Source organism: Hordeum vulgare, chromosome 3H, assembly GCF_904849725.1.
Source record: "Hordeum vulgare subsp. vulgare chromosome 3H, MorexV3_pseudomolecules_assembly, whole genome shotgun sequence".
Classification (NCBI taxonomy): domain Eukaryota; kingdom Viridiplantae; phylum Streptophyta; class Magnoliopsida; order Poales; family Poaceae; genus Hordeum; species Hordeum vulgare.
The window spans coordinates 239,347,875-239,492,053 of record NC_058520.1 but is presented as its reverse complement, the minus strand read 5'-3'; the positions used below and the strand labels follow the sequence as shown (position 1 = coordinate 239,492,053).

At 45.3% G+C, this 144,179-nt stretch overlaps 1 protein-coding gene and 1 long non-coding RNA gene across 10 annotated transcripts; one reads left to right on the top strand and one right to left on the bottom strand.

The window, feature by feature from the left end:
• The first annotated feature begins 44,241 nt into the window (after positions 1-44,241).
• On the top strand, positions 44,242-99,980 carry LOC123443593 (metal transporter Nramp4-like). Of its 9 annotated transcripts, none has more exons than XM_045120035.1 (14): positions 44,245-44,647; positions 45,043-45,121; positions 45,333-45,373; positions 45,455-45,533; positions 45,616-45,720; positions 86,189-86,298; positions 86,761-86,942; positions 87,400-87,469; positions 95,886-96,056; positions 96,219-96,323; positions 97,305-97,430; positions 97,517-97,612; positions 99,421-99,524; positions 99,639-99,980. In XM_045120035.1, exons 1-14 carry the CDS (start codon positions 44,288-44,290, stop codon positions 99,715-99,717), a joined length of 1,707 nt encoding a protein of 568 aa, XP_044975970.1. In that variant the 5' UTR covers positions 44,245-44,287; the 3' UTR covers positions 99,718-99,980. The 9 variants fall into 9 exon arrangements, with proteins under 9 accessions (XP_044975973.1, XP_044975977.1, XP_044975974.1 ...); XM_045120036.1 differs by having other exon boundaries at positions 99,644-99,737; XM_045120038.1 differs by lacking the exons at positions 99,421-99,524; positions 99,639-99,980 and adding an exon at positions 98,360-99,202 and having other exon boundaries at positions 44,242-44,647.
• LOC123443595 lies at positions 74,769-85,495 on the bottom strand. The gene is made up of 2 exons (XR_006630743.1): positions 76,754-85,495; positions 74,769-76,667 (listed from the first exon to the last, which is right to left on the bottom strand). It is a non-coding gene; the product is annotated as an uncharacterized LOC123443595 (long non-coding RNA).
• Positions 99,981-144,179: the final 44,199 nt, after the last annotated feature.

Genomic DNA, 144,179 nt, shown 5'->3' with positions numbered 1-144,179 from the left:
GTCCAGGATGGGGTTATTGAACTGCTTCTTCTTGGGGGTGAACTGAGCCTTCCCTTTGCCTTTGAACTTGGCATTGGTTACGGCTGCAGCTTCTGCTTGCGGAGCGGTCGGAGCTTTCTGCTTCTGCTTCCGAGTGTTGCCCCCATCTCCATCAGCGACTGTTTTGTGCTTGCCGCTTCGGATGCGGTCCTCTTCTTCGCCATTTGCATAGCGTGTTGCTATCTCCATCATCTTGCTCATGGAGATGTCGCCTGTTCGGCCGAACTTCAGGTACAGATCCCTGTACCGCACGCCTACCTTGAAGGCGCAGACTGCTTGATGCTCGGTGACATTCTCCACCGTGTGGTAGAGAGTTGTCCAACGCTGAATGAAGTCACGCAGGGGCTCATTCTGCTTCTGGACGCAATGCTGGAGCTCCACGAGGCCAGCAGGGTGCTTGCACGTCCCTTCGAAGGTCCTGATGAACACTCAGGCCAGATCTACCCTGTTGTAGATGCTTGAGGGGGCCAACTGGTTCAGCCACGCTCGCGCCGAGCCATCGAGCATCAGAGGGAGGTGCTTCATGGCGACATGGTCGTCTCCTCCTCCGATCTGGACTGCTACTCGGTAATCATCCAGCCATGTTTCTGGCTTGGACTCCCCTGTAAACTTGCTAATTCCCGTCGCCAATCGGAAGTTGGGAGGGATGTCAGCCGAACGGATGGCTCGACTGAAACACTTGGGACCATAAACGATGGTCCTGCTTCCACTCGGACGGTCAATATCATGACCATCGCGGTGGGCTCGGCCCCTCTCGACCCTCCGCTGGGTGATATGCCCTCTTGCGTCGGGCCTTGGGTCATAAGTGCCGCCGACTGAACGCCGATCATCATGATGTCGGGGCCCGTAGGGCCCACCCCGCGGAGGGGCGCGTGAACGGCGACGATCTTCGGGATTTATGGAACGACTGCCTCCTCTGTGTCGCTGATGAGAACCAGGGCTATGAACTGACCGATGCGTATTCGCATGAACAGAACTATTGTAGATCCTGTTGTGCGACTGGGAGATCGCCGAATTTTGCTGTTGCGCCGTGTGCAACACGGCTCGGATCTGCTCGATTCCCCTACCAGCCTCTGAATCAGTCGGCTAGAGGGAATCGGCTATCTTGGCAGCTGCAGCCAAGTTGAGGAGGGGTGTGCGGAAAAACTCCACGTTGCTCCGCCGAGTGTGTCGACTGGCAGAACAGCGAGGTGGACGACGCGCGCCGGACGTTTCGCCGATCTCGTGCTCGTTCTGGCCAGCTTGACGGGGATCTTCATGGGAGTTGGCCATGTGTACTTCTGCTGCACGCCCGCGACCCGCATACTCGGAAGGAAACTCAGTCGGAACCGAGCCCGAGTGCTGGGACGGCGGGGCAACCACAACTGACTCTAGAACCGCCACTTGTGAAGACGCATTCTGGCGCGCCTGGGCGTGTTGCAACCAACGCTGGAGCCGCGGACGGCGAGACCGCTTGCTGCGGTGCGTGACGGCGGTGTAGGTCGACATCGGAGCCGACTGCTGGAGAAGAAGAATGCCACGGGCACCGGCACGGAAGTGCGTAGCCCCGCGATGGGGAAGCGCCTCGACGTTGAGAGGAGCATCCCGAAGCCACGCCGAATCGTCGACGATGAAGGAGAGAGCGCCGAAGAAGATCCGATGACCCATGCTCGAATCTCCACCGGACGACATGATGAAAGGAAGAAGTCGCAAACTCGCCGGAAGTCGCTTAGACGCCTGCCCCATGGTGGGCGCCAACTGTTGTGGGTATAAGCCTGACAGTAGATGTGTAGGGTACGAAAAGGATGGGAAGAGCCTTAGCTACGGCGAGGTTGTATGAGTTCAGGCCCCTCTGCGGTGGAGGTAATAGCCCTACGTCTCAGTGCTCAGGGAGCTTGTTGTCGAGTGGAAATATGGAATACAATGAGTTGCTAACCCCTCTACCAGTGGGGGAGGGTGGCTTATATAGAGTGCGCTGCCCTTCACAACGGTTCCGGTACAGGGGTGGAGTAGTGGTGATTGAATGCGTACGTTACAGGTAACGTACGTCCTAAATGCTAATAAATGCACCTGGAAACGTACGACCGTTTCCCTCCAGGGGGGTTACGTTGTACCGAGTGGTATCCAGTCGGTTAGCTTGATATCTTCCGAATGTTAGTCTCCGACTAGGTGGTCGAGGACCTGTTACCGACTGGATGATGGGGACTCCTTAATTCAATCGGAACTGACTAAGGGCCTTGTCCTTTGTGAGGGGTAGTCCTTGGGTAGGACCTACAGGGCAGGCCTATGACCCTACCCTAGGACTATAACCCCATCAACGGCGGTGTCATATTTTGGAGAAATAAGAACTCTCGATCTTCACTTATATGTTTTTGAGAGTACTCTCTCTGAGTAACTTGGTAGTTGGCTTGTGCTATGAAAGTAGTCCTAAAGATGATAGGCGTCCAAAGAGGATACAATAAAACTTCCATATTCTTGTGCATTGATTAGAAAGAGAATTATGATTCCTCTCAATTAGTTTTGAGACATGGATTTGGTAATATTAAGAGTCATGTTATTAAGGTGTTGTGAATCTAGAAATACTTGTGTTGAAGTTAGTGATTCCCGTAACATGCACGTATGGTGAACCACTATGTTAGGAAGTCGGAGCATAGTTGATTTATTGATTGTCATCCTTTGTGTTGCGGTCGGGATCGCACGATGGTTAACACCTACCAACCCTTCCCCTAGGAGTATGCGTTTAGCACTTTGTTTCGATTACTAACAAAAACTTTCGCAATAAGTATGTGAGTTCTTCATGAGTAATGTGAGTCCATCGTATAGATGCACTTTCACCTTCCACAATTGCTAGCCTCTCTAGTGCCCCGCAACTTTCGCCGGTACACAAAACCACCATAGATCTTCCTCAAAACAGCCACCATACCTACCTATCATGGCCTTTTCATAGCCATTTCGAGATATATTACCATGCAACTCCCACCGTTCCGTCTCATGACTTGTGCCGTCACTTACATATTGCCATTGCATGATCCTAAGATAGCTAGCGAGATGTTTCAACATCATACGCCAAGCTAGATCGTTGCACATCCCGGTACACTGCCGGAGGCATTTCCTATAGAGTCATCATCGTTCTAAGCATTGAGTTGTGAGTAAATGAAAGTGTGATGATCATCATTATTAGAGCATTGTCCCATGTGAGGAAATAATAATAAAAAAGAGGCCAAAGTTGCCCACAAAAAATATATATATATATGGAAAGAGGCCAAAGAGCCCAAACAAAAAACAAAACAAAAAATAGAAAAAGAGAGAAGGGACAATGCTACTATCTTTTTCCACACTTGTGCTTCATAATAACACCATGTTCTTCATGATTGAGAGTCTCTTGTTTTGTCACCACCATATACTAGTGGGAATTTTCATTATGTAACTTGGCTTGTATATTCCAATGATGGGTGCTACTGCGACAACAGACCTTCCGTGGAAACGGTGCCAGGAATCCTTCTGTCACGGGCTACGCCTATAGGGACTTCCTTGGCAAATATGCAAAGGATTTCCCCGCGGCCTTGGAGCCTTGCGTTGGTGTTCCCTTGAAGAGGAAAGGGTGATGTAGCACAGCGGCGGTAAGTATTTCCCTCAGTTTGAGAACCAAGGTATCTATCTAGTGGGAGGCTCGCGTCAAGTCACAAGTACCTGCACAAACACAAAGAGCTTGCACCCAACGCTATTAAGGGGTTGTCAATCCCTTATAGATTGTTTGCAAAGTGAGAACTGAAAGCAAAACGTAAACAAAAAGCAAAGTAAAAGTGAAAGTGGAGATGATAGTTGTGAATAGACCCGGGGGCCGTAGTGTTCACTAGTGGCTTCTCTCATGAAAGCAAGTAGACGGAGGGTGAACAAATTACTGTCGAGCAATTGATAGAACCGCGCAAAGTCGTGACGTTATCTAAGGCAATGATTATATCTATAGGCATCACGTCCAAAACAAGTAGACCGATACTTTCTGCATCTACTACTATTACTCCACACGTCGACCGCTATCCAGCATGCATCTAGTGTATTAAGTTCATAAGAACAGAGTAACGCCTTAAGCAAGATGACACGATGTAGATGGACAATCTCATATCTATGATAAAAGCCCATCTTGTTACCCTTGATGGCAACAACACGATGTGTGCCTTGCTGCCCCTTCTGTCAATGGGAAAGGTCACCACACGGTATGAACCCAAAACCAAGCACTTCTCCCATTGCAAGAATCATAGATCTAGTTGGCCAAACAAAACCCAAGACTCGGAGAGACTTATAAGGATATAAAATCATGCATATAAGAAATCAGCAAAGACTCAAATATAATTCATAGATAATCTGATCACAAATCCACAATTCATCGGATCTCGACAAACACACCGCCAAAGAGGATTACATCGGATAGATCTCCATGAAGATCATGGAGGACTTTGTATTGAAGATCCTAGAGAGAGAAGAAGCCATCTAGCTACTAACTACGGACCCGTAGGTCTGAAATGGACTAATCACGAGTCATTGGAGAGGCGATGATGTTGATGTAGAAGCCCTACAACTCCAAAGTCCCCTCCGGTAGGGCACCGGGAAGGGTCTCCAGATGAGATCTCGCGGAAACGGAAGCTTGCGGCGGCGGAAAAGTGTTTTCGTGGATGCCCTTTTTTTCTAGGATTTCAGGGAATATATAGGCGAAAGAGCTAGGGCAGGGGAGCTCCAGGGGGGCCACAAGCTTGGTAGCCTCCGCCCCCCCCCCCCTCGTGGCGGCTACAGGGCTTGTGGGCCCCCTATGGCTCTCCTGCCTTGGCCCTCAAGTCCCCCGATCTTCTTCCGTTCTAGAAAAAATTATTTTGGGGATTTTATTCCATTTGGACTCCGTTCCAAAATCAGATCTGAAAAGAGTCAAAAACATAGAAAAAATAGGAACTGGCACTTGGCACTGAATTAATAAGTTAGTCCCAAAAAGATATAGAAGGTATATAAAACATCCAAAGTTGACAACATAACATCATGAAACCATCAAAAATTGTAGATATGTTTGAGACGTATCAAGCATCCCCAAGCTTAACTCCTGCTCGTCCTCGAGTAGGGAAGTGATAAAGAATGATTTTTTGATGCTTTCATGCTACCTAGCATAGATGTCCTTTGTAACTCCTCTTATGTGACGTGAATGTTCAGATCCATTAGATTCAAAACAATAGTTTTCTATTGATATGGAGACAATAATAATTCAAGCAAACTAGCAAGGTAATCATGATCTTTCAAAATAACGAGGCCAAAAGAAAGTTGTCCCTACAAAATCATATAGTCTGGCTATGCTCTATCATCCTTGCACAACGAATTTAAATCATGCACAACCTCGGTATTGGCCAAGTAATTGTTTTCACACCTTTACTTTCTCAAACTTTTTCAACTCTCACGCAATACATGAGCATGAGCCATGGTTTTAGCACTAAAAGTGGAATGGAGTGTGGTGGAGGTTGCAAGACAAACAAGGAGAAAATGGTCACATTAACTAGGCATATCAATGAGCTATGGAAATGCTCATCAATAGATATCAATGTGAATGAGTAGGGATTGCCATACACATGATGCACTAGAGCTAAGAGTATGTGAAAGCTCTTAAAGAAAGCTAGTGGGTGTGCATCCAACTTGCTTGCTCACGAAGACCTGAGGCAAATTTGAGGAAACCTATCATTGGAATATACAAGCCAAGTTATATAATGAAAATTTCCCACTAGCTATATGGTGGTGACAAAACGAGAGACTCTCTATCATGAAGATCATGGTGCTTAATAAGCATAAGTGTGGAAGGATAGTAGCATTGTCCCTTCTCTCTTTTTCTCTCATTTTTTTGGTGGGCTCTTTGGCCTCTTTTTTTTGGTGGGCATCTTTGGACTCTTTTTGTAAATGGGCTTCGCTGGCCTCTTTTATTTGCTCACATGGGACAATGCTCCATCAATGATGATCATCACACTTACAACTCAAAACTTAGAGCAATGATGACTCTATATGGAATGCCTTCGGTAGTGTACCGTGACAATGATCTAGCATGGCATAGACATCAAGGGAAACATCATGCTAGCTATCTTACGATCATTCAATGGAAATGTAGAAGTTGTGGCACATGTCATGGTGGTAGTTGCATGGCAATATATCTCAGAATGGCTTTGAAAAAAGCCATAGTAGGTAGGTATGGTGGCTGTTTTGAGGGAGGCTATATGGTGGGTTTTGTGCACCGGCGAAAGTTGCACGACACTAAAGAAGATAGTGATGGTGGAAGGTGAAAGTGCATATAAACCATGGACTCGACATTAGTCATGAAGAACTCATATACTTGTTGCAAAAGTTTTAGTAGTAATTGAAACAAAGCATTCAACGCATACTCCTAGGGGAAGGGTTGGTAGGTATAAACCATCGCGCAACCCCGACCGCCACACAAAGGATGGCAATCAATAGACTAATCATGCTCAGACTTCATCACATAGCGGTTCACCATACATGCATGCTACGGGAATCACTAACTTTAACACAAGTATTTCTATATCCACAACACCATACTAACATAATTTAAATATTACCACAACCACATCTCAAAACTAATTGAGAGGAATCAAACTTCTCTAACTATTCAATGCACATGAAGATGGAAGTTTTCATATCCCTTTGTATAACTACCCCTTTTGAGACTACTTTCATAGCATAGATCAACTACCAAGCCACGCGCTTCCGTGCTCTAAAAGATATAAGTGAAGCACATGGAGCAAAATCAACTAGCTCAAAAGATATAAGTGAAGCACATGTGAGCTGAATTGTCTAACCAAAGGATATAAGTGAAGCTCGACAAAATCACGGTGAGTGCATGTCTCTCTCTCTAGGTGTGCAGCAAGGAAGATTGTGCCAGAACAAAAATAAGACTCCTATTATACAAGACGCTCCAAGCAAAACACATAACATGTGGTGAATAAAAATATAGCCCCAAGTAACGTTACCGATGGATTGAAGACGAAAGAGGGGATGCCTTCCCGGGGCATCCCCACGCTTATGCTTTTACGGCATCCTTGAATCAACTTGGGGTGCCTTGGGCATCCCCAAGCTTGAGCTCTTGACACTCTTTATCTTTTTGTCCATAAGAACTTCACCCAAAACTTGAAAACTTCACAACACGAAATTTAAACAAAAACTCGTGATAACATTAGTATAAGAAAGCAAACCACCACTTCCTTAGGTACTGTAGCAAATTTTAATTCAACTTATGATGATGTTGGTTACTGTATTTTAAATCTTTCATGGCTAATACCCCCCGATACTATCCATAGTTTCATCAAAATAAGTAACCAACTCAACAAAAACAGAATATGTTAACAGCAGACCAGTCTGTAGCAATCTGTATACTTCGTATACTCCTGGTACTTCAAAACTTGTGAAAAACTATGACAGTCTGAAGAATTTGCGTAGCAATCAGCAGAAAAAATAATCAACTCAAAAGCTCTTACAGAAAAAAAATGAAAATTCATTTCGTGAGCAGAAAGTTTCTGTCTTTTCCAGCATGACCAAACGATCATCCCCAAGACTAATCATAACGGTTTTACTTGGCACAAACGCAAAAAGAAACACAAAAAACACAATCATAACAGAATTATGAAAGTGTGGAAAACACAAAACACAAAGAAAAAGGATAGATTCGTTGGGTTGCCTCCCAATAAGTGCTATTGTTTAACGCCCTTAGCTAGGCAAAAGGTGATGGAATCATGTATAGTCATCTTTGGTGCTCAAACCATAAGTAGCGTGATCACTTATCATCTTAAGGTCTTCATCTTTATTGGATGACTCACCACTAGTTTTAGGAACAAAAACGGACTTGACGGTCTTTTTGAGAGTGAGATTTGGAGTATTTTGCACAGCAGCAAAAGCGGAACCCAAGTTGGTTATGGCATCTTCTAGTTTGCCAATTCTAGAGGAATCATTAACTATAGGTTCCTTCTCCCTTAAATTTTTCAAAACCATTCCCACTTTAGATCTGTACTGATTAATTTTATTGTGGATCTTTCTATCCAAACCCTCAATAAGTTCAATTGTGGCAATTTTGTTTTCAATAGCGTCAAGCCATTGCATCACGTGTTCCAAGGTCAAGGTAATTCCATTAACCATGAGCGGGGGTGAGCCTACCAAGTTCATGACAGCTCCATAGGAGTCAACAGTATGGCTCCCCAAAAAATTCCCGCCTACGATGTTATCAAGAATATACCTATTCCAAGGAAAGATTCCAACATAAAAACTGCGAAGAAGAACGGTAGTGGATTGCTTACGAGTAGATCTCCTTTGAGCATTGCAAATCCTGTACCAAGCGTCCTTTAATTTTTCTTCCTCATTCTTCTTGAAATTGGGAACTTCGTTCTCAGGGGTATCGTTTGGAGTGGTGGGTCTAGCAATTGATGGACTATCCCACACACAAACGAGCAGGAAGAAAGTGAGTGAAACGGGCAAAAGAGAACGGCAAAAAGCAAAAGAAAACGGCAAAGGAGAAAGGCAAAAGGCAAATGAAAACGACAAGGAAAAAGGCAAATGAAAACGACAAATGTAAAGTGGGGGGAGGAAAACGAGAGGCAACTGGCAAAAAAGGTAAATGCAAGAGATGAGTTTCTGACACCTACTTGGATATATATTGACCTGATCTCTCCTCCCCGGCAACGGTGCCAGAAATAGGCGTGTTGACGGGAGATTATTCTTGTCTTGATATTCCTCGGCAAGCGATCCTCCTCCCCGGCAACGGCGCCAGAAATCCTTATGCTACTGCGACAACAGAGCTTCCCTGGCAACGGCGCCAGGAATCCTTCAATCACGGGCTACGCCTATAGGGACTTCCTTGGCAAGTATGCAAAGGATTTCCCCGCGGCATTGGAGCCTTGCATTGGTGTTCCCTTGAAGAGGAAAGGGTGATGTAGCACATCAGTGGTAAGTATTTCCCTCAGTATGAGAACCAAGGTATCGATCCAGTGGGAGGCTCGAGTCAAGTCACAAGTACCTTCACAAACACAAAGAGCTTGCACCCAACGCTATGAAGGGGTTGTCAATCCCTTATAGTGTCGGGACCCCGATCCTAAGCCATAGGAATCCAGCCTGTAACACATCGCATCGCTTTGTGGTCTCACGCACGGTTAACTCCACGGCTGCAGCCTTACCTTAGCCGGGACCGTTTGCGTCTTTTGACTCACGTATGCGATAGTGTTGCTAGCAATCCAATGTCAAAGAACCCGGATCGACATGTCTAGTCATAAACCAAAGTGGCAGTACCGCACAAGGACAGGCATACATGACCCAACAAAGCAGGTGTCGGTCATCAGCGAATGTAGATGAGCCATAGCAAGCTACAAGGACTCCATTACATCGCGTGACATTTCCCCAAAGGGGACAGACACAGCAGCTAAGAAGGACACATGCCGGTCAACCAATGTGTCTGGAGCAGTAGCGAACTACCAAGGCTCGTTGGATCACAAAGGGGCATTTCCTTGTAAGGAGTGCTACTAAAGTTCACGACTAGGTAATCGAACCCCATACATATCAAGTACGACACACGTACGCATGGCATACCGATATGTATAGATACATCGATGGCATCACAACATAACCATAAACATACAAACTTTATTTAAGAGGCTCGGAAGAGCCACACACATAATATTACACATCAAGGGTCTCACGACCCATGATAGCAGTCATTCAATTACAAGCCAGCGGAAGAGTTATAAACTGTCTGGGTACAGACAGGGCAACTAGAAGGCACATGGCCTGACTATACTACAGAGCCGACGTAGGGCCAGATCGTAGCTGGGACACTAGCTACTCGTCGTCGTCGATGTCTACGAAGAACCCTCCATTAGGGTCATTAGCAACCTCTGCAACATTTATTAAGCAAACATGAGTACGAAGGTACTCAGCAAGACTTTAGGAGAACTAACTACTCATGCAAGGTATCAAAAGGTATTGTGGGGTTTCATGCGGAAAAGCCAGCATTTGACTCGTGGCTAGACAACTTGCATTTTGAAATTAGTTTTGACAACTTGATTTCTCGCACACGAGTCCACTAACACCACAACAATACACTGTCGTGGAATCATTCCGTCTCCATACGGAAATGCCGTCCATGACACTCACGCTTATCTTGACAATTTTATGAGTAGCCATTGAAGTTATCTATGAACAACATATGTCTCCAAGTAGTCCATATCCGCGGACGCGGCTATTCGAATAGATCATAACCCTCCAGGGGTGTACTTCGTCACACACGCTTTTGCCACTTATCGCCATGTGCACGTCATGCACCTCGGCAACCTTCAAGAGGAAGCCCAGCGAGGGAGTCGGCCACGACCGTTAACCACACTAGTACCTAGTCCAGGTTTATCGCCTATCTGAGAGTAACCCGTACGGAAATCCGGCCGAGGTTTCCGCCACGGCCTCAAACGATGTGCGCAGGGTTCCCAAGCCCACCATCCGGGTGCCACTTGGTACACCGTGCCACTGCCTACCGCATCACGGTCCACCTCTCAGGTCAGCACCATGCATGGCCTCCAGCATTTCTATAAACACCAGAAACTACTTGCAACTCCTGGACCGAGTACTACGCGATTAATAGGCCGAGCGGGGTCATATTTCAGGGCCCAGCATGTGGTAGTATCTAGTCTTGGATTACATACACGGAACTCAGTTCCTATGGACGGTTCCAATGAAACAACCCGCCATGTACTCCTACACAGCCTTTCACCGGTGCCTTTACCAAATCAAGTTCAACACACAACCTTTGCTCACCGAACACATTCCACATTTCTGTTCATCTCCCAGATGACAGACCATACACAACTCTAAGCATAGCATGCATAGCAGGATAAGGCACATCATAGCTCAAGCAACTACCAGGTATGCTAGGTTGCAAGGTTCGGCTATTTACTGTGACAAGGTTAAGTCATGCAAAGGAAGTGGGTTCAACTATCGTGGCAAAAGCAGTTGAAGCATTTGATCCTAAATGCAATAAATAGGTGCAGGAGCAAGAACATAGGAGTTATCGGGATGATCAAAAGGGTTGCTTGCCTTGTTGCTCAGAGGAGGAACGATATCCGTCAGACGGATATTCGGTGGAATCCGGGGTTGCGGAGCCTACCGAAATGAATGGCAACATTCAATAACAATCATATGCGATCAAAATGATGCATGAGCATGGCATGAGAATGCAAGGTGATAAGTTATTATTTTCAACATGTATTAGGTTTAGAGTTGATTTGAATCACATTCGAATAGCAATTCAAACGGGGTATTCTCGGATACCGTTTTAATTGATTCGACCTGATGCTCAGATCAACTTGATGTTAGCATGCATGAAATGTCATGTTATGGTACTGATTTGTAAGTAGGACAGTATGTGATCATTGTAATCATAATGAAATTTGAATAATTTTCCAAATTCCATTTAAAAGTAATTATAAGAATTGAATTATTCCTTATTCCACAATTTAGGGTTCTGTAACTTTTTCAAACATAGTTGAAAATAGCATAATCAGAATCCTTGAATTTTTCTGATACTTTTTCATATATAAATTATTTTCATTGGAGTTACAGATTAATTTCTACGATTTTTACAATTTTTAGCAATTTCCTGAATTAGTTTTATACTCGAAATTCTAATTATTGCATCAGACTGACGTCAGCACGTCAGCCGACCTGTTCAGGTCAAACCTGACAGGGGGGCCCCACTGGTCAGCCTCTCTAGGACTAATCCCGCGCTGACCAGCCCTAACTGAGGTTTGACTTGGCCTTGGGCCCACTTGTCAGCGAGTGATTAGGTCACTAAGCTGCTGGGTTAGCTTGCCACGTCGACCCCCACCGGAGGGTGGTCGCCGGCGACCAGGCCAGCGGCGGAGGGCTCGCCGGAGGCGACCTAGACGGCGCTGCACAGCACCAAAACGCACGCGGTTTGCAGCTACAGCATGCTCGCGAAGTGGCCGATCTGGCAGGACCATCTGGGGAGGCTAGGGTCGCCGGAAGAGGCGTCGGCGACGAGCCGGAGCGGCGGCCGAAGCTCGGCCTTCTATGAGGGGCGGTTCTAGGGCACGGGGACGGCAGCTGGAGGGCTCGACACGCTCCTGGAGGCTCCAGGAGCTCGAATCCTAGCTCGGGCGCGTGGATCGGTCATCACAGCGATGGCAGCGACATGGCCGGCGGCGAGAAGCTCTCGGCCTTGGTGGGGAACTAGGATACGATGCACGGGAGAGCGTGGGGTAGAGGTAAAACGACGACGAGCTCACGGCGGTTCCGATGGCGCTGAAGAGGGGCTCGGGGATGCGCCGGAGGAAGCGAATCGACGGGAGAGGTCCGGCGGCCGGAGGTGGAAGACGATGGCGTTGCGGGTGTTGCAGGGCTCGAGGAAGCTTCGGCTTCTGCAGAGATGACCAGGGCGACGAGGCGGAGCTAATGGCGTGCTCTGGGAGGGAATCCTATGGCCAGGGGCACGGGCAGCTCGAGCTCGAGCTCGGCTCTAATGGCGGCAGCAAGGAGGAGGAGGAGATCCGGAAGGAGGAAGAGAACCGAGGCGGGGAATGGATAGGGGAGGCTCTGGGGAGCTTATCCCCGTCGTCGCCAGCGCGAGGCGGCGGCCAGGCAGGCACGCAGGTGCGTGGCCGCGCCGGAGGGGGCGGCGGCCACCTCCTGCTGCCTACTGGCGCGAGGGAGGGGACGAGCCAGGGATGGGCCGGGCCAGGCTTAGGCGATAGGTAAGGTTTTTTCCATTTTTTCTGTTTTTGTTTTTCTGTTTTGCTAATTATTGTTTTGCTAATTAATTCAACTCCAAAACAAAAAGTAAAAACTATTTTAGACCTCCTGAAATATTTGTTATAATATCCCCAACCATTTCCAAGCTTTTCAACATTTTTGGAAATTTATAGTTTCTGATTTCAAATTTAAAATTTGAAACCAGTAGCCTTTTTCATTTATTCAAAAAGCTTAAGGTGTCAAGAAAATAGTTTTCTCCAATGCTCATTTACTTTCATGATTTATCAGAAAGTTTGAACATTTCTTGAGGCCATTTTGGGTTCATTGATTTTGAACTAGTTTGAGATTTCCTTTAATTGAAATGGTGGCTAGGGTTTTGAGTTTTTCCTTTGCCACTTTGTTGCTTTTGTTGAAACTTCTTAGATGCAAATGCAAAGAAGACATGAGCACAATGCTATCTTGCTTAAGGGTTAGGGATGTGACATATAGATTGTTTGCAAAGTGAGAACTGAAAGCAAAAAGTAAACAAAGCAAGGTAAAAGTGAAAGTGGAGACGATAGTTGTGAATAGACCCGGGGGCCGTAGTGTTCACTAGTGGCTTCTCTCATGAAAGCAATTAGACGGAGGGTGAACAAATTACTGTCGAGCAATTGATAGAACCGCGCAAAGTCGTGACGTTATCTAAGACAATGGTTATATCTATAGGCATCACGTCCAAAACAAGTAGACCGATACTTTCTGCATCTACTACTATTACTCCACACGTCGACCGCTATCCAGCATGCATCTAGTGTATTAAGTTCATAAGAGCAGAGTAACGCCTTAAGCAAGATGACATGATGTAGATGGACAATCTCATATCTATGATAAAAGCCCATCTTGTTACCCTTGGTGGCAACAACATGATGCGTGCCTTGCTGCCCCTTCTGTCAATGGGAAAGGTCACCACACGGTATGTACCCAAAACCAAGCACTTCTCCCATTGCAAGAATCATGATCTAGTTGGCCAAAAAAACCCAAGACTCGGAGAGACTTACAAGGATATCAAATCATGCATATAAGAAATCAGCAAAGACTCAAATATAATTCATATATAATCTGATCACAAATCCACAATTCATCGGATCTCGACAAACACACCGCCAAAGAGGATTACATCGGATAGATCTCCATGAAGATCATGGAGAACTTTGTATTGAAAATCCAAGAGAGAGAAGAAGCCATCTAGCTACTAAGTACGGACCCGTAGGTCTGAAGTGGACTACTCACGAGTCATTGGAGAGGCGTGATGTTGATGTAGAAGCCCTCCAACTCCAAAGTCCCCTCCGGCAGGGCACCGGGAAGGGTCTCCAGATGAGATCTCGTGGAAACGGAAGCTTGCGGCGGCGGAAAAGTGTTTTCATGAATGCCCTGATTTTTTCTGGGCTTTTAGGGAATATATAGGCGAAAGAGCTAGGGCAGGGGAGCTCCAAGGGGGCCACAAGCTTGGTAGCCTCCGCCCCCCCCCCCCTGGTGGCGGCTAAAGGGCTTGTGGGCCCCCTGTTGCTCTCGTGCCTTGGCCCTCAAGTCTCCCGATCTTCTTCTGTTCTGGAAAATTTTATTTCGGGGATTTTACTCCATTTGGACTCCGTTCCAAAATCAGATCTGAAAAGAGTCGAAAACACAGAAAAAATAGGAACTGGCACTTGGCACTGAATTAATAAGTTAGTCCCAAAAAAGATATAAAAGGTATATAAAACATCCAAAGTTGACAAGATAACAACATGAAACCATCAAAAATTATAGATACGTTTGAGACGTATCAATGGGCTTCCTCAAAATTTCCCTAGGTCTTCGTAAGCAAGCAAGTTGGATGCACACCCACTAGTTCTCCTTTTGAGCTTTCACACACTTATAGATCTAAGTGCATCCATTGCATGGTAATCCCTACTCTTTCACATTGATATCTATTAATGGGCATCTCCATAGCCCTTTGATACGCTGAGTCAATGTGACCATCTCCTCCTTTTTGCCTCACAACCTCCACCACACTCTATTTCACAGATAGAGCTATATCCATGGCTCACGCTCATGTATTGCATGAGAGTTGAAAAATGTTTGAGAAAGTAAGAGTGCAAAAACAATTACTTGGCAAATACCGGGTTGTGCATGATTTAAATTTTTTGCGTGCGGATAATGGAGGATAGCCAGACTATATGATTTTGTAGGGATAACTTTATTTGGCCTTGTTATTTCGAAAGTTCATGATTACCTTGCTAGTTTGCTTGAAGTATTATTGTTTTCATGTCAGTAGCAAACTATTGTTTTGAATCTTAGGGACCTGAACATTCATGTCACATGAAAGAAGTTACAAAGGAAAAATATGCTAGGTAGCATTCCACATCAAAAATTCATTCTTTATCATTTCCCTACTCGAGGATGAGCAGGAGTTAAGCTTCGGGATGCTTGATACATCTCCAACTTATCTATAATTTTTTATGGTTCCATGATATTATCTTGTCAAACTTTGGATGTTTTGTATGCCTTTTATATCTTTTTTCGGACTAACGTATTAACTCAGTGCCAAGTGCGAGTTCCTGTTTTTTTCGTCTTTTTGACCCTTTTCAGAGGAGAATATTAAATGGAGTCCAAACGGAATAAAACCTCCGAAAAGATTTTTTTTCGGAACAGAAGATACGCAGGGAGCTTGAGAACCAAGGCAGAGGGCACCAGGGGAGGCCACTAGCCCTCTAGCCGCGGCATGGGGGGCCGCGCCTAGCAGGCTTGTGGGCCCCGTGTGGCTCCTCTGCCCTACTTCTTCCGTCTATAAATCCCCAAAAAATCGAAAACCACGGGAGAGAGCCACGAAAATACTTTTCCGCCGCCGCAAGCTTCTGTCTCCGCAAGATCCTATCTGGGGCACGTTCTGGTGCCCTGCCGGAGGGGGGATTCGGACATGGAGGGCTTCTTCATCAACACCATTGCCTCTCCGATCATGCGTGAGTAGTTCACCATAGACCTTCGGGTCCATAGCTAGTAGCTAGATGGCTTCTTCTCTCTCTTGGATCTTCAATACAAAGTTCTCCATGATCTTCATGGAGATCTATCCTATGTAATCTTCTTTTGCGGTGTGTTTGTCGAGATCCGATGAATTGTGGATTTATGATCAGATTATCTATGAATCTTATTTGAGTTTCTTCTGATCTCTTATATGCATGGTTTCATATCCTTGTAATTCTCTTCGAGTTGTGGGTTTCGTTTGGCCAACTTGATCTATAGTTCTTGCAATGCGAGAAGTGCTTGGTTTTGGGTTTATACCGTGCGGTGTCCTCACCCAGTGACAGAAGGGGTCGCGAGGCACGCATCTTGTTGTTGCCATCATGGGTAAAAAGATGGGTTTTATATCTATTGCATGAATTTATCCCTCTACATCATGTCATCTTGCTTAAGGCGTTACTCTGTTTGTCATGAACTCAATACACTAGATGCATGCTGGATAGCGGTCGATGTGTGGAGTAATATTTGTAGATGCAGAAAGTATCGGTCTACTTGTCTCGGATGTGATGCCTATATGTATGATCATTGCCTTAGATATCGTCATCACTTTGCGCGGTTCTATTAATTGCTCGACAGTAATTCGTTCACCCACCGTAATATTTGCTATCATGAGAGAAGCCTCTAGTGAACACTATGGCCCCCGGGTCTACTTCACATCATATTTTCTGCCCTACACTTTTACTTTGTTGCACTTTCCGCCTTCAGATCTCACCTTGCAATCAATCGTGAAGGGATTGACAACCCCTTTGTAGCGTTGGGTGCAAGTTTGCTCTTTTTGCGCATGTACGATGGAGACTTGGCTTGATACTTCTACTGAATTGATACCTTGGTTCTCAAATTGAGGGAAATACTTACTGCTACTATGCTGCATCACCCTTTTCTCTTCAAGGGAAAAACCAACGCAAGCTCAAGAGGTAGCACGACGCGACGGCGCGGGTTAGTTGGCGGCATGGGTTTTGAGGCAGGTACAAGTGGCGGCTGTTGGAGGCTAGGGGAGGGTAGTCTAGGGTTTTTTGGCCACATTTGGACGTGGGAAACGTCCATTTATAGGGAGGGATGGCTAGGGTTGGGTTTTTTATGCGTTTTTGACCCTCCGATCGCGATCAGAGGGTCCAATCGGGGAGGCGGGTTAGGGTAGGTTTAGGTGGGCCGGTGGGCTGCGATGGCTGTGTAGAGGGGCTTGGTGGATATGAGAGGGAACGGATGGCAGCCCATGACAGAGTTTTGAAACATCAAAAACGTCCGCTATTTAACTAATGACGGTGCCGCTACGGTCTACCGTCCCGGTATCAAACGGACTCCGATTGCGACGAAATTTGGCAGGCGGCCTACCTACAATATAACAAGACCGCATGCCAACTTCAACCCAATCCGAGAATATTTTACGGAAACCTTTTAAAACAATGTTTTTTCGATGCCGCAGGCACGGGCGTGTGTGGTTGGTCTCCAAATGGTCAATGATGAAAACGTAGAGAGCTGGAAACTAATAACGGATGCAAGTTTGAAAACTGGCGGCAACGGAGTGCCGATGCAATGCAGATGATGCGCATGATACGATGATGGATGCGACAACCATATGAATCACACGACAAGAACAGAATAAAAGGGGAATCTTCTGGAGCGTTGGTCTCGGGCCGTCACACAAAGCTCCAACAGTGGTCAGGTATGTACGAGTATAATAAGCAATTGCAGGTGTACAACATTTACATGACTTTCATTTATATACAGTTTTTCTGTCCAGGAAATTAATGATGCATCATGGGGAGATGAAGAAATCCAGCGTGGCGTACACAAAGAAATACTCACAGAAACCCATGATGCTCAATGCAGGCTCCTAGGAATACTAAATGAGTTTTTCTGGGAGGACATTATTAGCCCATCTTATATCCCTTCCGAGTCAAAGCCCTACACCTATAATTTCGAATCATCATCTCAATATGGATTGCAGACTCCACCACCTATGCATGAGTCGCGGACACAGGAACAGGACGGACAATACGGTCGTGGTCTTCGTGAACACAAACCCCCTAATCGCTTGTCACCTTCCGGTCATCGGGAAAGGCCAACTCGCCGTCGTCGCGTAGGGTGATTCGTCTATCTATGTGTGCGAACTATTCTATCGCTCTATGTTAGTTTCAAACTTTTAGATGTAGCTACAAGACATCTATGTAGTTTGAAGAAATAAAAGTTCTCTATATATTTCGACGCATTTTCAATTAAAAATTGATTGCGTAAAAGAAGATACATTAAACGGTTGAAATTAAAATACATCGTCCTACAAAAACTACATAAAGTCGATGTCATCCTTCGACAATGCAGAGCTCTCACCCTTCGACGAAGCACTACTCTTGGCCGTCGTTGATGCTACGCTCTTGTCCTTCGACGATGCAACAATATTGTCCTTGGTACTCGGCATGAAGATATCGTCTTCGTCCTCGCTATCGTCCATCCATAAAAAAAGATGTTTTACTCCACCGTGTATGTGTTGGCCTTTCGTCTTCCATCTTTCATTCAACTGCATAAGTTCTAACCGTATATCCTCATATGTCCTTGGAGGCCACCCCTTCCTAGCTAATGCGTGAGCAACCTCATTCAGTAGGGTGTCGCTACTGATGACTTCGTCCCATGAAAGAATTCTATTGTCTATCTTGAAATTGCTAGCTAAGCGAAGAAAAGATATACCAGAGTGAAAACTACGATCGAAAGGATAATGAGACATCTTGAGGAGAGTCACCTACTAGAATACACTCCTTACCCACCTTAGTGTGGAGGGGGTTTTATAGGTTCCGGAGAGCGAGGCGAGAAATTAATGGCGGGAAAGCGAGGCGGGAAAGAAATGGCGGGAAAGCGAGGCGGGAAAAAATGGTGGAAAAGCGAGGCGGGAAAAAAATGGTGGGAAAGTGAGGTGGAAAAATATGGCGGAAAAGCAAGGCGGCAAAGAAATGGCGGCAAAGTGAGGGGAAAGCAAGGCAACTTGCTGAAATTAACATGATAAAATGAAGTTACACCTTGCTGAAATTAAGATACACATTGCTGAAATGAAGATACAACTTCCTAAAATTAAGATACAACTTGTAGAAATTAGGATACAACTGGCAGAAATTAAGAAACAATAAAATAAATCTAGTGAGTCCAATGTGGATATTTTCCTTTTCCATCACCAACTTCTTCTCCTGCCTTGGTAGCACGAGCCCTTTCTGTTGGGGAACGTAGCATGGGAAACGAAAAATTTCCTACGCACACGAAGACCTATCATGGTGATGATCATCTACGAGAGGGAGATCGAATCCACATACCCTTTTAGATCGCTAAGCGCAAGCGTTAATAAACGCAGTTGATGTAGTGGTACGTCTTCACGATCCGTCGCATGAACCATCCCACGGTCCGTCCCACGAACCGTCTCGTAATCTGTCCCGATCAAGTGCCGAACGGACGGCACCTCCGCATTCCGCACACGTACAGATCAATGACGATCTCTGCCTTCTTGATCTAGCAAGAGATACGGAGATGTAGATGAGTTCCCCGGCAGCGCAACGGTGCTCCGATGGTGGTGGTGATCTATTCCTGCAGGGCTCCGCCCGAGCTCCGCAGAAAACCGATCTAGAGGAAGAACTACGAAGTAGAGGTTTAGGGTTGCACGTGGCAAAGTTGTGTTTCAAACAGCCCTAAACCTATATTAGATATAGGAGGAGGGAGGGGGCAGGCCTTGCGCCACAAGGGAGGATCCCTTGGGTCCGCGAAGTGGAGGAGGGAGGAGTCCTCCTCCAACCCCACTTGGATTAGGACTCCTACCTTAATTTCCCACCTCTTTTGGATTTTCCACTTTTTCCTCATGGGATTTCCTTGAATGAATTTGTCAGCCCATTATGACTTACTACGCATCCAATAAACCCACGTGGACCCCTTGGGGCGTGGTGGGCCCAACCAGTGGGCCCTCGGAACCCATTCGTCACTCTCGGTACACTGTCGGCAATGCCCGAAAAACTTCCGGAATCCAAATACCAACTTCCTATATATCAATCTTCATTTCCGGACCATTCTGGAACTCCTCGTGATGTACGGGATCTCATTCGGGACTCCGAACAAAACTTCGGTCACCAACACATATAACTCAACTATACCGAAACGTCACCGAACCTTAAGAGTGCAGACCCTGCGGGTTCGAGAACTATGCAGACATGACCTGAGACACTCTCTCGTCAATAACAAATAGCGGGACCTGGATGTCCGTATTGGCTCCCACATATTCTATGAAGATCTCTATCGGTTGAACCTCTATGTCAAGGTTTCAGCTAATCCCATATGTTGTTCTCTTTGTCCTTCGGTATGTTACTTGCCCGAGATTCGATCGTCGGTATCTCCATACCTTGTTCAATCTCGTTACCGGCAAGTCTCTTTACTCGTTCTGTAATACAAGACCTGTTACTAACTCCTTAGTCACATTGCTTGCAAGGCTTGTTGTGATGTTGTATTACCGAGTGGGCCCCGAGATACCTCTCCGTTACACGGAGTGACAAATCCCAGTGTTGATCCATGCCAACCCAACAGACACCTTTGGAGATACCTGTAGAGCACCTTTATAATCACCCAATTACGTTACGACGTTTGATAACCCACAAGTTATTCCTCCGGTGTCCGGGAGTTGCATGATCTCATGGTCATAGGAACAGATACATTCAAATGCAGAAAACAGTAGCAATAAACTGACACGATCATACGCTACATTTATAGTCTGGGTCTTGTCCATCACATCATTCTCCTAATGATGTGATCCCGTTATCAAGTGACAACACTTTTCTATGGTTAGCAAACCTTAACCATCTTGGATCAACGAGCTAGTCAACTAGAGGCTCACTAGGGACAGTGTTTTGTCTATGTATCCACACATGTATTTGTGTTTCCAATCAATACAATTATAGCATGGATAGTAAATGATTATCATGAACAACTAAATATAATAATAACTAATTTATTATTGCCTCTATGGCATATTTCCAATAGTCTCCCACTTGCAATAGAGTCAATAATCTAAATCACATCACTATGTGATTTTAACGAATCCAACACCCATACAGTTCTGGGTTTGATCACGTCTTGCTTGTGAGAGAGGTTTTAGTCAACGAGTCTGAACCTATCAGATCTATGTGTGCTTTACAAATCTCTATGTTATCCTGTAGATGCTGCTACTATGTGCCATTTGGAACTATCCCAAATGACTGCTCCACTATACGAATCCGCTTTACTCCTTAGAGTTATTCGGATTAGTGTCAAAGCTTGCATCGACGTAACCCTTTACGACGAACTTTTTAATCACCTCCATAATCAAAAAAAAATCCTTAGTCCATTAGTTACTAAGGATAACTTTGACTGTTGTTTAGTGATGCAATCCTGGATCATGCTTTGTACCCCTAGACAGACTTATGGCAAGGCACACATCAGGTGCGGTACACAGCATGTCATACTTTAGAGCCTACGGCTAAGGCATAGGGGACGACCTTCGTCCTTTCTCTTTCTTCTGCCGTGGTCGGGATTTGAGTCTTACTCAAATTCACATCTTACAACACAGCCAAGAACTCCTTCTTTGCTGATCTATTTTGAACTCCTTCAAAAACTTGTCAAGGCATGCATTTCATTGAAAGTTCTATTTAGCGTTTTGACCTATCTCTATAGATCTTGATGCTCAATGTTCAAGTAGCTCTATCCAGGTTTTCCTTTGAAAAACTCCTTTCAGACAACCCTTTATGCTTTCTAGAAATTCTACATTATTTCCGGTCAATAATATGTCAACCACATATACTTATCAGAAATTCTATAATGCTCCCACTCACTTCTTTGGAAATACAAGTTTCTCATAAACCTTGTATAAACCCAAAAGCTTTGATCATCTCATCAAAGCGTATATTCCAACTCCGAGATGCTTGTACCAGTCCATAGAGGGATCGCTGGAGCTTGCATACTTGTTAGCATCCTTAGGATCGACAAAACCTTCTAGTTGTATCACATACAGCCTTTCCTCAAGGAAACTCTCGAGGAAACAATGTTTTGACATCCTATGTGCAACATCATAAATAATGCAGCAACTGCTAACATAATTCCAACAGACTTTTAGCATCGCTACGAGTGAGAAAGTCTCTTCACAGTCAACTCTTTGAACTTGTCGGAAACATCTTTGCGATAAGTCGAGCTTTTCTTAATGGTGACTTTTCACCATCATCGATTTTCTTCCTTTTAAAGATCCATATGTACTTAATAGTCTTACAACCATCAAGTAGTTCTTCCAAAGTCTATACTTTGTTTTATACACGGATCCTCTCTCGGATTTCATGGCCTCCAACCATTTGCCGGAATTCGGGCCCACCATCGCTTTTCCATAGCTCGTAGGTTCATTGTTGTTCAACAACATGACCTCCAAGACAGGGTTACCGTACTACTCTGTAGCAGTACGCCACCTTGTCGACCTACGAGGTTTGTAGTAACTTGATCCGAAGCTTAATGATCACTATCATCAGTTTGCACTTCAATTGGCGTAGGCGCCACAGGAACAACTTCCTGCGCCCTGCTACACACTGGTTGAAGTGACGGTTCTCTAACCTCATCAAGTTCCACCACCCTCCCACTCAATTCTTTTGACATAAACCTTTCCTCGAGAAAGGACCCGTTTCTAGAAACAAATACTATGCTTCCGGATCTAAGATAGGAGATGTACCCAATTGTTTTGGATATCCTATGAAGATGCATTTATCCGCTTTGGGTTCAAGCTTATCAAGATGAAACTTTTTCACATAAGTGTCGTAGCCCCAAACTTTCAAGAAATGACGGCTTAGGTTTCTCCAAACCATAGTTCATACGGTGTTATCTCAACGGAATTACGTGGTGCCCTATTTAAAGTGAATGCGGTTGTCTCTAATGCCTAACCCAAAACGATAGTGGTATTTCGATAAGAGACATCATAGTATGCGTTATGTCCAATAAGACGCGGCTATGACGTGTGTACACACCATAACACTATGTTGTTCTAGGTGGCATGAATTGGGAAACAATTTCCACATTGTCTTAACTGTGTACCAAAACTCGCAACTCAGATATTAATCTCTATGATCATATCGTAGACAGTTTATCCTCTTGTCACGACGATCTTCACTCTGAAATAGCTTTGAACTTTCCAATATTTCAGACTTGTGATTCATCAAGTAAATACTCCTGTATCTACTCAAATCGTCAGTGAAGTAAGAACATAACGATATCCACTGCGTGCCTCATCACTCATTGGACTGCACACATAAAAAATGTATTACTTCAAACAAGTTACTTTGTTGTTCCATCTCACTGGAAAACGTGGCCTTCAGTCATCTTGCCCATGTGGTATGATTTGCATGTCTCATGTGATTCAAAACCAAGTGAGTCCAAACGATCCATCTGCATGGAGTTTCTTCATGTGTTTATACCAATAAGTATGGTTTGCATGTCTCAAACATTTCAAAAATGAGTGAGTACAAAGATCCATCAGCATGGAGCTTCTTCATGCATTTTATACCAACATTACTCAAGTGGCAGTGCCACGAGTAAGTGGTACTATCATTACTACTTTGTATCTTTTGGCATCAATATTATGAACATGTGTGGCACTACGATCGAGATCCAATAAACCATTGAAGGTAATTATTCAAGCAAATAGAATAACCAGTATTCTCTTTAAATGAATAATCGTATTGCAATAAACACGATCCAATCATGTTCATGCTCAAGCAAACACCAAATAACATTATTTAGGTTTAAAACCAATCCCAATGGTAGAGGGAGTGTGTGATGTTTGATCACATCAACCTTAGAATTACTTCCAACAAACATCGTCGCCTCACCCTTGCTAGTATCTTTTTAATCCGTAGCTATAACTTCGAGTTACTAACACTTAGCAACTGAACCGGTATCTAATACCCTGGTGCTACTAGGAATACTAGTAAGGTACACATAAATATCAGGTATATCCAATATACTTTTGTCGACTTTGCCAGCCTTCTCATCTACCAAGTATCTAGGGTAGTTTCGCCTGAGTGATTGTTTCCCTCATAACAGAAGCACTTAGTCTCGGGTTTGGGTTCAACCTTGGGTTTCTTCACTAGAGCAGCAACTGTTTTGCCGTTTCATAAAGTATCCCTTCTTACCCTTGACCTTTCTTGAAACTAGTGGTTTTACTAACCATCAGCAATTGATGCTCCTACTTGATTTCTACTTTCGCAGTGTAAAACATTGCGAATAGCTCAAGGATCATCATATGTATCCTTGATATGTTATAGTTCATCACGAAGCTCTAGTAGCTTCATGGCAGTGACTTTGGAGAACCATCACTATCTCATCTGGAAGATCAACTCCCACTCGTTTCAAGCGATTGTAGCACTTAGACAATCTGAGCACCTGCTCAACGATTGAGCTTTTCTCCCTTACTTTGTAGGCAAAGTATCTTGTCGGAGGTCTCATACCTCTTAAGAGCAACTCTAGCAGACCCCGCAAAACGCCCGGCCCGCAAAAATTCCGGCGGGTATGAGGGCTCGGCCCAATTTTCGAGCCAGAACAAAGCCCGCATACTCGCCCGGTCCGCAAATTTTTTTGCGGCAGCCCGCAAACCGCACGTCCCGAGTAGTATAACTACGGTTCCGCGACCATTTTGCGCGTCCAAACCCTATCCCCCTGCCGCCGCAAGCCACCCGATTCCCCTTTCACCTCTCGACATTTCTCGCCGCCGGCGACCACCTGCCCTGCCGCCAGCCGCCATGTGGGGCCGAATGTGGAGCTCCGGGCGCGGCTCCGGTAGCAGATCCGGCCATGAGAGGGACCCGGAGCGCGAGCGACGCGTTTGGGCGGACGGCGCGAGGAAGCGCGGCGCCCGGAGGTGGACCAACCGCGGGATGTCGCCGCCGACGAGCTTCAACCGTCGCGAGACGGAGGAGTACGACCACCGTAGCGCGTCCTTCTCCTCTATGAGATCTTCCTATGCTGGATCCTCCTCGTCCTCCGGCGCGGGATTTCTCCCCGTTAAGAGGGAGTGGTCGGAGGACGAGGAGGAGCCGGAGGAGCCGGAGGTTTGTAGTATGTGATGAACTATGTAGTATGTGATGAACTATGTTTGTGCAATTTCTCCCGCGAAAGTGTTTTTCATATTATGGAGGTTTTGATACGGGTTCTGTTCGGTCGCGCATGTTTTCGACCCGCAAACGCGATCTTTGTGAAACCGCAAATGCGTTTTGCGGGTCGATTTTTTGCGGGGTCTGCTAGAGTTTCTCTAACAAGCGCACGAGCATGAAATCCCAATTTCATCTCTTTGAACATCTCATATGTTCCGTGACGTTTCAAAACGTCTTCGGCGCCCCAATTCTAAGTCGTTAAGCATTACGCACTCAACTATCACGTAGTCATAAAAACCTATATGTCAGATGTTCGCAACATCCACAGACGACGCTTGAGGTTCAACACACCGAGCGGTGCATTAAGGACATAAGCCTTCTGCGCAGCAATGAGGACAATCCTCAGTTTACGGACTCATTCCGCAAAATTGCTACTATCATCTTTGAACCAAATTTTCTCTAGGAACATATAAAAACAGTAGAGCTACAACACAAGCTACAACATAATTTGCAAAGACCTTTTTGACTATGTTCATGATAATTGAGTTTAGTTAATCATATTACTAATCCCACTCAAAATAGACACCCCTCCAGTCATTTGAGTAGCGCATGATCCAAATCCACTAACTCAAGTCCGATCATCACGTGAGTTGAGTATAGTTTCACTGGTGAACATCTCCATGTTAATCATATCAACTATGTGATTCATGCTCGACCTTTCGGTCTCTTGTGTTCTGAGGCCATGTCTGTCCGCGTGTGCAACTGTTTTGCACCCGTTGTATGTGAACGTTGAGTCTATCACACCCGATCATCACGTGGTGTCTCAAAACGACGAATTGTCGCAACGGTGCACACTTGGGGAGAACACAATTTTATCTTGCAATTTTAGTGAGGGATCACCTTATAATGCTACCGTTGTTCTAAGCAAAATAAGTTGCATAAAAAGGATTAACATCACATGCAATTCATAAGTGACATGATATGGCCATGATCTTGTGCTACTTGATCTCCATCACCAAAGCACCGGCATGATCTTCAACGTCACCGATGCCACACCATGATCTCCATCATCGTGCCACCATCGAGGTTATCGTGCTATCTATGCTATTACTACTAAATCTACAACCTAGCAATATAGTAAACCCATCTGCAAGCACAAACGTTAGTTTAAAGACAACCCTATGGCTCCTGCCGGTTGCCGTAGCATTTGACGTGGAAGTCGATATTTAACTATTAAAACATGATCATCTCATACATCCAATATATCACATCACGTCTTTGGCCATATCACATCACATGCATACCCTGCAAAAACAAGTTAGACGTCCTCTAATTTGTTGTTGCTTGTTTTACGTGGCTGCTATGGGTATCTAGTATGATCGCATCTTACTTACACAAAGCCACAACGGTGATATGCAAATTGCTATTTAACCTTTCTACAAGGACCGCCTTTGTCAAATCTGATTCAACTAAAGTTGAAGAAACAAACACCCACCAGTCATCTTTATGCAACAAGTTGCATGTTAGTCGATGAAACCGGTCTCTCGTAAGCGTACGAGTAAGGTTGGTCCGGGCCGCTTCAATCCAACAATACCGCCGAATCGAGAAAATACTAAGGAGGGCAGCAAATCGAACATCAACGACCACAAAAACTTTTGTGTTCTACTCGAGATTTCATCTACGCATGAACCTAGCTCATGATGCCACTGTTGGGAACGTAGCATGGGAAACGAAAATTTTCCTACGCACACGAAGACCTATCATGGTGATGATCATCTATGAGAGGGAGATCGGATCCACATGCCCTTGTAGATCGCTAAGCGGAAGCGTTAATAAACGCGGTTGATGTAGTGGTATGTCTTCACAATCCGTCCCACGAACCGTCCCCCGATCCGTCCCACGAATCGTCTCGTGATCCGTCCCGATCAAGTGTCGAACGAACGACACCTCCGCGTTCCGCACATGTACAGCTCGATAACGATCTCCGCCTTCTTGATCCAGCAAGAGAGACTGGGATGTATATGAGTTCCCCGGCAGCGCTACGGTGTTCCGGTGGTGGTGGTGATCTATTCCTGCAGGGCTCCTCCCGAGCTCCGCAGAAAACCGATCTAGAGGAAGAACTACGAAGTAGTGGTTTTGGGTTGCACATGGCAAAGTTGTGTCTCAAACAGCCCTAAACCTCTAGTATATATGGAGGAGGGAGGGGTAGGCCTTGCGCAACAAGGGAGGAGCCCTTGGGTCAGCCGAAGTGAAGGAGGGAGGAGTCCTCCTCTAATCCCACTTGGATTAGGACTCCTTCCTTAATTTCCCACCTCTTTTGGATTTTCCACTTTTTCCTCATGGGATTTCCTTGAATGACTTTGTCAGCCCATTATGACTTATTGCACATCCAATAAACCCATGTGGACCCCTTGGGGCTTGGTGGGCCCACCCAGTGGGCCCTCGGAACCCATTCGTCACTCCCGGTACACTGCCGGCAATACCTGAAAACCTTTCGGAATCCAAATACCAGCTTCCTATATATCAATCTTCGTTTCCGGACCATTCCGGAACTCCTCGTAACGCCCAGGATCTCATCCGGGACTCCGAACAAAACTTCGGTCACCAACATATATAACTCAACTATACCGAAACGTCGTCGAACCTTAAGTGTGCAGACCCTGCGGGTTCGAGAACTATGCAGACATGACATGAGACACTCTCTGGTCAATAACCAATACCAGGACCTGGATGTCCATATTGTCTCCCACATATTCTATGAAGATCTCTATCGGTTGAACCTCTATGTCAAGGATTCAATTAATCCGGTATGTTGTTCCCTTTATCCTTCGGTACGTTACTTACCCGAGATTCGATCGTCGGTATCTCCATACCTAGTTCAATCTCGTTATTGGCAAGTCTCTTTACTCGTTCCATAATACAAGATCTCATAACTAACTCCTTAGTCACATTGCTTGCAAGGCTTGTTGTGATGTTGTATTATAGAGTGGGCCCCGAGATACCTCTCCGTTACACGGAGTGACAAATCTCAGTCTTGATCCATGCCAACCCAACAGACACTTTTGGAGATACCTGTAGAGCACCTTTATAGTCACCCAGTTACGTTGCGACGTTTGATAACCCACGAGTGTAAGTGCATCTAGTGCCCCTTAGTGATTTTGGTGGTTTGAAGACTTATAGGTTAAGTATCTAATGTGTTTTTGAGTGTACACAGGATCTATAAGTCGCTGAGGAGTTTGAAATATTCGATGAATATCGACCCCTAAAAATGTATATCTTCGGTTGAAGAAATTGGTCTGAAGCTAAAGATTTGAATCGCGAAGAATTTGCGATGAAATTAATATTCCTCATGAAGATATTGAAATTGAGGAATTCGGTGTGTCCTGAAGAAAATCATTCTGAAGACTTTGAAGCAAGAAGATTTACTCTTTCTGTTTTGTTTTCTTCACACTTGAGTAATAGGAACACCGTACTGTTAAAGGGGGTCGAGGTAACACATTGGAATGAATTTCCTCATGATTCTCAACCCAAGCCTAATCCTACCAAAAGCCTCAAGCGAGGAATATGAGTGACATGAGGACTCTCACAGTTGAGGGTCCCGGCCGTTTGGATAGCCACGCCGCATCGTTGGTCTTATCCACACCAACGGTCATATTATTTAAGGGCATTAATGTCAAATCATGTCGGGATGCTCCCAGGCTATAAATAGTCGCCCCCACAACCATTAGCTGGTTGGCTGCTCCATTAGAGACTGACACTTGTCATAAGAGCAACCCAAATTCCTCAGAGTCTTCGAGAGTGATTCATCAGTGAGGAAATACCCCAAACACCAAACCACAAACCGAGAACCAAGTGATTGAGCATCACTCAAGAAGTTGTTCTTGTGTGGGACTGAAGCCTTTTACCTTTGAGGATTGTGCATCCTCCAAACGGTTAGGCGTCATGGTCTAGAGCAATCCAGCAGTCAATTGTGGATCGCCAGGTGACCAAGTTTGTGAGGGTTTGGAAGTCTGCCCTGAAGACTTACCATGAGTGTTGGGCGAGGACTGTGTATTCTTAGCCCAAGGAGAATACGGTCGGGACTGTGTGTCTTTTGGTTTCAATACTAAGCCGCTCCAAACCAGATGTACAATTATCACAACAGTTGGAACTGGGTCATCAACTACTGTCTTCGCTGTGAAACGGGTTCTAATTCCTCAACTCTTTATATTCCTCAGATTATGTGTTGATGATTTTCACTGTCACTGTTTGAAGAATTTGCTGAAGACTTTCTCTGAAATTTCACAACCCCAAATTCTTCACACAAGTTAATCCTCATCTGTTTTCTGCATGCCTGCTTACTGTGCAATCCATTTTCACATTCTTCATCCTGAAAAACTGTTGTAGTGAAACTTTGCACTCCTGATCCTTTACTATTTCCATTGTAAGTTAGTCATCAGTGAGGAATTTCCTCAAAAGGAATTTCCTCAGTGATGAAATTCTAAAAATCTCCTATTCACCCCCCCCCCCCCCTCTAGTCGATATAACGCACTTTCAATTGGTATTAGAGCAAGGTACTCCCTTGTTCTGTGTGATTTTGGTTTAACCACGTGGAGTTTTAGTTATGTCGACTGCAGGCATGATTAAGGTTACTGCAGCATGTCCTACTTTCGAAGGAAAGGACTTTCCCTTCTGGAAGACCAAGATGGAGATGCATCTACAAGCTATTGACAATGATCTCTGGTATATTGTGGAACATGGCGTCCCCATCATCTCTGCTAGTATCTCTGCTGCTGATGTGAAGAAATTCAAGCAACTCGATTCTCAAGCGAAGAATATCATGTGTGGCCATCTGAGCAAAGGCCAGTATGGCAGAGTAAGTGCTTTGGACTCAGCGAAACTTATCTGGCAAAGACTGTCCAAAGTTAATGAAGGAGTATCAATCCAGCATGATTCTCGTGTTGTTGTTTTTCACAATCTCTTCAATCGCTTCAAGAGGTTTGACAATGAAAGCTGCCAAGATACCTTTGATCGCCTCACTGACATATCAAATGAACTGCAAGCACTGGGAGCTCGAGACATTACTGATCACGAAGTTGTGAAGAAACTGCTGAGATCTTTGGATTCTTCATTTGATACTTTAGTTCTGATGATTCAAGAAAGACCAGACTACAAGATGCTTGATCCAGCTGATATACTCGAAAGACTCAATACTCATGAATTTCAACAAGAAGAAAAGAGAGATCTATATGGACCAAGTTATTCTAGACCACGTGCACTAAAGGCTAGAGCAATTTACTCATCTAAAGAAGAAGACTCGGATGATAGCATTGGTGATCCTGAAGAATTTCGACAGGAGCTTGCAATGCTTGTGAGGAAATTCTAGAGGTTTACAAGACGTGGCTAGTTCGGTAAATCTTCAAGAAGAGATATGAGGAAATCAGAATCTTCATGTGAGGACTACAAGAAAAGAACCTGCCACAAATGCAAGAAATCAGGTCATTACAGTGCTGACTGTCCTCGTTGGGGAAAGGAATCAAAGAAGAAGAAATACAAGGATGACAGTTCTGATGACTCGAAGAAGAAGAAGAAATCTTCAAAATCCTCATCTTCAAATCCCTCATCGCACAAGAAGACTAGTTTCAGAAAGGCTCGGGCACTTATTGGCAAGGAAATGGATTCCGAGGCAGAATCAGAGGCATGTGATGAAGAAGAGGGTTCTGATGAAGACTCAGAATCTGTACAGGCCAGTCTTGCACTTGCAACCACTTTCGTCAGCAAGTCAATCTTCAACCTTGAAGAAGATGATAACACCATCCACACTGATGACTATGCTGATGACTTCGCTCCAACCCATTGCTTCATGGCAAAAGGTTCAAAGGTACCGAATGATGCTTCCTCCTCTCATTCAAGTGACGGTGAACCTGATGATTATAAAAAACCCAGTTATAGTAAACTTGCTATCATTGCCACTAAACAACAAACTTCCCTGGAAAAGCTTCAGAAACTGCTCGATAGAAGCGATGATTTGTTGAATGATGAAATGAATCTTACCCAAATCCTCACTGAAGATGTGAAAAGTCTTCAGTCTAGATTTGATAATCTTCAAGATCGTCATGATACACTCCTCGCTGATCATGAGAAACTTTCCTATGAATTTCTTCAAAGGAAGCTTGATCTAGAGAAGTTGAGGATTTCTCATGATGATCTTCGTATGGAAAATGATTCATTACTAGCTCAACAGATCAGTGCTGCTCAAGCTGAATTCATTCCTCCGTGTCTTAAACGCATTGAACGTGAAACTGCTAATTCTTGACCAGAATCATCAAATGCTTCAATTGCTACAAATTCTTCAACTTCTCATGTAGTGTCAAATTCCTCACTTGAGGAAAACACAAATGTCACTGATGAAAATGTAGGGCTGAAGGAATTGTATGTGACAGGCATATACAAAAGTCTCAAAGGACATCAAACCCTTTGTGATGTGATCAAAAAGCAGATCTTGAACAGGAACCCGAGGAAAGAAGGAATTGCCTTTGAGAGGAAATTGAATGCTGATGGATCTTATTGGAAACCTGAGGAGTATCCCAAAACCTCATGGGTTGCTACTACTGGGCCTCCTTTTGATCCATCCAATCTAACAGGCTTTTCATGTGAATTATCCTATTCCTCAGATGAGTCATTTGACTCCAACTATAAACTGTTGAAAAATCAAACTGGTGAAGTATTTGCTCGATATGTTGGAACTAACTGCAGGAATGGCCCTCCCCTGAGGAAAATCTGGGTTCCCAAAAGTTGTCTTGAAAATCTTCAGGTGAATGTCCTCATGACACCACCGATGAAGAATCTGAACCCCAGATCAAATTCCTCAGGAGGACCAAAGTCTTCAAGAGGATCAAAATCCTCAACTAGTCAAAACTATGCTCGTACCCGTGCCAATGCTTCTAACATGCAGGGAAACTGCAAGGAATATGAATATGAGTGTTATTCTTCAAATCATTATGTTCATAAATCATCAAACTAGTTCTCTGCATATTCATATGAGTACTTTAACCCCCCTACTGTTAAGAGAAGTGCATTAGCTTCAATGCCCCCTTTCTCATATGGTGCTCGCAGGATGATGAACGCTTTACCACCCCTTCACATGTGGGTGGTGAAGAAATTGAACTAATCACTTCTGCACGTCAGGTCTCTAAATGAAAATCATCATCTGAAGAATTTGCTGGAGACCTGAGGAAAATGCTTGATAGGACGCAAGCTAATATTGATGAAATAGAAATATTTCACACGTCCTTATAATTCTGTTATGATGAAAATCCTATCTGATGAAATAGATATCATATTCTTCAAGTCTGAAGCATATGAGATGGTAAGCTGTACTAATTCATCTGGAGGATGACAAACCCAAGAGTACTAAGTGGGTTCTTGATAGTGGTTGCACACATCACATGACTAGTGATAAAAGCTTGCTGATGAATATACCACTAACTCCATCACCTCTGAAGCAAATCACATATGCTGACAAAGGTAAAAGCAAGGTATTGGGACTTGGCAAAGTGGCTATTTCCAAGGATAGGCACATGGACAAAGTGATGCTTGTTGAATCCCTTGGATTTAACCTCATGTCAGTCTCGATGCTTTGTGATCTTGATATGATTGTTATCTTTGGTAGATATAGATGTGTAGTCATCATGGAATCTCACAGATCCAAATTCTTCGAAGGTGTCACAAGAGGGCATTTGTATATTGTTGATTTCTCTACAGGTCCTCAACTCACCACTTGCTTACTAGCAAAAACCTCAGAAGGGTGGTTGTGGCATCGAAGACTCGGTCATGCAGGCATGAGGATATTGCACACGCTCGCGAAGAAGAAGCATGTCATCGGCATCGAATCAGTCAAATTCCTCAAGGATCATCTCCGTGGTGCATGTGAATCTGGGAAAATGACCAGATCCAAGCATCCCTCGAAGACTATCATGACCACTACTCGTCCATTTGAATTGCTTCACATGGATCTATTTGGACCTACTCATTATGCCACACTAACAAATGCAACATCTTTATATGGCTTCGTCATAGTTGATGATTATTCCAGATATACATGGGTGCATATCATCTTATATAAACTGAAGTGCAGGAAATCTTCAAACGATTTTCTTCAAGGGCCTCGACAAACTTCGGCATCAAGATCAAACATATCAGGAGTGATAATGGAACAGAGTTCAAAAACACTCGTCTTGATAATTATCTTGATGAACTTGGTATTAGTCACGAATTATCTGCTCCTTATACTCCTCAACAGAATGGTGTCGTCGAAAGGAACAACAGGACTCTAGTTGAGATGGCAAGAACCATGCTTGAAGAATATCAGACTCCTCGTCGCTTTTGGCCTGAAGCAATCAACACTGCATGCCATATCATCAACAGGGTATATCTTCACAAATTCCTCAAGAAAACCTCATATGAACTCCTCACTGACAAGAAACCCAATGTAAGTTATTTCAAAGTCTTCGGTGCAAAATGTTGGATTAGAGATCCTCACCATAGCTCAAAATTTGCACCTAAGGCACATGAGGGTTTTATGCTCGGTTATGGAAAGGACTCGCACACCTACAGAGTCTTCAACAACTATCACAACAAAGTTGTTGAGACTATAGATGTGTGGTTCGATGAAACTAATGGCTCGCAAAGAGAGCAATTGCCTTCTGATCCAGATAAGCTATCTCCTGAGGAAGCAATAAAGCTCAAACCTTCTGAATACATTGTTCCCACTAAGGAAATTGATGAAGAAATCATCCCCATCACTGATGAAAATCAAGAAGGTGCTCCTGAGGAAATTGCTCCAGAACCAATTCCTCAGCCCAGACGAAATCCTCAACCAGCTCATCCGAGGATTGCAAATGAAGTGGAACTTGACAAACTCCTCAATGACATTAACGCGCCAGGTCCTCTCACTCGCTCAAAAGCTTCACACTTAGTTAACTTTTGTGGACATTTCTCCTTTGTATCTATCACAGAACCTTCAAAAGTTGTTGAGGCTTTCCTGGAACCGGAGTGGATCCAAGCTATGCAAGACGAACTTCTTCAATTCAAGTTGAATGACGTATGGGAGCTCGTCAAACGACCAGATCCTCGCAAGCACAATATCATCGGAACCAAGTGGATTTTCCGAAACAAGCAAGATAAGGATGGTCAAGTGGTGAGGAATAAGGCACGACTTGTAGCCCAAGGCTACACCCAGGTTGAAGGAATAGATTTCGATGAAACTTTTGCACCTATTGCTAGACTTGAAGCAATTCGAATTCTACTTGCTTATGCTAATCATCATAACATCATCTTATATCAAATGGATGTGAAAAGTGCATTCCTCAATGGTAAGCTTGAGGAAGAAATATACGTTGCTCAGCCCTCGGGTTTTGAGGATCCAAAGAATCCACACAAAGTCTTCACACTCAAAAAGGTGCTCTATGGTCTCAAGCAAGCCCCTCGGGCATGGTATGATACATTGAAGGAATTCCTCATGAAGAAAGGCTTCAAACCTGGTTCACTCAATCCAACTCTTTTCACTAAATCCTATGATAATGAGCTATTTGTGTGCCAGATATATGTCGATGACATTATATTTGGCTGTACTGATAAACGTTACAGTGATGAATTTGCTTACGTGATGAGTGAAGAATATCATATGTCTATGATGGGGGAGCTGAAATTCTTCTTAGATCTTCAAATTCGTCAACAACGCAATGGAATCTTCATATCACAGGAGAAATACCTCAAGGATGTTCTCAGGAAATTCGACATGCATGAATGCAAAGGTGCCAAGACACCAATGCCTACCAACGGCCACCTCTGCACAGATGAAAATGGTAAAGAATTCGATCAGCAGGCATATCGCTCTATGATTGGCTCTTTATTGTATTTATGTGCATCTAGGCCAGATATAATGCTTAGTGTTTGCATGTGTGCACGTTTTCAAGCAAAACCGAAGGAATCACACCATAAGGCTGTGAAGCATATTCCTCGATACTTAGCTCACACACCAACACTAGGGTTATGGTACCCCAAGGGCCCAAATCTTCATCTGGTAGGATATTCTGATTCTGACTATGCCGGTGACCGTGTGGATTGCAAGTCAACATCTGGCACATGTCATTTCCTCGGAAGATCACTAGTTTGTTGGTCCTCAAAGAAGCAGAACTGCGTATCACTATCCACTGCCGAAGCTGAGTACATTGGTGCTGGCTCATGCTGTGCTCAATTGTTGTGGATGAAGCAAACCCTCAAGGACTACGGCATCAACATGAAGAATGTGCCTCTCTACTATGACAATGAGAGTGCAATCAAGATTGCATACAACCCAGTACGTCACTCGAAGACCAAGCACATCCAGATTCGTCATCATTTTCTTCGGGATCATGTCCTCAAGGGCAATATCCTCATCGATCATGTGAAGACTGATGATCAACTGGCTGATATCTTCACTAAGCCCTTGGATGAGAAAAGGTTTTGCAAGTTGCGGTGTGAGCTAAATATCTTAGAATCTTCAAATGTTTTATAAAAACATGCACACATCCTAACACTTATGCAAAATTGATGACTTAGATGTGCAACACACGATGAATCGATTTTCTTCAACCAATGAAGAATATCACTCTTAGTGTGAAGAAATCAACGAAGAAATTGATTCTCAAGGCCATACGACAATTGTACACGGCGTTTGTAATCAACATTCTTATATGGTGGGTCACGCCACCTCCCAACGTGAAATTCCTCAAGTTAAATTTCTTCAAAGCTTCATTTCTTCAAAATTTGATATTCTTCAAAACAGTTGTTCTTCAAAATCGTTTTTTTTTCACAATTGAAATTCATCATAGTGACAATTTGTCATAAAATCCTCAAATCATTCAAATCTTCAAAAACACTTGATGATTTTCGTTTACCTAGATAGACTGTGATTTCAAGTCCTCAACAGCATCCACTTATAGCTATTTCTTCAATTTGATATTTCTTCTAAGTGAATGTGATCGGACCCAACTTTCCCTCTATGTTATTCTCACCCAGTCTATTCAATTCTTCATATGCGTTCTACTTGAAACTTTGTTCGAAATCCTCACTGCGTCCTTGTGAGCTGATGATTTTGTAACAAAATCCTCAAATCTTCAAAAATGTTTTTTAATGCACAGTAACTGAACCCCACTTTCCTCGTTCGGATAACCACGATCTCCACCGCTTCTCTCGTGAGCTACACGTGCCCTGCGGAGACGTAGAGACACGGGCTATTTGGTCCGATTTCCTCGCGCCAACAGTTACCGCCTCGCTATAAATATGTCCCCATCTCCCTCGATAAAATCTTCTTCTCTCCATTGCCCTCCTGCTACAGCAAAGCTCCAAACCCTAGTGCCACCGCTAGAAGTCTCGACGCCGGCGAAGAAGAGCTTCACTGCCTCGACTTTTCCGTCGTCGAAACCACGTCGGAGTCGGACCATCATCGTCCACCGCCGCCGTAGCCGTCCTCTGCTGCCGAGTTAGGGCGCATTGGACACACACCGAAAGAGCTTCTACTGCTACTCTTCTCAGTTCTTCGTGCGCGCCATCTAGGGTAAATAAAAAACCTATTTTTACAGCAAGTTTGATCTACTATTTTACCTCTAAGATGTGAAATCTGTTTCATTTCCTCAAACACTGTCTATCACCAAACTATAGATGAACTTCACTAAGCATCTAAGATTTTCACGAGATTCCTCAGTTGTGCGAATTTTCGGATCTGTACAACTCTGGAACCCAAGAACAGTATGCTTAGAAAAATTCCTCAACCACTGGTCAAATTCCTCAACTGTCAATTTTTTTTCATTTCTTCAAATCTGACAACGCATATGACCTCTCCAAATTCCTCGCAACTATACTCTGTTCACAGGTACACACATGTCAGCTGATGAATCTCTCGGTTCTCATCAAATTAACTCATTTGCAGCGTTTCTTGAAGAAAATCTTCAAGTCTCATCAGAATCCTCAAGAGTTCAATCTCATTAGCAAAATCCTCAGCTGAAGAAAATGGAGGATGAAAGGAAGCAAAAGGGAGGCAAGAAACTTGAGCGGAATACTGTCGCAGATATCCCTGAGGATATATACCTGGATTATTGCACTCCTGATGAAAATGAAACTATGTCCAAGAGAAAGATTCGGCTTCAGAAGATAGAACGCAGATGGGTTAAGGAGTGGAAGGAGTACAGATTCGTCACTCCCAAATACGCGAAGAAATTCGCTCTGAAGCCTCCTGGCAAACGGGCTCCACTTGAGGATTATCAAACAGCAGACCCCTCAAGCCTCAAAACAATTGATGACTATCCTGATGAAAAGGCACAACACTTGTCAAAGCTCAAGAAACAGGCAGAGGCTGCTGTGAGGAAGTTCAATGAAGAATCGGTTGCTACTTCAACTGCCGCTACTTCCTCTGCTGCTAAGACTTCTCGTACGGCAATTACTCAACAAAAGTCTGTGCCACCAAAACCAAAGGCTTCAAATCCTCAAGAGAAAACAGCTCCAGCATCAGCACCAAAACCCTGAGCACCAAAATCCTCAGCACCACCAGAGGCTTCAAAACTTGAACAGAAGCTGGTAGTGAAGCCACTGCCCGCTGTCTCCAGCTCCTCACTGCCATCTGCAACGAGCTCAGAGACAAAGTCTTCACCAACTCCTCTGAAGACTATCGTGACTGCTGGGAGAGGAACAAGACCCAGCCCAAGCAAAATCATCAAGGTCCCTTCTACATGAGAAGGTAGTGATGAATTTGATGATGACACTCTGCATGCCTTCATCAGAAACAAGCAAGAGAGGGTAGCTCAAGCTTCTCGCAGCTCCATTCCTCTGGCCATGGACCCAAAAGTCCTCCTCGACTACATCAACATCGCGTATGAGGACCCCAACACTCCACTTGATGATTTGAAACTTCCCCCACGCATCAGCCACATGGTGGCCACATTCATCAATGAGGCCAAGTGGAAGGAGGAGCAAGCCAAACAGGCCAAGGTTGCTAAGCTCAAGAAGGAGAAATTCCTCACGCAGAATCTCCTCAACCTGACGTGTGATGACCTTGTGTCAACACAGGCAGAGTTGAAGACTTTGACAGATAAGTACTCCAAGCTTTCTGACCGTCAAAGTCTCTAAAGCAGTTTCATCAAACTTGCCACTGACGTTGTTAACAACTACAACAAGAAAGCTGCCCCTCCAGTACAAACTCCTCAGCCTCTGATTGAAGAACCAGCTGATGAAACTACTCATGCTGAGGAAATCCCTCAAGGAAGCCGTGTGGATGAACCGACAATTGAGGAAATCACCACGGAAAATCCAGCTGATGAATCTGCTACACCTAGTGAGACTGACCCTGCTCCAGCTGGTTCCTCAAAGCCAGCTGATGACTCTGCTCCACCTGCTGCTTCAAAGCCAGCTGATGACTCTGCTCCAGCTGGTTCCTCAAAGCCAGCTGATGAAAATGTCTCTGCTGAGAAAACACCTTCACCAAAAGCTTCAAAGGTGAAGAAAATGACTCCGTCTGCATCAGACGTGAAAAAGACAAGGGCTGCTGAAAAGGAAGCCAAAAAGAGAAAAGCTTCATCAGCAGAAGAACACACTGAGGCCAAGCGCCTCAAAGCACTTGAAGAAAATGCTCCTCTGGATCATGTGCCTCTTAACAACGCTCCATCTTATGAGATGATTCCCTTCGCAAGCGAAGACCAGGAGCAAGGGGCAGGTGAGGAAATGAAGAATGTCGAAACTGAGGAACACACTGATGAGGAAATTTGCATTGATGACAGCCCTCAGCCCTCCATTCCTCATGAAGAGACTGCACAAGGATCAGCTGCACCAGCTGATGAATCTGGCTCCGTCACCAAGCAAGCTGAGGAAGAACAAAGTGAAAATCCTCAAGCTGATGAAAGTCACAGTCCTGAGCAAAATCCTCAACCTGAGGATCAGGCTGACCCAACTCCTCCTCCTCCTGAGAAAGATCCTCAAGCTGAGGCTCAGGATGAACCTATTCCTCCTCCAGAGCAAAATCCTCAGCATGATGCTCCAGTTGACGACATTCCTCAGCCTGAAGCTCAACCAGACCCCATTCCTCAACCTGAAGCGCAACCAGAGCATGTTCCTCAGCCTGAAGCTCAAGCTGATGAAATTCCTCACCCTGAGGACCATGCTGAGGAAAATGCACCAGACCCAGATAATGCCTTTGTCGTCCTCAACCCAGAGTCTGCAATAGTTGTCTCCCCTCAGGTCCAACAGCAAAACCTTCAGCCCATGCAGCGCCAGCCGTTCTCCAAGCGGCCAAAGTTTCAAAAGGAGTCCTTCTTTGAAGAACGCATGTTCTTCATCGGAGAAAATCCCTATGACAAGCCTCGCATGAGGCATCTGAAGTTTTGGACGAGGACACAACTCAATTACTATGCCTCTATGCTGCGTGGAAGAAACAAGATTTTCCAACACAGGCATATTCCTCATGTTGAGCTTGAAGAAATACCATGCCTTGCTCCAGTCCTCAACGTCCTTCATGAAGCTGGACTCCTCCCAATGTGCTCAGATATCTGTGATTGGAACAGTGAGCTCATTCTTCAATTTTATGCAACTCTTCACATATCAGGAGATCCCACAGACATCAACACATGGGTGTTTGACTAGATGACGCAAACAACACATTACAAGGCTCCTGCCATTGAGCTCTTGCGTGAACTACCAGTGTCAATTCCCTCAGAGCAGGCCGTGAAGCTTTATGATGAGCGTGAGCTGCCTAGAAAGATGATGGAAGTCCTCATGAAGCCTTTGGCTAAAGGGCAACCACCAAGAACAACCTTCCTGATCCATGAGCTCAAATATGAACCCAGGACGGTTTACAGAATCCTCTGCAGCGTTCTTGCGCCAATCAAGGGTCATGATGATGAAGAATATGTCGTAGGCATCATGAAGAATATCCTCTTCAACATCATACACAGTATTCCCATCAACATCCATGATTTCTTCTTGAGGACTTTGGCCGGCAATGCAATGTGTCCTTTTGACCACAAGATATATGCTCCATGGATCATGAGATTCATCAGAACAAGGTCAGGCATCAATTATCACGCTGATTTCAACAACCACGGTTGTTATATGCCTCCTATAAGGGTCAACAAGAAGACTTTCGAGCTTGTTGAAGGAAAAGGCAAGTCTGTCATTGATGAAGGCCGTAGGCCCCTTGATGGCCAGTTCAGAGAGCCCGAAGCATATTCTTCATGGGATGACACTGAGACTCATCCTCCAAGTCCTGTTGCTCCTCGGGTGCTGAATACCAGAGAGCGTCTTCTCAGTCTTCACCAGAAGGTGGATCAGAATCACAAGTGGGTCAAACGCTAGTTCGTCGCCATTGTGAAAACCCTTAATGAAATGCAGAATGCTGTGAAGCTTAACCATCATTATTTTCATGAGGTTTTTGATCGCATCTGGGCCACACTTGCTCATCTGAAGACTCCGGCAGAACTTGAAGAATTGGAGTTTGTGCGAGACTTCGACTGGTCGTGGCCACCAAAGAAGAAATTCAGGCCAATTCCAGTTCCCGACCTTGAGGACAATTTTTTTTTCTTCATTCCGCACTGCTGAATCTGATGAAGAACAACAAGACACTGCCACTGGTCCAAGGAAGAAGACTGCTCCCAAGAATCCTCACGCGTCTTCATCAACTGCCAAGGAGTGAAAGTCTTCACGGGCGGTAGTCCTTAGTTTGTCCCTTTTTGTCACTTGATGACAAAGGGGGAGAAACTTGAGAGTTAGTCTTCACGCTGGATATTTTGGGGCTTATAAACTATATTTAAGTTACAAACTCTTTGCTCTTCTGAAGTGTTTTATGTAATGAGTTGTAACTTAAGCCCGATGGTACTCTGACGCTTTTGAACGTTTTTCTTCACATGCTTATTCCTCAAAATTTTAATGCACGCATGCTGGAATTCGTCAGATACCATTTGTCATCATGCATCATCAATTTCTTCATACTATATGTCATATGTATGCATGATTTACAAGACTCAGGGGGAGATCTCCATGATATAAATCATCAATGTGCATTTGCTGTGAAAAGCAAAATCCTCAAGATATGCACATCTTCAGGGGGGAGTCTCTCTGAATCTTGATTTCAAATTCCTCAAATGAGTATTTACACTTCATATGTTTATTCCCGTTGAAGACTTAACCTAATTGTCATCAACCACCAAAAAGGGGGACATTGTAAGTGCATCTAGTGCCCCTTAGTGATTTTGGTGGTTTGAAGACTTATAGGTTAAGTATCTAATTTTTTCTTGAGTGTACACAGGATCTATAAGTCGCTGAGGAGTTTGAAATATTCAATGAATATCGACCCGTAAAAATGTATATCTTCGGTTGAAGAAATTGGTCTGAAGCTGAAGATTTGAATCACGAAGAATTTGCGATTAAATTGATATTCCTCATGAAGATATTGAAATTGAGGAATTCGGTGTGTCCTGAAGAAAATCATTCTGAATACTTTGAAGCATCAAGATTTACTCTTTCTGTTTTGTTTTCTTCACACTTGAGTAATAGGAACACCGTACTATTAAAGGGGGTCGAGGTAACACATTGGAATGAATTTTATCATGATGCTCAACCCAAGCCTAATCCTACCAAAAGCCTCAACTGAGGAATATGAGTGACATGAGGACTCTCACAGTTGAGGGTCCCGACCGTTTCGATAGCCACGCCACATCACTGGTCTTATCCACACCAACGATCATATTAGTTAAGGGCATTAATGTCAAATCATGTCGGGATGCTCCCAGGCTATAAATAGACGCCCCCACCACCATTAGCTGGTTGGCTGCTCATTAGAAACTAACACTTGTCATAAGAGCAACCCAAATTCCTCAGAGTCTTCGAGAGTAATTCATCACTGAGGAAATACCCCAAACACCAAACCAAAAACCAAAAACCAAGTGATTGAGCATCACTGAAGAAGTTGTTCCTGTGTGGGACTGAAGCCTTTTACCTTTGAGGACTGTGCATCCTCGAGACGGTTAGGCGTCATGGTCTAGAGCAATCCAGTGGTCAATTGTGGATCGCCGGGTGACCAAGTTTGTGTGGGTTTGGAAGTCTGCCCTGAAGACTTACCATGAGTGTTGGACGAGGACTGCGTGTTCTTAGCCCAAGGAGAATACGGTAGGGACTATGTGTCCGGGGACTGTGTGTCTTTTGGTTTCAATACCAAGCCGCTCCAAACCAGATGTACAACTGTCACAGCAGTTGGAACTGGGTCATCAACTACTGTCTTTGCTGTGAAACGGGTTCTAATTCCTCAACTCTTTATATTCCTTAGATTATGTGTTGATGATTTTCACTGTCACTGTTTGAAGAATATGCTGAAGACTTTCTCTGAAATTCCTCAACCCCAAATTCTTCACACAAGTTAATCCTCATCTGTTTTCTGCGTGCCTGCTTACTTTGCAATCCGTTTTCACATTCTTCATCCTGAAAAACTGCTGTAGTGAAACTTTGCACTCCTGATCCTTTACTGTTTCCGCTGTAAGTTAGTCATTAGTGAGGAATTTCCTCAAAAGGAATTTCCTCAGTGATGAAATTTTAAAAATCTCCTATTCACCCCCCCCCCTCTCTAGTCGATATAACGCACTTTCAACAAGGTATTCCTCTGGTGTCCGGGAGTTGCATGATCTCATGGTCCTTGGAACAGATGCATTGACATGTAGAAAACAGTAGCAATAAACTGACACGATCATATGCTACGTTTATAATTTGGGTCTTGTCCATCACATCATTCTCCTAATTATGTGATCCCGTTATCAAGTGACAACACTTGTCTATGGTTAGGAAACCTTAACCATCTTTGATCAACGAGCTAGTCAACTAGAGACTTACTAGGGACAGTGTTTTGTCTATGTATCCACACATGTATTTGTGTTTCCAATCTATACAATTATAGCATGGATAATAAACGATTATCATCAACAAAGAAACATAATAATAACTATTTTATTATTGCCTCTAGGACATATTTCCAACACTTTCTTTCTTTCTCCCCTTCTGAACCTCACGGGCCTCCTCTCGCTGTCTATAAACTTTCGATAGTCGAAGTTCCTCTTCTATGTTTTTCTTCTGCATCTCATCAATAGCCATCTGCTTGCCACTCTCTCTGCTCTTCTGCTTTTCTTCCCTGCTCCCGCCTTCTCGCGGCGCTCTTCCGCGTCCAAACTAGCCCATGCACAATGACCTCTTTCACGAATCTCGGTCATTGCCCAGTCCGGCATTTCCGTGTCGATCCAACGATAGTACATGCATAGAGGAGGAGGAGATTACAACAAAAATAGAAATATAAATATCAAGTTAACAATAATATGTACAACTTGTTTATTCTTGATGACTCAAGCATACCGGAGGCCTGATGTACGGTGAAGGAGCAACGGTGGACCTTCCTCATAATTGACGCACATAAAAAACTTCATACCCAACCAATTTGAAAAATTTGTCACCTCCTTCACCTTGCACAGATCGCCACACCAACAACACAGTACTTCCATCCCCCGAGGCAAGCTCGCACTCTTCATTTTTCTAGCCTAATGCTTTGATCCGAGCAAGGCAAACTCATACTGACTACGAGCGAAGTGTGACACACGGAGGCGCGGGTGTTTTTAAATGTGGCTGGACGATGGCGAAGAGTGTTTCGGTGCCGCCTTTTATAGGCTCACGCGGATGTGGAGGCGGGAAAAAAAGGCGCGAACAAGCGAAATTTTGGAGCGAAAAAAGGACGCGGACATAGATGAAAATTAGGCAGGAAAGTCGTCCACTATTTCGTCGGTGGATACAGAATCTTGCATGGGAATCTACGCCGTCAGCGTGGAACTGCGCACAGTCAGGCACAGTGTCGACCGCCTCACGCGGTGGCGGCAGGGCCCACCATCTGCGGTGCGTTCCGTCGCGGCGTTGGCTGAAACGGGAATCGCAGCCGGGCGCCTCATCCGATGGCGGCAGGCCCCAACTGCCTCGTCTGGTGACGACAGGTGACACGCGTCATTGACGCACCTGCCGCCATGGGTGGTGGGGGTCTTTCTGCAAAATGACGCTGCAGCTGGTCCTTTTCAGCAATTCGACTCAGCCTGGAAAAAAATCGAACCCCTCATTCACCATTCGATGCGATCTACCCGTACCGTTTGTTTAAAAATAAATTTACCCGTACCGTCGGTTCTGTACCCAAGCAACCGCATCACACCGCAAGTGAATTATAAAGGGGCATACGTCCGAAACAACAGCGATCACGCCATTAAACTAGGATTGGTGAGGAGCTCCCGGCCGGAGCGACGACTTGGATCCTACTGTATATGCGTGCGCACAGAATCCATCCATATCGCATTATATATGTATGTGTGCATAAACAAAACGGAGAGTTGACCTTGAGTGCAGCTTGCATATTGGATTGGATACAAGCCTGGATACAAGCCAGCCTCGATGAGAAAAGTCAAAGTCAATCCTATGTTAACACAGGGAGTGCATCCCAAAAGGCCAGAAGAGAAATGGAAGAGAGGAGAAGCATCGGAAGGGACCAAGGGCAGCAGCAGCACGGCAATGGGAGGGCCGTGCCCATCGCCGACGGCGACGTGATAGAGATGGAGGCAGCGGCAGCGTCGACGGTCCCTTCTTCTTCTCGTCAACAAGGTGATGATGGCGCCGGCGGCGTCCAGGTAACGTTCGCTCCTCATCGGTCCCCAATTCGCTTTCTCTGTTGGCTTTCGATTCTGTAGATACCAGCTGAGGCACGCTAATTAGTGATTTTCTTTAGTTATATGATGGAAATTTTATTTTCATTAGTAATATTTTTCTTGCTGGCTTAGGCGTGCTAATTAGTGATTAATTAGTTCTCTGACGGATATTTTCAGCTGATCTTTGTGTACTGTGTACTCTCATTTAACGATAGGGGAGAGGCCTTCGGTTCTGCGAATTTGAGTCGTTAGGTTTCTTTGTTCATTCGCTGTATCGGTTGTGGAAACTCTGCAGAATGTTTCAGGGGGAATTAAGTTTAGACGTTAGTGATCAAGTACACATAATAAACTTTATGTTCACTTGTACTATTGAGCAGGGGCCTAGGTGGAAGAGATTTCTAGCATACGTTGGACCAGGATTTCTCATCTCCATGGCTTACCTGGATCCTAGCAACTGTAAGCCCAACCAGCCTTGTGTCTTTCGATCGTCTCTCCATTGGAATTAAATATGTGGCTACCCATTACTCTCATGTTTATGCCAACTTATCTTGCTAAAAATATGATAAACAGATGTAATTCATCCCCACTAAAAATACGAAAACACCATACTTCTTTTCCAGTGTTTATTGCATTCTGACAGTTTAAACTTTGCAAATTTTATGAACAGTACAAACTGATTTACAGGCTGGATACAGTCACAGATATGAGGTATAAATTATCCAAAATGTTAAAACTGTTTCATCCGTCGTACTGGAATAACTGGAGCCTGAACATTGTAATATCTTTCAGTTATTATGGGTACTCTTATTCGGGTTCATCTTCGTGTTGATTATACAGTCGTTGGCAGCCAAGCTTGGCATCGTTACAGGTGAGATAATCAGTGTGCTCTTGATGCAAAAACTACACTGTATTTAGTATGAAGCTTAGTATATATACATAATCTACTTTAGGTAGGCACCTCGCGGAGCTGTGTATGAGTGAATATCCCAAGCATGTCAGATACGCCCTATGGTTTTTCGCCGAGCTCGGTGTGATTGCTGCCACTATACCAGGAGGTATTGAATTTGGTATTCCTAGTTCTTCCTTTTTTTTTAACTTGTAAAATGATTGTAAATATATACTCCCTCCATCCGGAATTACTTGTTACAAAAATGGATACAAATGAACGTATCTAGAACTAAAATACATCTAGATACATCCATTCCTATAACAAGTATTTCCGAACGAATGAGATATTACTTACTATCCCCTCATTTTTAGCTTATTAGGCGCATCGGTTTATTTTCACATATAGGAGTATGTATTACTCCGTCTGTTCATAAATATTCCTAAATATAAGATATTCTAGAGATTTTATTATAAACTACATGCGGATGTATATAAACATACTCCCTCCTTTCGGAAATACTTGTCCTAGAAATTGATATAATGGATGTATCTATAACTAAAATAAGTCTAGTACATTCATCTTTAGAACAAGTATTTTCGGACGGAGGAGGTATTATATAGTATAGATTCACTTATTTTGTTTCGTATGTAGTTTATAATAAAAAATTTAAAATGTCATATATTTAGAAACGGAGGGAGTGTTTAGTTGTTAGGTGATAGTTTGAAAGTGATATTCCCCCTTCTACATTTATTTCACACGGTAGGTACTCACGTCAAAGGGATAGGTAACCTATAGCATAAGTAGAAATTTTGAACCATTTTACTAGAGAGATGAATGCAGCTTTAAACCCATGATACTCACCCCGTTATGGTTTGGGAAGGCGTGATTTTGTTTACGTGCATTTTCAGAATAGAAGAAGATTACGACACGTGACACTACTACCTGGTTAATTAGGAATACTAATAGGCTTCATGTATTCCTTGTTTAGGTGCTGTTTCTTTGTCCAGGGACTAGACTAAAAAGTCCCTTTTAGTCCCTAGGTAAAGAAACAGGAGGGACTTTTCTTTCGGGGACTACAAAAAGACTTTATTGGAGGGATTTTTTTCTTTAGTCCCTCGGGCTAAAAAAAAGTCTAGTCCCTGGAAAAGAAACACCGCCTTAGTGGTTGTGTGAGTTACTCTACATTATCTTTTAAATAATTAGACGTCGTGCGGTTATTGTGTGACCACTTGCAAAAAATAGAGCCAATCAAGATTCACCTTGATCCAAGAGATCGCTCATGCACGCCTTCTAAATCGTGACGGAGGGAGTAGTACTATTAGACGAGCAAGGCACCACATTGATCTTACACAATTCTGGGTCTGCTAATCAGCATTCTCAACCCACATGCGCCATGGGCCCACTACACACACGTCTTGGCCCAGTAATGGGGATCAAATAGTTTGAGCTGGCATCGGGGTGGAGGGCCCTAGAGACCTCGAGGGCGACGACGCGTCCCCCTCCCCCTTGCGCTTGTGGCATTGCCCCCTACCGTCGACGAGCTCCTCAAAGGCTGCGCTCCCAGCCTTCGTCGCTGTCCCCACCATCGTCCCTTTGGTTGCTAGCCCGGCGACGCCCCGGACTGCCTCCCTGCCCCATGCGCGAATCTGTTGGGTGGAGCTTGTCGAAGACGTGGACCCATAGGCAGGCGTCGTCGTCGTCCGTTGCATTGGTGCTCCACCCTCCTCCCCTTAGCCTGGCGTGGTCCAGCATGGATGGTGGCTCTATCACCGTCTCGTGGTCCCGCTGGAGTGCTCGGTCGCCCGTAGGACAAGGCTACGCCTTGCGCGCGTCGTCGGCGCCGGTCGTGGGGCGTCGCCGGTAGGTCGGACCTTGGCCTTGCCCGGTCCCCGTGCCGCCATTCCGGGACACGCTCCTCCGTCGTTGCTCCATCGGGTTCGTCGGCCTCCCGCTCCCGGTGGTCTCAGTGGGTGGATCGTCCTTTCGACTGTTCATAGCTTCGTTCGGATCTTCCTTCCTCCAAGTTCGCTTAAACTCCTTCCCGCTCCACTCATGGAGGACTCTGCATCTACGGCCAACGCAGGTGACGACGGAGACGACAGCGCCGGCTCGAGGCGGGGAAATCCTCCAAGCCAATCATGTGCCCTTCCTGACCGCGGGATGCTGGGCCGACCTCGGTTGGGCCCTTTTGCCTCGCCCCCGTGACCCCTTGTGGGCCACCTGGCGATGGACCGACCCACCCCCTCGACGCAGCCTTGCGGGGTGGGGCTGGACACCCGAGACAGCTCGACCTGGCCACCCCAAGGGTTTCCAGTCCCCTCCCATCCTCCCAATTTCGCCCCCGCATCCTTTACACCTCTTGTAGGGGAACGTTGCATGGGAAACAAAAAATTTCCTACGCACACACAAGACCTATCCATGGTGATGATCACCTACGAGAGGGGAGACCGGATCCACATAACCTTGTAGATCGCTAAGCGGAAGCGTATATAACACGATTGATGTAGTGGAACATCTTCACGATCCAAATCGCTGACCATCCCGTGATCTCATCACGATCCGTCCCGATCTAGTGCCGAACGGATGACACCTCCGCGTTCAGCACACGTACAGCTCGATGACGATCACCGCTTTCTTGATCCACACAGAGGTGCGGAGAGGTAGATGAGTTCTCCAGCACGGCGGCGTGATGGTGGTGATGGTGAACTATCCAGCAGGGCTTCGCCTAAGCACTGTCGAACTAGACTAGAGGAGAAACAGATCTAGAGAGAGAGAGAGGCAGTCGTGGCTATTTTTGTTGGAGCTGCCCTAAAAAACCTCTAGTATATATAGGAGGAAGGGGAGGGCAGGCTGCCTTGGCCCCTCCTCTAAGGAGGGCTTCGGCCAAAGCAAAGGGGGAAGAGTCCTCCCCAAACTAGGACTCCTTCCCTCACAAGGGAGGTTGAGGCTTCGGAGGACTCCTTCCCTTTTGGTCTCCTCCCTTCCAATTTCGCATGGGCCTCCTTAGGGGCTGGTCGACCAGCCCACCAGGGGCTGATGCACCACCCCTTAGGCCCATGTGGGATTTGGGGTGAGTGGGCCCTGATGGCGAACATTGCATGGGAAACAAAAAATTTCCTACGCACACGAAGACTTATCATGGTGATGATCATCTACGAGAAGGAGATCGGATCCACATACCCTTGTAGATCGCTAAGCGGAAGTGTTAATAAACGCGGTTGATGTAGTGGTACGTCTTCACGATCCGTCCCACGAACCATCCCATGATCCATCCCGCGAACCGTCTCACGATCCGTCCCGATCAAGTGCCGAACGGACGGCAACTCCACGTTCCACACACGTACAGCCTGATGACGATCTCTGCCTTCTTGATCTAGCAAGAGGGGCGGGGAAGTAGACGAGTTCGTCGGCAGCGTGATGGCGCGCCAGTGATGGTGATGATCTACTCCTGCAGGGCTCCGCACGAGCTCCGCAGAAAACCGATATAGAGGAAGAACTATGATCTAGAGGAGAGGGCAACACGTGGCAAAGTTGTGTCTCAAAAAGCCCTAAACCTCTAGCATATATATAGGAGGAGGGAGGAGGCATCCTTGGCGCCACAAGGGAATCTCCCTTGGGTCGGCCGAAGTGGAGGAGGGAAGAGTCCTCCTTCAATCCCACTTGGATTAGGACTCCTTCCTTAATTTCCCACCTCTTCTGGATTTTCCACTTTTTCCTCATGAGCTTTCCTCGGATGACTTTGTCAGCCCATTATGCCTTATTGCGCATCCAATAAACCCTCGTGGACCCCATGGGGGCTGGTAGGCCCACCCAGTGGGCCCCCAAAACCCTTTCGTTGCTCCCGGTACACTGTCGGCAATGCCCGAAAACCTTCTGGAATCAAAATACCAACTTCCTATATATCAATCTTCGTTTCCGGACCATTCCGAAACTCCTCGTGACGTATGGGATCTCATTCGGGACTCCGAACAAAACTTCGGTCACCAACACATAGAACTCAACTATACCGAAACGTCACTGAACCTTAAGTGTGCAGACCCTGCGGGTTCGAGAACTATGCAGACATGACCTGAGACACTCTTTGGTCAATAACCAACAGCGGGACCTGGATGTCCATATTGGCTCATACATATTATACGAAGATCTCTATCGGTTGAACCTCTGTGTCAAGGATTCATATAATCCTGTATACTATTCCTTTTGTCCTTCGATATGTTACTTGCCCGAGATTCGATCGTCGGTATCACCATACCTAGTTCAATATCGTTACCGACAAGTCTCTTTACTCATTCCGTAATAAAAGATCTCGTAACTAACTCCTTAGTCACATTGCTTGCAAGGCTTGTTGTGATGTTGTATTACCGAGTGGGCCCCGATATACCTCTCTGTCACATGGAGTGACAAATCCCAGTCTTGATCCATGCCAACCCAACACACACCTTTGGAGATACCTGTAGAGCACCTTTATAGTCACCTAGTTACGCTGCGACGTTTGATAACCCACAAGGTATTCCTCCGGTGTCCGGGAGTTGCATGATCTCATGGTCATAGGAACGGATACATTGGCATGCAGAAAACAGTAACAATAAACTGACACGGTCATATGCTACATTTATAGTTTGGGTCTTGTCCATCACATCATTCTTCCAATGATGTGATCCCGTTATCAAGTGACAACACTTGCCTATGGCCAGGAAACCTTGACCATCTTTGATCAATGAGCTAGTCAACTAGAGGCTCACTAGGGACAGTGTGTTGTCTATGTATCCACACATTATTTGAGTTTCCAATCAATACAATTCTAGCATGGATACTAAACTATTATTATGAACAAGGAAATATAATAATAACCAATTTATTATTGCCTCTAGGGCATATTTCCAACAGGCCCCTCCCGGTGGACCCCCGGAACCCTCCCGGCACCCCAGTACATTACCGGTGACGCCCGAAACTTTTCAAGTGATCGAAACGGGACTTCCTATATATCAATCTTTACCTCCAGACCATTTTGGAGCTCCTTGTGACCTCCGAGATCTCATCCGGGACTCCGAACAACTTTCGGTTACCAACACATATAACTCAATAATACCGAAACGTCACCGAACCTTAAGTGTGCACACCATGCGGGTTCGAGAACTATGTAGATATGACCTGAAACATTCTCTGGTCAATAACCAATAGCGGGACCTTGATGCCCATATTTTTTCTCCTACATATTGTATGAAGATCTTTATCGGTTGAACCTCTATGTCAAGGATTCTGATAATCCCATATGTTTGTCCTTCGGTATGTTACTTACCCGAGATTCGATCGTCGGTATCTCCATACCTAGTACAATCTCGTTACCGGCAAGTCTCTTTCCTCGTTTTGTAATACAAGATCCCGTGACTAACTCCTTAGTCACATTGCTTGCAAGGCTTATTGTGATGTTGTATTACCGAGTGGGCCCCGAGATACCTCTCCATCATACGGAGTGACAAATCTCAGTCTTGATCCATGCCAACCCAACAGACACCTTCAGAGATACCTGTAGAGCACCTTTATAGTCACCCAGTTACGTTGCGACATTTGATACACACAAGGTATTCCTCCGGTGTCTAGGAGTTGCACGATCTCATGGTCATAGGAACAGATATATTGACATGCAGAAAACACTAGCAATAAACTGACACGATCATATGCTACATTCATAGTTTGGCTCTTGTCCATCACATCAATCTCCTAATGACGTGATCCCGTTATCAAGCGACAACACTTGTCTATGCCGAGAAAACCTTTGACCATCTTTGATCAATGAGCTAGTCAACTAGAGCCTCACTAGGGACAGTATGTTGTTTATGTATCCACACATGTATTTGAGTTTCCAATCAATACAATTCTAGCATGGATAATAAACGATTATCATGAACAAGGAAATATAATAATAACCAATTTATTATTGCCTCTAGGGCATATTTCCCACAGTCTCCCACTTGCACTAGAGTTAGTAATCTAGTTTACATCACTATGTGATTGTAATGAATCTAACACCCATATAGTTATGGGTTCGATCATATCTTGCTTGTGAGAGAGGTTTTTAGTCAACGGGTCTGAAACTTTCAGATCCGTGTGTACTTTACAAATCTCTATGGCATACTATAGATGTTGCTACTACGCCCCACTTGGAACAATTTCGACCGATGGCTCCACTATATGAATCCGGTTTACTTCTCAGAGTTATCTGAATTAGTGTCCAAGCTTGCATCGACGCAACCCTTGATGGCGAACTCTTTTATCACCTCCATAATTGAGAAAAAAAATCCTTAGTTCACTAGTTACTAAGGATAACTTTGATCGATGTCCAGTGATCCATTCCTGGATCAATCTAGTACCCCTTGACAGACTCATGGCAAGGCACACATCAGGTGCGATACACAACATGACATACTATAGAGCCTACGGCTAAGGCATAGGGGACGACCTTCATCCTTTCCCTTTCTTCTATAGTGGTCAGGAACTCCTTCTTTAACTGATCTATTTTGAACTTCTTCAAAAATCTTGTCAATGTATGTATTCATTGAAAGTTTTATCAAGCGTCTTGATCTATCTCCATAGATCTTGGTACTCAATGTTCAAGTAGCTCAATCCAGGTTTTCCTTTGAAAAACTCCTTTCAAACAACCCTTTATGCTTTCCAAAAATTCTACATTATCTTTTATCAACAAAATGTTAACCACATATGCTTATCAGAAATTCTATAGTGCTCCCACTCACTTTCTTGGAAATACAAGTTTCTCATAAACTTTGTATAAATCCAAAAGCTTTGATCATCTCATCAAAGCTCATATTCCAACTCTGAGATGCTTACTCGAGTCATGAGAAGGATCAGTGGAGCTTGAATATTTGTTAGCATCCTTTAGGATCAACAAATCCTTCTGGTTGTATCACATACAACCTTTCCTCAAGGTAACCATCGAGGAAACAATGTTTTGATATCCTATCTGCAAGATTTCATAAATAATGGAGCAACTGATAACATAATTCCAACACACTTTTAGCATCCCTAAGAGTGAGAAAGTCTCATCATAGTCAACTCTTTGAATTTGTCGGAAATATCTTTGCGACAAGTCGAGTTTTCTTAATGGTGACTTTTTATTATCATCGTATGTCATCCTTTTAAAGATCCATTTGTACTTTACAAAATTACGACCATCAAGTAGTTCTTCCAAAGTCCACACTTTGTTTTCATACATGGATCCTCTCTCGGATTTTAGGGCCTCCATCCATTTGTTGGAATTCGGGCCCACCATCGCTTCTCCATAGCTCATAGGTTCATTGTTGTCCAACAACATGACCTCCAAGACAGGGTTATCGTAGTACTCTGGAGCAGTATGTGACCTTGTCGACCTACGAGGTTTGTAGTAACTTGATCCGAAGCGTCATGATCTCTATCATCAGCTTTCACTTCAATTGGTGTAAGCGCCACACGAACAACTTCTTGCGCCCTCCTACTCACCGGTTGAAGTGATGGTTCAACAACCTCATCAAGTTCCACCGTCCTCCCACTCAATCCTTTTGAGAGAAACTTTTCTTCGAGAAAGGACCCGTTTGTAGAAACAAACTCTTTGTTTTCGGATCTGAGATAGGAGATATACCCCAACTGTTTTTGGTATCCTAGAAAGATGCATTTATCCGCTTTGGGTTCGAGCTTATCAAACTGAAACTTTTTTCACATAAGCGTCGCAACCCTAAACTTTTAAGAAAATACAGCTTAGGTTTCTCCAAGCCATAGTTCATACGGTGTCATCTCAATGGAATTATGTGGTACCCTATTTAAAGTGAATGTGATTGTCTCTAATGCCTAACCCAAAAACTATAGTGGTAATTCGATAATAGACATCATAGTATGCACCATACCCAATAGGGTGTGGCTATGACGTTCGGACACAGCATCAGACCATGGTGTTCCAGGTGGCATTCGTTGTGAAATAATTTCCATAATGTCTTAAATGTGTACCAAACTCGCAACTCAGATATTCATCTCTATGATCATATCATAGACATTTTATCCCCTTGTCATGAGGATCTTCAACTTCACTCTGAAATTACTTGAACCTTTCAATAATTCAGACTTGTGTTTCATCAAGTAAACATACTAGTATCTACTCAAATCATTTGTGAAGTAAGAACACAACGATATCCACTGTGTGCCTCAGCACTCATTGGACTGCATACATCAAAATGTATTACTTCCAATAAGTTATTTTCTTGTTCCATCTCACTGGAAAACGAGGACTTCAGTCATCTTGCCCAAGTGGCATATTTGCATGTCTCAGGTGATTCAAAATCAAGTGAGTCCAAACGATCCATCCGCATGGAGTTTCTTCATGCGTTTACACCAATAGACATGGTTCGCATATATCAAACGTTTCAAAAACGAGTGAGTCCATAGATCCATCGATATGGAGATTCTTCATGCGTTTTCTACCAATATGACTCAAGCAGCAGTGCGACAAGTAAGTGGTACTATCATTACTACTTTGTATCTTTTGGCATCAAATATTATGAACATATGTATCACTACGATCGAGATTCAATAAACCATTCATTTTAGGTGCAAGACCATTGAAGGTATTATTCAAGTAAACAAAATAACCATTATTCTCTTTAAATGAATAACCATATTGCAATAAACATAATCCAATCAAGTTCATGCTCAACGCAAAACACCAAACAACATTTAGGTTCAACACTAATCTCGAAAGTAGAGGGATCGTGCGATGGTGATCACATCAACCTTGGAAACACTTCCAACACACATCGTCACCTTACCTTTAGCTAGTCTCCGTTTATTCCATAGCTTTTATTTCGAGTTACTAACACTTAGCAATCGAACCGGTATCTAATACCCCGGTGCTACTAGGAGTACCAGTAAGGTACACATCAATATCATGTATATCCAATATACTTTCTGTGACTTTGCCAGCCTTCTCATCTACCAAGTATCAATGGTAGTGCTGCTTCAGTGACTCTTCCCCTCATATTAGAAGCACTTAGTCTCGGGTTCGGGTTCAACCTTGGGTTTCTTCACTAGAGCTGCAACTGGTTTGCCATTCATGAAGTATCCCTTCTTGCCCTTGCCCTTCTCGAAGCTAGTGGTTTCACTAACCATCAACTATTAATGCTCCTACTTGATTTATACTTTCGCGATGTCAAACATTGCGAGTAACTCAAGGATCATCATCTCTATCCCTGATATGTTATAGTTCATCACTAAGCTCTGTAGCTTGGTGACAGTGACTTTGGAGAATTATGTCAATCACTATCTTATCTGGAAGATCAGCTCCCACTCAATTTAAGCGATTGTAGTACTCACACAATCTGAGCACATGCTCAACGATTGAGGTTTTCTCCCTTACTTTGTACACAAAGAATCTTGTCGGAGGTCTCATACCTCTCAACAAGGGGACGAGACTGAAATCCGAATTTCATCTCTTGGAACATCTCGTATGTCCCGCGACGTTCGGAACATCTTGAGCGCCTCAATTCTAAATTGTTTAAGCATTATGCACTCAACTATAATGTAGTCATAAAATGTGTATGTCAGATGTTCACAACATCCATAGACGACGCCCAGGGTTCACTAGACTGAGCGGTGCATTAAGGACATAAGCCTTCTGTGCAGCAATGAGGACAATCCTTAGTTTATGGACAGAGTCCGCATAATTGCTACCATCATCTTTCAACTAAATTTTCTCTAGGAACATCTCAAAAACAGTAGAGCTACAACGCAACCTACAACATAATTTGCAAAGACCTTTTGACTATGTTCATGATAATTGAGCTTAGCTAATCATATTACTAATAAACTCCCACTCAAATTGACATCCCTCTAGTCATTCGAGTGTCGCATGATCAAAATTCACTAACTCAAGTCCGATCATCACGTGAGTTGAGTATAGTTTCAATGGTGAACATCTCCATGTTGATCATATCAACTATATGATTCATGCTCAACCTTTCGGTCTCTTGTGTTCCGAGGCCATGTTTCTACATGCTAGGCTCGTCATGTTTAACCCGAGTTTTCCGCGTGTGCAACTGTTTTGCACCCGTTGTATGTGAATGTTGAGTCTATCACACCAGATCATCACATGGTGTCTCGAAAGGACGAACTTTCGCAATGGTGCGCACTCGGGGAGAACACAAATTTATCTTGAAGTTTTAGTGAGGGATAACCTTATAATGCTACCATCGTCCTAAGCAAAATAAGGTGCCTAAAAGGATTAACATCACATGCAAATCATAAATGACATGATATGGACATGAACTTGTGCTTCTTGATCTGCATCACCAAAGCACTGGCATGATCTCTATCGTCACCGGCACCACACCATGATCTCCATAGTCATGATCTCCATCATTGTGCTACCATCGAGCTTGTCGCGCTAACTATGTTGTTACTACTAAATCTACTACTAGCGATAAAGCAAAGAATCTCCAAGCGCAAAATAATTAAACACAACCCTATGGCTCCTGCCGATTGCCGTAGCATCGACGTGCAAGTCGATGTTTAACTGTTTCAACATGATCATCTCATACATCCAATATATCATATCATGTCTTTGGCCATATCACATCACATGCTTACCCTGCAAAAACAAGTTAGACGTCCTCTAATTTGTTGTTGCATCTTTTCCATGGCTGTTATGGGTATCTAGTATGATCGCATCTTACTTATGCAAAACCACAACGGTGATATGCAAGTTGCTATTTAACCTTCTCCAAGGACCGCCTCGGTCAAATCCGATTCAACTAAAGTTGAAGAAACAAACACCCGCCAGTCATCTTTATGCAACAAGTTGCATGTTAGTCGATGAAACCAGTTTGTCGTAAGCGTATGAGTAATGTTGGTCCGGGCCGCTTCAATCCAACAATACCACTGAATCAAGAAAAGACTAAAGGAGGCAGCAAATTGAACATCAACGCCCACATATCATCTACGCACGAGCATAGCTCATAATGTCAGTGTTAGGGAACGTTGCATGGGGGAAAAAATTCTACGCACACGCAAGACCTATCCATGGTGATGATCATCTACGAGAGGGGAGATCGGATCAACATAGCCTTATAGATTGCTAAGCGGAAGCGTATATAATGCGGTTGATGTATTGGAACATCTTCGTGATCCAAATCGCTGCCCGTCCCGCGATCTCATCACGATCCGTCCCGATCTAGTGCCGAACGGACGACACCTCCGCGTTCAGCACACGTACAGCTCGATGACGATCACCGCCTTCTTGATCCACCAAGAGGGGCAGAGAGGTAGATAATTTCTCCAGCACGACGGCGTGGTGGTGGTGACGGTGAACTAATCTAGCAGGGCTTCGCCTAAGCACTGGCGAACTTGACTAGAGGAGAAACAGATCTTGCGGGAGAGAGAGGCAGGTGTGGCTATTTTTGTTGGAGCTACCCTCAAAAACCTCTTGTATATATAGGAGGAAGGGGAGGGGAGGCTTCCTTGGCCCCTCCTCTAAGGAGGGCTTTGGCCGAAGCAAAGGAGGAAGAGTCCTCCCCAAACTAGGACTCCTTCCCTCACAAGGGAGGTTGAGTCTTGGGAGGAATCCTTCCCATTTGGTCTCCTCACTTCCAATTTCGCATGGGCCTCCTTAGGGGCTGGTCGGCCAGCCCACCAGGTGCTGGTGCGCCACCCCTTAGGCCCATGTGTCCCATGGGGTGAGTGGCCCCCTCCCGGTGGACCCCCGGAACCCTCCCGGCACCCCCAGTACATTACCGGTGATGCCAGCAACTTTTCCGGTGATCAAAACGGGACTTCCTATATATCAATCTTTACCTCCAGACCATTCCGGAGCTCCTCATGACATCCGGGATCTCATCCGGAACTCCAAACAACTTTTGGTTACCAACACACATAACTCAATAATACCGAGATGTCACCGAACCTTGAGTGTGCACACCCTCCGGTTCGAGAACTATGTAGACATGACTTGAGACATTCTTCAGTCAATAACCAATTGCAGGACCTGGATGCCCCAATTGGCTCCTACATATTCTATGAAGATCTTTATCGGTTTAACCTTTGTGTCAAGGACTTAGTTAATCCCATATGTTGTTCCCTTTGTCCTTCGGTATGTTACTTGCCTGAGATTCGATTGTCGGTATCTCCACACCTAGTTCAATCTCATTACCGGCAAGTCTCTTTACTTGTTCCGTAATACAAGATCCTATGACTAACTCCTTAGTCACATTGCTTGCAAGGCTTATTGTGATGTTGTATTACCGAGTGGGCCCCGAGATACTTCTTCGTCATACGGAGTGACAAATCATAGTCTTGATCCATGCCAACCCAACAAACATCTTTAGAGATACCTTTAGAGCACCTTTATAGTCACCCAGTTACGCTGCGACGTTTGATACACATAAGGTATTCCTTCGGTGTCCGGGAGTTGCATGATGTCATGGTCAAAGGAACAGATTTATTGACATGCACAAAATAGTAGTAATAAGCTGACACGGTCATATACTACTTTCATAGTTTGGGTCTTGTCCATCACATCATTCTGCTAATGATGTGATCCCGTTATCAAGCAACAACACTTGTCTATGGCCAGGAAATCTTTGACCATCATTGATCAACGATCTAGTCAACTAGATGCTCAGTAGGGACAGTGTGTTGTTTTTGTATCCACACATGTATTTAAGTTTCCAATCAATACAATTCTAGCATGGATAATAAAGGATTATCATGAACAATGAAATATAATAATAACCAATTTATTATTGCCTCTAGGGCATATTTCCAACACCTCCGTGCCCGCGCCACCTCCCCTACATCTCCCGCCTTCGGACCCGCATCATTGCCGCCGATGGCCGCTCCGATGATGCCTCGCGAATGGGATGACAGGGTGTGTGCTGCAAAGTGCCGCAACGACGACTACCATGACCCCCTCGCACCTCCCCCGATGCCACCCACCACGAAGTAGACTTGCGCCCATACCTCCCGGCCCACGATGGTCGGCGCTCTTCGGCCCGCTCCAGCTCACGTCGCTCCCCTAACCTCCACTCACCGGCTCGCCCTGATCGTCGGGGCCGGTCCCGCTCCCCTTTGCCCCCGAATGGCTGTCGGGCTTCACGCCGTCGATCTTTGCCCCTGCCCGGCAGACCGAAGCCTCTCGCCTAGGAGGACCGTTTGGATCTGGCCCCCGCTCCCCCACCAGCTCCTTCCGTGCGCTGACCACGATGGCTCGATACCAGCCTCCCCGCTCCAACCCGCAGCTCCCTCCTGCGGCGGGGCTCAACCACTTGTAACACTACGAGATCATCGAGGACAAGCTCAACCACTTGTAACACTGCGAGTGGGACTGGCATGTGACCCCAACTGCGGACAATGAGTTCACGGTGCTCTTCCCCGCCGCGACCTGCCACGGCTACGCCACCCGAAGCACTAACATCACCCTCGCTCTAAACAAGCTTGTGGTGAACATCTCGGAGCCGATCCGCGACCCTAAGGCAGCAGCGGTCCTCGATGCAGAACGGATCCTCATCTCCAACCTGTCCAGTATTGCACGGATGGAGCGATTGATTCGCAACATGTCCTGGATCCTTGGCAAGATGGTTCTGGTAGATGAGCTCTCGCTTCGCTTGGAGGAGGAGGTCCGCGTCAAGACAAATTCTCTCGACTCCTCCAAGCTTCGGGCCATGGCTCAGGTCTTCTTCAACGACCAAGGTTACGACCACAATATCGCCCTTGAGCCGCCCAACCATGTGGGCCTCCCGTGCTTCTCTGATGATGACCACATTGGTGGCGATCAAGGTGGAAATGATGAATCCCGTGGACGCCACAAACGTTTGCGCCGCTCCAATGATGACGACGATGGCTTTGAGGACAGCAGCTCCCCCTCCCCTGTCCTTGACCCTATGACACCCAATTCGTCTCGGGTGGGGTGCAGTTGGAGCGGTTCATCGGGTTGTAGACCCTCCTACTGGTTTCCCTCAGCCCCCTTTCCACCAGTAGTGGTTGATACCCTTGGGCTCGTGCCTCCGGTGCTCATGGATTCCCTGACCGCTCGTTTTGCGGGAGCGACTCTCCAGCGTTGGGTTGCATGTGCTCCCGGTGTCGTCTGCCGCCACCCCCGGGCCTGTCTCTAGCTGCTCCATGGCGACCTACCCCCCCCTCGGTCTCCGACTGTTGCCTCTATGTTGGTGTCCTCGATGGTGAACACTCTGCTGGCCGCTCACCCAAAATCCATCACGGACGGCTGCCTACTCCTGGAGGTGTAGCTCGACCTCGACCCTGGTGACGTCCTCTCCATGCAGTGCTCAGATCGATGCCGCACGACCACGTGGCAGACCAGCTCGGCCATCCCGTAGCGGGCCGAGCTCCGAGCCATGTCCCACAACCTCGATCTAGGCACTCCAATCATTCCCGTTTGTTCTTCCAACTGCTCGTTTTCCTCTCTCGAGTCCGCCCCGCCCGGTCACCAAGCTAAGGTTGTGGTGGACTCAATAATCGTCTTCAAGGGGGAAGGTAGACCCCCCTTAATTCAGATCGACATGATCTGTGCCTGGGAAATTTTAGATGGGCGACTAGTTGAGACCCTCGCTCCCCGTCCACGGCACCTGATACTAGTGGACTCAAACCTCGACAGCTGTCGCTGAGGTCCAGGCCGCACCCGCTCCCGCACAACTGTCCTCCGTGCACAAAGTGCCTCCCTTGTCTAGGGACCAAGCAGCCCCGGATGGCTCCTCGATGTGGACTCTCTTTTGGAACATCCGAGGCTTCGGCCAAGATGGCCACCGCCATCAACTCGTCAAGTACATGCATGATGAACGAATCGTCGTTGTGGCCATCCGAAAAACCATGCGCACGGAGTTTTCCCTGTTCAAACTCGAACGCCTGAGAACCCACCTGTTTGCCTCGCATTGGCTCCCTTCTAGTTGGATCGCCGGCCACTCAGGTGGCATCCTTTTAGGCGTGAAGGATGCCACCTTCGAGGTGGGTAGCATGGACCATGGAGAGTATTCATTAGTATGGAGATCTTTGAGCGAGTAATTAACTTCAAATGGGAGATCATAATAGTCCATGGCCCTATCGATCACCGCTGATGCACATCCTTCCTGGAGGAGCTCAATAGGAAGGTTTCGATCGCCCCTCTTCCGGTGGTGGTGGGCGGTGATTTCAAGCTTCTTTCCTTTGCGGAGGATAATAGCAACGGTTAATCAAATCCCATGGATGCAGATGTCCAACGACTGCATTACAGAGCTCGGCCTCCGAGAACTTGATAGGGTTGGTACCAAATTCACTTGGACCAACTGCCAGGCGGACCCAACTCGTTCCATTCTGGATCACGTCTTGGTCTCTCCTAAGTGGGAGCTTCGTTCTCCCCTCACCTCCCTCGGGGCTATCACCCAAGTTGGGTCAGATCATGTCCTGCCGCTCCTATCATTGGAGAATCGTCACCCTCCCTCACCCCCCAGGTTTCGCTTCAAAACCTTCTAGCTTTACCAGAATGGTTTCATCGACATCGTGTGTGCTAGATGGGCGGAGGATCGTCTCTTTCCCCATCATTCAATCTCAGATGTCGACAATTGGCACTTTTGTGCCAAGCGCTCGAGACATGGAGCGCAGGAAATCCATCCTAGTATCCATTCGCGCGCTTGACCTCTGGGCAGACTCGGTGGGAGTATGTCCTAACGAGTCGCTGCTTCGCTACGACCTCGAGGATCATCTCTCAACCATCTACACCGACGAGGTGGCCTATTGGCGCCTATGTGGGACCCAGAAGTGGGTCCTCAAGGGAGACGCCAATACGGTGTCTTTCTAGGCCATCATTGATGGTCGTCTAAGCCGGAACTCCATCCCCTTGCTCTGGGACGGAGATACCCTCCTTCAGCGCCCGACCGACATCCGCGCACATGTCGATTGCTTCTATAAGGCCCTCTTCTCCTCCCCTAGGAGTGGTTTGGCTCTGGCGGCAGACTTCTGGACTGATCATCAATGTGCCTCCGCTGTAGAGAATGCGTCCCTTATGGCCCTGTCGCCCAAGGAGGTGGTTTGGACAACCATCAAGGGGATGAATCCGTCCTTCCCACCAAGCCCGGATGGCCTGCTGGTCCAGTTCTTCAAGACCTTATAGAGTGTCATTAGGCATGAGGTGATGGGCCTATTTGTAGAGTTTTATGTAGGCTCCATCGACTTCCACCACCTTAACTATGGAATCATCAACCTGATCCCCAAGGTCACTAGCGCGTCGGATATCCACCAATTTTTCCCTATTGTGGTGATCAATGTGATCTTCTACATCCTGTCAAAGGGGTGCGCCAATAGGGCGACCCCTTCGGCCGACCACATTACCCAGCCCAACCAGTCGACATTCATCTGAGGCCGATATATCCGGGATGGTGTCCTTGTATTCCACGAGGTCCTCCATGAGGTTCATGCCAAGCACCTCAAGGCCATGTTTTTGAAAATAGACTTCCACAAAGCCTATGACACGGTTAGCTAGTCCTTCCTTCAGGAAGTGTTGCTTCGGAAAGGGTTCGACAACCGTTGGTTACTCGGGTCATGCAGTTGTTCTCGTCTGGGAGAACCGCAGTTAACATCAATGGGGAGATCGTCCCTTACTTTTCCACCCTATGTGGGGGTTAGGCGATCCCTTCTCCCCTTGCATGTTCAACATGGTGGTCGACGCGTTGGCGACTATCCTCGATAAGGCTAAAGCCGCGGGCCACATCCACGATGGCATGCCTCACCTGGTTGAGAGGAATGGAGTGTCCATCCTTTAGTACGCCGATGACACCATCATCATGGTTGAGGGCTCCACGGCAGATATGACAAACCTAAAGTTCCTCCCGCTCTGCTTTCGGCAGATATCGGGCCTTAAGATCAACTTCGACAAGAGTGAAGTGATGGTGACGGGCTACTCTCCCGCTGAGAGTCAGAGTATCGCAAATAAACTCAATTGCCAGCTGGGATCCTTCCTCACCTCCTACTTGGGGATTCCCATTAACGACTCTCGCCTTTGCGTGGCGGACTTGAGGCCTATGGTGCTCAAGCTCCAGCACCGTATCGAACCTTGGCAGGGTCGGTGGATTTCTAAGGCGACGTGATCAATCCTCATCAACTCCTCCTTGTCCAGCCTGCTCCTGTTTATTATGAGCTTCTACAGCTTGCCCGAAACGCTCCATCATGTGATCGGCACCATCCATGCTAGATTCTTCTTGGCACGCAATGGTGATAAACAAAAGGATCATATGGTTTGTGGCCCGACATCTGTGAGCCGCGTGACCAGGGCGGCCTCGGGATCATGTCCTCCAAACGCATGAACATTGTCCTCTTGAAACGCTGGCTATGGTGGGTCGCTATTGGCGAAGGTGGTCTCTGGCTCCTGATCATCCAGAATAAATACCTGCGTGGTCAAACGCTTTCCTTCTGTTAGAGGTTCGGGGGCTCCTAGTTCTAGCAGTCCATCATCCAGCTGCTCCCGGTCCTCTGCATCGGGACCTCCATCATGGTTGTATCTGGGACATCCACCATGTTCTGGTTCGACCGATGGGCTGGAGCGGCCCCTTTTGAGACCCGCTTTCCTCACCTATTCACCATGGTGGTGGTCCCTAGGATCTCCCTCGAGGTAGCCCTTAACGACCTAGGGCGCCTTGCGTTCCGGCGGCCATTTGGGCCCTAGGACATAATCACCTCGCACGCCTTGAGACCATCGCCCTTCATGAGCCGAAGTTGATCAATTAGTAGATCGCACCTTGTCGCACCTAGAGCCATCGGGCAATTTCTCCATGAAGCTCTGTATCGAGCCATCGCTGCTACGCCTACAACAGAGCCCCTCGAGTTGATTTGGTCAATCAGGCTTTCCCTGAAGATCGGGATCTTCCTGTGGCAATGGATTCACGGTCGTGTTTCGTCCGACATGGAGGTGCTTAAGAGAAATGGCCCGGGCAATGGGATTTATCCCCTATGTGGGATAGTTGAAGAATCGAATCACATCTTCTTCTCGTGTGTGTCTGTACAGTTCCTTTAGAGCTGCCTTCGCGAGGACATTGGTGGGCATTGGTGCAACACCAACTTCCCTGACTTGTTTGGCAAGATCCAGGCCTCTCCCCCAATGGGACGCCACATTATGTGGCTTGCTATTGGGGTCCTTGCCTATATGTTGTGGATGGTTCGGAATAAACTTGTGACCCAGCATGTGCCTCTTCGAGGTGCTAGTGACGCGGGGTTCAAAATGTGTGGTTACTTGCAGCTTTGGCTGCCTCTTAGCCGTCAACAAGACCAAGACGCCATCAACACCATTAATGTGGATCTCAGGGCGATGGCCCTTCGTTTGGCACCGCCGCTCCCTCCGCCACCACCTAAGCCGAATTAGCCTCTTCGCTTGCGGTGATCCCGCCTTTGTTTTTTCTTTTCAGGGTTGTTGAGTTGTGCCCTCAGCAAAACCCTCCCATACTTTGTATCGTGTTACCTTGTGTGCATGTGTCACGGTTTGGACTTGTGTTGAACCTTGTGGTTGTGGTGGTCTGATTTATCTATAAAGCGGGGCGAAAGCCTTTTTCCATAAAAATAACCAGGCCTAAACAGAGAGCAACACCGACTTATACCAAGGCTTGGGCCCTCTCCCTTCAAAATACTAGCCTAGTAGGAGTGGACACCCTCGTCCTTATAATTCATGTTTTGTCTTTTCCCACAACCGATGTGAGATTAAACCCAATAGCTCATAGCTCGCCGTCAAGATCTTCCTTTTGCTCACCAAGCAGAATCGATGCTGGACTGCTGACCGTAATGCCCAATGTGGTGTCCTGCAATGAACTACTCGCCATGTGACCCATGATGTTGTGCTAGAACCCACAATGCTAATATAACTCGCTGTCTGGCCACCACATGCACAGGCGAAGAACAAATTCTTTAAGACACGTTTGTTCAGCTCGAACCAGATGAACCGAGAACCGACGATGATCATCGAGTTGATCTCCGCCCGGTGCTAACTCTCGGCAGCCATGGAAACCGAAAACCATCGCGGCAACTTCTTTGCAGTGTCACGGAATCGTGTTCAGAATTCGACGCAAGGGTTGCTAAGGCGCGCCAACGAATGTCAGTCGTAAACCCCGCTTCTTGGAAGTCAGCAATTCAATAATCGTCGGCCGAAAAGGCCAGAAGTGGAAGTGAGACTTCGGAGGTCACATTATTGGACATTTGGATTTGATAGTGATCTGAAAGCGAGGTTGAGAGAGTCTACAAAAGTTAGGAAGGATGGCCCGCATTCAAATGAGTCATGGAAAACCATTTGTGCAATTTCTATACGACGTATCTACGACTGACCGAGGGGACTTCCTTGAGCTAGAGATTCGTCAAAAGACGCCGAAAACACCCTATCATACGCTTGTTAAAACGTCATTGATGAGGTTCAAATCCCCTTGGCGGCCCACATCCAACCGCAAGCCGCACGGACTATGCGCAGCTCGTCCCAGAATTGCACCTTGAGTAGGCTCTCTGTGTTTCCATAGACCGGGGTCAAGGTCTACGGTAGCTCGCCACGGAAGTAGAGATTGAGTGAAAGCGAAAGCGTCAATGCGGGTCTGGGTGACTTCCAACCTTGTCTGATTTCCACACTAGGATAATGCCCCTCCCATCTCCACCGTTGGTAGTGCTACGAACCCATCATAGTTGAACCCAAAATGGCAGATATGACGAAACGATCGACATGTTCTAGTTTGGATTCCATGAGGCACACGACCGAAGCCGCCGCCTCCTCAATCCCATGCACCACAACACTTCTACTAGGGGTGTTAAGGCCCCGCACATTCTACATCAATATGTTATGGTTTATAGTAGCCATCAAATTAGAAAGTGCATAAACACATCTAGAACTCCATAGAATACAAGGTGGCTGACAGCGGCTCATCGAGGAAGAAACTCGATCGATGCATCAATCCACCCGATGGAAGGGGCTCCTTGAAGATATATGCATACTTGATGAGGCGATCCACTAACGGCTCATCATCAATGTCATATAAACCTTAACGACACATAAGCACCTTTTGGGAACACTTGACGTATGAAGAAGGCAGGCCCTTGGATTTGTGTGCTAACCGCATGCTCCCACGTAGCTGACTTTTGGGAATGAATAGGCGGCGACAACAACCACACTAAACATCTCGCAAAGGCAAAAGAAGCACCGCAATGTGTCGACGCAGCTATGAGAGCAGACCATGGAGCCTCCCAAGGTTGCCACCTTGCATGACCATGGCAGAACATTTTCATGCACTCCCAAACAAGTTGGGGTAGGCTAGAGCTGAAACCCATAAGACCTCGAAACCAACTCATGGTTCTAGCACATGGATAGCTAATTTCCACTCACCCCTGTCCGTCGCCAGGTCTTTGGTGATATTTCAGTTCTTTAGATTTCTCTCTACAGAGTCCTCCCATGTCAAGTGTGGTCTATCCTGACCTCTCTTGACATTTTCAACATGGCTTAGCCATCTGCTATGCACTGGAGCTTTTGGAGTCCTGCACTGTATATGCCCAAACCATCTCAGACTATGTTAGACAAGCTTCTCTTTAATCGGTGCTACCTCAACTCTATCCTGAATATCATCATTGGGGGCCCAATCCTTCCTTGTGTGGCCACACATACATCTCAACATGTGCATCTCCGCTACACCTAACTGTTAAACATGTCACCTTTTAGTTGGATAACACTCAGCGCCATAAAACATTGCGGGTCGAATCGCCATCCTATGGAACACGCCTTTTAGCTTTTGTAGCACTCCCTTGTCACAAAGAATACTAGAAGCTTGGCGCCACTTCATCCATCCGGCTTTGATTCGATGGCTCACATCTTCATCTATATCATCCTCCTCCTACAGAATTGAGCCCAAATATCGAAAGGTGTATGTAATGACCGAACCTGATACAATTTGAGTCTCTGTGATTCACTGGGGTAGTCCCTGGATCAATAAGCTAGCACTCACATCACAAGTTGAAATACCAAGAATAAACCACATGTCATAATATTACATTGTAGATCCATAATTTAAATATTACATACCTGCGTAGCTCAAGGCTAGCATACAAACAAAATATAGCGAAATAACAGATAAAAGTTAATGGAATCCATCGACACCACATGCAATTGTTCAGTATAGACATCGTAACCCTACATCATATCACTCACTCGTCATAGTAAATTCCGTGACATGAAACGTTGCAACCATATAGGTCAATACTTTGAATGTATTTGCAAATCACACCCAAAATGTTATAACATACCTACCATATCTATAGGCAAGGATATGACCAAAGGAAGGCTTATGGTTTGTTTGCAGAAAGCTGATTTTATCTAACTTCTACTACTAGTCAAGTATATAATATTTACTACGCTCTAGTTGATCTATTGTTAAACCGGACCACCTCAAGTTTAACCTCCTATCAGAGCGTGCAAGGATCATAGGTATAATTAAGCCCACTTCACATTTAATTATTTTGAGATGACAAGATCTTCCATTGGTTTCAAGTCTAGTTTCTCAAGATTGTCCATAACCGGGGACACGACTAATCATCATCAGTTTTTACACCCTGCAGAGGTTTGCACACTTTACCCACTAGACTCAATCCGAAGATTGAGACGAAGCCTTTCAAAAGCAGTCACCTCCATCCAACGGTAGTCGGTACACCTACTCATATCTACATCTACTAGCTTTTCCTAGACGAGGCTCCCATAACCTACTCAAATTAGTTAGAGCCCATATAGATAGTGGTTGCGCATGTAAGCTACTTGATATGAAACTTGTCCAACCTTTTTAAACCTGGGCAGCATTCCCCACCTTTCCTGAGTAATGTAGAGCCCCCCGGAGGATACATACTTGTCGAATGGTCTCGACAAACCATTCTACCTAGATGATTCATTAATTAAACATTAATATTGAAGTAAATACAATAATATGCATGTTGTTACTTTATTAATTACTTAAAGTTCTCTCACAACTTCCATGTATCACACAATACCCAATCCACGTCTACCATAGCAAGGCTAAGCAATAACTACAACATAACGGTACCCAGTATGGCGACAAGGAATATCAAGATCAGACTATGCATATGGCTATCCTATTAGGGTTTAGCATAACACACTAATTCTACACATGCATAAAATATTAATGTGGTATAGAACTGCGTGCATAGAAAAACAAGAGGATGAAGTATGATCAAAGGTGTAACTTGCCTTATTCCTCGTCCTCAAATTCGCACTCTTGACAATAGTTTGTGTCACACTCCGGACAATCTATACATTTCAGAAAAGCACGATAAATAAAAAATCACTCAATTGACACCAAAATAATACCAACAACAATGAAAAAAATAAGCTCCAAACAATAGAAGCATGTTGGTATGTAAAAAGCATCTACATGATAATACAATCACAACACGAAAAGAATCAACTAAATTGGATAAACCATTTGAAAGATATGGCCTCCAGAAGGTTGAATTCAAATTTTAACAAATTCAAATTTAAACATTTAAAAGAGTGAAATTTTGTTTCTAAAATATTCTAGTGTTTAATAAGAGTATGTAGGAAAAAGAACCATTGAATTTGGAGTAACATATCTCAAGATATATCCTAAATAAAATTGAAGCAAAACCTGTCCAAAAACACTTCCATGGCAACATTTTTTACTCTGCTGGGCGGCTGTTACTATAGTGCCACACGAAGCAATGCTAGAGGCTCAGATGTGTCCACTGCTGTGGGTAAAGAGCGGACGGCTGCAAGTTAAAGAAAAACAGTTCGCCAATGAAAACAAATAAACGATCTAATTTGGGCCGTGAAAAACGGATCGGGCGACTACAAGTGGCTCATCGGAAAGAGAGGGGTGGGTGGCCATCGAACTTAGGGAAGAACGATGCTAGTGGATCGATGGTGATGTGGGAAACTTCTACGGAGGTAAGGTGGAATCGATGAGGCATGTGTCAGACGTGGCATGCCACGGCAGTACCGGTGACGTCTTTGTCGGCATCGGCCCCTTCGTCTGGCGGCGATGCAGCCTGATCATAGTCACGGTGGTGTTGGGGCTGGACAATAGCAATGCGCTGCACAAATTCACCGACACGACAAATATGCACACAACACATCCCTTTCCATTTGTGATGAACTTTGAAGACAACTTCAACCAACAAGTAACCAGGAGAATAACACAAACAACATACACATGTGACACAAGATTTAACGTGAAAAACCTGCTCGACTTGAGGAGTAAAAACCATGGTTGTGGACCGACCGGTCCACACAACTTTACAATGAGAATGATGATTACAAGTCTTCTCTAGAACCTATACAGAGATTTTCAACACACTCTCCACATTGTAAACTGGCAACAGCAACAACAACCACAAGAGGCAAGATTTCAGCAAAGCAGAGTACACACAACTTCTTCCCCTTCTGTATTCTGCAAACTTTTCTTAAACCGCTGAACCAAACAAGACCAAATTTTGCAGACAAGCAGACACACGAGTAACTAAGATCCTCTTAAAATTTCAGCTCAATCAGACACTGTTTGCCTACCCAAACTGTTCGTCTCCCAAAACTACTCTCTTCTGAAACTGCAGCAGTGAGAGCTGACAAAACCACTCTCAAATCTGATGCTCCACTGACCCAATCCTCAAACCATTTAACCTGATCGAAGTACTCAAAGTAAGGAACGAGCTCACCAATTTTGCAGTCAATCGAAGCACGTTTGAGCCTCCAATCTCCAGGTTCAACATTGTCTAGTCAGATGCAACAAATTTGGACAGAACCTCCACTTCTTCTTCCTCTCTCTCTCAAAGGTTGTGTTTTCTCTTGTGTGCTCTCTCTCACTCTCACGAATAGCAGCCACAACAGTAAGGGTGGAGTTTCTAGGTTTTTCTTCTTGCTTCACTTCCCTTGGAAGCACTCTCAACCATTGGATGCAGCGAGGATCAATGACTCACATGTGTTGGATTTATGGGCTGATATTAGGCTGCCAACACACCTCCATGTGGAGGGACTTAGCCCAACAAACACCCCTCCCGACATCATGGAGGTTCTCACTGCCATCTGGCAGCCATGCCAGCGAGCCGGCGGCATACTTCGAGCTTCTTCCTTGTTACCACTTTAGTCAACATATCAGCCCCATTCTCATCAGCGTGAACCTTCTCAAGTTGCATTTGCTTGGAATACAAAATATCTCAAATCCAATGATAGTGGACTTCTATGTGCTTAGACCTTGAATGAAAACTCGCATTCTTACTCAAGTGGATAGCACTTTGGTTGTCACAAAACAACACATACTTGTTTTGCTTAAAACCAAGTTCACAAGCCAACCGTTTCAGCCATAATAGCTCTTTGCTCGCCTCTATTACTGCAATGAATTCAGCTTCAGTTTTATTCAGTGCCACACACTTTTGCAGTCTGCTTTGCCATGACACTACTCCCTCGTGCGTAGGTAACCAAGTATCCTGAAGTAGACTTCCTTTTGTTAACATCTCCAGCCATGCCAGAATCTGAAAAAGCAATCAACTTGGCCTCACCACCACCAAAGCAAAGCTTTAGATTTGTGCTGCCCCGTAGATATCTCAAAATCCACTTCACGGCTTCCTAGTGAAGTCTTCCTAGATTAGACATAAATCTGCTCACGGTAGTAACTGCATGAGCAATGTCAAGCCTTGTACACACCATATCATACATCAAACGCCCAACCGTTGAAGCATAAGGAATATTTGCCTCCTAACTGAGACTTGCTACCATGCCAAGAATTACTCTAATGGATGTCATCTTCACAACCAGAGAAAAGATCTCACCATAGTCAATGCCTTTTGTCTGGCCAAATCCTTTTACAACTAGCCTTCCCTTGTACCTTGGATGTGATGTGTGCTCTTCTTGCTTGATTATGTAGACCCACTTGTTCTTCAAAATTTTCTTGCCTTTAGGCAACTTCACCAACTCATAAGTATGATTCTTATGCAAGGAATCCATCTCTTCTTGCATAGCATTTTTCAACTCCTCCTTGTTCACATCTTCCATCACGTCTGCAAAGCATTCGGGTTCTGGACCGTTACATAATAGCACCACGTAGTCTAGAAGGAATTTGACCCCTACTGGATCTTCTAAGTGGAGCGGCTACTGGACTTTCTGGTGGTGGTGCATCCCATTGATCCGGATCATCAATGTCAGCATCATTCTCTTGCTATTGTTGGGGAGCATCTTCTTCACCTACACCATCATGTACATCATCTTGTACATCTTCTGCATCTGCTTCAACTTGAACAGGAGCTGGAGCAGCAGGAACTAGGTTAGAATCAATCATGTCTTGTTGCTGAGGAGGACCCTGCCCCTTTGTCTTCACAATATCCTCAATTGTTTGGTCTTCTACAAACACAACATCACGACTTCTCACAACTTTTCTTGCCATAGGGTCAAACAGCTTGTAATCAAACTCATCGCCACCATAGCCAAGAAAGATGCACTATGTGTCTTCGAATCAAGCATTGACCTTTCATCTTGAGGAATATGAACCTTGCAACCAAATATCTTCAGGTGGTCATATGAGACATCCTTGTCATACCAAACCCTGTTAGGAACATCCCCATATGTCGGTGTACTAAAATATGGGGGCTTTAGTACCCACACTTGTACACAGGTAGTCGGAGCCTCCAGGCCGGCAAGACCCTACCGGGCAACATCAACCTTCAAGCAACAACATGTGAAGACCAGAAACAAGGCCCCCGCAAGCCATCTTGCCGGGAGGAAGAAGACGTGACAACAGATCCACCTCACCAGGTTGGTTGTTAACATCAGTGAGGTGTCGACCGAACGGGCGGTTAGGTGAACCTAGTCAGAGGCCTCTAGCAATAGTCAGATACATGCAACAACTTTAATGACACCCGTCCCGTGACATGTCAAGTAAATAAAAGGTAGTTGGGCGAACGACACAGAAGGAGAGGCAATCCTTACCGGCGAACGTTGCCAGCGCGCCACCTAACACGCATTTAATGCGTCTGGCTTTGTCCATCATAGTTAGGTATTTCTCACTGTAGCTTCTGTCAGTAGTTTTGGCAGCTATCTATGGACTATTCTCCCATGAAAAGACTATTTTAGCCACTTTGGTAACCCCTTGAACTATAAAGGAGGTCCAGGGCTACCTTTAGAATGGTCGACTCTCCGTTCATTCTACATGCGTAGCTGCTGCCCTCGAGCATCCTTGTCGGGCGAGCACTCCTGTACTGTGAACACCCACATAATCCACCAAAACACGGGACGTAGGGTTTTACACTTCCGAGTGGCTCAAACCTATCTAAACCAGCATGCATGCAGCCGTCAGTGATGCTCTTCGTGCACCCATAGTCCCCGTAGAACCGTAGCAAAGGGGCCTTGCCGGTCCCATATATCGTCGTAGGGAAATCACCCCTACATCTTTGGCGTGCCAGGTAGGGGGGATTTGGTGTGTGAATCTTCTCCAACATTGTATGTCTTCCCCACCATATTCATCAACTCCCATGGCACCCAAGAAGGCCAAGGGAGCATCAGCAGTTGTCCTGTCTTCATCCAAGCTGCCTATGCTGGCCGCTACGAGCGACGGAGGCGGGGACGAACTTCGTGTACTCCGCATCGAAGAGCGCATCCACATCACCTCTTCCCGGAAAATATGACATCAAGGTCGGCCCATCAAAGTTCCTTGGCATCTACTCTATAGCGTTGCAGGCTGCCGGGGGACGCGACGAGAAAGTGCTCATCAACTACTTCCCGATGGTGCTCAAGCCCAACGTGAGGAGTTGGTTAATGAACTTGCCGGAAGGGTCTATTTTCTCCTGGGCGTATCTGTGCAACCAATTCATTGGCGCATACCATGGGGATCACAAGTTCCCGGGGCATCCCATTGATTTGCATGTGATCCCACAAAGAGACAGTGAGACCCTTCACAAGTACATCCAGAGATTCGGTCGTGTACATCACAACATCCCGGACATCCACCCAGCCGTGGTGATTGTTGTGTTCCATACAAACGTACGCAATCACTAGATGCGCGAGGATATGGATATCAACAAGGTACGGGATGTCGCCGAGCTCTACGCTCTAGCTGACGGATGTGCACAAACCGAGGAGGGAAGAAGGCTCCCTGAAGAGGACGCAGGCGCGGAATTTGACTCAAACGACAATGCGTCCACCTCCAAGTGGAAGGGCCGGAAGTTCAACAAGAAGCACAAGGGCAAGGTAGTCATGGCTGTCGAAGGCGCCAGAAACTCCACTGCCGGCAAGAAGGCCATGTCCGAGGGGTCCGGCAAGGATGTTGCCGCCTGCTCCGGATACGATGAGGCCGCAACAAGAGAGAAGACCGGCAAGCCATACTGCAAGATTCACCTCACCAAGGGACACGATATCATCGAGTGCTGCCAAGTAGAGTAGCTTGCTGAGAAGCAGAAGCAAGAGTACGAAAGGTGCGACAAGGAGAAGGGCCAAGACGGTGCAGGTGCATCCGGCAAGAGGAACCGTGGCAACTACCATGGCCAGGCTAAGCAACAGAAAGAGAAACGTGCTCGAGGCTGTGACATGAAATCTGATGATGAAGGAGGTGATGATGAGGACGAAGAAGTATCTAATGGCCAGGAGTTCCAGAAGACTATGGATGTTATGTGTGTCGACGGAGGCACATCTTTGCACTCCTCCCACACGCAGCTCAAGTAGTGGGCTCATGAAGTCAAAGCAGCAGAACCAGCGGCAGAGGCAAGGAAACCCCTCAAATGGTCCAACACTCCCATCATCTTTGACGCACAGGATCACCCCGACTGCACCACTACCGTTGGGTGTGTTCCATTGTTGGTCTCGCTAACAATTCGCAATGTCAAGGTGACAAAGTTGTTGGTTGACAGTGGGGCCGGTGTGAACTTGATCGCGCCCGACGTGATCAAGCGGCTACAGATTCCCGACACGGATCTCAAGCCGACATGGTCCCTCCAGGGGGTCAACCCAGGGAAACTACATCCCAAGGCGAAAATAACTCCGCCGGTGAGGTTTGGCAACGGGCTCAACTTTAGGGCAGAAAGGGTCACCTTCGACGTCGCCAAGATGCCCTGTCGTACAACGGGACCTTGGGCCGACCGACGCTGGCCAAGTTCATGGCGGCATCCCATCATGACTACAACACGCTCAAGATGCGAGGGTTGATGAGAATCATCACCACCCACGCTGAAAACAAGGACGTGATCCTCTGCATCGACGAGCTATACCAGGAGGCAGTTGCAGCGTCCGCCGACAAGGCACTCGCTCCTGTCGGCGAAAACTCCTGGGAGGGAGAGAAATAGAAAGAAGCCCGGCAAGAACTCTGGCGAGGACTCTGGGAAGCGCACTCTAGAGTGCCACATGCCCGTTGGCGACGTGCTAGAGACCTTTGCTGCCGGAAGCAAGAGAAACAAGACCACCAAGCCCTTACCGGGCGGGACAAACCTCTAGCGCCGACAAGATCCGCCTAGAACCTGGAAGCGACGCCCAAATGTGAAGCACGCATAAACAGTGGGCGTTTTCGTGAGTCCCACCCGCAATGCGCGATTGCCGGGTCATCCCGCAACCACTTCTGTACAAGTCTCTAGACAGAGCATGTAATTCTTTGTACAAAGCCAGACGATGACCCTGCGCATAGTAAATAAAGCTAAATATTCCACAACCTCTTGTCAAAGTACATATTTATATTGTGTATTTTGCGTAAAATGTTGTGGTCACTCACCACTTGCACAAGACGGATATTGGATCGACAAGATTCCTAGCCTCCTCTATTTTTCTCTTCTTTTTTTCTCAAGGAGGAGAAGAGGCCCCCGCATGCAAGTCTTTCTGGGGGAGTGATGGTATGGACACCTACAAGCGCGGGGACAACCATCTTGCGGCAAGGAAAGCAACAAAAAAAGCTAAGTAAAATCTTTGTGCGATGTAAAATTCGAGTTGTTTCCCCGCCAACAAAAACTTATACTTGTATGAGAAAACCTGCATGGGAAGGGCCATTGTTTGAATTGTTCACGCTCCAGTTTGTTTCAAGTCTTCTCAACATCCTGAGCAGTCGCGACAAAGATAACAAGGTGGCCTTGCCTACGGCGGCATCACCGGCAGATTGCTAAGGGTCTGCCCTCAAGCTTTCACGCTACCGATGTGCACACCGGTAGGCATACCCACCAAGCGTAAGGATTCAAACAAGCAAGTACAAAATTGAGCACTAAAGGAAATATACATTTGTCCTAAGCAGACGAAATGTAGTGCATACAAAGTTGTGCCATTAACCCGCGATAAATGTTTTGGGTACACGCATTGCAGAAACAGGAGGTTAATTGTTTAGGGTTACAGAGCCAACATTATCAAAGATCAGGACAACAAGGTCGTCGTGTTCACTGGTGTCGAAACCCTTCGGAAATCTGGAGAAGGCTTTGCTCAGATCAACGTCGGGGTTGTGATAGGAGACCTTCACCGGGACCTTGTGGAGGGCCTCGCGACACAGCTCACAGCAGCCATGGAGGAATTCGTCAACCCTCCCCACTTCATACTCCGCCAAGACGTCGACGAACTGTCGAAAGAAGATGGATAGACGTGCGCTCGCCGTCTCCCGAGCATCGCTGGAGAAGGTGCACTCCTCCAAGCCCATCTTTACGAGTTGGGTGGAAAGCATGCCGACGATGTCCACTAGCTGCTCCGTCCACAACCCAACGCTTTCCTGGAGTTTGTTGGAGACGTCCGTGGCATAATCAAGCAGTTCCTTCTCCTTCTGGAGTTCTTCAAGCAAACTGCGCTCCCTACTCTGGGTGGCCTCCAGGATGCCTTCATGGGTGCTCCTCGCGCTCAGGCCAGCATTGGTGGTCGCGGCAACCTCCAGCTCCTTGGCCTTGTCGGTGAGTCCCGCTTGCAGGTCTGCCAAGGCCGGAGTGCCCTTCTGGGTATCATCCTTAAGCTTCAAGATCTCCTGTTTGGAGGCAGCGAGGTCCAGTTCCAGCGGATGTACCTTGCCTTCCAGTTCGACCTTGGCAGATTGAGCAGCTTCGGCGGGCCTCCTTGAGTTTGCCGGTGTGCTCCACTGCTTGTTCCTCGAGGGCGCCCTCGTGCTGCAGTTCTAGCTCCCGGATCCGGCTCTCAGGTCCAACCTTCAGGGCCACCTCCCGGGCGGCAAGTTCCTCTTCATGGGCTTCAAGTTGGACCTTGCGCGTGATCTACTCAGCCTCAGACTTGGCAAAGGAGTCCTCGTCCTCCTTGTTCGGTTGCTTTAAAATTGGAGGGGTTTCAAGCGGATTGAAAGGAATTAAATCCTCTACAAGTTAAATTTCATGTCAATCAATCCCATCAAGAACGGGATTGGAAGGGATTGAAGGGAATTGACATGAAATTTGACTTGTAAGGGATTTAATCCCTTTCAATCCGCTCCAAACCTCTCCAATTTTAAAGCAACCGAACAAGGCCTTAGGATCTTCTCCGCCTCGGGCCCTCGGCCTTCCACTTTATGAAGGCGACTCGATCCTTAGCGAGGTACTCTCGGTCCTCGGTGAACTCCTTGCGCTTCTCGACGAACCAGTCTTGCGAGTCGGCGAGGCGCTCTTGGAAACTTTCTTCCGCCGTGGCGAGGAGGGCTTCTCCACGGTCCAACTTCTACGAGAAGTTGGCATAGTGCGCCTACAGCTGTCGTAAGCCCTCGCCCAGGGAAGACAGGATGGCGCGTGCTCCTTGGCCTCGTCATTTCCACCACGAGGGTTGACTCTCACCTCCCCTCCGGCGGTGGCAATAGTGTCGTCGATGGCCTTGAGAACTTCCAGGGAAGGTGACAGACTACAAGTCTCCCACCCTAATGTATCGGCTTCGTGGTGGCGCTTTTGACGTTGACGGCCCAGCGGCTGTTCCGCTGGCAGCCCCGGTCATGATGAACGCACCCGCCCCAAGCGGTCCTGAAGCGGAATTGCTCTCGGAGTCCGTCAACACTTCCACACACGGCATCGCAGCAGGTTCCTTGCCGACTGCCTTGGTGTCGCTGCGATCTGCCTCCTCTTCAGCAGCAATCCGACTCGCCTCGTCGGTGGCCTCCTTGGCAACCTCCTCCACACTGGGGCCAGCGCCCGTGCCCTCAGGCGGAGGCAGATCTGCAGCAAAGAGATTGGGATCAAGGAATTTCAAGAAGACAAAAAGAAAAATGCAGAAACAAAGATTTCAGCAATAAGGGACTTACTCGTGGGTTCTTTTTGAGGAGGGGCATCCTCTCCCCCAGCAAGATTTGTTGCGTTCACTTGGCCACCGGCGACATCGTCTGCCAGCATGCCCTAAGTGCGGACAGGCTCATCGGTAGAAGCCCTTGCCGGAGAGCTCCCCTCCGGGGTCGAGCGTACGTGAGCTGCCTCCGGGCGCTCGGACTCCACCTGCGGTGGGATGGAGGCGGCGTCGTTGGCGTGCGCGCCTACATTCATCGACGGATGCGGAGGCGTAGCCTCGCGCCAGGGGCTCGTCGATGGACTGAGATCTATGACCTCCCGTCCTTTTTTTCTTTTTTTGGAAAAGGAGGTTAAACCTCCGGCCTCTCCATCAATCGATGCATGCAGCCATCTTTATTAATTATTCCACAAAGGACTAACAGGAGTATACATCAATTCACCCAAAGCCACCACTCACACCTACAAACTCGATAATGTGGAGTGCTCTCACTCCACATATCTAAGACCGGTGTTGTCGCTAATCCATCCGCATAACGTATTGGAAGCAACAGCCGATGCAGCACACCTAAAACGCACACCTCACGCATACGTTTTACAAGCCGTCATCATCATCGAACCACTGACCCATCTTCAAGAAAGAGATCCGCATCTTCCATGCCAGTCCAAACATCCGTCAACGCCACCACGGCGCCCAACGGCGCCACCGCCCTGCGCACATCCGTCCAGATGCGAAGACCTCCCGTCCTGGCACTGAGCTTGTCGCCTTCCTCGCGGTGGATGCAGGTTTCGCCCTCTTGTCCGGCCACTAAACCAAGGGCTCCTCGTCCCTGCAGGAACAACAACAACAACAACAACATGATTCAACGAAAAAACAAGCAAAGATGAATCAAGGATCGAAAGGGCAAGCACTCACTCGTCATCCTCTTCCCCCCAGCCGAAGGAAGACAAGATCCACATCCCCTTCTGGTGGGGAGCGGGGGCTGGTGGCGGAGTAGGCGCCCTGGAGCGCCAAAGGAAGACAAGATCCACATCCCCTTCTGGTGGGGAGCGGGGGCTAGTGGCGGAGTAGGCGCCCTGGAGCGCCCTACTGGCTCGCCATAAGCGCTTTCCACGCATGTGGCGGCTGTCCACCTCATTCGCCGCGGCCGGGAAACATCAGCTGCGGGGTCCTCCTCCTTCCCTTCGCCCTCAACCTCCGGGGGATGAGCGCGACGGACCGGCTCCCTTGTATTGGCCCTACGGAGCACATGCGTCCTCTTGGGGACGTCGCGAATCGGGGGCTCCGCAAGCTCCGGCTCAGCCACAACCTCCGCGCGGCGAGCTCCTCCTGCCGGCGCTATGCTAGCGTCTCCTCGTCACGCCCCTCCTCATGGTGGCCCTCCTCCACTCTGCTTCTGCCCATGTTAAGGCCCGCTTCCGCTTCGATGGGGACTGAGATCCAGTGACTTGTGTTCCGCAAGTCACGTTGTAACTGGCTCCCTCTCATCAGCCCTCCAAACAACATCTAACGGACAGGAATGACCCAAAGCAAAAAAAGGCCTCCACACTACACCTGGGCATCCATCCAACACAGCTAAACAAAGAAAATGCTTCAGCCTTGGCCGTTCAGTCACTAGATAGTACAATCAACAATTTTCAGTCAGCTAACAATACAAATGTAATAGTACTAACAGCTTATATATGTACTGAATAAAAGAATATGGTAGAGATAAGAGAACAGTTTTTTTTGCAGAGATAAGCTACAGTTCCTTTTTTGCAGAGAATGAATCAAAAAGTTAGTAGAGATAAGCTACAGTTTTTGTAGAAATAAACTACAGTTTTTTACAGAGAATGAATTGGATGATGTAGAAATAAACTTGCATGCTAGAACATATCAGCATCATCACAAGGTGTAGCCGACAAGACCTGCTGGGTGCTAGACGTCGCTGATTCTCATTTGCATTTATTTTTCGTTTGAACAAGGGTGCTAGACGTCGCTGGACAAACACCGATGACTGTGGACGGCGAGATTCAACGGCGCTGGGAGCGTGATGTGCATCTTCGTCCACTATAACTGTGAGCTTCTCCGTCTTGAGGCTGCGTTGCACTTCCTGAGGTAGAAAAAAAGCCAAAATACGACGACCAACGATGTGATGCCAAGGACACGGGAGACAGAGAACGAGCGGGCCGCGACACTAGCACCCAAGCCCACAATGTCTTCCACCTCCTCCTCCCCCTCCTCCTCTTCGAGAGTGCAAAAAATGAAGCTAAATCATACATGCTGAAGTAACTCTGGGCATGCAAGTTTATTTCTACATCATCAGATTCATTCTCTGCAAAAAACTGTAGTTTATTTCTACAAAAAATGTAGCTTATCTCTACTAACTTTTTGATTCATTCTCTGCAAAAAAGGAACTGTAGCTTATCTCTGCAAAAAAAACTGTTCTCTTATCTCTACCATACCATATTCTTTTATTCAGTACATATATAAGCTGTTAGTACTATTACATTTGTATTGTTAGCTGACTGAAAACTGTTGATTGTACTATCTAGTGACTGAACGGCCAAGGCTGAAGCATTTTCTTTGTTTAGCTGTGTTGGATGGATGCCCAGGTGTAGTGTGGAGGCCTTTTTTTGCTTTGGGTCACTCCTGTCCGTCAGATGTTGTTTGGAGGGCTGATAAGAGGGAGCCAGTTACAACGTGACTTGCTGAAGACAAGTCACTGGATCTCAGTCCCTTCGATGGTGGCGAGTATCATCGACCCTTCATCCCTGACGCACGCCTCCGTCAGGTCGTCGAACCACGCCTGCACCACCTCCTTTGTCGGGGCCCGCCACATGGGATCCACCCCGTGCACGTTGCAGGCCGGCATCATCGCTACTATCGCATCTTTGAGGGAGTTGTTGCAGAGCAGGATGATGGACGGCGGGAGTATGAACTTGACGTCTGGGTGGAAGAGCTGGTGGCGGAGGGAGACCAGCTACAGGAAGGTCAGGTCGCCGTCGCCCGGGGCTTACTCGCATGACATCGACATGACCAACAAACTCCCATGCGTAATGCCCTATCCTGGAGAGGGGCAATGCGCCTGACGAGGAAATCAGAGCCCGCCATCTCTATGGTGAGCCCAGCAGCCCTCAGCCGGAGCATTCGGGTGATGGCGATCTCCAGCTTAGCGTCGTCTGGAGCAAGGGCACTCCAAGCATCCTTCTGGACGGGTTTCAACTTATGGACCTCCGTGAACGATGAGGACTCCTCGAAACAACCGCCTCGCTCAACCACTCCCATGACCCGCAGTCAATACGCGTCGTGGGAAAGCACTAAAAATCATCATAACCGCAGGCAATTGCGATCGCGTGTGCGTGTGTACTGTTTTTTGGGCCTAGACCAACAAACATCAGACACACAAGTGTGGCCCAGGCCCGGGGGCTACTGTCGGTGTATTAAAATATGGGGGCTTTAGTACCCAGACTTGTACACAGGTAGTCGCGGCCTCGAGGCCGGCAAGACCCTACCGGGCAACATTAACCTTCAAGCAACAACAAGCGAAGACCATAAACAAGGCCCCGGCAGACCTGGCAGCCATCGCGCCCGGCAGGACCCCTCCGCATCTCCGCCCGCTCCACCTCACCACGCTGATTGTCAACATGAGTGAGGTGTCGAGCAGACGGGCAGTTAGGTGGACCTAGTCAGAGGCCTCTAGCAACAGTCAGAGACATGTAGTAGCTTTAATGACACCCGTCCTACGGCGTGTCAAATAAATAAAAGGTGGATGGGCGAACGACACAGAAGGAGAGACAATCCTTGTCGGGGAACGTCGCCAGTGCGCCACCTCATGACGCATTTAATGTGCCTGGTTGCGTCCATCTAATAGTATTTCCTACTATAGCTTTTGTCAGTAGTTTTGGCAGCTATTGTGTGGATTATTCTCCAACCAAAAGATTTTTTTAGCCACTGTGGTAACCCCTTGGACTATAAAAGGAGGTCCAGGGCTACCTTTAGAAATGTCGACTCTCTGTTCATTCTATATGCGTAGCTCCTGCCCTTGATCATCCTTGCCGGCGAGCGCACCTGTACTGTGAACACCCACATAATCCACCAGAGCACATGACGTAGGGTTTTACACTTCTGAGCGGCCCGAACCTGTCTAAACCACCGTGCATGCAGCCGTCGATGATGCTCTTCGTGCACCCATAGTCCCCGCATATTCGTAGCAAAGGGGCCTTGCTGGTCCCATAGATCGAAGTAGAGAAATCACCCCGACACCCTGCAAATGATAACTTGGTGAGAGATTAATAGGATAAATTGCATTCATCAAAGCCTCAACCCAAAAATGTTTACATAGCTTTGCACTTGATAGCAAGCATCTAACTCTCTCCACAATTGTCTTGTTCATCCTCTCACCAAGACCATTCAGCTGTGGTGTCTTCGAGGGAGTGAATTGATGCTTAATACCTTGCTGCTTACAATATGCATCAAATGACCCAATATACTCTCCTCCATTATCAGTGCGAATGCACTTGATCTTCTTCTCAGTTTCTCTCTCAACTGAGGCTTGAAATTGCTTGAATACATCTAGTACTTGATCTTTGGTCCTCAAAACGAAGGCCCAAACTTTCCTGAAAAAGTCATCAATAAAAATCACAAAGTACTTAGCACCACCAAGAGATCTGACCAACATTTTGCAAATATCAAAAGGTATCAAGTCCATCTTCTCAGGCTTCTTGTGAGGAGGTAGAGTCTTGAAGTCAACTCTGTGTTGCTTCCCTGCTAGACAATCTGAACATTTCTTGATGTGAACTTCTTTCACACCCTTCAACTTTTTTTTCTTCACTAGCACTGTCATCCCCTTCTAACTCATGTGCCCAAGTCCCTTGTGCCATAGAGCACAATGATCATCCTTCTCTATTAAATTGACAGAAGCTGTAAAGAGCTTACTATCACATGATACAAAACTGAGACTATTTTATCTCTTGCAACAATCATGTTGTCTTTGGTGAGCTTATATTGCCCTTTTCCAAAACTGCCAAAATAATCATCTCCATCAAGCAAACCAACTGAGATAATGTTGAGATGAAGTGCCTCAACATGCCTCACACACATGAGGACTAACCTTGTATCATTTGCGGTTTCCAAATGCACATCTCCTTTTCCAATGATGGCTGCCCTATGATTGTTCCCATCTTCACAACACCAAAATCACCAGATATATGGTTAGTGAAGAGCTCTCTATGAGATGTAACATGAATGGTAGCACCGCTATCCGGTATCTAAATCATCTCATCACCATCCACAAGGTTGACGGTTTCATCAGAAACAATAGTGATCCTCTCCTCAACAGTGGAACCAAATCTGCCCTCGTTTTCTTCATGCATAACAAGCATGATGTCCTCTTCTACTGCAGTAACTCGGCTGCCCTCTATGTCACTATCACTGTCAGCCTTCTTCTGATCTTTTTTTTTCTTTTTGTCTTTCTTCCACTTGTCATATTGTCACTTAATGTGGCCATTCTGATGGCAGTAATATCACTCATAATCCGCATACTTGCCTCTTGATTTGCTCCTACATCTTTCCGCCCTTTACCTGGACCTCTGCTCTTGCTTCTTTCCATGGACTGAGTGACCAACGCCTCTGAATGTGAGGAAGAACTAGCTTCGCCCACCTTTCTGGATTCTTCATTTAGTACCCTCGTTTTCACAAGATTTCAAGTGACAACTCCATTAGGTGCTGAATTGAAACCATGACCTTAAAGGTCTCACAGTTGTCCAGTAATGAGTCTAGTAGCAGCAAGGCTCTCACTTCATCTTCAAATGTTATTCCCTTTGAAGAAAGTTGATTTATAATGCCTTGGAATGTATTCACATGATCTGCAATTAGAATGCCCTCTTTGTACCTTAAACACATCAATTGTTTGATCAAGAACATTTGTTTGTACCTTCATTTTAGGCAAACAACTCTTCCAATTTTCTGTCATAAGGTGTGTGCATGTATCTCATTAATGATATCATTCAAAACATTGTCATCGACCCATTGCCAAATAAACCCACAAGCTTGGCGATGAAGTACCTTTCTCAATGCCTTTCGGCATCTGAGTGGAGAACACTGGCTTCTAATATTCTTTCACATATAACAAGTCCTCCATCTTTCCCTTCCATGCTTGGTAATTTGTACCATTCAAAGATATCATCCTACTCATATTCATCACATGAAACTCAGCAATTTGCACAAGCAAACCAAGACTGACACCACTTTTTGGGGCTGGACAACAACAATGCGCTGCACAAATTCATCGACATGACAAATATGCACACTACACAACCCCCTCCAATTATGATGAACTTTGGGGACAGCTTCAACCAACAAGTAAGCAGAGAATTAACATAAACAAAATGCACATGTGCCACATGATTTAACGTGGAAAAACTCCTCAACTTTAGGAGTAAAAACCACGGCTGCGGACGGTCCACACAACTTCACTATGAGAATTATAAGTACAAGTCTTCTCTAGAACCTGTAGAGAGATTTACAACACACTCTCCACATTGCCAACCGGCAAGAGCAACAACAACCACAAAAGGCAAGATTTCAACAAAGCACAGTACACACGGCTTCTGTCTCTTTCAGTATTCTGCAAACTTCTTTTAAACTACTGAACCAAACAACGCCAAATTTGGCAGACAAGTAGACACACGAGTTCCCGGGATCCCCTCAAAATTTCAGTTCAATCAAATACTGTTTGCATACCCAAACTGTTCGTCTCTCAAAACTACTCTGTCCTGAAACTGCAGCAGTGAGAGCTAACAAAATCACTCTGAAATCTGATGCTCCACTGACCGAGTCCTTAAACCAGCTAACCAAATCGAAGAACTCAAAGTAAGGAACGAGATCACCAAATTTAGGGTCGATCCAAGCATGTTTGAGCCTCCAATCATCAGGTTGAACACTATCTAGCCAGATGCAACAAATCTGGACATAACCTCCACTTCTTCTTCCACTCTCTCATAGGTTATGTTTTCTCTTATGTGTTCTCTTTCACGCTCACAAATAGAAGCCACACCAGCATGCCTAGGGTTTTGTTCTTGCTTCACTTCCCTTGAGAGTGCTCTCAACCGTTAGATGCAGCGAGGATTAACGTGTGATATGTGTTGAACTTATGTTGTATCTATATCTAGAGACTTAGTCCAACGGGTCGAGCTTGATTTATTCGTTCCATGGCGTCTATGCGCAAAAGAAGAGATAGTAAGATAAGGGAGGTCATGGCGATCGAGACAGAGGACTAAGGAGATGACGAGGACCCTCGGTGGTGAAGAAATCAGCGGCGAAGGAGCTTCTGTCAGCTGAACTCCGGCGAGATTAGAATCAGGACGAGACGGGCACGGGAGCTGCGATTTTTGGCAAAAATCGAAGGAGGAGGTGAAATACTTATAGGAGGATCCCGTGGTCGAGGGGGAATCGATCGAGTTCGGATCGGGAGCGGTCTCCAGGCAGAACACGAACAAAAAGGGGATGACATGGTGGGTCCAGGTAGTCAGCGGTAGAGGAGAGAGAAAAATAGAAGGAAGGGAGGGCTGCAGTGCTGGGCTACTTGCTGCGCCAAAATGGGCCAGCCTGTTGTCGATGTGGTGCTGCTGTTCTAGTGCGATGTATAGCCCAAATGAACAGTATTTCCTAGATAAAATTACTTTTACACAGAAAATGGTTTTTCTAAAATAAAATATCAGCAAACTTCCAAAAACAAAGTACAAGTACACACATAAAAATATCACTACAATTGTAGAGAATGGTTTTTTCAGATCAAATACAAAATAAAAACATAACATTTTTTATAAAAACTTTTTTTGGCTCTAGTAATGTTCCATAAAATATTTTTGAACTCGTGAGAAATATCCAATATAAAATCCAAATATGAAAAATTGGGAAAGTTCTTTCATTCCCTCTCATCTCAATATCGAATAAACTCCAAAAGTTTCAAATCGTACTCAAATTGAGCAAGGAGCAAACAACACAAGCAATATTAAATCAATCCTTTTAACATTGCAAATCTGAAAATTTGGCATGTTACAGCGTACCACATGCCCATCAAGGTTAAGCTCCTCCTCCTCGTGTCTAGTATTACTGAAACCACACCTCATGTGCTCGGTTGTAGTTCTACTAGGCCTGAAACCTTTCGATTCCTCTCCATAACTCTAACTTTCTATTAACCCCTGTCCGACTATCACTAGCACCACATCATCCGTAAAGAGCATGCACCATGGGATATCTCATGTAATACTTTTGGATCTCTATGAACCATTGCAAACTCAAAGCCCATTATAATTTGGATGTATTATAATCCAGTGCACCATCCAAATCACAGCCATATAATTGGTAACCCTACTTAAACAGTTAAACTTTGATTTGCTTAAAAAAACTTGAATTCTCTGGGTTTTTTTGCCGCTAGTTCTCCAAGATGATTAGGATGAGTTCTTCTAAAAAAGATGAATAGGATGAGTTTATAGTTTTCTACATGGGATCAAAGTCAGGTAAACATGTGTACACGAGTCCAAACTAGGCTCTCGAAACACCGTAATGGCTGCATTTTCGATGCAGGGCTGGGTCTGCTTCAATGGATAGCGACCATCTGTTCCACGCTGTGTTCAAGCAATCCAGGAGGATGATCGTTAATGGACCAAGGCAGGCGCCACAGGGTTAGCTAATATGTTGCCCGAGTGGTTGCCTTATGGTTTTTTCTTGGGCTGAGCACCCAGTATCTTCTGCTCCGGTCATCACCTTCACGCGAGCTTGCGTACGTGTATTTTTTTTAAACGCAGGCAAAAGATTTGCCTCATCAATTAATTAAGAGGGGAATAGAGTTTGTCCGTTTAGAGTCGACATTACACGTCACATGGCAACTACTCACGTACTAAAATTTCTCCTAGCCTCCTAGCTCCTGCCGTGACCCATTGTCTCGCCTCGTCGATCATGTTGAGAAGGATTGGTGGCGGCGTGCTCTTGTGACGGAAGATGCGTGCGTTCTCCTCGTTCCAGATGATCCATGAAACCAGCATTGTGAGAGAGGTCATTGCCTTTTTATTGAGGATACCGACGCCGGACATGTTCGTCCACCATCCTTGACGAAGACTTCCAAGTGCCAAGTAGAAGGGTCCATGTGGTCGAGGCCCAGCTTGTCAATGACAAACCTCCAAAGTCTTTTGGTGCCTTGTACTAATTTCACTCTCCTGTCAATGAAATGATACACAATCTTTGCATATTCGCAAAAAGAAGTCCAAACTACCTGTAATTCAACTTAGTTGTGTAAAAAAACTCCAAACTACTTGTAATCCAACTTAGTACTCATATCGTTTTTGTAGAATTTAGGGTGGGGATGGTGACTTTTGCTGGAGTACATAGCTGAAAAATTGAATGATTTCCTCTTTTCAGTTATTTTACTTTGATATATACTTATGTCTTGTTATTGTTATTCATTATGTTTATACAGTTCTTGGAACTGCTTTAGCATACAACATGGTGCTTGACCTTCCTTTCTGGGCTGGTCTACTGATTTGTGCGGCAACCATTATACTACTTCTCGGATTACAGAGCTATGGGGTAAGACATTACATCCTGCTGAAAAACAGAAGGGAAAAGTATTTTAAGAACTCGCAGTAATCAAAATATCGTCCCTTCCATAGGTATATTGCTGTGTGAAATCATCAGAGGCCTCGATCTCTGTGTATACACAGTCGTACATGGAATAGATACAAAGGTTGTTAGAGTTACAAAGGATGTGCTCGATCCACTTTGCACTGTTTAGTACCAGGAGCTGAAATTTCGTAGATGAGACACTTACGAGCTAGGATTTCCCATTAGCCTTTATATCATAGAAAATATGTAAAAAATATCTTTTTAATGGATATCTTCGCAAATGGCCCACCCTGGCCCATTGGTCTAGATCCTCCACTGGTTACAAGAGACTTCATATGCAACAGTATCTGATAGCAAGAACACATTCATTGTTTCGTATGATGTTAATAAGTGCACTGATATTTATAAAGTCCCTTTTCTCTTAAGGTCCGGAAAGTGGAGTTCATGATTGCAGTGTTTATGCTCATCATGGCCTCTTGCTTCTTTATAGAGCTGAGCCATGTCAATCCTCCGATGAACGAGTTAATTGAGGGGTTATTTATCCCAAGACTTAATGGACATTATGCTATCTCAGATGCAGTCGCACTGATCAGTGCCCTTGTTGTACCGTAAGTATGGGACATATTTGTTGCTTCATCGGTCATCAACATTAACATTGTATTCTTATGGGAATCTGAAATAAGAACATGTATTTGCAATAATTGTTCCTCATAGACATTTTATGTTTGCGAATTGCATGCCGATAATAAATTAAGGGCACATGAAAAACTAGTCGAATTGATATTTATGGTTACAAATCAACTATTCAGTTGTACATCATCGTTTCCGGCTACATAAATATTCTCGTTCACTCTTGCACCTATTAACAAGACTATCCACTAAGGTTATTTTATACTCTTGGATGATTGATTGTAAACGTTCAGTCACTATTCCACAAATGAACTGTTGTCTTCTTTTTTTTGAGGGAAAAATGAACTGTTGTCACCCAAAAGCATAGGGTTTTTTGTCTAATGTGTACTAAAAAGAAATAGCTTTCGCTAATTTTAATTTTTTTGGACATACTAGGCACAATCTCTTCCTACATTCTTCTCTTGTTTCATCACGAAAATTACCATCATCCTCTGAAGCAGTTAAGGTAAAGATCCAAATTTAGTATTTTTGTTCTATTTTAAATATTCTACTTAGAGCTACTTTTTCTATGTGCTTACAATACTGTATGCCCCATACACAATATAGCTCTTAAATGCAGTTGGCCATAGTGATTAATTTCTTGTTGCTTTTAAGAAACAAAAGGAAATATTATTTGCCACGGGCTGGTGCTTGATTGGAATGGAGGTTGTAGTCGTGGGAGATTGGAGGACGAGGGCGAACCCCTCACCGGCCTATTGTTGAAGAAGGAGGTGAGGAGGGGAGCCGAGACGCAGGTGCACGAGGGGAGAATGATTAGATTATTTCTTGCTTGCTTTATTGATCCCAAAGGGGTGGCTATAAGTAGCCTGATTACAAGACCCGGATTACAAACGTAACAGACTCCAACTCTAATTAGGTGTTGGTAGCGTAACCTTTTTCGGGACTAAATCTTTCCAACTTAATACCCAGACTCCTAAATCTAAAAGGACTCTGTAATTAAACTAGGACATAACTGGGCAGGTCCAGGGCCCTTGTGCCTACAGGACTGGCCCCACATGACATCTCCCCCTCCATTCTGAAACAGCTTGTCTTCGAGCTGGAAACTTGGATAATGGTCGCGGAAGGCTGTGACATCTTCCCACGAGGCAGCAGACGCAGGCTGTCCCTCCCATTGAATGAGCACCTGTTGTACACCGCGAGCAATATGAGCACGTAATTCTTGGATGGGAGTTGGATGTACTCGACCCTGAAACAGTGGGGGAAGCATCGGCGGACCTTCAGGTGGGGGACCATGGTATTTCTTCAGTACCCCGACATGGAAGACATTGTGAATGCTGGCGCGTGGGGGTAGCTCCAGACGGTAAGCAACCGTATCTATTTTAGCGAGGACCTTGAAAGGCCCATAGTATTTGGGAGCCAATTTCCCTTTTGCGCCTGCTCCGAGGAATGCCGCCGGCCGGTGCTGCAGACGGAGCCAAGCCCACTCCCCAACATCAATGGAAAGGGCCCGATGCTTGTCATCATAGTAATGATTGTACAGTTGTGCTTCCTGAAGGAGACGCTCGCGGATGTCGAGTAAGAACTGGTCGCGGTCGACGATCTGCCGCTCTACCGCCTGATTGCGAATCTCGCCCGGAGTATATTCGTGGAGAGATGGGGGATCCCGTCCATAAACCACCCTGAAAGGAGTGTCCTTCAACGCTGAATGATATGAAGTGTTGCAGCAGTACTCTGCTCATGTCAACCATTGGAGCCACTGGCGTGGGCGATCCCCAGTGATGCAACGAAGGTACATCGTGATGACGTGATTTACTGCTTCCGATTGTCCATCGGACTGCGGATGGAAGGCCGAACTCATGTGCAAGCGTGTTCCCGTGGCTGCAAACAAAGCCTTCCAAAATCTCGAAGTGAACACCACATCTCTGTCCGAAACGATGGATGTTGGAAATCCATGAAGTCGTACAATGTTGGAGAAGAAGGCCTTAGCAACAGACTCGGCAGTGTATGGATGCGCACGGTCCACTACGGTAAGGATAACACTTTTACCGCCCACCTTTGGTAGTGCCTCACTGAAATCGATGGAGATGTCTTCCCAGACACGAGATGGAACTGTCAAATGCTGTAACATGCCATCCGGATGAAGCTTCTCCATCTTGTTGCGTTGACAAACCGGATAAGCACGGATATACTGATGAAGTGCTGCCCTTGCTTGAGGTAGATGGAAATCCCGGCGGAGATGATGTAACGACTTTTGTATGCCTTCATGGCCCGCACCGTGGGCTACAGCCAGGACCTCCCCGACCAACTGTGACGCGGGTGGCACATAAGCCCGCTGCTGAAAGGTAACAATGCCATCGATGAGATCCCAAGGTTGTCCCAACTCGCTAGACTCCAGCTGTTCCCTGAATGTGATGAGCGTCGGGTTAGTGTGAGTGGCCTGACGGAGAGCTTCAAATATATCGAAAGAAGGCCCGACGATGGCGAGTGCATGGCCTGTAGGAACATCATGGCGAGAAAGAGCGTCGGCGACGATGTTTTGGCGTCATGGTTTGTATTCCACGGTGAAGTCTAACCCCAATAGCTTACCCAACCAATGATGCTGGGGGATGGTAGCCAGGCGTTGGTCCAGCAGAAACTTGAGGCTTTAGTGGTCAGTTTTGACGACAAAAGCACACCCCCAAAGGTAGGGCCGCCGGTGGCGCATGGCGTGCACCAGACCAATGAGCTCCCGCTCGTAAGCAGCGAGAGAGGCATGGCGTGGAGCGATGGTCTTGCTGAAATAGGCAATCGGCCCACCTCCCTGATGTAGTACTGCACTGAAACCGGACCGAGATGCATCACATTCCACAATAAACGAAACGGCAAAATCCGGTAACTGGAGCACTCGTGCTGTGGTAAGAGCAATCTTGAGAGTGTCAAACGCGTTGGTCGCCTCAGATGTCCAGAGAAACCCATCTTTCTTGAGTCGCGATGTGAGGGGTGGTGTAATGGTGCCGAAATCCCAGATGAACTTGCGGTAGTAGCCGGCAAGACCCAAGAAATCACGCACAGCTCGGACAGTGCGCGGAACTCGCTAGTCCACCACGGCGAGAACCTTATCGCTTCCCATGGCAACTCCTGCTGCATAGATGACATGACCAAGGTAAGCCATGGTTTCCTCCCCAAATGAGACTTGGAGCGCCTGAGAAAAAGCTGATGTGTGCGCATAGCCTCCAAGACGAGCTTGACATTACGAAGGTGATCCGACCAGGAAAAGCTGTATATCAAAATGTCGTCAAACAAAACAAGCACAAACCGACGAAGGAAGGGACCGAGTACTTCGTTCATGAGTGCTTGGAACGTCTCTGGAGCGTTGATCAGGCCAAAAGCCATCACCACAAACTCAAAAAGGCCCTCATGGGTGCGAAATGCCGTCTTGTGGATATCTTGAGGGGCCATCCGAACTTGGTGGTAACCGGACCGGAGATCCATGTTGAGTATATTGATTATTAGGAAATATGAGATAGACAAGGATTTGTCCTACCTTGCCTTGTACTCCTATATATATGCCCATGAGGTTCAAGCAATAAAATAACTATTCCACCAATCCCTCTATTCTCGTTCAACATGGTATCTGCCACAAGTTCCTAGACGTAGCCGCCGTTCGTCGCTTCTGCCCCGCGCGCCGCCCCTGGGGCGGTCGGTCTCCATGACCACCGCCGGGGGCCATGCCGCCCGTACCTAGGGTTCGTCCGCCGGTCCTGTTGACCGGCTGCCCTAGAGAGTCATTTTCCCCGATCTCTTGATCCGGGTTTTTCTCTCTCACGCCGGTCTCTTGGTCAGCGCTCTTTCTTTTTGGTTTTCCGATCTAAGATCGGTTTGCGTCGCCTACCGCCGCCGTCGTCCACCGCGCGTGTACTTCGACATCTGCGCGATCCGACCTCTACACTGACCCAACGGCCTCACGCGACGCGGCGGCCCCTTCTGGCCGTCGATCACGCGTCTCCTGTCGTCGTCCTGCACCAGCCGTCGCCGCTCATCTCCAACCAGGACTGCTTCATCATCACCTACCTTCACCGTCGCCTCTCGTACGGTCTCGCATCGGCTGCCGGCTCTCGCAGCATCGGCCGGCTCCGGCCACATCGGCCACGCCGCCTGCGTCGGGCCGGCTGCCTGCTCCGGCCACGTCACCTGCGTCGGGCCGGCTGCCTGCTCCGGCCACGTCGCCTGCGTCGGGCCGGCTGCCTGCTCCGGCCACGTCGGCTACCTCGGGCCGGCTGCCGGCTCCGGTCGCATCGGCCTCGCCGGCTACATCGGGCCGGCTGCCGGCTCTGGCCGCGTCGGCCGCATCATCCTCGCCGACTGGGCTCGCCACCTCGCTTTCGGCTCCGCCTCCACCGTCATGGCCGACCTCAACTCAGATGCCTCTACCCCGCCTCCATCGAGCGACGTCCCCGACATCGCGTGCGATCGGATTGATCACCCGCACGTCCGCGATCCACCTCATCTACGCCGTGCGACCGATCTGGCCCATCCGTTGCACGCGCCTTCGCAGTTCCGGTGAAGGCTGTCCCGAGTAAAGTGTGCCACTCCATCAATCGAGCAATGGGCTGTCGCTGCGGTCTTCCCGCTGTCACCCCGACCCGCGCGCTGCCACCTCATCGCCCCATCGGGCCGTAGCGCCGCAGCGCGTGGTCCACTCCGCCGTCCTCGCGCGTCGACTTCCTGTGGTATTCGCCGTGCCATCTCCTTCGGCACAGGAATGCCATCGTCTGCGCCGGATTTCAAGCATCGCTGCCACGTACCTACCCAGCCGCCGTCGCCGCCGTCAGGCCGCCGCCGCCGTCAGGCCACCGCAGCCGCGTCGCCCGTCCACCCTCTTCGTCATTCGTCCAACACCAGCTCCTCGCCAGCGTCGACGTCGTCTACCCCGACTCCTCGACATGACGTACAACTTGTGCAGGTCCGTCATCTACGCATGTGTAACGCCCCGGACACACCCGCCGGCGGTCGTTACTCCTGGCGGGATCTAGACCGACCCCACATATCAATACTAGTCATGCGCACCCGGGATCAACTTCCCGGTCGGTCACCCATCCTAGAACTACTCCAAGCTGAGCATGCTTAACCTGGGAGTTCTGTTCGAATGGGCTCCCAGAAAAGAAGGAATTCCTTATTTATATGAGTAGTCTATCACCCCTAATAAGCCAGGCTATCACATACACCACTACTCAGAGGAACGGACGTCCTCGTCGGGTCACAGGAACATTCCCTCTTGGCACAAATGTCTGTGCATCCAGTCGAGTACATGTACCATGCCGTGTGCCACGACGGGTCACAAACGTCATGAACAACATGACTGCGCACCTGTCCGCAAACATCCGTGTAACCGCGGGGGTCGGCTCTGATACCAACTTGTAATGCCCCGGACACACTCGTCGGCGGTCGTTACTCCTCGCGGGATCTAGACTGGCCCCACATATCAATACTAGTCTTTTCTGCACACTTTGTCCTCACTCATGCGCACCCGGGATCAACTTCCCGGTCGGTCACCCATCCTAGAACTACTCCAAGCTGAGCACGCTTAACCTGGGAGTTCTGTTCGAATGGGCTCCCAAAAAGAAGGAATTCCTTATTTATATGAGTAGTCTATCACCCCTAATAAGCCAGGCTATCACAGCATGCCAGTGCTGGCAACACTGAAGCGTGCCTTCGTCCCCGGTGCGTTCCCAGGCTTGGCAAACCTGGAGCGACGCATCATCAATATCATCTTCGTCCGTCTACGCATGCCTGATGCTGGCAACACCAATGCGTGCCTTCGTCCACGAAGTGTCCCCGGGCTTGGCAAACCCGGCGCGACGCGTCGTCAAGTACGTCTCCTTCCCAACGCATCACTACTTCGACACCACTACGCCCATAACTGACTCGGCGCCCCCTTGCGCCCGCGGCTCCACGACGACTTCCTCGACACCGGCTACCTTGACTCGACATCGACCACGGCATTCTTCGCACGACTACCTCGACCACGGATACACCACCCTACGCTCTCGGCTACCTCGACGTCGGCACAAAGGGCTACCGCCTTGCTTGAGCAACCTCGTCGGTTTCCACTCCAGCCACAACTTCCGCGATGCATCAACCGTTACGACTGTGGAGGGGATGAACGTCGGCTTACCTTCGGATTCTTCTCCAGTTTCACCGTGTGTGTCGCTACCGTTGTGAGTGCGGGGGGATGTTGAGTATATTGAATATTAGGAAATATGAGATAGACTAGGATTTGTCCTACCTTGCCTTGTACTCCAAGTTGATCATTGTACTCCTATATATATGCCCATGAGGTTCAAGCAATAAAATAACTATCCCACCAATCCCTCTATTCTCGTTCAACAATCCAGTTTGGTGAAAAATCGAGTGCCTTTAAGCTCATCCAGCAGTTCATCGACAACTGGAATAGGAAACTTGTCCTTGATGATGACAAGGTTGAGTCCCCGATAGTCGATACAGAAACGCCAAGAACCATCATGCTTTTTGACAAGTAGAACGGGTGACGAAAACACCGATGAACTACGACGTATAAGACCACGAGCCAGCATCTCAGCACATTGTCTCTCCAGTTCATCCTTTTGAATAGCCAGGTAGCGGTAGGGTCATACAACGATGGGCTGAGTCCCGGGAATAAGGTGAATATGATGGTCATGGGCGTGCGGCGGTGGAAGGCCCTAGGGGTCGACGAAAACGTCGGTGAATGTGGTCAGGAGGCTGTAAAGGAGGTCCTTGCCGTCGCACACATCTAAATGGGCAGGCCGTCCGGGTGAGCCGAGTCCTCACCACTCCACGCAGTGATCCAAGTGCCAAAACGACGTCCATTTGGTATTAAAATCCCACAAAATTGGCCCAAGAGTTTTGAGAAAACGCGTACCAAGGACGACGTCGAATCCGCCCAATGGTATGGCGTGCAGGTCGACAATGAAACGCTCTTTATCAATCGTGATAGTAGCCTGCTGAAAGAGTCCGCGGCAGTCCGAGGCGGCGGTCGGAGGAGAAAGGCATTCCCACGACGGTGGCCAGGTCTTCGTGGGTGAAGTTATGAGCGCTACCGGAATCAAGCAAGGCGACCAGGTAACGATCCCCGATGCGAAGAGCGACGTGCATGGTGTCACTGGTGGGGATCCCTGTGATAGCCAGAAGCGAGATTTTGGCCTCCTGGAAACCCCCGAACTGCTCTTCGTCGTCGTCTGCTGACTGAATGTAGAAAAGACGTTTGCAGCGATAGCCCCGAGCGAACTTCTCATCACAGTTGAAGCAAAGGCCTTTGGTGCGCCGTTCATCCATCTCGGTCGGGGTTAACATTTTGAAGACGAGTGCTGGCGTGGAGCTGGAGGATTCCAGTAAGTCCGTACTAGGGGTTGCCATGGGCCAGAGTGGACGGCTTGGGCGTGGAGCGGCGGCCGTGGCTCCGGTGATAGTATTGAGGTGCTCGAAAGAGATGGCCAAGTCCATAGTCCCGTCCAGGGTCGCAGGTTTAAGCATCTCGACCTGAGTTTTCATGGGCTCGCCCAAATTGTTGGTGAAGATATCACGCTCGTCGGCGTCAGCAATGGGACGCACATGAGAGAGATTCTCGAGGAAGCGCTTGAAGTATTCCGCCACGGTGCCGGCGTGTGGAGATCAGCTCACCAAAGGGATTGGCGCGTGTCGGTTATCCGAAGTGGTTAGCGATGAGTTTTTGAAACTCTCCCCAAGACGGCCGCTGGCCCAAATTTGCCTCAAGATGGCCATACCGTAAGGCAGCGACGTCGGTGAGGTGGTAGGAAGCGAGCAACGTCTTGTCGGAGTCCTGCATCCGCTGACCGAGGAAGAACAAGTTGCAGCACGTCAACCACGGCCGTGGATCGTTGGCCCCGCCAAAGAGGGGAAGTCGATTTTGTAGAGGCATGGGCCCGATCGGACTGATCGGACACGGCGGCCGAGTTGGCCGTGGCCCTGGTGTGGGACGTCGCCTCTGGAGGCCGCATGTGCCCGAGGCCAGCAAGTTGAGGCGTGCCCTTCCCTTCAAGCCGGAGGAGGGCCAGATTCTGCGCGCGCTGTTTTTGCGACGTATCAGCGAACTGGCCCTCGAGTATTTCCAGTGTCTCCGCGATGGACTTGAGGGTGGCACGGTCCTCGGCGCGTTCCGCCCTGGCGGTGTGGTTTTCTTCGGAGAGGCTGTTGAGAGTAGCGGCCACGGCGCCATGGTCCTCCTGCTATTTGGCGGCGAGTTCTTCTAGGGTTTGCGGAAGAGGCGGTGGCGGGAACATGGCCGCCAGGATCGACGAGGAATCTGATACCAAGTTGTCACGGGCTGGTGCTTGATTGGAACGGAGGACGAGGGCGAACCCCTCGCCGGCCTATTGTTGAAGAAGGAGGTGAGGAGGGGCGCCGAGGCGCAGGTGTACGAAGGGAGAGAGATTAGATTATTTTCTACTTGCTTCATTGATCCCAAAGGGGTGGCTTTAAGTAGCCTGATTACAAGACCCGGATTACAAACATAACAGACTCCAACTCTAATTGGGTGTTGGCAGGGTAACCTTTTTCGGGACTAAACCTTTTCAACTTAATACCCTGACTCCTAAATCTAAAAGGACTCTATAATTAAACTAGGACATAAGTAGGCAGGTGCAGTGCCCTTGCGCCTATAGAACTGGCCCCACATGATATATTTGTAGTAAACCATAATATGCGAAGTGTATGAATTGCCAAGAGGAAATAAAAGAAGCCAAAAGGGGGGAAAAGAACTACAAACGTAAGCTAATTACACCATGCATTAAAGCTGACATGATTGTACAATATACTATATAACAAGGTCATAGCATTTGCAGATATTGCTAGATCTATGTTATCCACTTCTTTCGTTCTAGTTGCAAGATTACCAGTACATATAATTTTAGTAATATTTTTTGCAGGATGCATCTATGTTCTTCTTGCTAGAGAATGCATTCGCTTTGTTTCTTGCGCTCGTCATAAATGTTGCCATAGTATCACTCTCTGGAACTGTATGTGCTGATAATCTTTCACTGGATGATACGAACACATGCAGCACTCTCACTTTGAAGTCAGCATCCATACTATTCAAGGTTTATATTTCCCCAAACATAATTGAGAGGTCATTCGCCTTACATTTCAGAAGTATAATAGGATTCACCATAAAGAATAGACCATACATATTATGTATATAAAAAAATCATAGAAGGAAATTATCATGTATACTCTCTGTGGAAATAAATTTTATTTTACAGAATGTTTTGGGACGGCCAAGATCATTTGTTTATGGTTTGGCATTATTAGCTTCTGGACAAAGCTGTGCAGTGGTTACCACCTACTCTGGGCAATATATTATGCAGGTAAAGTTATAACATTGTTAATTTGTATTTTGAATTTAAGGTATAAGCTCATGCATATAAATTATATTTGTTAGAAAATTTAGTCCATTACATGACATTTTATTGGATTCACAAATTCATGCTGTGCACATTTATTTTATATTACATTATTACTTAATATAAGACCAAGTACAATGTTATTCGAAAATTGAACTTATTATAAGGGAATGAAGGTCCTGCAAAAAAAGTGAATAAAGTGGAAAAACTTATATGCCAGCCATAATTCTTGTGGATTGGAAAATTTATTACCATATTATATGTAAATAACGTTACCAACATACTTATTGAAAATACAGTGGTGCACATGGTTTCTGTTAAGCTTCATGCACTAGCCAACGCAACCAAAAGTCCGAACTGATGAAGAAGGCTATTCAATCCGCATATACACTTCAACAGTTCCATGCGCATCCATTATCAATAGTAAAATCTAAAAATAGAAAAAAATCAAACACTTCTAAAATTTTAGGTAATCAAACTTAGTTGACGGTTCTATCCATATGTGAAGTTTTGCTAGGAAATGACACCCGTGGTATTCTTAGCGAAGAAAATAAAATTGGACCTGCAAATTACCTCAAACATGGTCCTTTTTATAGCAGTGTTTTTTTGCCTAGAATATCGCAGATATCATTTGTTCATGAAACTTCACATGTGAGTAGAACAGTCTATCATGTATGTTACAAAAAAAAGTAGAATTGTCTGGGTTTTTTTTCTATTTATAATGGGCACACATGGAACATGTTCCGAAAATCTGTGCCCCATACTTACTCACTAATAAATTATATTTGTAGTTTGTTTTCATTATCATCTATTTAATATTCAAAACATAGAATAACATTCAAGCCTTAGTTTTGCACTAAATGTACATACGGTATTTAGTTCTTTGTACATGATCCCGTCGCCCAATGCCCCTCGGTATAATTTATCTAACATGAATATTCACAGGGATTCTCAGGGATGAGGGTGTGCATCATATACCTTTTTGCTCCCTGTCTAACCATGGTGCCTACTTTGATAATTTGCGGCATTGGTGGTGCTTTACGAGTTCGTCAACTTATCAATATAGCAGCGGTCACTTTTCCAGCTCAACACACCATAAAGTAAATGAATATACAGGGTATGTGAATGTTTGATGATGTTTTATTTCTGTGTTGCAGATCATATTGTCGTTTGTGCTGCCATTTGCTCTCGTTCCTCTCCTCAAATTCAGTAGTTGTTGCTCAATGATAGGACCGTACAAGAACTCAACATGTGTAAGCTCACTCATACTATGTTTATTACCATGATACATAATAACTTGCGAGGTGATAATAACATAAAAACGATATATATTTTAGTATTGTCCAACCTAATATTTTCAGAGTATTATCTCAGTTGCCCTTCGATGAAATGGGAGAATCAACTCATCGAGGACTATTCCCTTGTTTAAACACGAGACCCACTCCGAGTCGCTCCATGAGCATACTCTAGTCTAGAGTGTAGGTGGACGCACTGTGGCTCCCGTGGTCAAACCCTCGCAGCATCAGGATTGCATCGACGAAAAGAATGCATTCAGACAAAAAGGGGACCGAACCATGCACCATGGAGAGCGAATTTCGTCGCTCAATCTACACCTACCGCCGCAAGCTTACGTTGCGTTCACTAAGAAGTTTTGCATTTACTTGTACACATCTACTCATATTGATGCCACCAACTGCCTGGACACTGTTACCTGTCCTATTATTGTCGTTGGTCACCCGCACTATGATATATGCCAATCTGGTTCACATCAGCGGACAGCACGGGTTGTGGTGGGTGCGGCCAATGGCAACAATAGGACGCGGGATTATGTTTCAGAAGCGGCATTTAGATGAGTAGATGAGTGCGAGTAGCTGGAAAATTTCTCACTGGGCATGATGTATGCTTGTGGTGGTTGGTGTAGACTGAACGACAAAACTCATCCTCCACGATGCATGGTTCGAGATCTTTTTTGTCTGAACTGTTTTTCCTCGGTGATGCAGTCCTCATGGCGTGAGGGTTGGACTAGGGGACTACGGTGCCTCAAGGATGTGAAGTTGCGATGCTTTTGGTTGTCCTTCGCAACTAACCTATTTTAGTTGCCGTAACCAACGATAAGTATCTTTTTTAAACAGGGTAATTTTTTTTGAATTTAGAGATATAAATATTAAATTTATTCATATTTTTTTAAAAGTATTCATAGTTTGGTGGTGTGTGCATCATATGGTACATGGTTTTAGTAAAATGGTCACATGAAGTTTACAAGAAATTGAATATTAAGACTACATACATCCGCCATCACATGTAATTTTGGATCTTTGTTGGACCTCCAGACATCCAGAAAGTAAGAGTAGACAAGCTTCCGGTGTGAATAATAGGTAGTGACAATCACAAGAAAAGTCTTATTGATGGCATACTTTGTGTTCTTTTTCTTATTTGAAGGTCGAATTTAACTTTAGAGTTATGTATCTTGTGTCCATAAGTCAAAATAATTCTCATCTTGCTAAACATTTGGATCTCAATCAGATGTCATATTGCTTGTGACGACCTAAAAACAAACAAGATTGCATACATGATGCTGCATATCAAAGTACTCGTTTACCAGGAAACTAGGTATCGGTTACAACACATCCCTTTTTTTCAACAAAGAGCAAAATGCTCGTATCAAAATGATACCAAATTACACCCGGCGTCTGTAAAGACACAATATCAAGACCAAGTCGAGACTTCAAGGATGCACAAAGCCAGAAAGATTAAGAGGGAGGAAAAACAAAGAGAGCCTACAGATAAGCATCATCATCATCTTTGAGAAAGGAAACGATGTGCAGGCTCCACCGTTTTCGGGTGAGGGTCGGATCTTGAGTCCCCCCCACCCCCCCCCCCCCCCCCCCCCCAGAGCACGTGTAGGAGAGACTCCAAACCCAAATTCATACAAGTCCCTTCTCTTATTACTCGATGATTCCATAAATAGTTCGTTATTTAGGTTATGCTACTTGTTTTAAAATAAACTTATGCGACATGGATTTGAAGTTATTCGTTCTTCTTGCACCTTAAATTTGTGCAGATCACGAGAGTATCATGGATCCTGTCTGTGGTGATCATCGGCATCAATACTTATTTCTTTTGTACTACCTTCGTGAGTTGGCTTGTATATAGTGACCTACCAAGGTTTGCTAAAGCAATAATTAGCACACTCGTCTTCCCTTTCATGGCGGCCTATATTGCAGCAGTCATTTACTTGGCTTTCAGAAAAGTTAGTACTAATGTCGTACTCCCTTCCAGTTCAGTTTCTTGTGAGATTGAAGTGGCAGAGGTGCCAATACAAGACAACAAGGATGAAGATTTGGCTCTACATTGCTAGATTGAAAGATCGGATCCAGACCTTATTTTGGAGATGGTAATATCTCGATTTCTTCAAGAATGATGCTGCTTTGGGTGCAACTAGTGCGATCCAAAATGTCCCTTGTAACTCTTCGCTGAACAAAGCATCAACTAGTTCATGTATAGCATATCATCACTCAATGGATGTCATATATAGTGGGAAATCATTTACTGGTCTTTTAGTTACTCAATTGTTTGTCATGTACGTTCAAATAGGCACCTAATATAAGGTATTTCTTCTCATGGACTACTTGTGCATATTGTATATTAAAACTGCTATCTGGTCTCTTCAAAAGTATTCATATTGTGGAGAAATGCTACCCACCAGCTGGTCAGTTTTTCAAAAGACTGACTAGATAGATAGCCAGAATAGGGACAATTGCAAAAAGAAAATAAAAAAGTAACAAAAACAATCACTGATTTTCATTTTTCTTACAAAAAGCAACTGGTCATATATAATGATTTTTTCAAATAGCATGAATTGGGGCCAGCTAGTATATCCTATAGCCCAACAATCAGCCATATGGAGTTGCCACATCAGTTATATAGTCAACCTGATAACCCAATCATACACAAGTCATACTTGTGTGCTATGTCATTAATATGTGAACCATAATGAATTGAGTGCATGTAAGATACTCCCTCCGTCCCGGTGCAAAAGTCATCTTACGAAAATCAAATAATTCCAAAACACTTGGAGCGGTTTATTAAGTTCCACCTCGTTTCTTGTTTTTTGACATGAATAAAACAATCAACCAATAAGAGACGTGGGGCGTGTATGTTTTTAATGACTTGAGACTACCTAGCACAACATGCAGTGGTTAGTTCATTGCATGCAATGATATTAATTAACAAATGAACATTAAATTCTCTCGTTTTCCTCTCCGCCTTGGTCGCGGTGCACAACGTAAGATGACTTATAAACCGAAACGGAGGGAGTAGTTAGGCTCATTATGGTGGAACCTAAAAGTGCGTTATATCGACTAGAGGCGGGTGAATAGGCGATTTTTACAGATTCATCACTAAGGAAATTCCTAGTGAGGAAAGTCCTCAGTCATGAATTGAGTGCAGCGGAAATAGTACTTAGGCAGAAGTGATAAAACGACTACAACAAAGTACTCAACGTGAATTGAGAGAATAGGTTTGCACATGTCACATATACAGGATAAGCAGGTGATGAATAGCTCAGGTCAAGAATTTGAGGTGACGAATTCAGAGGAAGTCTTCAGTCAAATTCTTCAAACAGTATAGGTGAAAGTCTTCAACATGCAATCGAGAAAATGAAAAGAGTTGAAGAAATAGAACCAGTAGCTTCATGAAGACAGTTGTTGATGACCCAGTTCCAACTGTTGTGAGAGTTGTACGTGTTGGGGAACGTTGCATGGGAAACAAAAAATTTCCTACGCACACGAAGACCTATCATGGTGATGTCCATCTACGAGAGGAGATTGGATCTACGTACCCTTGTAGATCGCTAAGCGGGAAGCGTTAAGAAACGCGGTTGATGTAGTGGTACAACTTCGTGATTCAAATCACCGTCGTCCCACGATCCATTCCGATCTAGCGCCGAACGGACGACACCTCCGCATTCAACACACGTACAGCTCGATGATGATCTCGGCCTTCTTGATCCAGCAAGAGAGACGGAGAAGTAGATGAGTTCTCCGGCAGCGTGACGGCGCGCCGGTGTTGGTGATGATCTATTCCTGCAGGGCTCCGCCCGAGCTCCGCAGAAATCTAATCTAGAGGAAGAACTACGAGGTGTAGGTTTGAGTTGCACGTGGCAAAAGTTGTGTCTCAAACAGACCTAAACCTCTAGTATATATAGGAGGAGCCAAGGGGTGGGGCAAAGCCCTAGGGCGCCGACCAAAGGAGTCCCTCCTTGGGTCGGCCGAAGTGGGAGGGAGGAGTCCTTCTCCAATCCCAGTTGGATTAAGACTCCTTCTTTATTTTCCCACCTCTTTTGGATTTTCCACTTTTTCCTCATGGGCTTTCCTTGGATGACTTTGTCAGCCCATTATACCTTATTGTACATCCAATAAATCCATGTGGACCGCTTGGGGCATGGTGGGCCCACTCAGTGGGCCCCCGGAACCCATTCGTTACTCCCGGTACACTGCCGGCAATGCCCGAAAACTTTCCGGAATCCAAACACCAACTTCCTACATATCAATCTTCATTTCCGGACCATTACGGAAACCCTCGTGACGTCCGTGATCTTATCCGAGACTCCGAAAAACCTTCGGTCACCAACATATATAACTCAACTAAACTAAAACATCATCGAACCTTAAGTGTGCAGACCCTGCGGGTTCGAGAACTATGTAGACATGACCCGAGACACTCCTCGGTCAATATCCAATAGCAGGACCTGGATGCCCATATTGGATCCTACATATTCTACGAAGATCTTATCGGTTGAACCTCGGTGCCAAGGATTCATATAATCCCCTATATCATTCCCTTTGTCCTTCGATATGTTACTTGCCCGGGATTTGATCGTCGGTATCTGTATACCTATTTCAACCTCGTTACCGGCAAGTCTCTTTACTCGTTCCGTAATACAAGATCTCGTGACTCACACTTGAGTCACATTGCTTGCAAGTCTTATATGTGATGTTGTATTACCAAGTGGGCCCCGAGATACCTCTCCGTCACACAGAGTGATAAATCCCAGTCTTGATCCATGCTAACTCAACGGACACCTTCGGAGATACCTGTAGAGCACCTTTATAGTCACCCAGTTACGTTGTGATGTTTGATACACACAAGGTATTCCTCCGGTGTTAGTGAGTTACATGATCTCATGGTCATAGGAATGAATACTTGACACGCAAAAAACAATAGCAATAAAATGACACGATCACATGCTACGTTCATAGTTTGGGTCTTGTCCATCACATGATTCTCCTAATGATGTGATCCCGTTATCAAGTGACAACACTTTTCTATGGTCAGGAAACCTTGACCATCTTTGATCAACGAGCTAGTCAACTAGAGGCTTACTAGGGACAGTGTTTTGTCTATGTATCCACACATGTATTTGTGTTTCCAATCAATACAATTATAGCATGGATGATAAACCATTATCATGAACAAAGAAACATAATAATAACTAATTTATTATTGGCTTTAGGGCATATTTCCAACAGTCTCCCACTTGCACTAGAGTCAATAATCTAGTTCACATCACCATGTGATTTTAACGAATCCAACACCCATACAGTTCTGGGGTTTGATCATGTCTTGCTCGTGAGAGAGGTTTTAGTCAACAGTTCTGAATCTTTCAGATCCGTGTGTGCTTTATAAATCTTTTATGTCATCTTGTAGATGCTGCTACTACGTGCTATTCAGAAATACTCCAAGTATCTACTCTACTATACGAATCCGTTTTACTACTCAGAGTTATTCGGATTAGTGTCAAAGCTTGCATCGACGTAACCCTTTACGACAAACTATTTAATCACCTCCATAATCGAGAAAAATTCCTTAGTCCACTAGTTACTAAGGATAACTTTAAATGCTGTTTTAGTGATCAATCCTGGATCACCTTTTGTACCCCTTGACAGACTCATGGCAAGGCACACATCAGGTGCGGTACACAGCTTGGCATATTTTAGAGCCTACAACTAAGGCATAGGGGACGACCTTCGTCCTTTCTCTTTCTTCTGCCGTGGTCGGGCTTTGAGTCTTACTCAAATTCACACCTTACAACACAGCCAAGAACTCCTTCTTTGCTGATCTATTTTGAATTCCTTCAAAAACTTGTCAAGGCATGCATTTCACTGAAAGTTCTATTAAGCGTTTTGATCTATCTCTATAGATCTTGATGCTCAATGTTCAAGTAGTAGCTCTATCGAGGTTTTCCTTTGAAAAACTCCTTTCAAACAACCATCTATGCTTCAGAGAAATTCTACATTACTTCCGATCTACAATATGTCAACCACATATACTTATCAGAAATTCTATAGTGCTCCCACTCACTTCTTTGGAAATACAAGTTTCTCATAAACCTTGTACAAACCCAAAAGCTTTGATCATCTCATCAAAGCGTATATTCCAACTCCGAGATGCTTGCACCAATCCATAGAAGGATCGTTGGAGCTTGCATATTTGTTAGCATCCTTAGGATCGATAAAACCTTCTGGTTGTATCACATACAACCTTTCCTCAAGAAAACCGTCGAGGAAACAATGTTTTGTCATCCCGTGTGCAATATTTCATAAATAATGCAGCAACTGCTAACACAATTCCAACAGACTTTTAGCATCGCTATGACTGAGAAAGTCTCATCATAGTCAACTCTTTGAACTTGTCGGAAACATCTTTGCGGTAAGTCGAGTTTTTCTTAATGGTGACTTTTCACCATCATCGTCTGTCTTCCCTTTAAAGATCCATCTTTACTTAACAGTCCTACGACCATCAAGTAGTTCTTCCAAAGTCTACGCTTTGTTTTCATACATGGATCCTCTCTCGGACTTCATGGCCTCCAGCCATTTGTCGGAATCCGGGCTCACCATCGCTTCTCCATAGCTCGTAGGTTCATTGTTGTTCAACAACATGACCTCCAAGACAAGATTACCGTACCAATCTGTAGTAGTACGCGACCTTGTCGACCTAGGAGGTTTGTAGTAACTTGATCCGAAGCTCAATGATCACCATCATCAGTTTCCACTTCAATTGGTGTAGGCGCCACATGAACAACTTCGGCGCCGTGCTACACACTGGTTGAAGTGACGATTCAGTAACCTCATCAAGTTCCACCACCCTCCCACTCAATTCTTTCGAGAGAAACCTTTCCTCGAGAAAGGGCCCGTTTCTAGAAACAAACACTTCGCTTCCGGATCTGAGATAGGAGATGTACCCAACTATTTTGGATATCCTATGAAGATGCATTTATCCGCTTTGGGTTCGAGCTTATCAGACTGAAACTTTTTTCACATAAGCATCGCAGCCCCAAACTGTTAAGAAATGACATCTTAGGTTTCTCCAAACCATAGTCTATATCGTGTCATCTCAACAGAAATACGCGGTGCCCTATTTAAAGTGAATGCGGTTGTCTCTAATGCATAACCCATAAACGATAGTGGTAATTCGATAAGAGACATCATAGTATGCACCATATCAAATAGGGCGTGGCTATGACGTTCAGACACACTATCACACTATGGTGTTCTAGGTGGCATGAACTGCGAAAAAATTTCCACATTGTCTTAACCGTGTACCAACACTCGCAACTCAAATATTCATCTCTATGATCATATCGTAGACAGTTTATCCTCTTGTCACGATGATCTTCACTCTGAAATAGCTTTGAACTTTTCAATATTTCAGACTTGTGATTCATCAAGTAAATACTCCTGTATCTACTCAAATCATCAGTGAAGTAAGAACATAACGATATCCACTGCATGCCTGAGTATCATTGGACTGCACACATCAAAAAATGTATTGCATCCAACAAGTTACTTTCTTGTTCCATGTGGTATGATTTTGCATGTCTCAAGTGATTCAAAATCAAGTGAGTCCAAACGATCCATCTGTATGGAGTTTCTTCATGCGTTTATACCAACAGGTATGGTTTGCATGTCTCAAACGTTTCAAAAATGAGTGAGTACAAAGATCCATCAACATGGAGCTTCTTCATGCATTTTACACCAACATGACTCAAGCGAAAGTGCCACAAGTAAGTGGTACTATCATTATTACTTTGTATCTTTTGGCACCAATATTATGAACATGTGTAACACTACGATCGAGATTCAATAAACCATTGAAGGTAATTATTCAAGCAAATAGAATAGCCATTATTCTCTTTAAATGAATAATCGTATTGCAATAAACACGATCCAATCATGTTCATGCTCAACGCAAACACCAAATAACAATTATTTAGGTTTAACACCAATCCCGATGGTAGAGTGAGCGTGCGATGTTTTGATCACATCAACCTTGGAAACACTTCCAACACGTATCGTCACCTCGCCTTTAGCTAGTCTCCGTTTATTCTGTAGCTTCCATTTCGAGTTACTAATCACTTAGCAACCGAACCGGTATCCAATACCCTCGTGCTACTAGGAGTACTAGTAAAGTACACATCAATACCATGTATATCAAATATACTTCTGTCGACTTTGCCAACCTTATTATCTACCAAGTATCTAGGATAGCTCCACCTTAGTGACCGTTCCCCTCATGACAGAAGCACTTAGTCTCGGGTTTGGGTTCAATCTTGGGTTTCTTCATTAGAGCAGCAACTGGTTTGCCGTTTCATGACGTATCCCTTCTAGCACTTGCCCTTCTTGAAACTAGTGGTTTTACTAACCATCAACAATTGATGCTCCTTCTTGATTTCTACTTTCGCAGTGTCAAACATTACGAATCGCTCAAGGATCATCATATCTATCCTTGATATGTTATTGTTCATCACGAAGTTCTAGCAGCTTGATGGCAGCGACTTTGGAGAACCATCACTATCTCATCTGGAAGATTAACTCCCACTTGATTCAAGCGATTGTTTTACTCAGACAATCTTTGAGATTTTCTCCTTTACTTTGTAGAAAAAGAATCTTGTCGGAGGTCTCATACCTCTCAACAATGGCACGAGCATGAAATCTCAATTTCATCTCTTAGAACATCTCTTATGTTCCGTGACGTTTCAAAAATGTCTTCGACGCCTTGCTTCTAAGCCATTAAATATTACGCACTGAACTATCACGTAGTCATCAAAAACGTGTATGTCAGATGTTCGCAACATCCACAGATGACGCTCGAGGTGCAGCACACCGAGTGGTGCATTAAGGACATAAGCCTTCTGCGCAGCAATGAGGACAATCCTCAGTTTTGTGGACTCAGTCCACAAAGTTGCTACTATCATCTTTCAACTAAATTTTCTCTAGGAACATATAAAAACAGTAGAGCTATAGCAAAAGCTACATCATAATTCGCAAAGACCTTTTGACTATGTTCATGATAATTAGTTCAATTAATCATATTACTTAAGAACTCCCACTCAAAAAGTACACCCCTCTAGTCATTTGAGTGGTACATGATCCAAATCCACTAACTCAAGTCCGATCATCACGTGAGTTGAGTATAGCTTCAGTGGTAAGCATCTCTATGATAATCATATAAACTATACGATTCATGCTCGACCTTTCGGTCTCTTGGGTTCCGAGGCCATGTCTGCACATGCTAGGCTCGTCAAGTTTACCCCGAGTGTTCCGCATGTGCAACTATTTTGCACCCATTGTATATATGTGAACGTTGAGTCTATCACACCCGATCATGACATGGTGTCTCGAAATGACGAACTGTCGCAACGGTGCATAGTCGGGGAGAACACAATTTCATCTTGAAATTTTAGTGAGGGATCACCTTATAATGTTATCGTCGTTCTAAGCAAAATAAGGTGCATAAAAGGATTAACATCACATGCAATTCATAAGTGACATGATATGGCCATCATCTCTTGATCTCCATCACCAAAGCACCGACATGATCTTCTTGCCACCGGCGCCACACCATGATCTCCATCATCGTGTTGCCATCGAGGTTGTCGTGCTATCTATGCTATTACTACTAAAGCTACGACCTAGCAATATAGTAAACGCATCTGCAAACACAAACGTTTGTTTAAAGACAACCCTATGGCTCCTACCGGTTGCCGTAGCATCGACGTGCAAGTCGATATTAACTATTACAACATGATCATCTCATACATCCAATATATCACATCACGTCATTGGCCATATCATATCACAAGCATACCCTGCAAAAACAAGTTAGACGTCCTCTAATTTGTTGTTGCATGTTTTATGTGCTGCTATGGGTATCTAGTATGATCGCATCTTACTTACGCAAAAACCACAACGGAGATGTGCAAATTGCTATTTAACCTCTCTCCAAGGACCACCTCGGTCAAAACCAATTCAACTAAAGTTGAAGAAACAGGCACCCGCCAGTCATCTTTATGCAACGAGTTGCATGTTAGTCGATGAAAGCAGTCTCTCGTAAGCGTACGAGTAATGCCGGTCCGGGCCGCTTCAATCCAACAATACCGCCAAATCGAGAAAAGACTAAGGAGGTCAGCAAATCGAACATCAACACCAACAAAACCTTTTGTGTTCTACTCGAGATAACATCTACGCATGAACTAGCTCTGATACCACTCTTGGGGAACGTTGCATGGGAAACACAATTTTTCCTACGCACACGAAGGCCTATCATGGTGATGTCCATTTACGAGAGGAGATTAGATCTACGTACCCTTGTAGATCACTAAGCGGGAAACGTTGAGAAACACAATTGATATAGTGGTACAACTTCGTGATTCAAATCACCGTCATCACACGATCCGTCCCACGATCCGTTCCGATCTAGCGCCAAACGGACGACACCTCCGCGTTCAGCACACGTACAGTTCGATGACGATCTCGACCTTCTTGATCCAACAAGAGAGATGGAGAAGTAGACGAGTTCTGCGGCAGCGTGACGGTGGGCCGGTGTTGGTGATGATCTATTCCTGCAGGGCTCCGTCCGAGCTCCGCAGAAATCTAATCTAGCGGAAGAACTACGAGGTGTAGGTTTGAGTTGCACGTGGCAAAAGTTGTGTCTCAAACAGACCTAAACCTCTAGTATATATAGGAGGAGCCAAGGGGTGGGGAAAAGCCCTAGGGCGCCGGCGAAAGAAGGCCCTCCTTGGGTCGACCGAAGTGGAAGGGAGGAGCCCTTCTCCAACCCACTTGGATTAGGACTCCTTCCTTATTTTCCCACCTCTTTTGGATTTTCCACTTTTTCCTCATGGGCTTTCCTTGGATGACTTTGTCAGCCCATTGTACCTTATTGTATGATACGTCTCAAACTTATCTATAATTTTTGATGGTTTCACGCTGTTATATTATCAACTTTGGATGTTCTATATACCTTTATATCTTTTTTGGGACTAACTTATTAATTCAGTGCCAAGTGACAGTTCCTGTTTTTTCTGTGTTTTTGACTCTTTTCATATATGATTTTGGAACGGAGTCCAAACAGAATAAAATTCCCGAAATAAAATTTTCCAGAATAGAAGAAGATCGGGAGGCTTGAGGGCCAAGGCAGTGGGCCCACATGGATCCCACAAGCCCTGTTGCCGCGGCCAGGGGGGCCCCGCGGCAACCAGGCTTGTGGCCTCCCTGGCGCTCCCCTGCCCTATAAATTCCCTAAAATCCCAGAAAGAATCAGGGCATCCACGAAAACACTTTTTCACCGCCGCAAGCTTCCGTTTCCGTAAGATCTCATCTGGAGACCCTTGCCGGTGCCCTGTCGGAGGGGACTTTGGAGTTGGAGGGCTTCTACATCAACATCATGGCCTCTCCAATGACTCGTGAGTAGTCCACTTCAGACCTACGGGTCTGTACTTAGTAGCTAGATGGCTTCTTCTCTCTCTTGGATCTTCAATACAAAGTTCTCCATGATCTTCATGGAGATCTATCCAATGTAATCCTCTTTGGCGGTGTGTTTGTCGAGATCCGATGAATTGTGGATTTGTGATCAGATTATCTATGATTTATATTTGAGTCTTTGCTGATTTCTTATATGCATGATTTGATATCCTTGTAAGTCTCTCTGAGTCTTGGGTTTTGTTTGGCCAACTAGGTCTATGATTCTTGCAATGGGAGAAGTGCTTGGTTTTGGGTTCATACCGTGTGGTGACCTTTCCGAGTGACAGAAGGGGCAGCAAGGCACGCATCATGTTGTTGCCATCAAGGGTAACAAGATGGGCTTTTATCGTAGATATGAGATTGTCCATCTACATCATGTCATCTTGCTTAAGGCGTTACTCTGTTCTTTTGGACTTAATACACTAGATGCATGGTGGATAGCGGTCGACGTGTGGAGTAATAGTAGTAGATGTAGAAAGTATCGGTCTACTTGTTTTGGACGTGATGCCTATAGATATAATCACTGCCTTAGATAACATCACGACTTTGCGCGGTTCTATCAATTGCTCGACAGTAATTCATTAACCCACCGTGTACTTGCTTTAATGAGAGAAGCCACTAGTGAACACTACGCCCCCCGGGTCTATTCACAACTATCGTCTCCACCTTCACTTTTACTTTGCTTTGCTTACTTTGTTGCTTTCAATTCTCACTTTGCAAACAATCTATAAGGGATTGAAAACCCTTTCATAGCGTTGGGTGCAAGCTCTTTGTGTTTGTGCAGGTACTTGTGACTTGAACGCTCCTCCTACTGGATTGATACCTTGATTCTCAAACTGAGGGAAATACTTACCGCCGCTGTGCTACATCACCCTTTCTTCTTCAAGGGAACACCAACGCAAGGCTCCAAGGCCGCGGGGAAATCCTTTGCATATTTTCCAAGGAAGTCCCTATAGGCGTAGCTGTAGGAGCAGGATTCCTGGCGCCGTTGCCAGGGAAGGTCCGTTGTCGTAGTAGCAGAAGGATTTCTGGCGCCGTTGCCGGGGAGGAGAGATCAAGTCAAGATCTATCCAAGTAGGTGTCACAAACTCATCTCTTGCATTTACCTTTTTTGCCAGTTGCCTCTCGTTTTCCTCTCCCCCACTTCACATTTGCCGCTTTCATTTGCCTTTCTCCCTTGCCGTTTCCTTTTGCCTTTTTTTTGTTTTCTTTTGCCGTTTTCTTTTGCCTTTTTGCCGTTTTCCTTTGCCGGTTTTCTTGCTTGCTTGTGTTCTTGTTGGTTTGTTGAAGTCATCCTGGCTGAAAACACCAAACTTTGCGACTTCTCGAGTACCAATAATAATGATTTTATTAGTACTTCGATTGCTCCCGCCACTAGTGCGGAATCGTATGAAATCAAAGCAGCCTTACTGAATCTTGTTATGAAAGAGCAATTCTCTGGCCTTCCTAGTGAAGATGCCGCATCCCATCTCAATACCTTCATTGAGCTTTGCGATATGCAAAAGAAAAGAGATGTGGATAATGACGTGATTAAGTTGAAGCTTTTTCCTTTCTCGTAGCGAGATCGCGCAAAAACTTGGTTTTCTTCTTTGCCTAAAAATAGTATCAATTCTTGGGATAAGTGCAAAGATGCTTACATATCCAAGTATTTTCCGCCAGCTAAGATTATCTCTCAACGTAACGATATCATGAATTTCAAGCAACTTGATCATGAACACGTTGCACAATCTTGGGAGAGGATGAAGTTAATGATTAGAAATTGTCCCGCTCATGGCTTGAGTTTGTGGATGATTATACAAATCTTTTACGCTGGTTTGAATTTTGCTTCTCGCAATATCTTGGACTCCGCCTCAGGTGGAACGTTCATGGAAATCATGTTAAGAGACGCTACAAAACTCCTAGACAATATCATGACCAACTACTCTCAGTGGCACACTGAAAGGTCACGTGCTAGCAAAAAGGTACACGCTATAGAAGAAATTAAGTCGTTTAGTGCTAAGATGGACAAGTTGATGAATTTGGTTGCTAGTAGAAATGCTCCTTTAGATCCTAATGACATGCCACTATCTTCCTTGATTGAGAGTAACAACGCTAGTTTGGACGTTAATTTTGTTGGTAGGAACAATTTTGACAACAACAATGCTTTTAGAGGAAACTATGTTCCTAGGCCTTTTCCTAGTAACTCCTCTAACAATTATGGCAATTCCTACAACACCACTTATGGAAATCACAACAAATTACCCTCTGATTTAGAGAGTAATATCAAAGAGTTCATCAACTCTCAAAAGATTTTCAATGCGTCCATAGAGGAAAAACTACTCAAAATAGACGATTTGGCTAAGAGCGTTGATAGGATGTCTTGTGATATTGATGCTTTGAAAGTTAGATGTGCTCCTCCCAAGGTCAACTTGGATGAAACTTCAAAAGCTATGCGTGTCTCCATGAATGAGAGCAAAGAAAGAACCGCCCAAATTCGCGCTAGACATGAATGGATTAAAATGGTGCGTTCTAGTGATGCAAATCACGAAGATCTTAAAGTGCTTGGTGTGACTCCTCTTGAATCTTTGTTTTCGCGTGTCAAACCTATTGATGAAGGGGCTGGATATGAATCCACTTTGGTTGAAAAACTCCCCAATGATTCAGAATCCACCTATCTTGATGATAAAGGTGTGAAGAGTGGAGTAGAAGAAATCAAAATTTTGGGTAGTAATGAAACTCCCACTTTGGATTTCAAGGAATTCAATTATGATAGTTGCTCCTTGTTTGAATGCATTTATTTGATGCAATCCATTGCAAACTCTCCACATGCTTATAGCCAAAGCAAAGCCTTTACCGCACATATCGTAGATGCTATGATGAAATCTCTTGAAGAGAAGCTCGAATTAGAAGTCTCTATACCTAGAAAACTTCATGATGAGCGGAACCTACTATAAAAATCAAAATCAAAAACTATGAATGCAATGCTTTGTGTGATTTGGGTGCTAGTGTTTCCGCGATTCCAAAGTCTTTATGTGATATTCTTGGTTTTCATGAGATTGAAGAGTGTTCTCTTAATTTGCATCTTGCGGATTCTACTGTCAAGAAACCCATGGGAAGGATCGATGATGTTCTTATTGTTGCAAATAAGAACTATGTACCCATGGATTTCATTGTACTTGACATAGATTGCAATCCTTCATGTCCCATTATTCTTGGTAGACCTTTTCTAAGGACTATTGGTGCTATCATCGATATGAAGGAAGGGAATATTAGATTTCAATTTCCTCTAAAGAAGGGCATGGAGCATTTTCCTAGAAATAAAAGAAGATTGCCTTATGAATCTATGATGAGGGCTACTTATGGTTTGAGCACCAAAGATGACTATACGTGATTCCATCACCTTTTGCGTAGCTAAGGGCGTTAAACAATAGCGCTTGTTGGGAGGCAACCCAACGAATCTATCCTTTTTCTTTCTGTTTTGTGTTTTCCACACTTTCATAATTTTGTTATGATTGTGTTTTTTGTGTTTCTTTTTGCGTTTGTGCCAAGAAAAACCGTTATGATTAGTCTTGGGGATGATCGTTTGGTCATGCTGGAAAAGACAGAAACTTTCTGCTCACGAAAAGAATTTTCATTTTTTTTTCTGTAAGAGCTTTTGAGTTGATTCTTTTTTCTGCTGATTGCTACGCAAATTCTTCAGACTTTCGTAATTGTTAAGAATTTTTTAAGTACCGGAAGTATACAGATTGCTACAGACTCGTCTGCTGTTAACAGATTCTGTTTTTGTTGAGTTGGTTGCTTATTTTGATGAAACTATGGATAGTATCGGGGGGGGGGGGGTATTAGCCATGGAAGATTGAAAATATAGTAACCCAACATCAACATAAGTAGAATTTAAGTTTGCTACAGTACCTAAGGAAGTGGTGGTTTGCTTTCTTATACTAATGTTATCACGAGTTTCTGTTTAAGTTTCGTGTTGTGAAGTTTTCAAGTTTTGGGTGAAGTTCTTATGGACAAAGAGATAAAGAGTGGAAAGAGCTCAAGCTTGGGGATGCCCAAGGCACCCCAGGTTGATTCAAGGATGCCATAAAATCCTAAGCTTGGGGATGCCCCGGGAAGGCATCCCCTCTTTCGTCTTCAATCCATCGGTAACGTTACTTGGGGCTATATTTTTATTCGCCACATGTTATGTGTTTTGCTTGGAGCGTCTTGTATCGTAGGAGTCTTTTATTTTTGTTGTGTCACAATCATCCTTTCTGCACACCTAGAGAGAGAGACATGCACTCACCGTGATTTTGTCGAGCTTCACTTATATCCTTTGGTTAGACAATTCAGCTCACATGTGCTTCACTTATATCTTTTGAGCTAGTTGATTTTGCTCTATGTGCTTCACTTATATATTTTAGAGCACAGAGGTGCGTGGCTTGGTAGTTGATCTATGCTTTGATAGTAGTCTCAAAAAGGGTAGTTATCCAAAGGGATATAAAAACTTCCACCTTCATGTGCATTGAGTAGTTGGAGAAGTTTGATTCATCTCAATTAGTTTTGAGTTGTGGTTGTGGTAATATTGAAGTTATATTAGTAAGGTGTTGTGGATATAGAAATACTTGTGTTGAAGTTAGTGATTCCCGTAGCATGCACGTATGGTGAACCGCTATGTGATGAAGTCTGAGCATGATTAGTCTATTGATTGTCATCCTTTGTGTGGCCGTCGGGATCGCGCGATGGTTTATACCTACCAACCCTTCCCCTAGGAGTATGCGTTGAATGCTTTGTTTCGATTACTACTAAAACTTTTGCAACAAGTATATGAGTTCTTCATGACTAATGTTGAGTCCATGGTTTAGATGCACTTTCACCTTCCACCATCACTATCTTCTTTAGTGCCATGCAACTTTCGCCGGTGCACAAAACCACCAATATAGCCTCCCTCAAAACAGCCACCATACCTACCTACTATGGCTTCTTTAAAGCTATTCCGAGATATATTGCCATACGACTACCACCATGACATGTGCCACCACTTCTACATTGCCATTGCATGATCATAAGATAGCTAGCATGATGTTTCCATTGATGTCTATGCCATGCTAGATCATTGTCACGGTACACTACCGAAGGCATTCCATATAGAGTCATCATTGCTCTAAGTTTTGAGTTGTAAGTGTGATGATCATCATTGATGGAGCATTGTCCCGTGTGAGGAAATAAAAGAGGCCAAAGATGCCCACCAAAAAAAAGAGACCAAAGAGCCCACACAAAAAAGGAGAGAAAAAGAGAGAAGGGACAATGCTACTATCTTTCCACACTTGTGCATATTAAGCACCATGATCTTCATGATTGAGAGTCTCTCGTTTTGTCACCACCATATAGCTAGTTGGAAATTTTCATTATATAACTTGGCTTGTATATTCCAATGATAGGCTTCCTCAAAATTGCCTTAGGTCTTCGTGAGCAAGCAAGTTGGATGCACACCCACTAGTTTTCTTTAAGAGTTTTCACTTACTCTTAGCTCTAGTGCATCAATTGTATGGCAATCCCTACTCATTCACGTTGATATCTATTGATGAGCATATCCATAGCTCATTGATATGCCTAGTCATAGTGACCATCTTCTGCTTGTTTGTCTTGCAACCTCCACCACACTCCACACCACTTATAGTGCTAAAACCATGGCTCACGCTCATGTATTGCGTGAGAGTTGAAAAAAGTTTGAGAAAGTAAAGGTGTGAAAACAATTACTTGGCCAATACCGTGGTTGTGCATGATTTAAATTCGTTGTGCAAGGATGATAGAGCATAGCCAGACTATATGATTTTGTAGGGATAACTTTCTTTTGGCCTTGTTATTTTGAAAGTTCATGAGTACCTTGCTAGTTTGCTTGAAATATTATTGTCTCCACGTCAATAGCAAAATATTGTTTTGAATCTATTGGATCTGAACATTCACGTCACATAAGAGGAGTTACAAAGGACATCTATGCTAGGTAGCATGAAAGCATCAAAAATTCATTCTTTATCACTTCCCTACTCGAGGACGAGCAAGAGTTAAGCTTGGGGATGCTTGATACGTCTCAAACGTATCTATAATTTTTTATGGTTTCACGTTGTTATCTTGTCAACTTTGGATGTTTTATATACCTTTTATATCTTTTTGGGACTAACTTATTAATTCAGTGCCAAGTGCCAGTTCCTGTTTTTTCTGTGTTTTTGACTCTTTTCAGATCTGATTTTGGAACCGAGTCCAAACGAAATAAAATCCCCGAAATAAATTTTTCCAGAACAGAAGAAGATCGGGAGGCTTGAGGGCCAAGGCAGTGGGCCCATAGGGAGCCCACAAGCCCTGTTGCCGCGGCCAGGGGGGCCCGCGGCAACCAGGCTTGTGGCCTCCCTGGCGCTCCCCTGCCCTAGCTCTTTGGCCTATAAATTCCCTAAAATCCCGGAAAAAATCAGGGCATCCACGAAAACACTTTTCCGCCGCCGCAAGTTTCCGTTTCCGCGAGATCTCATCTGGAGACCCTTCCCGGTGCCTTGCCGGAGGGGACTTTGGAGTTGGAGGGATTCTACATCAACATCATTGCCTCTCCAATGACTCGTGAGTAGTCCACTTCAGACCTACGGATCCGTAGTTAGTAGCTAGATGGCTTCTTCTCTCTCTTGGATCTTCAATACAAAGTTCTCCATGATCTTCATGGAGATCTATCCGATGTAGTCCTTTTTGGCGGTGTGTTTGTCGAGATCCGATGAATTGTGGATTTGTGATCAGATTATCTATGATTTATATTTGAGTCTTTGCTGAGTTCTTATATGCATGATTTGATATCCTTGTAAGTACCTGTGAGTCTTGGGTTTTGTTTGGCCAACTAGATCTATGATTCTTGCAATGGGAGAAGTGCTTGGTTTTGGGTTCATACTGTGTGGTGACCTTTTCGAGTGACAGAAGGGGCAGCAAGGCACGCATCGTGTTGTTGCCATCAAGGGTAACAAGATGGGCTTTTATCATAGATATGAGATTGTCCATCTACATCATGTCATCTTGCTTAAGGCGTTACTCTGTTCTTTTGGACTTAATTGACTAGATGCATGCTGGATAGCGGTCGACATGTGAAGTAATAGTAGTAGATGCAGAAAGTATTGGTCTACTTGTTTTGGACGTGATGCCTATAGATATAATCATTGCCTTAGATAACGTCACGACTTTGCGCGGTTCTATCAATTGCTCGACAGTAATTCGTTCACCCATCGTCTACTTGCTTTCATGAGAGAAGCCACTAGTGAACACTACGGCCCCCGGGTCTATTCACAACTGTCGTCTCCACCTTCACTTTTACTTTGCTTTGTTTACTTTGTTGCTTTCAGTTCTCACTTTGCAAACAATCTATAAGGGATTGACAACCCCTTCATAGCGTTGGGTGCAAGCTCTTTGTGTTTGTGTAGGTACTTGTGACTTGAACGCTCCTCCTACTGGATTGATACCTTGGTTCTCAAACTAAGGTAAATACTTACCGCCGCTGTGCTACATCACCCTTTCCTCTTCAAGGGAACACCAACGCAAGGCTCCAAGGCCGCGGGGAAATCCTTTGCATATTTGCCAAGGAAGTCCCTATAGGCGTAGCCGTAGCAGCAGGATTCCTGGCGCCGTTGCCAGGGAAGGTCTGCTGTCGCAGTAGCATTGTACATCCAATAAACCCTTGTGGACCCCTTGGGGCATGGTGGGCCCACCCAATGGCCCGACGGAACCCATTCATCACTCCCGGTACAGTGCCGGCAATGCCCGAAAACTTTCCGGAATCCAAACACCAACTTCCTATATATCAATCTTCATTTCCGGACCATTTCGGAAACCCTCGTGACGTTCGTGATCTCATCTCGGACTCTGAACAACCTTTGGTCACCAACATATATAACTCAATTAAACTAAAACATCATCGAACCTTAAGTGTGCAGACCCTGCGGGTTCGAGAACTATGTAGACATGACCCGAGACACTCCTCGGTTAATATCCAATAGCGGGACATGGATGCCCATATTGGATCCTACATATTCTACGAAGATCTTATTGGGTGAACCTCTGTGCCAAGGATTCGTATAATGCCGTACATCATTCCCTTTGCCCTTCGGTATGTTACTTGCCCGAGATTTGATCGTCGGTATCCGTATACCTATTTCAACCTCGTTACCGGCAAGTCTCTTGGCTCGTTCCGTAATACAAGATCCTGTGACTCACACTTGAGTCACATTGCTTGCAAGGCTTATATGTGATGTTGTATTACCGAGTGGGCCCCGAGATACCTCTCCGTCACACGAAGTGACAAATCCCAGTCTTGATCCATGCTAACTCAATGGACACCTTCAGAGATACATGTAGATCACCTTTATAGTCACCCATTTACGTTGTGACGTTTGATACACACAAGGTATTCCTCCGGTGTCAGTGAGTTACATGACCTCATGGTCATAGGAATGAATACTTGACACGCAGAAAACAATAACAATAAAATGACACGATCACATGCTACGTTCATAGTTTGGGTCTTGTCCATCACATGATTCTCCTAATGATAGTTGATTCCGGATCTTGTTCTGATGAATCTCATGATCCAAGGCGCATAAATCTTCAACGTGAATGGTGAAAAAGCATTGTTTGCCAAAGTACTTAAGAAGAAGTCGTGAAGGTTCATTTTGATTCCATTTATGACATTGAGCAGTATGTTTTTCATGATCCCGACAACATATTCTTCATTATCATGACCTTTGATAGGTGTGAAGGAATAGGCCAATATCTTGTAGACTGTTCTGGGCACATATTTCAATTCCTTCACCATGAATCTAGTCCTTGTAGGTTGGCCCGGAGCTAAAGGCTTCATGAGGGCCTCCATTAGATGATTTAGCAACTCTTTTTAATCATATAGGTTTATTGCTTCATCTGAAGGAATTGAGATTGGTAGAGCTCGAAGCAATTCGGGGGCTCGAGCTGTTAAGTGAGTGTGCTGAGTCATCTAGTCCAAGACCCAAGAGTTGATGTTTTTGGGGTCACCTGAGATGTGCAGAGTTGCATAGAACTGAAGAATAATGTATGTGTTCCAGTCACAGATATCCGTGTACAATGGCAGTAGCCCTGCATCGTGAAGAACACTCAGAACATGGGTAAAGCAAGGAATTTCCTCCATATCACAATGAGGAATGTGTGTGTGATGGAATATATGTTTCTTCTCCACAAGTACAACAACATAGTAATTGAGTTGTGTTCTAGTCCAGAACTTCATGTGCCTAATACGAAGCTTGTCGTATGGATTTGCCCCTGTGAAGAAATGATGGTCATCATAGAATTCTGCTTTTTGAAACTTTGGCCTCTTTGAATATGGCTGTCTGGGCTTCAGTTGAAGATTTCGATGTTGAATTTCTTCAGCTTGAGGAATTTTAGCCACCACAATTGCTAATTCAGGATTTGTAACTAGTAGTTCATCGGTTGTTTCTTTATGCTGTGCTGAGGTAGTTTCTTCAGGCACATGTTCTTCAATTTTAGGAATCTGCTGTGTCGTTGGTGTAGTTTCAGCTACAACAGTTTCATCAACTTTTGCATTTTCATTAGCTGATGCAGCTGATTCTTGGTCTGGTGCTGATTTCACACATGAGCTCTTTTCTTCAGAGCCAGTCAGAATTTTTGTAGCTCCAGGGGATGCAATAGATTATGGAATTTGAGAAGTCATTGGTGAATTTGGATGAGCCTTTTCCCGAAAATCAGCATGGGTTACAGGTGTGGTGCAGCCAATGTCCACATCATCCTCTTTTTCTTTAGTAGTCATTTCTGAGTTTTGAGGAGGAGGTGTTGAGACTTGAGGAAATTGATCACCTTGAATTTCCTCATCTATTGGTGTGGATGTTGCAGAGCGATTTTCATCCATTTCCTCATCCTTTTCTAGAATGATATGTTCTTCACCAAATGGTACAATCATGTACGACGGTGCAACACTGAGAGGAGTTGCATCAACTGGAGCTGATGATGATGTAGGTAGAGTCTTCAGGCGTTTTGCCTCAGAAGACTTTGAAGGTGTTGATGCCTTTCTCTTCTTGGCTTCCTTCTCAGCAGCTTTTGTTTTCTTCACGTATGAGGCAGAAGGAAGTGCCACTTTCTTCACTTTTGAAGACATTGGTAAAGGAGCATTTTATTCAGGCATTACATAGGCAGTTCCAGGCCCGACAGATTCTTGAGCAGTTACATTCTAAGCAGATTCATCAGCATCAGGTTCTTCATCTTCATCAGTCAGCTGTACTGTGTAGCTGGCTTGAGGAATAGTTGGTTTCTTTGGGGCTGCAACCCTATTGTTGTATTCAGCAATGGCGTCAGTTGCGACCATGAGAAACCTCACTTTGACTCCCTCTCGGTCTGCATGAAGACTTGTGTATTTGCTAGTGAGGGTTTTCACCTCAGTTTGAGTGGAGACAAGTTGCTCTGGCATCATGTTCAGGAGATTTTGTTTCAACTACTTCTCCTTTTTAACCTTTGCAGCCCGAGCTTGTTTGGCTTGCTGATCCTTCCATTTTGCTTCATTTATGAACGATGTTACCATGTGGCAGGGTCCAGGTGGAAGCTTCAAATCATCAATGGGTGCGTTAGGATCTTCACGCCAAAGATCAATGAAGTCCAACCTTTGGATCAAGTGCAAGGGGAATGGTGTTGCCAGTAGCTTGTGCAACCCTTTCTTGTTTGTTCCTGATAATGGCTTGAAGAGCTTCATCATCATATTCCTCACTTCCCTCTGATGCAGAAGGAATATTGAGGATAACTTTGTTTGGGCTGGGCCTTGTTCCTCTCCCAGAAGTCATCTTAGTTTTCAGTATTGTCACGCCCAAGATGCGACCCTATCCTCAATTTGGCACGAAGGCCTCGTCAGGGATAGAAGCGCATCTCATCGTGTCACAAGAATGGATATCGTTACAAGTACATGTACTGAAAAGAAGAGATATATATAGACTTGGCTTACACTCGCCACAAGCTACATTAGAGTCACATCAGTACATTACAGAATCATCATGAAGAAGCGCAGGGTCCGACTACGGACGAAAACAAACGAGAAACAAGAACGACGTCCATCCTTGCTATCCCAGGCTGCCGGCCTGGAACCCATCCTAGATCGATGATGATGAAGAAGAAGAAGCAACTCCAAATGAACAATCAACGCGCTCGCGTCAAGTAACCTTTACCTGTACCTGCAACTGGTGTTGTAGTAATCTGTGAGCCACAGGGGACTCAACAATCTCATTTCCAAAGGTATCAAGACTAGCAAAGCTTAATGGGTGAGGCATGGTTAAGTGGTGAGGTTGCAGCAGCGGCTAAGCATATATTTGGTGGCTAAACTTACGTGTACAAGAAATAAGAGGGGAAAGATCTACGCATAACGAACGTGAACTACTGATGATCAAATGAATGATCCTGAACACCTACCTACGTCAGACATAACCCCACTATATCCTCGATCGGAGAAAGAACTCACGAAAGAGACAGTCACGGTTACGCACACAGTTGGCAAGTTTTACTTAAGTTAACTTCAAGTTATCTAGAACCAGTGTTAAACAAAGTTTCCACGTTGCCACATAACCGCGGGCACGGCTTTCCGAAAGATTTAACCCTGCAGGGGTGCTCCAACTAGTCCATCACAAATTACCACAAGCCGCATAGAAATCCTCAATCACGAAGCTTGCGATCTCGTCGGATTCCCTAGTGGAAAACCTCAACTCTGAGATTACCCAAAGCATCACCAGAATCCCGATGCACAAGATATCTCGTCAAAGGTAAAACTAATCCAGCAAGGCTGCCCGGCGTGTCGACGATCCCGATAGGAGCCGCGTATCTCGTTCTCAGGACACGACGGATAAGCGAAGCGTACGAGTGCCAAACCTCGAGTTTCCTCGCGGTGGCCCCGCACGGTGCTCTGTTTTGGACCAGCACCATCAGCGCTGGCCCTCCCTGTATTATGTAGAATTACTCCTCGGGTAGCGCTAACTCCCTATGCATTTCAATATTATCAAATTATTATGTTGGGCAAATGTAAAACCAATGTTGGGCCTTGCCATACCAGCTTTAATCTAAAACGAATTTTCAAGGGGGTCCCCATAACAACCCCGATTGTGTTAGGAGCGCTCAGTTATGGAACATAACACCGGTAGCCGAAACTAAGGGGGCAAAGGTGGAACAAAACACCAGGCTAGAAAGGCCGAGCCTTCCACCTTTTACCAAGTATATAGGTGCATTAATTTAAATAGCATTTAATATGGTGATAAGGCAAGGAACCCATGTTTTCACACGGAAGCAATGCACCTGCAACTAGCAACACTAATAACAGGGTTAAGCAAGCGGTAACATAGCCAATCAGTGGTTTGCTAGGTTGAACAGGTTGAAGGTTTCATGGCATTGTTGAGAGGCTCATATTTAACATGTGGTAGGCAACGAGACATAATCGATAGAAGCGATAAAACTAGCATGACAATGATAGTAATGGTATCTGGGGAAATGGTCATCTTGCCTGAGATCCCGCTTGGAAGAAGAATGCCTCCGTGAAGCAGACGAACCGATGTAGTCTAACGGGTCCTCACATCCGACATGCTTGCGGAACTCTATCGAGACGAAGGAAACCGGAAACAAGGATCAACACACGAAATTCACCACACGATGCACAACATGAATGATGCATGAGCAGCTGTATACATGCAAGTCACGGCATGACAATTCACAAAATCAAACACTACACATTAAGTGAAGTTCAATATGCAACGAGTTGCATATTGACGGAACTCCACGTTTATTTATTTAGTTCTATCCCAATTAGATACACGGTAATATTAAATGTGGTTAAACATGGAAAGAGGTGAAGCGTAATTAAACTACCTACCTAGGCATTTTAAATGAGGTCGTAAATGACATATAGCACCTCCGAAATGACCTCACAAGTTAATTTACAATTCTGTCCAGATCTGAACTAACACATTTAATTAGTTGTTAAACAGCAAAAAATAGGTTCACGTGATTCTACGCGTCATTTCAAGCAATTTACACATAGAGAACATCTCCAACGGAGCTACGGTTCAAAAGATACAAGCACCGCAAGATATGATGGCATGAATGCAATATGTGTGCAACGGCGGTCACGAGCACTTCAAAACATACAACCAGCAAGAGAAAAAGAAACTACACGAGATTCTAAGAAAGTTTCATGTAGGACACGATCAAATCGGAGCTACGGTTCAACAACTACGAGCAAAACAAGAAATCACTACCATCTGCCAAAATCAGCCACACAACATTTTCTACACCCCACAACTCCGATAAACTCAAGCAAGGCATGACACGAAAGAGGGCAAGGAGCACTACTACAAACAACTAACAACAACTATCATGGCAGCAAGGAACACTAGGAAAAGAAGTCACAAAATGGCTTCTCACATACAGTTTCAGACATAGTGAAAATTACACCTCATGAAAGTGCAGTTTTCGATCTGAAGCCATATTGACAGCAGCAAAACCTATAGCTACAGGACTCCAAATGGCATTAAATTTCACAGCATGCTAGAGAAACACAAGGGCTACAACTAACTCCATTGGACCAACCTCAAAAGAGCTACAGATCACAAGCTACAAGCAAGACAAGACAACAACAAAATATAACAGATTCCAGACTTACAAATATTTCAGCTCTTCCAAATCAGCACTTTTCTAGCAACTTGAGAGCAAGCAAACCACACCTAAACATGCATATCTATTGCAACCAAAAATACCAGGGGCTAGACAAAACATCCAAGATCAACTCTCTAGTTGACAACTCCTTCAAACGAAGCACAGAATAAATCCTACGAATAAAACAAAAGGGCATCACGGAAAAATATCGCGCGAACTAACTTGCTCAAAAGCTAAAACTAATTGCACAGAAAAATCATGGATTTTTCTGCCCCGAAAACATATAAAATATGTGGGGTTGCACAACAATATAATGCCACACGAAAATGCGAGAAAATAACCTATACACGGGAAAATAAACTACCGGCAAACCCTACATGCAAAAATACCAATGACCGCTCTAAAATACATGGAAAAAAGGTTCCTAAAACATGGGCATTTAATCTAAGGCATACGGGCTATCCGGGCACTCGCGAAAAATAATATGGGACGCAAACATTATAGGACAGTACGTTAATCCATGCATACGGCACGCTAAACGATGTCAAACAAATATGCATGTTTTATAATCGGATTCTACGCGAGAAACTACAAGAGAAACATATCTAATACGTTCCGATCCGACTTACGGATATTAAACTACGGGCGTTTGAAAAACGTCTATTTTCTAAAATAGAATTAAATACTAAAACCTGAAAAAAAAACGTTATTGGGCCGAATTCGAATCAGGGCCGATTCGGCCATTGAGCGCAACTTAGAATCAGCCGCCTAGGGCGGGGAATAGTGGGCTTGGGGGGGAGCTTACCTCGCGGGCTAAATCTGGCCCACGAGCTGGGCCGACCTGGAGCAGTGGGGCTCGGGGTGGGGCGGACCGAAGGAGCTGGGCCGGTCGGGGCCTCGGCCTGGCGCTTGGGCCGAACAGGGGAGGAGATCCGGCCTGCTGGGGAGGCGCTCAACGTCGAGCGAACGAGGGCTTCGTCCTCCTCGTGCCTCTGCTCGAGGCACCAGGCTTGGCGGCGGCGACAACCTTCCCTGGCGGCGAGGGAGGCCAGGGACGGGGCCCTCCGACCCGGATCCGGCCGGCGACGGGGTCGGCAAGCTCCACAGAAGCGAGCTCGGGCAGCTCCCATGACGCCATGGGGCACCCTGCGGGAGAGAGAGAGAGCGGAGAGATTAGAGAGAGAGAGAGAAACCGGAGGAGAAGGGGCGGCGAGGCTCGATCTGGCCGGCGGGACCTGCTCCGGCGGCGCTGGGGCTCCGGTTGCCGGCGGGATGCGGCGGTGTGGCGCGGGGCCGGCGGGAGGAGCACTTCGGCCGGAGGAGCTGCAGGTCGGGAAGTGCAGATCGGGGGCGGCGGCCAGATGGGCTCGGGCGGGCCTGGATCGGGCCTGGCGGGCCGGCGGCGCTGGTGGGAGAGAGAGGCCGCGGGAGGCTAGGGTTGGCACAGATTTTGAGGAGAGAGGAGAGGGGGCTGTCTAAAAATACCCGGGGGCTATTTATAGACAAATGGGGGGCTAGGTTTAGCGAAATTTCGTTCCAGATCCAACCGCGGGGTCGGATTCGAACGATGCCGCACGCGGGAACGGGTACGCGGCCGTGTAGAGGGGATATCCGGAGACTAGAGGGAGAACGGGCGGCGCGGCAACAATTTTTTTAAAACACCGACAACCGTCCGACGAATAACCGAAGACGGTGTTAGAGCATATATCTCCATATGTGGTTTTGGTAATTGATGACAACTCCTATGGACTAATGGTTGCTTTAAGTTATATTTATAGGATTTGTCCATAGGCACTTCTTGAAGTCCATCTGTTGGGTTCAAGGAGTTTATATGATGACCAAGATGTTATTCAAGGTATTATCCAAAGAATGGTCATAGAAACACTAGGTTGATCAAGATCTCAGACAAAGAGTAAATCAAGATGATCAACACACAAAGCGTACAAGATGTACCGATAGGGATCAAGTGATCCCATGGTATGGTAAGCATTGTCCATTACGTGTTTGTGTACTAACCCATGGTCTTTGTGAGACTCCTGTGTGGGGGTTAGGTGTGCTTCCACTGCGCTTGCGTCAAAAGGAAGATCTCATACAACCCATGAAGGATGACGTCAAGTGGTGATCGTCATCAAGATTGTGGTGTATAAGTTCAAGCGGATCAACACGAATATATCATTGAAACTATTGTCAATGATCATGTGCTGATAAGGACAACCTCATGTGCTAACAAGGACAAGATCAAGATAAGCATCCCTGAGCACTACATGCTCGATTCTTGTGGATGTTCACATGATGGACAAATGAAGATGAATACATAAGCTAGGCTTTCCGCATTGTGTATGGGAAAGCTACTTGAAGACTTCATCATGTCTTGCTTTCAACTTGAGCCAAGAAGGAACAACAACGTCAAGCTCAGGTGAAAGGGCTAACTCAAAGGTATCAGTTCCTTTGACGTTAGTTGTGCGGAGTGATGATCAGCGAATAAAAGTATACACTCAAGTATGGATCATCAGTACTCTTTTATGATTCTTGAGTCCTTAGGGATCCCGCACTATTAAGAGGGGATCAAAGGTTTTGCGATGAACTTGCTCAAACTACATCTCCATTGTTCTGCTCATACCACATCTCCACTGCTCTGCTGTTATCAGAAAACAGGACCAGTGCCTCGGACATCCGCCTCCTCCGGACGTCCGAGGCCCGGACGTCCGGCCTCCTCCGGACGTCCGAGGCCCGGATATCCGACCAGCTTCGGAAATCCGGAAGCTTGCACCAGTAGAAGTTGAGTTCTATATCTTGGAAATCCGGCTCCCTCCGGACGTCCGAGCGCCGGACGTCCGACACCAGTCGGAAATCCGGAACCTACCACCAGTAGAAGTTGAGCTGTATAACTCAGATTTCCGGTCCTCTCCGGACGTCCGGTGGCTGATAAATTCAACATAGGTTCAGTCGTATCTACAGGCCTCGGACGACCGACCTCTGTCGGACGTCCGGTCGCTGTTTAATTCAAAATAGTTTCAGTCGTATCTACAGGCCTCGGACGACCGACCCCTGTCGGACGTCCGACCCCTCGCGGACGCCCGGACTTCCGACAACTGTCGGACGTCCGGACCCTGTGTGACTTAAAGTGTCCCCAACGGCTCTTTTTCTCTCCCCACTATAAATACCCCCCTCCCACTTCGTGAGAGGGTTGCCCAACACAGCCTTATCCTCATAAGAACACATTTCCACCTCACACACATTTGCTCACTCCAAATCTTAGATCCCAAGAGCATTTGTGAGCCCCTTTGAGAGTTGTTCCAGTCAAAAGATAGATCGTCTCCCTCTCCTTCTCTCAACCCAAGCTATTTGTGATTTGAGCAAGTTTTGAGCATTCCCTGTGATCTTGTTACTCTTGGAGGTTGGAGACTCCTAGGCGGTAGGAGTTCTTCGGAGAGGAATCAATTCGTGTGATTTCCCCCGGAAAAGTTTGTGAGGGTTTGGAAGCCACCTCAAAGGCTTACCACTAGTGGTTGAGAAACGCCTTCGTGGTGTTATCTCAAAGGGAGAATAGGGTGAGCCTTCGTGGCGTTGGTGTGCCTTCGTGGTAACATCCACCTCTCTAAGGGTGACTAGCTTCCTCCAAGGAAGTGAACATCGGGATACATCTTCGTCTCAGTGACCTTGGTTATCCTTAACCCTAACTCCTTACTTGTGGTTTACTTGTGTTACTTGAGCATACATACATTGCATATTGTTTGTGCTCATTATATTGTGTTGGCTATTTCTTGTACAAGATTAATCATTCAAGCATACCCTCTATATCCACACGTTCATACTTGCAGCCCTTGATATATCGTGTGATATAGTGTGATCTAGTATCTTGTGTTGTTCACCTACTTGTCGTGTGATATAGCTCAAGTAAGTTTGTGTAACTTACTTGTGCTTGTTAGTAACTGTATTGTGTCCATCTTGGTAGATCGTGTTGTTGATACACGTTGCAGTGCCTAGTGCATTTAGGATTTGTGCTTGACAAGTACCCTCTTAGTTTATTTCCGCATTAGTTTCAAGCCAAATCCGAAGAAGTTTTTTTAAATAGCCTATTCACCCCCCTCTAGGCGTCATCGAGGTCTTTTCAATTGGAATCAGAGCTAGGTCTCTCTTTAATTAGGTTTCACGACCTAGAGAGTATTGATGTCGACTACTGGATTAGTGCACAATGGCATCTTTGACTTTGATGGCACAAATTATACCCTATGGAGAATTCGTATGCTTCATCACTTTCGGGCCATGGGCCCAAATACTTTACGAATTGTTCTTGTAGGGATTGCCGACAAAAAGGATGATGCATCTTCATCTACTAATGAAATGTATCTTGATTGTGAGGCCTTTCTTGCTATTCATCGAACCATAAGTCCTCAAGTGTTTAAGTCTATCTCGACTTGCAAGTCGGCTCATGAAGTTTGGACTAAACTTGAAGATATATATGGTGGGTCCAATCTTGATGAAGACGGTATTATGATGAAGGAGTTGGTGCATGAACTCTTCACTCTTTTCGATCTTAAAGAGTCCACCACTACTTCCATATCCGATTGCTTGCACACCTCAGCATCTTCAATCTCACAAGGTAATGACATGGTGAGTGAAGAAATATATGTTGATGAAAATGTCATAGCCTCTATGGACACGAGCATATCTAGCACCACACATAGTGTAAATTATTGTGCTGATAGGTCATGCATTTCACCTAAAGATTCCTTGACAAATGTCTGTGGTGATATGCCTGCTTCCTCGTGTCCTCTTGATCAACATATCTTGTTTCTCCCTAGTTGCTCTATGACTAATCATTTAGGGGATATCAAGAAATATGAAGTACTTTTGACTAACGAAGAATCTGATTCACCAAAAGAATCATCATCAACTCCTCCAGTTCACATGTGCCTCATGGCAAGAGGTAATAATGAGGTATCATCTTTCCTGTGCAATAACGATGATATTTGCGATGAGGATGATGATGATGACTTGGCTGACAATATCTATGTGATCAGTAAAATTCTTCATGAAGCTAAAAATAACGCTCTTCAAAGATTCCAAGATGTTCTTGCTTACTTTGAAAATTGTAATGATTCACTTAATCATGAACAAGCTAAAAGTGAACAACTTGAACATGAACTTGAGAAGAGTCATCAAGCATGTAGAGACTTAAGATCTTCAAAAGGAGAGATTGAAGTTGATCATGATAAACTTAAGAAGGATTTTGAGGCCCTTCTCCTTGAATGCAAGAATGTCAAGGGAGAGCTCGTCAAAACCTCTAAGATCTATGAGGAGCTTCAATCTACTCATGAGAAGTCTCTGATCGCTACTTACTCCTCTCATATTGTTGATGATACTTGTACATCTAACTCCGTCTCTTTTGAAGTATCGACATTGAAGGAGAATGTTGAGCTACGTGCTCAACTTGATTTACTAACTAGCAATTATGGGAAGTTGGAAGAAAACCATGTAATGCTCACAAGCTCTCATGCCGATCTTCTAACATCCCTTAATGTGCAAAAGTTAGCTCATGAGGCTATCATCACCAAGGTAACATCAAGCGAGCCTCATGTGGACAATGGCACTACTTCTAGTCAAAGTACTATATTTCCATGTGCTAGTCCTCGTAATTCATCTACTCATAATGTTGCTACCTCGTGTGATGAATTACTTTCCTTGCCTTGTTGCTCTAACATTGAAGCTTACACTTCCTCTAGTACTTGCATTGATACTAACCGTGCAGAGGAAATCAAAGAGCTCAAGGCCCAAGTCACCTCTTTGAAGAAAGACTTGGAACAGTGTCATGAAGGGATGCCCACACTCAACAACGTCTTGTGTGAGCAAACATCTCCGAATGACAAAAATGAGTTTGGAGTAAACTCAAACAAGAACAAGAGGGGCCTAGAACAAGTCAAGAATTCGGCCAAAATCATTTGCTTCAAGTGCAAAGTTAAAGGGCACCATGTTAGATCTTGCCCTCTGAAGACGAAGTCTCAAAGTCACAAGCAACAAGGGAAGCGGCCACAAACTCAATCACATATTCAACTACAAAGTGAAGGAAGGCCTCTTCCCAATAAGACCCAACCCAACACTCCCCAAGGTGAGAAATCAACTGGGAAGAAAACAAAGGGTAGATGTTGCTACCTATGTCATGAGAAGGGTCACGTCGCTTTGTCTTGCACGAAAGATAACTTATCCAACCCAATCACTATTGATGATACATATTCCCTTGGGAAGGATAAGGTTGGCAATGTGTTTGCCAAGTTTGTTGGTACTCAAAATGGTGTCAAGAAAAGAACCATTTGGGTTGCCAAGCCTATTGTGATTAACCTCTTAGGACCCAACGTAGTTCGGGACCAACAAGCTCAAACTTGATCAATAGGTGACCTTGGAGGACATTAGAGACTTGGACACATAATGAAGAATTAAGGGGTCTTCATCATTCATATTATCTCAAGCCAAGTCATTTGGATTATCGAGTTTCTATCTTATATCCAATGTGCCTCCTTACGGCAACTTATACTTAAAATGTTTACATTGTTAGGTGCTTGCCCCTTTGCATGTTGTGGTTTTGTACCTTGCATGCGTTTGTATATGTTGTGCTTCCAACTTGCTTATCTTGAGTAATCGAGTATGTGTATGTTGGTTTGCACATCATGTACATGTGAGTCTTGTATTGAGCCTATTTGCATCTTGTCTGTATTTTTGTTGGCTCTTGTGAGAGATTAATGGACTATCCCATTGTGGGGGAGTGATGTGCTTTGCACACCTCACAATCCTATAAATGTGTATACATGGGGAATACCACTTAGTTTTGATGCTTCAAGATTATCTAGTGTCTATGTGGTATGTCTTACTCATGAGAAATTCAAATTCTATATGGTCCATTAAGTATCTCTTGTTGGTTTTAATTTGCCACTTGTTAATGTTATTGGTTTATCACATTATGGGGGAGTAATATGCTATGTGCATATTACAAACCTAGAAAATGTGTACATTTGACGTATTGCCACTTAGTGTTGATTTTGTAAATTATCTTGTTCCTAGGTAGCATGTTAGCTCTACAAGTGTCATTTTCTTGCGTTTTATGGGTAAAGATGATCTTGGATATATTTGTGATCTACCAATGAGTATCATTTCAAAAATACTTCTTGTCCTTGACAATTGGTATTCCCATCATGTGATTGTAATTGCTAATCATCTTTACATTGGATTTTGTGTTTCGTTGGTCTTTCTTGCCTCTTATGAATCTATTTTTAACATGTCTAGTGTGGTTATAGATATAGAGAAAGTGATGATCCCATCATGTGCGTTTTGTATTCAAATGCAAATTCTATATAATGCACGTCCCTTGGGGGAGCTATCCTATTCTCTTTAAAAACACTCTCTTTATTCACCCATCATAAAATCATTTGATCCCCATCAAGTGTGTGTTGATGGGAGGCAAGTCTTGCTCCTTATGATGCTTTGTTCCATCATGAAAATTTGTAGAGGGCTTTGTTTGTTGGAAACTAGCTCTCTCTTGGAAACTAGATACCTCGTGTTTGCTTTCCGTCAATTGGTTTGTTGTTAGCATGTGTCAATGGATATCTCATTCCTTGATGTATCTTTAATTTGATATCCTTCAAGTGATAGTTCTTTTGTTTTAGGATCTTATTATCACTTGATACCTTGTCTTTTGGTGACTTATCAACTTTGTGTTGAGTTGATTCTTGAGAGTCTTGAGCATGCGTATCTAGCTACTATATACAACTTCTTTTGCTTGCTTTCCTCCTCTGACCCAATATATAAGGGAAACTCCACCCTGTCATAAATTGGCTAAAGTGTGCATGAAATTCAAATTCATATCTATATGCACATATGTGTGTGGAGTTTGTCCTATGTATTGCTGGTTTTCTAACTCTTTGGTCGCAATGAGTTTGGGCACCATTTTGTTTGTTTTGTTGTTCCAGGAACAACTGGAGATGCATTGGATGCTCGGCTCACCTATAAGGAAGATGTTGAGACCATGTGATTATTGGAACCAAGTTAGGATGATCAAAGAACAACTATCTACTACATCAATCCAATGTTGTCTCGGTAACAAGTATCCACTTCATGCATTCTTTTCTTGCAAAGGACCCAACCTGTCTTTTCTTTTCCAGGTTGCATCATGGCATGAATCTCTTGATTCGTTCTTGTAGTACTTGTTTGCTTTCTCAAAGCATCCGAACGATGATGTCTTACTGCTAGTTGGGATGTCTTTGATGTTCGTATGTCGGAAGTTCATATTATACAATAAGAAAATATTAGGCCATGTGCTATGCTTCCAAGCAAAAGATCTCATTGATATATTTATGACTTCCTTTTGGATATCTAGTTTGTTCCTTCTTGTAACCATTTTGTGTGTATATCCTTCTTTGTGGATAAATATCATCATGATTGTCTTCTACTTAGAATGTTCTACACATGAGAGAAGTTACATCTCTAATTGATATCCTCTTTTCTTTCACGTCCATCGTTACATTTCCTTCCTTCAGTTTTTGGTGGCTTCGTGAAAGAATTTGTTTTGAGTGCGTATCTTATTTTCCTACATCTTGATGCACTTTTTGGCAGTGAAGATTATTTTTCCTCATGCTTGTCTTGATGAGTGTTCTGCCATTTTCAATTAGTATCCCTCCTCTTGACAAGATTCTTACTTCCTATCTTCACAATGGGTTGTCACAAGCGTTGGTTCTTTTTTTGTTTATTAGAAAGCTTGTGAACCCATTCTCTAGTATGTGTGTGTGGGAATGATATGTCTTGCACTTTGTATCTCATATTCATCAAGACTATGTTGATGAGTAATGCTCATCCTTATCTTAAGTCTTCTCAAGTGCTATGCCATGACTCACACACATTACTTTGGTTGAGCTTATTCTTAAGTTCCTTCCTTTACATGTTGCTCAACCATTAGTTTTGTGCAATTGATATGCCTATTGTCTCATCTATCTTCTTGCACTCGTTGTGTGTTTCTATTAATTCTGGGGGAGCAACGATCCTATTTTGTGCACCTGTGTCAAATACAAAAATCTCATATTAGTGCACAAATCATGGGGAGCTTCTCTAGTTTTTGATAAAGCACTATGTTGCCTCTATCATAATATCTTTTAGTCATGTGGTTCGAAGGACCATATGATTGTTTGTTCCATCTGGAATTCTTTTGATTGCTTGCCTCCATCTTTGTATGTCTTTGTGACATAAGATCCTTTTATTTGCAATCTTTGGGTCCTCAATATAGTTTGTTTTCCTCCAACTACTTATCATTGTATTTGTGTATTTTTCTGCACTCATTTGCTGAGAAGTACACACCTTTTGGAGGATCACCTACTATTTTGGCTTTCTAAACTTGTCGTCCATTTTGGCAATCGATGCCAATGGGGGAGAAGTTTAGAGAGTTTACTTTGGATATGTTTAGAGGGTTTTGCTTGCTTTTATTGCGTAAGCATTTACATCTTGCACACATGCATTAGTTTACTTTGGATATGTTTAGAGGGTTTTGCTTGCTTTTATTGCGTAAGCATTTACATCTTGCACACATGCATTATTACCTTGTATGTGTGCGCTTGGTTATGCTTATTTCCTTATATAAACTCTCTTGAAGTGGTTGTCTTCAATTACCAAAATGGGGGAGATTGTTAGAGCATATATCTCCATATGTGGTTTTGGTAATTGATGACAACTCCTATGGACTAATGGTTGCTTTAAGTTATATTTATAGGATTTGTCCATAGGCACTTCTTGAAGTCCATCTGTTGGGTTCAAGGAGTTTATATGATGACCAAGATGTTATTCAAGGTATTATCCAAAGAATGGTCATAGAAACACTAGGTTGATCAAGATCTCACACAAAGAGTAAATCAAGATAATCAACACACAAAGCGTACAAGATGTACCGAGAGGGATCAAGTGATCCCATGGTATGGTAAGCATTGTCCATTACGTGTTTGTGTACTAACCCATGGTCTTTGTGAGACTCCTATGTGGGGGTTAGGTGTGCTTCCACTGCGCTTGCGTCAAAAGGAAGATCTCATACAACCCATGAAGGATGACGTCAAGTGGTGATCGTCATCAAGATTGTGGTGTGCAAGTTCAAGCGGATCAGCACGAATATATCATTGAAACTATTGTCAATGATCATGTGCTGATAAGGACAACCTCATGTGCTAACAAGGACAAGATCAAGATAAGCATTCCTGAGCACTACATGCTCGATTCTTGTGGATGTTCACATGATGGACAAATGAAGATGAATACATAAGCTAGGCTTTCCGCATTGTGTATGGGAAAGCTACTTGAAGACTTCATCATGTCTTGCTTTCAACTTGAGCTAAGAAGGAACAACAACGTCAAGCTCAGGTAAAGGGCTAACTCAAAGGTATCAGTTCCTTTGACGTTAGTTGTGCGGAGTGATGATCATCGAATAAAAGTATACACTCAAGTATGGATCATCAGTACTCTTTTATGATTCTTGAGTCCTTAGGGATCCCGCACTATTAAGAGGGGATCACAGGTTTTGCGATGAACTTGCTCAAACTACATCTCCATTGTTCTGCTCATACCACATCTCCACTGCTCTGCTGTTATCAGAAAACAGGACCAGTGCCTCGGACATCCGGCCTCCTCCGGACGTCCGAGGCCCGGACATACGGCCTCCTCCGGACGTCCGAGGCCCGGATATCCGACCAGCTTCGGAAATCCGGAAGCCTACACCAGTAGAAGTTGAGTTCTATATCTCGGAAATCCGGCTCCCTCCGGACATCCGAGCGCCGGACGTCCGACACCCGTCGGAAATCCGGAACCTACCACCAGTAGAAGTTGAGCTGTATAACTCGGATTTCCGGTCCTCTCCGGACGTCCGGTGGCTGATAAATTCAACATAGGTTCAGTCGTATCTACAGGCCTCGGACGACCGACCTCTGTCGGACGTCCGGTCGCTGTTTAATTCAAAATAGTTTCAGTCGTATCTACAGGCCTCAGACGACCGACCCCTGTCGGACGTCCGACCCCTCGCGGACGCCCGGACATCCGACAACTGTCGGACGTCCGGACCCTATGTGACTTAAAGTGTCCCCAACGGCTCTTTTTCTCTCCCCACTATAAATACCCCCTCCCACTTCGTGAGGGGGTTGCCAACACAGCCTTATCCTCATAAGAACACATTTCCACCTCACACACATTTGCTCACTCCAAATCTTAGATCCCAAGAGCATTTGTGAGCCCCTTTGAGAGTTGTTCCAATCAAAAGATAGATCGTCTCCCTCTCCTTCTCTCAACCCAAGCTATTTGTGATTTGAGCAAGTTTTGAGCATTCCCCGTGATCTTGTTACTCTTGGAGGTTGGAGACTCCTAGGCGGTAGGAGTTCTTCGGAGAGGAATTAATTCGTGTGATTTCCCCCGGAAAAGTTTGTGAGGGTTTGGAAGCCACCTCAAAGGCTTACCACTAGTGGTTGAGAAACGCCTTCGTGGTGTTATCTCAAAGGGAGAATAGGGTGAGCCTTCGTGGCGTTGGTGTGCCTTCGTGGTAACATCCACGTCTCTAACGGTGACTAGCTTCCCTCCTAGGAAGTGAATATAGGGATACATCTTCGTCTCAGTGACCTTGGTTATACTTAACCCTAACTCCTTACTTGTGGTTTACTTGTGTTACTTGAGCATACATACATTGCATATTGTTTGTGCTCATTATATTGTGTTGGCTATTTCTTGTACAAGATTAATCATTCAAGCATACCCTCTATATCCTCACGTTCATACTTGCAGCCCTTGATATATCGTGTGATATAGTGTGATCTAGTATCTTGTGTTGTTCACCTACTTGTCGTGTGATATAGCTCAAGTAAGTTTGTGTAACTTACTTGTGCTTGTTAGTAACTGTATTGTGTCCATCTTGGTAGATCGTGTTGTTGATACACGTTGCAGTGCCTAGTGCATTTAGGATTTGTGCTTGACAAGTACCCTCTTAGTTTATTTCCGCATTAGTTTCAAGCCAAATCCGAAGAAGTTTTTTTAAATAGCCTATTCACCCTCCTCTAGGCGTCATCGAGGTCTTTTCCGACGGTGCCGCTACGGTCGACCGTTCGGGTACCAGATGGTCTTTGATCGCGACGAAATTCGACAGGCGGCCTAGCTAGAACTAATTACGACCTCATGCCAAGTTTCACCCCGATCAGAGAAAGTTTTACGCACACTTTTAAAACAGGGTTCGAACGATGCCGCGGGCACGTGCGTGTGCGGTCGGGCTCAGAACGGACAACGACGGGAACCGGCAACTAACAACGGATGCAACTTTTGAAAACTGGCGGCAACGGAGATGCCGATGCAATGCAGATGGTGTGAATGATGCGATGATGATGCGACAAAACAAAATAAACACACGACGAAAACGGAATAGAAGGGGAATCTTCTAGAACGCCGGCATCGGGCTGTCACAAGTATGCCAGTTGAAGATTTGTGAGCTGAGCTAGAGGCAGATGGCATTGAGGAAATTGGAGTCCCTGTTGGATGCTGATTGGGTTGTGGCTGCAGAGGAAGTGAAGATGGTGTTGTAGTTGAGGACTTGGCAGTTGTTGTAGTTTATGTCTGATGAATTTGCTCTTTGGATAATGTTGTTGAGGGCTTTGATTTGACACCAGATTTCTTCACTACTGTCTTCTTGGGAGGTTGTTCTGTAGCAGAAGCCTCAGCAGCCACGGAGGAGGCCGCAACAGTTGCAGCAGCAGCAGAACCCTCATTGAACTTTGTTACAGCCTCTTTTGCCTTTTTCTTTAGCTTTGCCAAATACTTGGCTTTTTCTTTAGGATAGTCTTCAACTTTCACCATGCTGGAGGGATGGGCACTTTGTTGATCTCCCAAAAGCAGTCTTTTGCAAGGAGGTTTGAGAGCAAACTTCTTGGCATACTTGGGAGTGACATACTTGTTTTTCTTCCACTCTTGAGCCCATCTACGTTCAATCCTCTGAAGCCTGATTTTGCGTTTTGCTGTTGTTTCTTTCCCATGATTTTCTTCATCTGGTGTGCAGTAATCAGCATAGACATCTTCAGGGATCTCAAAGGCAGTGTTCTATTCTAGCTTCTTGCCACCCTTCTGTTTTCTGTCATCCTCCATTTTCTTCTGTTGAGGTTTTTCCCGAGGAATTTGTATTCTGGAGGAATCTGTGACATATGTATATTTTCTTCAAGAAATGGTGCAAATGAATTAAGTTGATGAGAACCTAGTGATTCATCAGCTGACATTTTGTACCTGTGAAGAGAGTATGGGTGCAAAGAGTTTCGAGAGGTCATATGCGTTCTCAGATTTGTGGAATTTGAAAAATGACTAAAGTTGAGGAATTTGACCAGTACAATGTTGAGGAATTTGACTAAGCATTCTGATCTTGGGTTCCAGAGTTGTGCAGATTCGGAAATTTACACAATTGAGGAATCTCGTGAAGAATTTAGTATCTTAGTGAAATTCATCGAGTGTACTAGACATGGGTGTGTACAACTGAAGGATTTTTCGAGGAATAACAGATTTCATAGATCTAAAGAAAATAAATGGATCAACAGGGGTAGTAAAATAAGATTTTAATTACCCTGTTTATGAACTCGATGAACTTGGTGTTGGGGAACGTTGCATGGGAAACAATTTTTTTTCCTACGCACACGCAATACCTATCCATGGTGATGATCATCTACGAGAGGGGAGAGTGAATCTACAAACCCTTGTAGATCACTAAGCGGAAGCATATATAACACGGTTGATGTAGTGGAACATCTTCGCGATCCAAATCGCAGTCCGCCCCGCGATCTCATTACGATCCGTTTCGCGATCCCATCACGATCCATCCCGATCTAGTGCCGAACGGACGACACCTCCGCGTTCAGCACACATACAGCTCGATGACGATAACCGCCTTCTTGATCCAGCAAGAGGGGCGGAGAGGTAGATGAGTTCTCTAGCACGGCGACGTGGTGGTAGTGGTGGTGAACTAATCCAGCAGGGCTTCACCTAAGCACTGCCGAATTAGACTAGAGGAGAAACCGATCTAGATGAAGTAGAGGGAGCACGTGGCAATTAGGGTTAGCCCTCACCTCTAAAACCTCTAGTATATACAGGAGGAAGAGGAGGGGGAGGCTTCCTTGGCCCCTACTCCAAGGAGAGGTTCGCCCAAGCCAACAAGGGAGGAATCCACCTCCCACAAGGGACGTGGAATCCTATTATGTCACGTCCAAGATGCGACCCTATCCTCAATTTGGCACGAAGGCCTCGTCAGGTATAGAAGCGCATCTCCTCGTGTCGCAAGAATGGATATCGTTACAAGTACATGTACTGAAAATAAGATATATATATATATATATATATATATATATAGAATTGCTTACACTCGCCACAAGCTACATCAGAGTCACATCAGTACATTACATGTTCATCAAGAGTAAGAGCAGGGTCCGACTACGGAAGAAAACAAACGAGAAAAGAAGAACGACGTCCATCCTTGCTATCCCAGGCTGCCGGCCTGGAACCCATCCTAGTTCGATGAAGAAGAACAAGAAGAAGCAACTCCAAATGAACAATCAACGCGTTCGCGTCAAGTAACCTTTACCTGTACGTGCAACTGGTGTTGTAGTAATCTGTGAGCCACAGGGGACTCAACAATCTCATTTCCAAAGGTATCAACACTAGCAAAGCTTAATGGGTAAGGTATGGTTAAGTGGCGAGGTTGCAGCAGCGGCTAGCATATATTTGGTGGCTAAACTTACGAGTACAAGGAATAAAAGGGGGAAGATCTACGCATAACGGACGTGAGCTACTGATATCAAATGAATGATCCTGAACACCTACCTACGTCAGACATAACCCCACCGTGTCCTCGATCGGAGAAGGAACTCACGAAAGAGACAGTCACGGTTACGCACACAGTTGGCATACTTTACTTAAGTTACTTCAAGTTATCTAGAACCAGTGTTAAACTAAGTTTCCACGTTGCCACATAACCGCGGGCACGGCTTTCCGAAAAGATTTAACCCTGCAGGGGTGCTCCAACTAGTCCATCACAAATTACCACAAGCCGCATAGAAATCCTCAATCACGAAGCTCGCGATCTCGTCGGATTCCCTAGTGGAAAACCTCAACTCTGAGATTACCCAAAGCATCACCGGAATCCCGATGCACAAGATATCTCGTCAAAGGTAAAACTAATCCAGCAAGGCCGCCCGACGTGTCGACGATCCCGATAGGAGCCACATATCTCGTTCTCAGGACACGACGGATAAGCACAACGTACGTTGGCCTGATAGAAATCTCCCGAGTTGCCCCGGGTTGGCCCCGCAAACGGCTCTAGTTTTGGACCAGCACCAATAGCACTGGCCCCCCCTGTATTATGTGAAATTACTCCTCGGGTTCATGACGCCCTATGCTTTTAGTATTAACAAGTTATTAAGTTGGGCAAATGTAGTACCAATGTTGGGCCTTGCCAGACCAGCTTTAATCTAAAACGAATTATCAAGGGGGTCCCTATAACAACCCCGATCGTGTTAGGAGCGCTCATTTATGGAACATAACACCGGTAGCCGAAACTAAGGGGGCAAAGGTGGAACAGAACACCAGGCTAGAAAGGCCGAGCCTTCCACCTTTAACCAAGTATATAGGTGCATTAAATTAAATAGCATTTAAATATGGTGATATGACAAGGAACCCATGTTATCACATGGAAGCATCTACACCTGCAACTAGCAACGTTAACAACATGGTTAAGCAAGCGGTAACATAGCCAATCAGTGGTTTGCTAGGTCGAACAGGTTGAAGGTTATCATGGCATGGTTGAGAGGCTGATATTTAACAAGTGGTAGGCAACGAGACATAATCGATAGCATCGAAATAACTAGCATGGCAATGATAGTAATGGTATATGGGGAAATGGTCATCTTGCCTGAGATCCCGCCTGGAAGAAGAATGACTCCGTGAAGCAGACGAACCAACATAGTCGAACGGGTCCTCACATTCCGACACGCTTGCGGAACTCTATCGAGACGGAGCAAACCGGAAACAAACATCAACACAGATATTCACCACACGATGCACAACATGATGCACAACCTAATATGATGCATGAACAGATCAATGATGCAAGGCATGGCATGGCAATTCACCTCACGCAAACAGTACACATTAAGTGAAGCTCAATATGCAACGGGTTGCATATCGACGAAACTCCACGATTAATTATTTAATTCACTCCCGATTATTTACACGGCAATATTAAATTGTTGTTAACATGGGAAGGGGTGAAGCGGTAAATAAAGATGGGGTGATCCCGTGCCAACGTACTGGGAACGCGTGCGGGAACGGTAAATAAAGATGGGGTGATCCCGGTTATCGGGTTCCCATGTGTCGAGGCACAACATAAAAGGGACAACATGCAACGGGCAACATACGGTGCAACACACGATACAACTCATACATCACATTCGTTCGTTACATGACACGTCTCATCGGTATACTTCGACGCGTGCGAATCGGAGGGGTTCGGTCAAAGCGGACGTCGTAGAGGTCGTGGTCGTCGTGGAAGTCGAGGTACTCGGTCTCGTCCACGGTAGTCGTTCTCTTGTCGTCGGTACATGGTCTTCGGCGTCGGTTACGATCTTCACCTCGGTAGTCGAACACGCGTCTTCGGCGACGTCGAGGAAGTCGAACTCGTTTCCGGGGTCGTCGAGGACGTCGTGGTACTCGCCAAACTCGTCGTCGACCCACGACAGGCGGGGATGGTGCACGTGGTCTTTGGCGACGTAACCAGCGACATCAAACACAACGCGACGCAAGCAGCAAGGTGGCAGAAAGGCGGCAGACGCAACCAACAGCACTAAGCAACAACAGCAGCTACAACAAGGCAAAGCGGCAAGCAACATCATGCAACTACAGCAAGGCAAAGCGGCAAGCAACAGCATGCATCCATGCATTGGCAGGCAAGCAGGGCAGCAGCATAAGAGGCACCTCAGGCAACAGTAGAGCAGCACCATCGGTACAAACAACAGCAAAACGCCGGCAGCGGCACCAAAACGTAGTAGCAAGCAGATTCAGCTAGCAGCAGCTACATCAGCTTCGGCTAGCAGCTACAGCAGCAACATGCAAAAAAAAACAGCAACAACACAACAACGACTAGCACTAGTAGCAACTATAGGCAGCACAACACGGCACATCAATAACAATAGGAACCTGCAGCAAACTACAGCAGGAGGAGGCCGGGGTCCTGGAGGCGGAGTCCACGGAGGGCGGCACGGTTAGGGCAACGAGCTGCGGCTCGATGGGGCGGCGCAGTACCGGCAGGCGGGCGGCGGCGTATCTCCGGCGAGTGGTCGAGGGGCGGCCATGGAGAAGCGGCGCCGGTGAGAGGGCACATGCTGCGGCGGGGAGCACGGGCTCCAGCAAGAGGAGGAAGGGACGCGCGGGGCGGCGCGACATGGGAGGCCAGAGGCGAGGCGAGCACGGCGGCGGGGCTGGCGAGCTGCGAGGCGGTGCGCGGACAGCTGCGGCGGGGCGGCAAGCTCGCGAGGGCGAGGGGCGAATCGGGACTGGGGGAGGACGAGAGGAATACAACGCAGGGGAGAATCGGGAGGAGAGGGATCGGGCCTGGGGAGGAGGCGCTGGGAGGATGACGCTGGAGGAGGGAGATGTGATCAGGAGGAGCCCTCCCTCTCGCTAGGGATAGGGGACGCCGGCTGGGCCCTGGGCCGGCTGTTAGTGGGCCTCGGTGGCCTGCCTCTGCACAGCTAAAAGGCCTCGCACAAAAGGCTGGTTTTAAAAACAGAAAACCACACACCAAAAGAAAAGAATTTAACTACAATAAAAATACTTTTGGGCTCCTTCACACATGCTCCAACTATAAGAAATAGATTGGGCATTTTTTATTAAAAGAAACAAATGAAACCTTTTGAAGAAATAAATAAAACCTCTTTTATTTAAATAATAAAATAAAAGTTCTTTAAAGGAGAAAAGAAAATGAGACAGTTTTAAAATAACACACAAGGAGAAATAAAATTAAAAACCCAAGGGTTGCCCCCACATTTAATAAAAGGAGTTTTAAAAGAAGACGATTTTTAAAAGGGGTTAACACGGAACTTTCACACAACCCCAAAACAAAATCAAAGAGAAGAGAGGAGGGGAGTGGTTCGCGATGCAACAGGGTTTAGCGGTGGCTCTCATGCACCCTCTCTCAACACTCCAACAAAACAACGCCACTCACAAGGCACTAACACCCAACAACACGGCAACAAGCAACATCGACAAAACACAGTTGACATGCTGCCATGGATGATGCCATGATGCGCAAGATGAATGCAACAAACAAAATATCACACGACGGAAACGGAAATACAGGGGGAATCTTCTAGAACGTCGGCATCGGGCTGTCACAACTCTCCTACACTACAAGAGGATCTCGCCCCGAGATCCAAGAATGAAAGGGGGGAGAGGATGAGAAAGAACAAGAGGTAAAAACTTAATCTCTTCTTTTACAAACGAGTGAAACCAACGATCCTTGAAGGTTGCAAAGTGATGAGGAATGATATGAGAAAGAAGCAAGAATTCACGGAAATTTTCGGCAGCACTTCGGTAGGAAAAAGGGACAAAAAATTCGATAAGAAGGGAGAATTAGACAATATTCAGAACAAACAAGAAAATAGAACAAGGGAGCACCATGAACTTGATAGAACAACATAATAGACCCAAAAGAGCAACATCACAATGCCTCCGGAACAAGAGAATATGAACTAGCTCAAGCAGAAGAAGAGAATGAAGAAAAGAATGACAACTATCATCACCATAGGATTGAAGAGCCTCCGGACAGAGAATTGACGTAGTAATTGGAAAACCAACAACGAAGAATAAGATAGTAGTGGGCTTATGAAGATCATCTCAACATTTATGAGGTGACAACCAACCACTAAAAGAAACAAGGATAGTTGAAAGCAAAGATAAGTAAACTTCATACACCAAGAGGGTACATTGAGACTAGGATTAATGACAAGCACCATGGTAGCACAATCCATAGGAAAAGCTTTAGGTGAAGTCTAAACCAAGATAGCTCAATGAATAATTTATGGGTTGAAAATATCTCATGATCATAGAATTGGTGGGTTTAATTATCTCATTCTTGAAAGGAAAACTCTTCGAGGCTCCTACACTAACAAGAATGCTATAATACCACCTCAAAGGATAAAGGAAGAACAATGCACTGAAAATGGAAGAGCAAGAATACTTGAGGTACTCCAATAGGAATCTTGAAGAACAATGAGAATGAATCACATCCTTGAAGAACCAACATGACGAGCCTCCGTATCAAAAGGATGATGCAAGATATGAAGGAAGAAAGAATAAGATTGAAGCCTTGCAATGATTTAGATGAAGCTTCACAAAGAGATACTGATAGACTTGGAACTTCAAAAAAAGAAAGATAAGCACTTGAGAAAAGAAGATATCATGAGCCACTCCGGAACAAGAATTGAAACCACCATGGAGAAGAATAAGAATTATGTTATGCCTATCCTTCATCAAATTAAATTGATGACAAGCAACGGACTAAACATACAACTTATTCCTCTTGAAAGAATCTTGAAGAGACAGAGAGATAAGCACCACTTGAAGCATAATTGAAGGAAGCACCGGTAAGAATTCACAATTGAATGGGAACACCACGAATTAATGGAGATACATGAGAATGAAGAGATCCTAATCCACCTGAGAGAAGAAAACTTAAACAAGGCACCGGACAATCGAGAGACGAACAAAGAGACACCAATTAAGAAGAATTGAGGATGAAAGCTGAAAGCTGAGAACGAAGAATCTTCTAAAATGATGGCCTTCGGAGGAACGAGAAATAAAATAACTCAGAGAAGCACCGGATAGCACGAAAGGGATTACTCATGATTGACAACAAATGAGAGGATACACGAAGCTGAGATGACAGTCTTCACAAGAATGGAACAAGACTAAGAGAAACACTCCTTTGAATTTGCAAGCTGAGAATGATGACGCGGAACAACACCAAGAATAGCTAAGACACTCCGGAATAAGAACAAGGAAAAATTTAGCCAATGACGACAAATAAATTTGAAGCGATCTTGAAGAAGAAATAAGACTGATGAAATTCATACTTATGTCATAGTTGAAAGAGCCAGATAAGATCCTGGGAAAGAACCTGTGGGTTATGGGCCCACTCAAAGAAACCACCGTTGAAACAATTACTAACAAAGGAAGATACTGCACAGGTAGAAATGAAAACTACATGAGGTTAGCACCTCGAAATAATTAAAAGAATTGAAAACGAGAAACTACTGAAATATCTTTAACACTCCGGATAGAAAGAGAGAGGAATTGATAAACAAGATAGGCTAAAAGAATTTCCAATGTCGGGAAGAATTTAATGGTTGAAAAGGATATGATGACCATGGATAACTGAAATGAATTCACCGGTAAGGATGACAAGAATGAATAAAGACGAACATGAAGCTCCTGAGAATCTTCACAACGAATCACCGGGTAAGAGAGAAAAGAACAGACAGCGGAAGCACCATGAAAAGAAAACTCTTGGATGAAAATCCAATCATTGAAGAAAAGGGGTGGGAGGGTGGGGAAAAACAAAGACGACTTGGAACAGATGAGATGAACTCCGGCAGAAAAGAGAGAATGATCTTGCAAAATTAGATAAGATTGAATTCAGTTGCAGAGAAGCACTACCGATGAGCCCGAAACTTTTCCGGTGACCAAAACAGGACTTCCTATATATCAATCTTTACCTCCGGACCATTCCGGAGCTCCTCGTGACGTCCAGGATCTCATCCGGGACACCGAACAACCTTCGGTCACCAACACCTATAACTGAACTATATTGAAACGCCACCGAACCTTAAGTGTGCAGACCCTGCGGGTTCGAGAACTATGCAGTCATGACATGAGACACTCCCCGGTCAATAACCAATAGCGGGACCTGGATGTCCATATTGTCTCCTTCATATTCTACGAAGATCTCTATCGGTTGAACCTCTTTGTCAAGGATTCATTTACTCCCGTATGTTGTTCCCTTTGTCCTTCGGTATGTTACTTGCGCGAGATTCGTTCATCGGTATCTCCATACCTGGTTCAATATCGTTACCGACAAGTCTCTTTAATCGTTCTGTAATACAAGATCCCGTAACTAACTCCTTAGTCACATTCCTTGCAAGGCTTGTTGTGATGTTATATTACCGAGTGGGCCCCGAGATACCTCTCCGTCACACGGAGTGACAAATCCCTGTCTTAATCCATGCCAAGCCAACATACACCTTCAGAGATACCTCTAGAGCACCTTTATAGTCACCCAGTTACG

Excerpts from the sequence above, each read along its gene's own strand:
- LOC123443593 (XM_045120034.1), top strand. The coding sequence starts at position 44,288 with ATGCGTGCGCACAGAATCCATCCATATCGCATTATATATGTATGTGTG. Across the intron at positions 44,648-45,042 it reads ATGGCGCCGGCGGCGTCCAG|GGGCCTAGGTGGAAGAGATT; the intron begins GTAACGTTCGCT and ends ACTATTGAGCAG. Across the intron at positions 45,374-45,454 it reads GATACAGTCACAGATATGAG|TTATTATGGGTACTCTTATT; the intron begins GTATAAATTATC and ends AATATCTTTCAG.